General features: G+C 44.5%; 1 protein-coding gene across 8 annotated transcripts; it reads right to left on the reverse strand.

Annotated features, from left to right (window-relative positions):
• Window positions 1–426: 426 nt before the first annotated feature.
• enox2 (ecto-NOX disulfide-thiol exchanger 2) lies at window positions 427–104,352 on the reverse strand. 8 transcript variants are annotated; one of them, XM_084692162.1, is made up of 17 exons: window positions 103,975–104,348; window positions 85,850–85,954; window positions 82,814–82,902; window positions 51,180–51,323; window positions 27,792–27,923; window positions 19,987–20,142; window positions 18,036–18,275; window positions 16,394–16,627; window positions 15,108–15,320; window positions 12,413–12,519; window positions 8,665–8,785; window positions 6,603–6,787; window positions 6,235–6,375; window positions 3,926–3,988; window positions 3,480–3,585; window positions 2,594–2,679; window positions 427–1,165 (listed from the first exon to the last, which is right to left on the reverse strand). In XM_084692162.1, the coding sequence occupies exons 3-17, from the start codon at window positions 82,845–82,847 to the stop codon at window positions 1,034–1,036; spliced, it is 2,094 nt and encodes a 697-aa protein (XP_084548288.1). In that variant the 5' UTR covers window positions 82,848–82,902; window positions 85,850–85,954; window positions 103,975–104,348; the 3' UTR covers window positions 427–1,033. The 8 variants fall into 8 exon arrangements, 7 of the variants coding, with proteins under 7 accessions (XP_084548288.1, XP_084548325.1, XP_084548224.1 ...); XM_084692199.1 differs by lacking the exon at window positions 85,850–85,954 and having other exon boundaries at window positions 27,792–27,920; XM_084692098.1 differs by lacking the exon at window positions 85,850–85,954.
• Window positions 104,353–125,617: the final 21,265 nt, after the last annotated feature.

A 125,617-nucleotide genomic window follows, 5' to 3' on the forward strand; every position in this document is an offset into this window, starting at 1 on the left:
CAAAGTGGGATGATGCTGTGCCTGCTCTGCCTCTGCACAGCCACAGAGACAGGGATAATGGGCTTTTAAGGGTCAGGAATGGCCTTAGGTGATGTTTCATAAGCAGCCTTGGGGTGAGCTGAGGGGAACAACAGCAACATCAGAAAAGGTGGCCCTCTGGCACAGATGGACACAGGATAAGAATGGAAGTAAGAAGAATGTGTGCAAGTCCCTGACTGTGGCAATGTATGTATGTGTGTGTGTGTGGGTATGTACCTCACAGGCTAGATCAGGGTTGGCAGGCCAAAGCCTCTTTATACAGCCAGGGCCACACTTGACTTTATTAGCAGTTTCCTCACACACACATGAAAAATACTCCATCTTCCATCCATACAAAGCAGGTTCCTCCAGGAGCCACACCATCCAGAATCAAAAACACTCTCTTCATAACAATGATTTGTCTTTTTTTAATTTAAAAAATATCATCCAAGCATTTACAGAGTATTAAAACAAATTACTCTATGGAACATTTTTTTCACAGCCTTTACAGAAAATGGAGAAATATATCAATTTTATTTATCGACGTTTACAAACCAAAGAAGTGAGGAAAAAAAAAGAAGTGAAAAAGTCTCAATGGGTGTTTTAAAGTGTTCAGTTGACCCTGATAAACTCCCTGTAATAGTCCAATATGACTGACAGAAAAAGTGGCCAAAGTCTATGAGAAAGTAATTTCCTGTGTGTGGAGAAACAAACAGCCAATCATGTGTCTCTGTTGTGATTGATGCTCATTAGGGACGCTCCCAGAGGGTGGTACAGAGTCAGGCTCAGAGCAGCACTTCAGTAGCTGGATGTCTCCTTCCCCTTGGGGAAGTGTCTTCTTCTCTGTCACCAACAGAGTCAATGGAATGTCCCTGGCCTCGTAGCCATGTCCTCGCCCTGTCCCCATGACCCCACGCGTATCGCCCTTCCTGCAGTTCAAACAGCGTCCTCCCCCACCCCCCGTCCTCTGAGGGTCTGCTCCGTCCTCCGTCCTCCTGAGACGTCCCCAGCAGCTCTATGTGCTCTTGATACCCTGGAAGCCACAGAAGCTCCAGCGTTTCTCCAGGCTGGCTCCCACCCCCGTCAGCTCCTGTCTGAAGGTGCAGGGCAGCCGAGACAGCAGAGCCTCCACCTCTGGAGGGTGGATCTGCAACACACAGCCGCAACAACACACACACACAATGCTGATGATCCACCTCCAAAAACACATTCATGAGCAAAAACCATGTATTGAAGGGTTTTTGACATATATTGTTGGGTTAGAGTAACACCTTGCATTAAGTGCAGAGATGTACTGTAGATGTAAATGAGAGTTCTTCATGGCCAGTGTTCCCGTGAGAATGTGTGTGGTTTTGTAGTAACAAAGCCCGTTATCTTGTTGTCTGGCGAGTAGAGACGCTGCGTGGGAGAAAACATATCCTACGGGAACAGAAGTAAGGCCCGAAACTACAGAAAATACCCTCATATTCCACATCTGTGGGTTGTTCTGTGTGTGTGTGTGCATGTGAGAATGAGTCAGAGTGTTGATGAGAACAACGAAGTTTTAATGAGCTCGCAGCAGAAATGGGGTGGTCATATCTGTGGGCATCCTTCCGAAGGAGGTGGCTGAGAGAGCGGTGTTTGAGGGCCTCCTTGTGGAGGTGGCGATGCGGTTAGTCATATGTTAGTCTAAGTGAAGGAGGCGGTGAGGACACCGAAGGGCCTCCTTGTGAAGGCTGTGGAGGCATGAAAGTGGTCATACATTAAAAGGGCCTGGTGGTAGAGGTGACACCAGGTCCGTGGGCCCCGTCGTGAAGGTTGTAAGTGGTCATTCATTCAAGGGCCTGGTGGTGGAGGTGACACCAGGTCTATGGGCCTCCTCGTGGAGGTGAACGAGAGGAGGGGGCCACTGAGGACGCTGACACGCTGCGATGGGCACTTTAGAGAGACGTCAGGACACATCAAATGGGGAAAGAGAGAGAGAGAGAGATGAAGGATCCCGCTCTAACATTTCTCGCTGTCGGAGGAAATTAGCGTCATCGGCTCTCCAGCGGCGGCACTTGGACGATGAGTCCAGACAAGCAGCGCCTCTGGGGCTGGTGACAGAGGAGTCGAGAGGGACGGAACGGGACGTCTTTAGCTTTTACACGCCGTGAATGCTTCCCAAATGACCAAGTGTAGCGGAAGAAGGGAGAAAAAAAAAAAAAAGTGGACCAGATAACAGGAGACTTTCTCGCGCGGTAAGGGTTTAAGTTGTGTCGATGACTCAGGGGGACTCTGGATCAGGGTGCGCTGGCTGCAGGGAGGAGACACTGGCTCCATCATCGGGGTGTTCCTGCCTCAGCAGGGAGGATGTATCGCCACAGTGGGACTCTGGCAAACATCAGACCCATATGCCAGCCCTGTGGGGGGGGGGCTCCTCCCTGGCTCTGTGTCTGTCCTGACAGGGAGGTTGTGTCACTGTGTGTGTGAGAACAGTAGGCTGATCCTGCTGCTCCGTTCACGGGGTGAATGTCTATGAGTGTCTGTATCAGTGTGCGTGTGTGTGTTTATTCATGTGTGTGTGTGTGGTTGCGTGTGTGTGTGCCAGGTCTACCTTGGTGTCCAGACGCTGTAAGTAGGAACAGATGTACTCGATGCTGGCTCCAAACGGGTGGACATGGAGGAACGTTGAGATGATCCCTGGAGAGAGAGAGAGAGAGAGAGAGAGAGAGGAACAATGGGTGAGAGAGATGGAGGGAGACGGAGAAAGACACATAGAGACAGAGAGTTATAACCCTAAACGGTCTATGAGAGTGTCGTGCAGCTCTTGAGAACTGGTCTCACTCTGACACTCTCTCCACTGTGAAAGACAAACCCCAACAACAGATCCAGGACCACCGCTCTGGAGAACTCCTAAGACTGATATGGAAACGTGTCTGAACGCTTCGAGTGTCGTCCCCCCAAAAATCACCGCTGTGTGGATGACTCTTGTGTTTGAAGGCTCCAGATGAAGAGGAGTGTTTAATGACTGCTTTGATGCTGTTCTCTACATTCCAGCTCTCTCTGCAGAGTACCATGGGCTTTCATCCAGCCCAACAATCCCATCTGCTAGCAGCTCTCTGATATGATGGCCCAGCCGTTATAATCCTCCACCCCTGGACAACCACTCTCTGAGCCTCAGGAGGTGCCAAGAACACACACACACACACACACTCAGGCGTATACACACACACACACACACACACACAGACACACACTGCTAAATGAGACTTTAGAGGGTGAAATGAGCCAGGTGAGACTTCAGAAGAAGAACTCTTGTGCCTTTGATGCGTCTGAGTGCTTTAAGATCTGCGTAGAATGTGTCCAGTCATATCACATCACCTGCAAAGTGTACCTGACAAACCGGCCTTTGTGTCCGTCCGTTTCCAAACGTTCACATTTAATGACACAGATGGGCTTGTGCAGCTTACAGATGTGTGAGTGGAGTGGTGTGGACGTACCAACTAGCAGGGCCTCTCTCTCAGACTGGACAGGACTGGACAAGCTCCTCTCTGGTGGACCCTCCTTCTCCTGACTGCAGGACACCACCGACGGCACTGGGGAATCCTGCACACACACACACACACACACACACATGCATAAACACACAGCTGACGGCAAAATCAAACAAAACATTGTCTGTACAACCTCTGATACCTGTTAAACTGTTTATTCAAGGGAAACATATTGCCAAATCAGACAGACATAGATAGTTCTAACAAAACATAAAGAGGGTGATAGATCTTTCCTAACCAGTGATTTAAATTGGGCCAAGTCATGTTCCAGGAAGAAGTTAGAGAATAGGTGACAGAAGTGGAGAAATGGAGCAGTGAGAGGGCGAGAAAGGGAGTGAGGAAGAGCTGGAGCAAGAGAGAGCCAGGGGATGGGGAGGCCACAGACCACTTACACTTACACTGGTTTGATTAGCACTCTCCTCGCTCCCTCTGTCATCTCTCTGTGACGTCTCCAGCTACAGTCAATTAGAAAAATGAGAGGAGCCGTCAATGAGAAACATGTCACACCCTAATGCATCCAGACACAAGCACACAAACATACACACAACACTTTCCTGCGGGCTGTGGAGCCGCTTAGAAAAAGAAAAAAAAGGAGTTAAAGAAGTCACCAAAGATTATAACACACGGCATGATGTGGGAACACTCGTGCAATGTTGGACTTTTGAAAACCATTTCCTGATTGCCCAACTAGCATCTGAGAGCACGTCTCTCGTGTCTCTACCGAGAGGAAGTCAAAATAATCGACTGTCCGAACTGTCTGCGTAGGACAATCTTTTCATTAAAGCCGTCGCTCCGAAAAACAAACAAAAAGAAAGCTCATCTTTATTACACGACTCCCACGCACAGCCAGCATGAAAGATTCATGAAGGAATGGCTGTTTGAAGACAGTTCATTACAGTGGTTAAGACAGGCTGCTAGAATGGTTGTAGAGGCAGAGGTGTAAGAGGAGAATGGAGTGCTGTAGTGATGAGATTCTGCATTAATGAGCTGAGCTGAGATAATGCCTCGTGATGTTGGGGTGATGGCCTGGTGACATCCAGGACAATGGAGGGGGGAGGTTATGGACAACATGGCTACACACACACCATCACTCTACAATGGCCACAAATTTACAGAGAAAGGTGTCTTCCAATTTGATTTTGCTTTCTTGTATTAATAAGACTGTCTAGAGTGATTCATTTATGAGCCTATGGATGGCGTTAATTACCATATTTCCCATGAATCACTGCTGAGGCGACACATTTCACAGCCAAGTGACATTCTAATCAACGGCATCACCATTAAACCTGATATTGACAACTATGTCACTCTCTCTGAGGTGAATTAATAATCCAGTCAGCAGGTCTGGATGCACCTTCACCAAACTCTATCAACGCCGCTCCCCGCCCACGACCAGCCAAGCAAGTGTACCGCGGCACAGACCGGAAAACTAGCAAATGTGGAGCATGCTTCATTTGACTGCTTCATGTTAGTATTATCTTGATCCAATTAGTTTGTTGACTGAATCAGAAGCTACTGTTCCTGTTAACCCTTTCTTGAATCATTATCAGACTGAGCCTAAGTAACCACAAGTAACACTAAACTCCTCTGCAACTTGCTGGTAAAATTAAATATTATTCCTGGGCTGTGTATTGCTCTTTATAAGATCCTTATATTTAGCCTACTGCCTGTGAGAGTCAACATGCTGGTCTGAAATGTGTGTTTACAGTGAACCTGCTTGAGTGAGTCCTGGTAGTGCTGCCTTCTATAGCCAGCGGGTAAAGTAGAGCTCAAGGCTGGTGTAGAGAGTGTGAGGCTAACTGCATGGATGTAGCCTGGGGTGTAGCATCCTAGCTAGCTTCTCAGCAGCTCCACTAGTCTTCATTAGAGTCCAGACCAGCAGCAGGGGGCATGGCTCACAGGGAGAATGGACCTCTAGACCTCAGTACCAGCTGAGGAAAAGAGGGAGGGAAGGGAAGGAGAGAGGGTGGGTGAGAGGTAGGAAGAGACAGTGTGAGGGAGGGAAGGAGAGAGGGTGAGAGAAGGAGGGTGAGAGAGAGGGATAGACAGAGAGAGGGAGGGTGAGAGAGGGAGGGTGAGAGAGGGAAGGTGAGAGAGAGGGAGGGTGGGTGAGGGAGAGGGAGGGTGAGAGGGAGTGTGAGAGAAAGATAGGCAGAGAGAAGGAGGGTGAGAGAAAGGGAGAGATGGAGAGAGAGGGAGATGGGAGAGGAAGGGGGGTAGTATAGTGGCAGGGTAAGCATACATTCTGACTGGTAAAGACTGGTACAGCATGATGAGCATTTAAATGACCCGCTCTAATATTGCATATCAACTCACCTTTTTCTTTCTATGACATTTTTATTGACCTGTTATCTCTACCACAGAATGTCGGACTGTGAGTGGAATCAGGAACAAATTATTTTTAAATGATTTTCTAAAGAAACTGGATAGTATAATAAAAGTCTGGCCCAGTCTGGGCTGCAGTATCTGATGAATTATGTCCAACATGTTCTTGTAACTCATTTTAAACTAATTTCATTCTAATTACAGCACAAATCAGAGAGGGTGATTCCAATTCAAACCCAGAGAGTCTCACCAGTGATTTCCAGGACACACACAGAATTCTCTCACCTTCCTCATCCTCAGTCCCAAATAGACGGTGTTAGTGTATGAATGTCTGTGTAAGAATGTGTGTGTGTGAGTGAGTGTGTGTGCTACTGACCTGCAGAGTGTGTGTCGTCTGCAGGTTCTGCACTGCTTCCTTCAGACTCTGGACCTGAGTGTCCAGCAGCTGTTTGTCCTCCAGGCTCTTCTCCAGCTCCGCCTCCCTCTGCTTCAGCTCCTCCCTCATGTTCAACAGTTGCTGCAGACAGACGCCAGGCCAGCAGGTCAGCCAGGAACAGCAGCTTCTGATGCTAACCCTGATGCTGCTGCCATAGAGGACCACTAGCCTCATGTGCTCATCATCTCAGCTATGCTGTTGCTACAGACACCAAGTAGGGAAAGCCTTGTACACACACAGAATTCACAGAATACTTTTCTCTGTGACAGTTTTGTTGTGATCCACACGTGAGAGGGTGTCTGTGCTACCTTCTGCATGCCCTGCAGAGCCTGCTGTAGGAAGCTGAGCTGTTGGGAGTGTGTGCTGTCCTCCTCGCTCCTGATTGGCTGGTTCTTGCCCTGTTCCTGTTTTAGCAGCTCCACCTCGTTCCTGTAGGCGTCCAGCTGGCAGCGCAGAGAGTCGTTCTCCTCCTTCAGAGCCTCTACCTGGGACACTGCTCCGGAGAGAGGAGGGAGGGAGGCAGAGGAGAGAGGAGAAAGAAGAGGGAAGGAGGGAAGAGGAATGAGGAAAGAGAGGAAAACAGGGAGGGAGAAAGAGAGGCAGGGAAAAATAGGTGGATTTGGGAGGAGAGGGACATTAGAGGAGGAGAGGAGGGACGAGGGAGAGAAAGTATTGGTAGAAAAGAGAGATAGAAAGACAGAGAGACAACGAGAGAGAATATGAAATTGATCCCAACTATGGTGTCAATAGAGTAAAGACAGCCAGACAAAAAGTGTGCTAATGATCAGAGGATGTACCATATCTTTCTGAGAGGTTTCTGGACCCGGACCTGTCCTCTTGAACACAGAGGAGAGCGTGAGTGTGTGATAGGAGACCTGCTCAGCACATCTCCTCTGGAACAATCTTTGTTCTTCAAAGCCGTCTGAGGGAACGTGTGTGTGTGATGTTAATGAAAGTGTGTTTGAGTGACTGAGCTGGGGAGATAAGGCCTGAGTGTCTGGGTGGGTGTCTGTTTAGACATACCACGCACACGTACACACACGCACACACACAGAGCGCAGCCTGTACCGTTTCCCTGAGAGGTAGACATTTAGCCGTTAGCATTGATTTGCTTTTAAAGACAGAAACAGAGTGGTTGAAGACGGCAGTGGCAGTACAGGTGTTCCTCTTCAAGACTGCCAATTGGTTCAATAGTCATTCTCAGAATGTCAGTCATTCTGAGTGGAATCACAGACGCACACGGCCTATCCTTCTGCTCTACCATTCTTTTTCAGGTTGACATCAAATATCATGACAGGCCCTTGACAGTGATGCTTAGCATTGTTTTCTAATAACCAAGGTCACACATGAGAGGAGGGAGGAACCACAAACTTGGCAGGAATAGAATTATATTTGCATATATCTACACACTAATTAGGGAGGCTGTCTGCAAACTGTTATCTTAAAAAAACGCTACAAATGTTTGATCAAAAAACAAACTGATTAGAAGGAGGAGGTGATGTTGGCAGCAGCATCTCTACCCTGGCTCTCTGCTGTAGAGAGAAGCAGTAAGACCCCTGAATGCCCAGGTGAATATTATGGGCTGTTTGAAGGTGTTTAGCATCAGAATTTCTGTTGGTTCAGCAGACCTGAACAGGCACCTCTGAGCAAGCAAGGCCCTAATGGCCCTTCAGTGGTCCCCAGAACAGCCCTGAGGAAGCTGGAGGAGCAGCTGGCACACACACATACATACACAGACACACACACACACACACACACACACACACACACACACAGACACACACACACACACACACACACACACACACACACACACACACACACACACACACACACACACACACACAGCTGTGAGTGTCAGTATTTAGAGGGGCAGGCCAGAGGGGAGCAATGCCCAACGTAAACACAGCAGTTCATTCATGGTGTCAGCTGCATGCTTTTAGATAGCTGGGCGTGGCTCTTAGTCTCTTGCTCCAGGGGGCAGAATTGGAGTTTCAGGAAGAGGACAGATGTCTCCCCTCTGTCATTTCAGAAACATTATGTTTCTTTTCAAAGATGAATTATGACCCTTAGTGGCACTAATGTGTACTGTTTTGAACTATATCTCGTCTGCAGCTGGGGGATTGTATAGAGTGTATGGGTTGTGCATGTTCTGGCTCAGTGGTTCTCAATCCTGGTCCTTGGGACACCTGCCCTGCATGTTTTAGATATTTCCCTGCTCCAACACACCAGATTCAAATAAATGGGCCTGATAACGACCCATTAATTTGAATCAGGTGTGTTTGAGGAGGAAAACGTCTAAAACATGCAGGGCAGGGGGTCCCGAGGACCAGGATTGAGAACCACTGTTCTGGCTGTGTGTGTGTGTACCTGAGTGGTCCGAGTCCTTGCTGTCGGGGGCGTGTGTGTCCTCCATGTCATCGTCAGACATCTCCATCTCCTCCTCTCGTCTGATCCCCATCAGCTCCTCGTTGTGCATGTTTCTGACCTCCTGGAACACACAGCACAGACGGCTCAACATCGCCCTATGAACCCTGGGTAATGTAGGCCTCTGGGAGATCCCCTCAGAAGACAGGCCACTGGTCCGCTCAACATTTTAAGGAAGGGTTTCAGACGGCTGGTGGTGGAGCTGTAGGGAGCTCCACACAGAGCAATCCTGGACTCCCCCCCGGTAATGGCCATGTGGACAGTGGTGCGTGTCGTGAGAATGTCCCATGGAACAGTGTGAGAGACACAGATCGGTGTTTCTCATTTAAGTTTCAACTGGCATATGCCCGTTGTGTGTGTGTGTGTGTGTGTGTGCCCACTGTGCTGATGCCTGTTCACATCTTCCTCTGTGGTTTGAGTGCAGAGTTGGTTTGCTCAGCAGTGTTAATACCTCAGAGCGCCTTGGCTGACCAGTGTCTGATTGAAGAACACCCAGCCAGCCAGCCAGCAGGGGGCAGCTCCTGCTGTAGACGCATGGGGGATAGCGGTGGGCAGACAGATGGTCAGGTGTGATGTGCGTGTGTTATTTGGCCAGGGCTGCTCAATGGCTAATTGGCAGAGGGTGCCAAGGACAACCAGTCATGCTCTACCATCTCTCTCTTTCTCTCTCTTTCTACCACACACACACACACTGACAAAATACTAGAGGTTTGCAGAGAGTGATGATTAATATGCGTTTCTCTAGTATGAACACACACTCAGAATGCCAGGGGAGAAAAAGTGTCCCCAGCAGCAAACACCAGTCTTGGATTAAGCATCACCATCTGCCTGGCGTCTTCATCACCAGATGCTGCTGGCCAACCAGAGGTCAAACAGGTAGTCTGAACACAAACACATCCATCTGGCCTCTCTCTCTTTCTCTGGGTCTCTCACACACACACACACACACACACACAAACACAGACACACACGCTGCTCATTGTGAGAATGTAAATATCCAGTGGATCATGCAGGAGGGAGAAAGACAGCTGTTGTTGGATCCTGTCTCAAGTGTTTCACTCTCATCTCCAGCCCCAAGACACACGCTGCTCTGAAACCCGACTTCATGTTTTGACAGAAACAACTGACGTCTTCCTGTCAGCTGACTTCCTCTCTACAGGCTGTAGCTGCTAGCCTGCCGGTGCCATGGCGACCAGGCTTCGGTCATGGGCTACAAGTCAACAACTCAACTAAGCTTGTTGAGGAGTCAGGTGGCTGAGCGGTTAGGGAATCAGGCTAGGAATCTGAAGGTTGCCAGTTCGATTCCCCGGCCGGGGAAGGCACTTCACTTCACTTGCCTCTGGGGAATGTCCCTGTACTTACTGTAAGTCTCTCTGGATAAGATGGCTAGATGTCTAAATGTAAATGTAAGCTGGAGGTTTGTGTGTGGAGACTTTTCCCTTCAGCTGTGTGGTAATACCCAGCCTATCAGAGCAGCAGGCTGCAGGAGTCTGAGAGAGCTGAGGTAAAGACTCTGGGTCAGCAGCTCTGGTTCACTCTGACTCCGACCTGTCTGCCCTGCTGTCTGGATGCACCCTGGCTCCGAAACCAGACTCTGTACCCACACAAGCACATATGCACATACAGACACACAGAAAACAATCACATCACTAGGTAATCCCTCTGGGTGTTAGACGGTCATATTCTTGAACTCTTTTCAATCTATTTCCCCCACCAGCATGTGTGCTTCTAGCGTCTGCCAGGAGGCCTGTTTTCTTCCCTGCTGAGTCACAGTGGGCTGGAGCCAGACTCCCTGGGAGGAGGGGAGGGGGATGGATGGATTGGTGGATGGACGGGTGGATGAAGGGGTGGGTGGACGAGTACATAATGTAGATTTAGAAGGATGGATAACATGACTAAAGTGAGCAGACAGATGGGGGAACACGTGGAAAAGGACAGATGAATGGATGGAAGGAGTGATGGGTGAATAAATGAATGGATGGATAACAGATGTGAGCAGTGAGATACAGAATGTTCCTGTGAAACTCTGGCAGACTTACGTGGCTGCTGTAAACATGAGGACACACAGACAAACAAAGATACAGGCAAACACAGACAAACACACACAGACAGGAACACAGACAAACAGATACACACACACACACAGACATGAACGCAGACAGACACACACAGACAGACAAACAGATACACACACACACACAGACATGAACACAGACAGACACACACAGACAGACACACACAACAGTAGAGTAGGGAAAAAGCAGAATAAAACCCTGCATGTCCTTGAGGGTCCTCACTAACACCTCCCTGAAGAGAGAACGAGGAGGAATGAAAGACGGACAGAGAGAGGAGAGAAATCTACTCTGCTCTAGTGACTAGACCGTTTATACAGACTCAAACAGGAGGACAGATTGGTCACATGATTGGACACAGTCACGTCACAGACAAGGGGGGCCATGTTAGGAGACCACAAGAGCATATAACTGATCAAAAGAACATGCTCATATACACCAGCACACTAGACCGTTCAGTGCTCCTCCCAGAGTGGCTTAGCATGCCAGAGCTCTATTCCTGGTGTCATTATCATGTCGGATAGTTCTAGAGGGGGTTGTGCAGTATGGGGGGACATGAGTGTACACACACAACAGATAAGCAAAAGTGTAGATTCTTATATCCACACCATGACAAATGAGGGACAATAACATACAGGGTCACGCGTGTTTGTGTGTGTGTGCTGCACGTTAAAAGATTAGCATGGTCACTGCCTGCAGCCATTTGAACAGGCTTCACCAACACACACCTTGCACATCTCATCTACTTGGTTGAGATGAACGACTCTGTATGAAAGAAAACCAATCTCCCCTGATAATCCATGGCAAATGTACAGTTTAGTTTGTTAATTACACACAGGAGCCATCATATATCTCTCAAACATCCAACTTACCGATTTGTGGGGAGAAAAAAAACTGCAGCCCACACATGAGCCTCCATCAAGAAACAGTGTTTACGGTAATTACTGTGTCACATTAAAATAATGAACAAAACCAAGTACACATTCAGCTAGTTTCTTACATTAATGAACAGTCAAGTGAGAGATGGATGATCCCAATTTACCAGCCAAAACAACATTGAAATCAGTCATTAGCTCATGTATTAGTCCACAGAGCCTGAGAGTGATGTGCAGTTGGGTGTGTTTGTGTAAGGTGTTAAAAGGATGGTTCTGCAGTTACCTGTTCTGTTCCTGGCAGCTTTATGAGACTGAACACTCACCCAGCGGGTCTCCAGAGGAGAGAGAGGGGCGAGAGGCCGGGACCTGGGCCTGAGAGGAGCTCCCTCTCTGGGGTGAACTGAAAAGGGGAGCCTGGGTGTAGCCTAGCCTAGCTTTGTGCCTAGCACTGAGGCTGACTCTCTGCCTGACCTCACTAGCCAAGCACTTACTGTACCTTACTGTTTAAGTCTAAGACTAGTTTTGCAAATGGTTGTCTTTGGTTTGTAGTCTCTTAAAACCAAAATGCTACCTCATGAGAAGATTTAGTTCTCGCTAAGACAACACTGAACTTCACAAACAGTGAGTGGAAGAGGATGATGAGGGTTCAAATCAAGAGCAGAATCATGTTGAGACTATCCTTAAATAAAGAAGATATGAACTTCAGAGAAAGAACAGTAAATTAAAAAGGCAGAAAGCACCCACCTCGGCTTGTTTGCGCCACACATCCAGATTCTTGCGTTGAGCTTTGGAGAAATGGTCCCATGCCTTTTGTTTGGAAGCAGCGTGGAATACAGACACAATCTGCTCAACTGTGGAGGGACGCAGGGGCCAGTTACCGTCCAGAGAGGGAGAGAGAGGGAGAAAGAGAGGGATAGAGAAAGAAAGAAGGCGGTGGGGAGGAGCAGATTGAGAAAGTGGAATCAGGTAAGAAAATAAAAATAAAAAATAAGATAAAGGCAAAAAGTTCAACAGCTCTGGGTCAAACACACACACACGCACACACACACACACACACACACACACACACACACACACACACACACACACACACACACACACACACACACACACAGTGTGTACAGCACCCCCGTGTCTGTAAAATGATTAAACCTGTGTGAAGAGAAACCAAGAAAAGGAGACATTGACATAGTTGCGCACGTCGACTTCCCAAATATGTTGACATGACGCCCCGCTAAATAATTGGTTGTTGCTCACATGAATCCATGTAGAATGTAGTACCAGACACAGTGTCATACCTACAGACACTGTACATTAAGTTGCATCAACCATATTCCGACCAAGGTCCAGTTCCTTGTTACGATAATGCATCCTTGAAAACTACCATCAACAACACCTCCTCTATAACTGCTGTAACGTAGATATTCTACAATAATAGCCAGCACACAGTGCCGCCATTCATATGTCTGTGATGCTAGTGGACAGTGGTGCAGTGTGTGAGACTCTCCCTACTCAGCGGTCTATTGTGGTCTGTGAGAGGATGTGTCTCAGTGGGGGGGTCTCTCTCTGGATGCCCCCAGTAGGGAGTCAATAACAGCACCAGAGTTGTGGACTTGGCAGAGGGACTGAAGGTGGGTCTCTGGGGGGTTGGAGGGAGAGGACCGTGTCCAGATCAATAGTGGCTTCTCAGAACTCTGTAATTTGATGGAGGGAATCAATGAGGAGAGACAGAGGAGAAAGGAGCCAGTGCAAGGTTGTGGCCGAGCGTTTACGTGTGTGAGAGCGGGTCAAGGAAAAAAAAAGAGTAGATAAAAACTTCCAGCTGCCTGGCTACCACAATCTGTATATAGGGCAGCATGCTGGCAGAGTCTAGATAGCCGGATGCTAGCAGAGTCTGTTTATAGAGCTAAATGCTAGCAGTCTGTCTCCAGCTAGCATTGTTATCAGTGTGGCCTCAGGGTCTCACTGATATGGGTATATTCTCCCATCCTTTCTAAATGAGGTCAATAACTGAGAGTCATGACGGTTCATCTCCATGATGAAATATGCAGTCAGGACCACCCGACATGATGGACACAGATCCACACCCACCTGTGGAATGATGTCATGTCTTGTAAAGATCATTTTGAAATATGAGCGAGGCGTCTCATTGGCTAATAAATCCTGATTTCTGCTGCCAGACATTCATCAATAGGGCTGATTCAAATAACCTGTTTCAGAGCAGGAGCAATAGTAGGGGTCTTGTTCCAGGTGACAACCAGAGAATAGCAGCAGCAGGGCTGGGTGAGACTGCATAAGGACACAGAGGGAGAGAGAGCATGGGGAGGCCTGCATGCAGCTGTGAGGAGCCTGGGACAATATGGATGGATCTTTTGTTCACTGAAACTACCTTGTTGGAATCCTATTTCTGTGTTGACATTTGGAACCGCTGAGGCATAAACATAAACTCATGAATAGAAATACATGTTGTGTCATATGGTGGCCTGTCTGAGTGGAAGAGAACGAAAGAGAGAGAAAAGACAAGGACCTTCCCTGGCCTTCTTCTCCGTGGCTCACTAAATCGATAGACACAAGCTCAATTTGCATATAGTTGTACCATTTAAAATGCAAACAACATGCAATAGCATGAGCTCACGCCACCCCCGGCTGAACTCAGTGTAGTGAGGCTGAATCCAGGCTGTCAAAGGTTGGTCGGGTCAGCTGTAGCCCTTGCGTTTGGCTTCTTTCTTTCATCAATATTTCAACAGAAAAGCATCTATTTCCTTCAGCTCCAGTTGGTCCAGTGAAGACGAAGGTGGAGGGGGGGGGGGTACTTACTGTGGCTAATTTGGTCTCTAAAGCAGGTTGTCTCGTGGGTCAGCTGCCATCTGGGTTGAAGTCAACTAGAGGAGTTTATGCTCTGAACCTCCAGGGGATCTGGGGTTTCCAGCCCCTCCTAGTGGTACGTCCGAGACCGACCACCACGAGGTGTGGCTCTCTTACCGTGATGGAACTGATGACAAGCAGGCTAGTGAATGGAGGACCGTTGCAGCCAACTTACCTTTGCTTATCCCAGACACAATGTCCTCTCACAGAGCACAAATGTTTGCTAGTTGTTTTGGTTTGAGACAGTTTGAGAAAGGGTATGTGAGATACACAGAGAGAGAGAGAGAGAGAGAGAGAGAGAGAGAGAGAGAGAGAGAGAGAGAGAGAGAGAGAGAGAGAGAGAGAGAGAGAGAGAGAGAGAGAGAGAGAGAGAGAGACAGAGAGAGAGAGAGAGAGAGAGAAAGAGAGAGAGAGACAGAGAGAGAGAGAGAGAGAGAGAGAGAGAGATAGAGAGAGATAGAGAGAGATACAGAGAAAGGAACAGAGATAGAAATGATGGAGGCTGTTTTATAATCTGCTGGTGTGTGCTTAAGTGAGTGTGTGCTGAGGGCTAACAGCTCTGGGAGGCACTCACATTGAGCCAGGATCCCGGCCAGGGCGGTCTTGAACTTGTCCTTGGCCTCCTCCATCTCCTTCTCGTGGGCAGCCTTCTCAGTCATCAGCCGGCGGATGTGGCTGTTGGACAGCTGGATCATGGAGTAGAAGTTGTTGGCGTTCCTCCGGTTCACCTCGCCTCGCTCCACCCAGGTGAGCAGCACGCGCACCGCCTCCGCAAACTTGCTGTCGTCTAGGAGGAGGAAGTTGAGTTGGGGGCGGTGAGTCAGTTAATTTCCCTCGTGTCGAGATTGCAAAGCTAGTGTCAAGTTTTCATGGCTGGAGGATATACTGGGGAGCTAGTGTACATATTTTGAAGATACATGGTTAGGAGGGCCAGCAATGTTCAACCAGCAACAGTGAGTGCTGCATGTGGACAAACCCCACGGCCTGCAAGCCTTTGCTAGCAGAGTAGAAGCTGTTTAGAATTATTCATGCTCTGGTTGGATGATAAGGTGATGTCAAGAGACAAGATTGGTATTGATTTCCATTGTTGAAGACATAATGAGATGCCCCTCCTGTTGTTGTCATGTTATGCCTGAACAAACGCACACACACAGACATCGTCCCCATACACATGCAGGCATACATACACACACACACACACATGCAAACAAACACGCACATACACCCACTGAACAACTGGAGGGCTTTTCATGTATTTAAGGCAAGTCATGTAGATGTCCAAACACACACACAAAGTAACACACACATCAACCCCCTGTGCGCTCATTTTCAGGAGTGATCCATCACAGCTGAGAGATTGAATCAAGGTGTCATCACTGTAACTCCCCGTGGTTCTGTTCAGTCTTTCTAGAAGGATCCAGCTCCCCAGGCTGTCCCCAGCCCCCAGAGGAGCCCAGCCCAAACAGGTCCACTAACCCTAACAAACAGTTTCATAAATAAACACTAATTCTGCTGTCTGGTCATCGGAGTAACCAACAGTGCAGACCCAAACAACTCTCTCACTTTCTCTCTCTCTCACTCACTCACTCTCTCTGTCTCTCTCTCTCTACCTCTCTCTGTCAGCTCACGCCCACAGACAGAAGCAGCAGTCCATCCCAGGCAGAAAGGTAGCAGATGGAGCTCTTCACTTGACAGCTACTTTAAATCCACAGAGGCACATTCACACTTCATTCAGAGTCATCAGATGTCTATAGACAACATCACACTCCTCTGTGGCAGGAGAATACCTCACGCAAAACACAGGAGGAGAAGAGCTGTGTGAGTGTGTGTGTGTGAGAGTGTGTGTGTGTGAGAACCCACCTTTGATCTTGTCCCCCAGCTGGCTGCATTCGTGCTCAGAGTAGTGAACGATGGGGGGAGGGGAGGGGGGTCGGAGGAGGTCCTCCTCCATCCTCCTCCGGTGTCTCTCCTCTCGGGCCAGCATGCGCTGGTGACACTCCCACTCATACAGGTCGTCTCTGGCCTGGGCAAAGTCCACGTGGAGACGGCCCGTGTCCTTCTTGTCGGTACTGGAGCCCAGACGGATACGGTAGCCTGGGGGGAGGAGAGGAGAGGAAATGACATGGAGAAGGTAGCGGAGGAGGAGAGCAGGGGAAAGTGGGGGTGAGGAGAGGAGGGGATAAAAAAGGAGAGGAGAGGGGAGAGAAAGATTAGGTAAACAGTAGTCATGAGAGAGGGAACAGAGACTCTAAGAAGTAAATAGAGCAGGAAGAGTTATGGAGCAACAGTCTGCTAAGAGGAAGCTAAGGATCACATTTGGGCCAGCGTTGTCTCTCCAACTCTCTAAATCTCTCTCTCCAGGCGTACATCTCTCTCCCCCCTCCATCATCCCTCTGACATATCTGTCAGACACTTGCATCATTTAGGCTAAACTAATCTGTCTATCCAGCTGTCTCTCTATCCATAAGTCTCTCCCTCTCTCTTTCTCTGTCTGTCTAAAGTAGCCTTGGGGCTTCAGAGTAGACACCCTGTCTCTCTGCCTGCTGGTACACAGAGGACACTGAGGAAGAAGCCTGCTGCTCCAGTGACACTGCTGTCAAACCCTGCTAATGCTCTAAACACTGAACAGGAATTCACACTGTACTTGTTTGACACTAATACGAATACTGGATTGGCTTACATGATCAAAATGTCTTATATTGATGTGCCGTATATTGGGTCCACATTCACACACAATAATGGCCAGAGAATACTGTTCCATATATCTGCTCTGCCAAACAAAACAAAAATAACAACAACATAAAAATTGAATTACTGTGGCCATGCAATTTACAGTTCTTCCATCTGCTCTGTGCTTTAGGCCACAGTCTGGTTAAATATTTCATGTGTTGAGTCTGTGCTGTTTGTGACTGTATTTGTGAGCGTGTGACTGTGTTTGTGACTGTGTGACAGTGGGGTTGTGTGGCTGCTAGACTGATGGGTGTGGGAAATGAATAACATTATTTATGGCCAAGCTGCACAGCTCTGGCTTCAGGACAAGATATATGGAGCAGAGTTCCAGTCTCACCAGAGGGAAGAAATGGACAAAGTCGCAGGAGACCAAAAACACACAGTCGCACGCACCTTCAAGTGTGCAGCCATACAGTAAATAATTCAGAGGGTATTATTGGAAGGGGCCGAGCTTTAAATGTATTTGGTGAGACAGGGATATATGTCCTCCAGTTTGCATACAGAGAGACGTTTAAGATGTCTGGGTCGACTGACTGGGAAATCGAGATAAAATGCTGGTGTCACATGACTGGTCGAGAAGCTCTCTCCTCTTGGTGATTCATGCCCTCCCTTGTAAGGAAATGTATCCTAACACACATCTCATTGTCTTTTAAAGAGAAGGTCTCTACCTTCTCTCTCCCAGAGTCTCTCTGAACTTCCAGGACCCTAGTGCTGAACTACAAGTCCCAGTTCCAAAGTGTTGGGGAGGACAGTTGTCCAGACAGGAACTCACCAGACAGGAAGAGAGCCTTGTCCACCGTGAACTCCTCTGCGAATCGGATGTGGCAGAAGTTCTTCTTGCTTTTGCGGATGGCGATGATTTCACCACACTGGCCGAACACCTCCACGATGAGCTGCTCGGTGGAGTTCTCTGGCAGGCCGCCCACGAACACCGTCTTACAGCCAGGAGGGCGCTCCCTGGTGGCGGGAGGGGGAAGGTCTGGGCAGCATGAGGAGGGAAAGGAGCCACAAACTGATTTATTAATGAGAGGAATGAGTCACTACAGGAGTGGTTTAGGATGAGGACATATATCAACACAAACCTTTTAAACACTAGGCCGATATTGTACACTAACACCACACTATGAGATCACTTTGGGCTCCTACTATTGAACCTAAATGCATATTTTACCATTTGTAAAGGTACTATTTATTGCAATACGATAGCAGTGATTTGCTTTTTATTTTATGAAATATTATTCAGAGGCTTCATGTGGATATCAATTAAAATACTTCATCTAGAACATTAGCCCTGAAAACCATGGCTACAAAATAATAAGCTTTATAGATTGGCAGTGGTCATTTTGGCAAAATGCTTGGATAACTTTTGAAACTATTCACGTGAAACTGATCCATTAATACAAATGAATTCTCACCGCCCAGAAAAGTATCTGATCTCATGCACAGATGGTTTTACACATGACAGACCAGACTGATCCACCACAGATGAGTGTGAACTGATCTGCTATAGATCAGGCCCCTTGTTCCCCAAAATTGGATAAGCCATGTCTATACGGACAGAATAAGGTAATCAATGGAACACTAACTCTGGTGCATGTCGGGATAACCATCTGGGCCCTGGCATCCCAGACACATTCAGCTCACTCTACGCTCAAATCCAAATGACATGGGGTTGACATTGAGTTAATGAGCAGTGACCTATTAAAAGATAACGATTTGCTACATGTAACCTTTGAGTTAAAGGGGTCTGTCTGCTACGGGATACGATAGGCCCATGTCATGAATACACACTCGCGTTATCAGTACAACAATGTCATAGGCACACAAACACCTGTGTATTGAAGAAGGAGAGAGCTATCAGATTGTGCTGAAGTATATGTTCGGTGAACAGAAGAAGAAAAGAGCCTAAATAAGTCGGATTTCTGATTTGACAATGGATTTGGCTCAGAGTCCACAGACAGAAAGAAGTCGGTATTAAAGGAAAGGTCTGGTGAGACACATTTACACTGGCTGACAAACTAAGGTCAGGAGAGACTACAACAGACTTCCAGAGGACACAGCTTGGACAGAGCATTTGGGGTTGGGAGGGATAGTGTCATAAAGGGACATTTCAAGGTTATTAGACTTACAGGGGTTGGGAGGGATAGTGTCATAAAGGGACATTTCAAGGTTATTAGACTTACAGGGGTTGGGAGGGATAGTGTCATAAAGGGACATTTCAAGGTTATTAGACTTACAGGGGTTGGGAGGGGTAGTGTCATAAAGGGACATTTCAAGGTTATTAGACTTACAGGGGTTGGGAGGGATAGTGTCATAAAGGGACATTTCAAGGTTATTAGACTTACAGGGGTTGGGAGGGATAGTGTCATAAAGGGACATTTCAAGGTTATTAGACTTACAGGGGTTGGGAGGGGTAGTGTCATAAAGGGACATTTCAAGGTTATTAGACTTACAGGGGTTGGGAGGGATAGTGTCATAAAGGGACATTTCAAGGTTATTAGACTTACAGGGGTTGGGAGGGATAGTGTCATAAAGGGACATTTCAAGGTTATTAGACTTACAGGGGTTGGGAGGGATAGTGCAGTCAAGGGACATTTCAAGGTTATTAGACTTACTGGGGTTGGGAGGGGTAGTGCAGTCAAGGGACATTTCAAGGTTATTAGACTTACAGGGGTTGGGAGGGGTAGTGTCATAAAGGGACATTTCAAGGTTATTAGACTTACTGGGGTTGGGGGGGAACAGGGTGCAGGTCTTGCAGTGGATGATCTCCTTGATAACGGGCAGGTCCTGAGAGAGGGGCGGGGGCACCATGCCCAGGCCGGGCATCATGGGGTTCATGGGGGCGATGCCCGTCATCATGCCAAGGCTCGGGTCAAAATCTGCCGGGCACACAGGAACACACGGATGAGAATGCTGCAAGACACAACGTCATGGTACACACTGGAGGAAACTCCTCCTGAGGCAAACCTTCTGCCAGACATCAGAGACAACACACTGGCTTCTTCAACCATGTTTTATTGTGTATTTCCTCCCTCACCACAATGTGATGTTTCTGTCAACAGCAGAGCCAAAAAACTGTCTATAAATAACTGAGCACATACTCTCATGAATAAAGGAACAAACAAACTTCTTGCATATTAAAAGGGGCAACAGAGGCTTCAGTTGGCCTGCCTCTCCTCTCTCCAGCTGCCTGGACGACCTCTGACCCCAAATAGATTGTTCTTAGTCACAAAGACAGAGTTGGATACCTCGAGGACAGAAAACACACACGCTTTTGTTTTCTGGTACTGATTTAGACTGCAGGTGGATTCCAGAATCAAGGCTTTTGAAATGGTAATGCCATTGCCTTCTTCCATGAGCCTACTGCACCTGTTGAAGACTGTGGACCTTAAAGTGAGCCTACATTGCGTGTGTCTGTGTGTGTGTCTTTCTCTGCATGTGTGTATGTGGGCATAGGTACTGCGCTTCTGTTCATGAACAAAAATACATAAACTCTCTATGGAGCACAAAAACCCTGACAGTGACTAAACTGAACAAAAAAACTAAAACAGAACAAAAAGCCTTATCCAGATCTACGCAATGGCAGTGCAGGGCAACATTTCTATTGTGAGTGAGATAAATATACTTTAAAAAGAACCACTTCCAGTGAGCTGAGATGCTCAAATGACCCTCTCAGGAAACGCTTCATTTTGCCCGTACTAGATGTAACACAGTGTCTAAACAAACCTTGTTTCGAGTAAGGCTCAACTAGCTGTGAGTGGGGGAACGGAGGGATGTGAATAGAACGAGAGTAGAGAAAAAGGGAGATTGGTGCACTGGCTAAAGTGTGCCAAGGGAGTCAGATGGCTAGTAATCAGAAGGTTGCCGGATCGATTCCCCGCCATGCCAAATGATGTTGTGTCCTTGGGCAAGGCACTTCACTTGCCTCGGGGAGAACGTCCCTTTACTTACTGTAAGTCGCTCTGGATAAGAGCGTCTGCTAAATGACTAAATGTAAATGTAAAGTGTTTGGGTTACACAACAGCTAGACCAACCAGCAGAGAAGGATGAGGACAAGGAAACACCATGACCTGCATTTATCTTTCTGTCTCACGTTGATGACCTCACCATTAGTATTTATGTCTGGTGGTGTCAGATCGAGAGGGAAAAGCTGATAAAAGAGATCCTAGTTGCCTGGGTGATGACTTCCCTGCTCAGGGAGGCAGAGGAGAGGTTTAGGAGATAAGAGAGGGACTGGCACGGCGGGGCAGGGTGTTTCCTGAATGCCAATGCCAGCCTGGCTGTGCCGGCCTTCACTGTTCGCCACAGTAAACAGGAGCAGGAGGGGTTTCATGCTGAAGCACTCTCCACCAAGACTGGGGTGAGGACTGAAGCATTGCCCACGTCCACTCACCTCCACAGGCCTCTGCTAGCAGTTCTTTTAGAAGACCCACTTAGTCTGCTTCTCAAAACAGTGAGTAAGAAGAGTCTGAAGATTTGATTCAGACTCATAACCACGGCAAAAATGATCTCACGGCCTGGTGGTCATTGGGTGAGTAGCAGTTCAGGGCACAGTCCTGTATTTTCTGAGCTTTAATCTGGTCCAAGACCAGTATGAGAACACACAAACAGCAGCCTCCAGGGTGGCAGCAAGCCTCCACTGCCCCTGGCTTGCTGACCTATGGTCAGCCCTCTCCTCAACACCCCGTCCAAGTGCTCAGAGCTGAGCCAAGTCATGAGGGAAATCTGTGCGTGTGTGCTGGAGTGTGTTTGTCAGTTTGTCTCCCGTTTACTAAAATAGTCCAACCCCATACCAAACGCAGTCGCAGACATATATTTTATTGAGTGAATAAGCTTGGTCAGGTTTTAGAGTGTGTGTGTGTGTGTGTGTGTGTGTTACATGCTCTGTTCAGTGTCTGACAGGAATGTGTCTGACATTATTTATTATAACAGACTTTTTTTTTTTGTCAGGGAATTCTAAACTACAGCAGAGTTCAGGAAACACCTGAATCTCAGACCGGTGTTAGTTCCATGTTTAATCTGTCATCACCATGCAAATGCCCGCCCACACACTAACAAAAAAACCTTCAAAACAAAACACGCACGCGCACACTTCAGTGTTTCAAAGAGCTGAAAACAGCGAGAAGCTCCGTGGAGATTCCAAGAGGCCCTCTCGCCCACACGACAACATACAATATCTCTTACGGTCTCCATCCATCCAAACACACATATACACAATATCTCTTACGGTCTCCATCCAAACACACACATACACAATCTATCTTACAGTCTCCATCCATCCAAACACACACATACACAATCTATCTTACAGTCTCCTTCCATCCAAACACACACATACACAATGTATCTTACAGTCTACATCAATCCAAACACACACATACACAATCTATCTTACAGTCTCCATCCATTCAAACACACACATACACAATCTATCTTACAGTCTCCATCCATCCAAACACACACATACACAATCTATCTTACAGTCTCCATCCATCCAAACACACACATACACAATGTATCTTACAGTCTCCATCCATCCAAACACACACATACACAATCTATCTTACAGTCTCCATCCATCCAAACACACAATCTCCCTTACCTTCTGTGGTAGTCTCAATCCATACAAACACACACAGACTTCAGCCCACACGCAAGCTCCACAGTCTCAGCCTATCCATATTAAACAATCTGTTTCCTGTAGGTTTGTGGAAGGTAATTACATTTCAAGCTGCCCATCAATCAAAAGTGCAGGGAGGAATGACAAATCTGGCATTTGAGTGTAGAAACCTGCTGGCTATCGCTGTCACATCATCCTCCTTCTCCTCCTCTCTCTGATTTCCCGTTTAAACGTCCCCACCAGCAGTGGTAGTGGCAGGGTGACACAGGATGTGCTGCAAGGCACGCTGGGTAATGTTGTCTAATGAGGCGAGCAGGGCCGTGCCCCCTGGTCCAAGCTGAGAGGCTCCTCTAAGTATCCATCTCCTTCCTCTGTCCTCTTGCAGAAAATAACCCATCAACATTTACATTTTTCTATCAAAACAGCTCCTCTACCCTCCTGTAGATCTCAATTTGAATGTTTTAAGTGGATGTATCCCCCAAAGCAGCAGGAGACACTCCAGGGAACAGCCGAGAGAGACTGTTTATGTATTCACAGAGGCGTGTGTGTATAACAGGTGAAATTCATTCTGAGATGTGTGTGTGTGTGTAGCAAGCTCAATGCACTGCAAAGAGAGTGTCGTTTTCCTTCCACCCATGCATTTTCCTTGGTGTTATGAGCTGTTTCATCCTTGAGGACTTAATCCAATGACAGCACTAAACACAATCCAAACCAACAAATCAATGACATGAAGACTATGAGGAGAACCATCTATCTGCATTAGTAAAGCTGAGTCATGACTCTCCAAGGCCCACGGTCACACTCTCTGCAGCCCTACAGTCACTGAGGTCTTGAAACTCACCAGCGTCTCCCTGTAGCTCCACAGGCACCATGGGGTTCGAACCTGCAGCTTGTTGTCTGACTCATGTATGTGTCTCCTGCAGGCTGGCTGTGGTGAGGACGAGGGAGTCACTCTGCAGCAGCCAGAGCTACACAGCAGAGTCAGGCTAGCACACTCTGGACGCACAGCCAGCTTCCTGTGTCAAGTGTCTGGGATCACACATCTTTGTTTCTTGGGAGGCTTCCAGACAGAGACAGAGGAGGAGGCACTAGAACATTCCACATGGTCCTAATCACAGCCTGGATGTGTTAGTCTGGATTGAGGTTTCTAACAGGCTTGCCAGGCGCTACTGTGCCGTGACGCCATGTCTCTCTGGGGGCCGGAGGGAGCAGGTCTGGACTCTGGTCCCCTGCAGAGAGACTCCACGAGGGAGAGCTCTGCCCGGAGGCCAGCTTCTTCAGTCCAGATCTCTCAGAGCTGCACAAAGCATGAGCTCTGGAGAACACAGCTACAGGGTATCAATACTGAACCACAGCCTCTATTCAATGTATGAGTCACTAGCACAGCATGTATACTGAGCTTCTACTGACCGAGACCATATGGAAGAAATCTGATTGTAAACCAGCTTTGTGTTCAGTCGTGTTCAGGACCAATGCAGACACGGAGGAGGCCTGAGTTGGACAAAGACTTTGTATTCAGCTTTCCGACGGCTCCCAGGAGGATCTCATTGGCTGAGGTTAGGCCTGGCTTGTCCTTCAGCTCTGCCGTGCTCTGTGGTGAAGTCACACAATCCTGGATCAGTATGGATAAACACAACCACACACTGGGATGGTATCTTGGCATTCTAGTGGACTTGTGGCATTTGGAAGGGTTGGTCTGAGTCCTTCAGGACACTCATACATACATGAACAGGGACTCTCACACACACACAGTCAGAGGAAAAGCAAACAAAGGAGGAGACCATGAAGGACGTTCCTTCATAACAGAGAATCAATGGAGCATTTGGGTGGAGTCGTTCAAAAGTGGAAGACGACCGACAGACAAGTCAAAGACGGCGCCAGAAGCACAGGCCGAACTCTGATTCATCCTGCGGGACAGTTAGTGGTCAACGTTGACGGGGTGGAAACTATTTCTCCCCGTGATACTGTACACTGGGTGAAAAAAAGAAGAAGATAAAACTGAGAGAGATTCCAGATGTGGGTGTGAGCAGTAAAGAGGAGCGGGTTAAATTGAGAAGCAGCGGGACACAGGGATGAACGTTATGCCTCTTCACTTGGTTGGGAGCTGTGGAGGAGTTGCAGGGAGCTGACTCAGCCGTAATGTGACAGTAATGAAGCTGTTGGATCATTTAGGCCCTGGAAGGCGGGGGTAGAGATAGCAAAGAGAGGGAGGGGTGGAGAGAGTTAGAGAGGGGGGAGCGAGAGGGAGCGGGAACAGGAATAAGAGCGTGAGAGAGAAGGAAAGGAGGTGAGAGAAAGTGAGTGGGGGTGCGAGAGGAAGGACAGAGAGCGAACACAACAGAGAATGAGAAAGACAACAAAAGGAAGTGGGTGACGGTGAGACGGCGAGAAAAAGAGCGAGGGGGGGGGGGAAAGGAGGGAGAGCAGATAAGAGGCGGAGTGAGCGGGAGGGAGAGACAGAACAGCTGTTTCTCCACAAGATGAATGAGGCGGGACACAGCTGTCTACCACACCCTCTTTACACTGTGTAATTCAACCCCTCCCCCAACCCCCAACCCTCCTCCCCCCCCCCCCCTCATTGACGTGACAAGCTCCTCCCACCTCCCAGTCTTTGGGGAACACCGCTCCAGGGGGAAGGAGGAGAGACGGGGGGAGATTGGTCCCCGGCCAGCCCCGCCCTGCCACACTGTCAACAAAAACAGCAGGTTTGTAAGTAGGAAAAACGGATCATGGTGTTCGGTGTCTCTGTGACATAACACACACACACACACCTCTGTGTTCCAGCTCATTACACTGACGTAGCTACATCTACAGTGTAACGACCTGAGCAAAGCTGAGCAGTGGTCTCGTGAGAAAAGTGCGAAGTCAGCCCGAGGCTCTGTAATTGGTGCAAATGAAATTGAATCGGAAAATCACAGCGGGTGGGACTATCGTTCTCCAAAGCTACTTCAGCTGAAATATGGACTGTGAGTGGAGCTCTCAGCATATTTCCGTAGCTTTGTTGAAACGAAGGAGCAGGATAAACAAAGATGGAGGAGATGATTTACTAAAAGGCTTCAGGAGAGCTGTTGCCAAGAGACAGAGCTGGAGACCAGGCCTGGTCAGGGTGAACCTCACACTACCCAGACATGTGATCATGCTGAAACAATCACAAACAGCAGCTGAACACGGCTCTCAGTGGAGCTTCATTCATCTTCACCTTCTCTGGTCCAAACCGTTAAACCGACGCTGGTGGAGCATGCTCAGTCTGGAGGGAACTGGCGTCCCCCTCTCACTGTCTCCTCCCCTCCGCCATGGACGGACCAATGACACGTCTCTGTGATGCGTCGCTAAGAGACATACGACACACAGCGTCCAGGACTGAGCACCTGGAGGGGTACGAGGAAGCACCAAAGGGACTGGGCTTCCTTCCAGAGAGTTCTTCACTTTTTTGCCAGCCTCATTCTCTCAAAGATCTGAGAGAGATGGACCCTTTGGGGACTGTTGGCTGCGGAGGGGACTCAGTGTTGGAACACACGACCACCTCTTTCTGCCAACTTGGGGCACAAGCAAGCGTGTGTCTCTGAGCTACTGTAAGTGTGGATCCTGATCTTGGATGATAACTCCATCTCACGGACTCAGTGCCGCCTGCTTATTTTAGTAGAGGAACAGATGAAGGAAGGCTTGACATCGGCAAACATTTCAATCTCTCTCTCTGTATATATTTCTTTGGGCACTTCTGCTTCATTGAAACAGAGATAGTGAAGGGCGGCGTGCCATGTACGGGAGAGAGAGAGGAGGACATGCAGGAAAGGGCCAAGGCTGGACTTGATCCCAGGTGCCTGTGGTTAGTCCTTACCTTAGCCTATATGGTACGCACACTATATGGTACACGCACTGCACCAGCGAGCCAGCAGGATATAGAGTCTGAGAAAGACACAGCCAATTCATGGAGGCCACATACTGTAGATACCCCATTAAACACTGAGGCCACAACACAGAGCTACTCCACGTGGACTGTAATGCAAAAACAGACGAGCTGGGCCACTGTAGCTTTCACTTTCTTCTAACACACGTACCCGTGACATAAACATGAACCGACATACCAAGCAATCTGACGTCAACTGAACTTGTTGAAAACTAGTTGCACAATAACGGCGGGGTAAATGTGGCCTTGGACAACCTGGCTCCAGAAGGATTGAGAAGATGACGTTGTTATGCTCGGTACTGAGGTAAAATATGCAGAGATGTGTGGGAGCATCCCCTTTTCAACCACCATGTCAATACATCACAACTCCTGTTTAGACCTGACGCGCCCTGACAGGAGAGGGGGGGGGGGTTAATGCCGCCAGAGAAAACTTAAACCCTGAGCTGCAGTGGAAGTCGGAGCCCATGCCAGACGGCAGGCGCCAAAGCCATAGTTCAACACCCCCACACAATACCATGTACCACTAACTATACCTCGCATGGCTCACCTGATATGAACCAGCTGAAATGGGAGGCTAGGAAAACGGATTATGAAATGCTCCTGTTAGCCGAAAATGGATATACAGCAGTATGGTACAGATAGGAAAGGGAATGGCATGAAGGCAAATTGAACTGGGAGGTTTGATATCCACACAGAGACTTTAAAAACACAGATGATACCGTGGTGAGCTCCACATGAAAAAATGATGTGCTGGTTCAGGGAAGGCACTGCACTACTCGTCAACATGCTTCTCTGTGTTCGTTAAAACAAACCTGTACTGAATAAAATTACAGTACAGGGAAAGTACAGTTCAGTGGTGGAGCATTTGACTGCAGATCTAGAGGTCTCAGGTTCAAATCCCTCTTAGTTCGTTGCTTTGGATTGAAGCGTCTGCTAAATGAAGGCCTTCATCTCGGAAAGTTAGTGTTGAGTTGTGGAGAAACAGTAATAAAGATGTGTACCTGGCATGAGGGGCTGTCCGGTCAGGCCCATGGGAGCCATGCCCAGGTTGTTCATGGCTGTGGCCCAGGCGTTAGGGTCTGTCATGGGCATCGTCATGGCACCGGAGTCCATGGCCATGTTACGAACTCCTTCTGTGAGAGAGAGAGAGAGAGAGAGAGAGAGAGCAACAGCCATCACTAGTCTTTCCTGTCAAGCACTTCTTTTCTCTATGACCTCAGAGAGAGAGAAGGTGAGAGAAAGTCTCATTTTGATGTTGCCTCTCCCAGACTGGTATACTGACACACCCACACCCACACACCCACACACCCACGCACCCACGCACCCACACACCCACACACACACCAGAGAAAAAACAACACGCACACACACACAAAAGTAAAATCACCCTCTGCAGAGAAGCAGAAGAGGCAGTTCTTATTGGGCTGTGACTCAAATCTAGTAGAATTACACACTATGAAACATGATTACTACGGTACTAAACAAAACTCTCTGAACATATGTGAGGTATTATTGCCGGAAAAATATATCTGGCTCACAACTACAAATACACACATCAGTTAACACACACATCCTCTAGCTGTATGTCTTACGCAGCAAAGCAAACACGTTCAAATCTTCATAGTTAAAAGCCATAAGTAAAGTCAGCGAGAGGAAGTCAATATAGATCTTCAGCCCCCCAGACTGAGTTTCAGCACCCTGAATGGACAGTATTGGTCTGGTCTCCATCATTCCATGACTAAAATGACTAAAATGACTAAATGTGGTCTCTCAGACTAGTCCTCTGTCACAGCTGGAAATGCTTCTGTGCGCTCTGCTGGCTGACACACCAGGCTGCTCTCCTGTCTCATGATGCCAAAACACACACTGGGTGCTAAAATCAAGCAGTGCTGAAGACAACACTTCACACCTCAAACGTCTGGGTCACCACCCACACTGGTGAGCTAGTGTGTGTGTGTGTGTGTGTGTGTGTGTGTGTGTGTGTGTGTGAATTAGATCCCCAGTGGTTAGTAGTATTGAGTGTGTGTCAGAGTGTAAGGTAATGAAGGACTAATACTGTTATTTTGTCCATGTCCATCCTATAATACAATCTACACAAACCCATGTCTGTGTTACCATGGTGAGGGGCAGATGAATCTGCTGTGCTATTATGCTGCCATGCAAATGTCCCTGACGGAGCTTAGGAAACGTGTTAACCAATTACAGCCACATTAGCTGTTCCACTGGGTGTAGGGAGGCTTTAACAGTTATATGACCAGGGAAGAGAAGGGAGGAACTGCTTTACAGCAGTTTTACTGCAGTTTATTGTGGTTTTACATCAAGTGCCATGGTGGCAGCCTGGGGGCAAATCAGGCTGAGAGGCTTGTTTAGATACTAACGTACATTAACAGTTTCACTGAGAAAGTAACAGAAGCTGTTACTAACGCCAGAGTGGTGTCAGGGACTGGAGCTGTTGTGGTTTACTGCCAGACTGTTGCCTTCATGTGAACAGTCTGACTGACCAATCACAACAGGACAGTTCACCTCTCCTCCCCTCCCTCCCTCCCTCCCTCCCTCCCTCCCTCCCTCCCTCCCTCCCTCCCTCCCTCCCTCCCTCCCTCCCTCCCTCCCTCCCTCCCTCCCTCCCTCCCTCCCTCCCTCCCTCCCTCCCTCCCTCCCTCCCTCCCTCCCTCCCTCCCTCCCTCCCTCCCTCCCTCCCTCCCTCCCTCCCTCCCTCCCTCCCTCCCTCCCTCCCTCCCTCCCTCCCTCCCTCCCTCCCTCCCTCCCTCCCTCCCTCCCTCCAGGTCTCTCAGGGTTTCAGAGTGCACAGTGTGACCTTGAGGGCAGATCTCTGGCAATGCTCCCCTCAGCACGCGTCCATCCCATCAATAGAGCAGAGGCTGTGTTTGAATAGCAAACAGCTACAAGAATACGTACACACACACACACACACACACACACACACACACACACACACACACACACACACACACAGAGCTGCCGAGCCAAATACGAAACATTTGAGCCAGTGAAAATAAACATCAGCAAAGAGTAGAGTAGTAGAATAGTGGATTGAGTGCACATTACATGACTTTGTCAACACTGCCATTCATAGGTTTAATTCCAAGGTTTTATAAGGTCAAATGAGTTTCCTGCTAGTCATCGATGCTAGTAAAATTGGGGCGAGAAAAGGCGGAGTTATCACAATCCAAAATGTTTTCAGGGAAGCTGCCCTTTCATCCCAAAAACTATGTTGGTAAGAGAGATGTGACCTGTCCCACCAGTGGTGCTGGACCCCAGTCCCAGGCCTCCCTGGTCTCTGTGTATCTAGGCTCTGATTGACCAGGAGCTGCAGGACAGTAAACTCTCCCCTAGGGGCTGATGGGAAATGAAAGCTTTTTAACTTATGTTGGCTGCAGGCCTCCCAGCAAGCTAAGAGGAGCTCAGAAACATTTAGTTTACTAGGAGCAACAGCCAACAGGCCAATAGGAGACCCTAAAAGAGAGAGAGAGAGAGAGAGAGAGAGAGAGAGAGAGAGAGAGAGAGAGAGAGAGAGAGAGAGAGAGCGAGAGAGCGAGGAGACAGAATGATAGGGAGAGTGAGAAGAAGGAACAGAGAGAGGAGGGAAGAGAGAGAAGAGAGAGAGAGAGGATAGAGAATAAAAATGAGAAAGAGGAGGGAGAGGGAGAAAGAGACAGTGGGGGTGATGGTGGGAGAAGCTTCAGGAACCTTCTCACGGTCATCTCCAGGGCCAAGAGGTTACATGAAGAAGGATCGATGATGGAGAGCACAGTGAAGGAAAGTGAAGGGGGAGGAGGTGGAAAAGGTCTACTGAATACGAAGTAAGAGGTGACCTTCCAGTGAACCTGGAACATCTTCATCCTGGTTATTTAGTCTAATTATAGTAATTACTTGTTACTCAGATTCACAAACTGGTGTTAAATAAAATTGTAATTACAATATACAGTAATATACCCTCAATGTCCCTTTGAATAGAAAATTACATAGTAGAGTATTGAGCCAGTTTTCGCGTACATGTCCGTATTCCAAAAAAGAAAATAAATAGCCTTGACTCAGTATGACTGCTTTCCTCTGAACACTGTGTCCCAGACATGCAGTATACACAGTAAACAGAGCCGTTCTTCTATTCAGTCCTTCACATCAAAAACACACAGCAGGTGTGCGCGAGGAACAGCCTTCTGGGTAGTGCCTTTTTGACTTGAATTTCAGCTCTCGTTCGGCTTTTGGCTTGTAGTTGTTTGTCAGCAGAGACTCTCCCCTCCTAAAGACAACATCAGCACAACTCGATCAGCACAACGTGCCAATAGAGGGATCATTACAAGCAGGAGAAGAATACACACACACGCACACGCATTTAAGGATGTGTGAGTGCCCTTCTCTTCACTCCTTTGATCTCTTAATTATAATAAAAATCGCAGAGCTCTTATCATTAGTGGTGGCGTCTGCAGAGCCCAGAATGTGCAAGCTAACAGAGCCCCTCATGGGATGAAGGACTCAGAGAGGGAGGAGTGTGCTAGCTAACAGGGCTCCTCATTGGATGAAGGACTCAGAGAGGGAGGTGTGTGACAGAGGAGCTGGAAGAAGGAGCCTGAAGACCCAGCGGATCCTCTGCACCAGGGAACAACCTCCATTCTTCAACACAGCAGATCCCCTGCACCAGGGAACAACCTCCATTCTTCAACACAGCAGATCCCCTGCACCAGGGAACAACCTCCATCCTTCAACACAGCACACACAGCAGTTACTATACACTCTCAAACTGGTACCAAACGGCCAGACTTTCGACATCAACTCCATATACAATAACATAAGGCATCACATCTTGTATTCCTGTTTGGATTCTGTGTACACAAATAGAGCGCTCAGTCATTTGCATTTGCGATACAAATCCCTAAAGCACATCCCAACGAAGAGGCAAAATCTTTGAATGGCGCTGCACTCATCAAAGGCAACTTGATTTGGTTCCATGTGGTGACTGTAATCCATGTCATAATACAAAGAAAACAATCTGCATGCTGTTGCAAGCATTTGGGCTAAATAAATAGGCTACATGAGAACAAGCAGACAGATTGAGACGTGACCATTATGAACTCAATCAGGGTCTTACACAACCTAACTGTCTTATTTGCCTTCCTTATTAACGCAGAGCAAACATACCTATGTCCCTTCACGTCTTACCTGAATTAGTGTCTTTGTAAAATCCTGTGGAATTAAACTCTTGTTTGAAGTGAATACTAATTTAACATGCGTCGCACCTCAAGGTTTGAAAGACGGATGCATGAAAGACTTCTCCATGACACCCGTTTAGTAATGGAACGGGAAAATGTTGGACAAAAGGATGACCCTGAGTGATCTGAATCTTTCTGGGGGTTTTTGTGCCCAGTGTTTGGACCCTTGACAGACAGGTACTGCTCCCATGGACGCCCATCTCTATTTGACGTGGGGAAGAGATTCAGCGAGGGTTACTCTCCTCGTCATCTTGTCCTCCATTCTCCGGCTGAGCAGCATGATTTGGAGACAGATAAAACGAAACACACGGTACAAAAGCACCCTTGTCCGAACGATTCGAAAAAACAGACGTGAAAAGCTTTTTGTGTGTGTGTGTGTGCGCGCGCGTCTTTGAAGTATTTTACTGAGGACTCCCTAGAACAGAGTGCTTTTGGCAAACAACCTCCATTTCTCTCCCTCATCAGGATCCATTTACAGAACAGCGAAGAAGAAGAAGCCTTGTTGTGTGTCAGTGAGAAGTAGACATTTCTGGAGCACAGTGCTCTTTACCTCTGCTTATCACAGAGGGATGTGAAGGACAGGCACAGATTACACTGACAGATAGCACAGAAAGCACCCCAGAAACCTCAAGATAGGCCAGTTTTCTGACCAATCAAACCACTTCTAATCTACCGCTGAGGGTCTACAGCCAGCCAAGACACACCACCATCTTCAACTCATCGAATCGCCATAGATAAAACAACCAATCACAGACACATTATTGAGGCCATAATGATCTGATGAGCCATCCTCTTCCACACAGTTTGGGCACTAACACTGCAGTTCTGCCAAAGGACCCCAGCAGTCAGTCTGTCCGTGGATCATGCAGGAGAGTGAAGAATGGTGATCGTCAGAGATGATGAATCGCTACCTCATTTTATCATCCCTATCATTATCATCTCATTCCAGGTACTTAACTGCTTGTTATTTAACCCCAGAAATACGCTAGCATTTCGTAATCAGGAGGTTTGTTGTCTTATTGATCTGTGCCATGTCCAAACCTCGCGGTAGTGTGTTTGTGTACAATCCTGCTAGTGAGAGTGAATCTCAAACAGATGAGATGGGCGGCAGGTGGAATATTGATGTAGGAGCGGAGGACACCGTCTGCATCAGATAGAGAGCGGTTATGAATACAAGAGTTGTGGGATGTGTTGAAGATATTGACTCTGATCAACAACTGCACAGTGAAAAGTTATGCATGATCTGCAGATCCATCATCTTTATCAACACCTCTATCTGATCACAGAGGGTTTTTCTAGATGAGCTCCAGCCAAGTCCCAGAGCCTTGCCCAGGACCCAACATGGCTGAATCCAGCCTCAGCAGCAGACTGGCTGCTAGACTAAGGTCTTCTCCAGCTTCTCTCCAGAGTGGGTTCATGTTGATACCCATCCTGCCCTCCCACTCTCCCCTCTGACTGGCTATAATAATGACACCGCTGTTCCAGTTGAGTAGTCATGGTGACCATTTGTCCCTCATTGCAGTCAAGTCCCTTGGTGTATGTGTGTGTGCGTGTGTTTGTGCATGTGTGTGTGTTTGTAAGACACTATAGAGCTCAAAGGCTACTCTCCAGTGCACTGTGCTGTGACAATGACCACAGAGACACACTGTTCACTTTACCCGCTCCAACATTATTTGCAGTCATTGAACCAAGATTTCAAAATAACTAGAGGCAGGCACCTAAAGCATCCATGTCTTCTAACTCATCATTAGGATAATACAAATGCACGAGTGCAAGAGTAAAAAGGGAAAAAAAAGAAGAAAAAAAGAGGCAGAATGATGGACATCCTACTTATCAGCCCAGACAGACGTCTCACCTCAATCTGAGGGGATTTTGAAGAGGCACTGCATACACATGGTGGTTATTAAAACGAAGACTGTAAATACAACCCGGTGAAAAGTAATTTGAACGTTTTTTTATAATCAAAGTTAATAGACAGTTGGGAGTGGCGCTTTCATTTTACTAATGGAAATGACAAATTCAGGGGGTTGGTTTCTTTCATGTGAGCTAATCTGTGAAGACTTCAACCCTCATTGCTGGAGCAGGAATTCAGACTACCAGCAAATTATGAGCAACATGGAAAATAACGAAATGAAACAGTCCATACATTCACATACTGTATGTTCTAGTGATTCCATTGGTTATTTAAATATGCTGTCATAGCAGCACTTGATGGACTCATCAGTCATGTGGACGCAGTCAATCTAGAGGCTATTCAGATCCCCTACAGAACTGCTTTCCAGTCACAAGACAAGATCAGTCAAAACAAGCTTCTAACCACAGTCAAAACAAGGCTGCCAGTCAGAATACACCAACAGAGACTCCAGCTTTACCTCAGAGAACAAACAGTTACTGCTACTGAATCTTCTCCCTCTCAGCCAGAGGGGGCGTTTCTGAAGAGACAGAGCAAGGCCGATGTGTTCATTAATGAAGTGACCTTCATTCAGGATAGAGAGACAGACATGAGCAGTGTGGGAGATCAACTTCCAGCAGGCTCCTGAAGGTGACTGTTATTAGCACTGTTCTCATTACCTCCCCATCTCCTTAGATCCACATTTATATCAATAAACCCATCAGGCATTAACATCCATAAAAGTGTCACTTCAGAGCAGCTCAGGGCCCTCTTAAGGCAGGACGGGGTCATCTGGGATGTTCTGGCAGACCACACATCAAATCACACATGCCTGCATAAGATAAGAAATAATGGTGATGGACTAGCGAATCAACAACCTCCTCTTTACCCAGTGGGAACCCTGTCCGTCCCCGCCCCCATGAACAGTTCTTTCTCAGCACCAGAGGAAGCCCCCCCCCCCCCCCTTCTGCTTTCTACAGTTAAAAGCAGAAGTTTCAAAGACAGGGCCCACTCTGGATCCTTTACGATGAGCTTATCCGTCAAGCTGTCTTTATGCCTGGACACTAGAATCACACACACACGGTGTACAGTGTGGTTCTTGTCTCCAACTGTGATGTTTCTTCACTAAAAAGGACCTTGGATCAGAATTCAAATTGTGTGAATAGTTCATTGATGTACAAATGAGAGGGTTGGGGGCTGAGCTGGAATTTCCTCCCAGATACTGGAGACGTTTGTTCTGAAGCCTGTGGTTCATTCTGCTCTATCTCCTCCTCATTCATTTCAATTCATCAAAACAGCTTAATTAACAGACATTAATTACGACACACTGGTGAGGCCTTTGAAGAGGGAATGCCTATCCATTAAATATTCAAACTGTTGTTTAAATTGCATTTGAAAACTGAGTAATTAAGTAAACAAGTGCAAGTTTACTCAGATTACACCACTGCATCTTGACATCTCTATCAAGAGTTTCATTTACCACTCGCACCCTTTATTTCACTCTTACAGAATACATTCTCCCAGCATGTTCCCTTGGTTTCCACCGGCAACGCACGCCACCCACAGTTGAAGACGCATCGCAATGTCAACGATGCACGTTTCATTTCCATGTTCACCACATGAAGGATTACCACAAATATGCACGCAGGTATCCGAACATTCCAGCATGTCACTGCTGTGGAAGAATTTCTTCCACACTGCACATCCCATTGACAGCTGGTGATGAGCACATGAAGGTTTTTTCCCCATTAACAACTCTTGGGGCCCTATTTTAACAATCTAAAACGCAAGTATCAAAATGCAAAGCGCAAGTAAACTTGTGGGAGGGACTCCGGCGCTGTTGTTATTATACCGGCGGGATAAATGACTTTGCGCCTGGCGCAAATCTAAAATGGGTTGGTCTGAAGTAGTTGCATTACTTATGGGTGTGGTTTGGGGGTAAAGTGCAATAAACCAATCAGAGCGTCATCTCACATTCCCTTTAAGAGCAGGCGCGCTTGTTCCATGGCAGATTGCAATTATAACGGCGGATTTGCCAAGCACATGCCAGGAGTGGTTCACAGCCGACGTTCGTAAGGCCGTAAAAGATAGAGAAGTGACATTGTATGGGAAAGGCAGAGCAGTTTCCCATTGCACTAAGTTGCCCACTCGTGCTGCTCATTCAAATTCTTAAGTCTTATTTTTATATATATATATATATATATTTGTTAATTGTTATATTTTAAAATTCAGTTCTTAGAATTAGTTTAACCATTGTAATTTTTTTACCTGATTTTAGGCCCGTATATGTTTATTGTTTGCACCTTCCTGCCCCAGTAAATTCCGTGTTTGTGTAACATACATGGCAAATAAACCTAATTCAAATTCTGATTCTGATTGGGATGGGGGAAGAAAACCCACCCAAATTAGCTTTGGTTAAAAAGGCGTGGGAGGAAATTGTCACAATTGTTACAAATCAAGTTCACATACATACAGATTTCTCATGAAAACATTTTTAATCATTGACATGAAAGAAATGTAACACAGCCATACAATAAATCAAAACAATGTAACGTAGCTTTGCAGGAAGAAGACACTGGCCGCGCGCAGCAGTGCGCACGGGCCAAGCTTGCACCCTTAAAATAGCATCTGAATAACACGCTTGACTTTAAACTATGTTTTTCCTGGTCTGTGGCAGAGAATTGGTTTTCTGAAACTGAAAATAGCACGAGGGAACGTTTGCGCCGGAACACGCCTCCTTTTTTTGCTGAACCGCCCCGGGAGCGCAAGGTCATTCCCTAATTTACGGAAGTGCGTCTGTGGATGCAAACTAGGAATGATACTTGCGTCGTTGACAAAGTCAATTGCGCTGGGTGCAAGATAGGGCCCTAGGTGTTTCAATCATTTTTCAATGAGGTTTCTTATGTCTTCATTTCAATGAGGTTCATTATGTCTTCATCAAAGTCAAATATGAGTAACACACAGGATATTAAGGTTGCTCTGTGGAACAAAAGAGGGGATTAACTGACGGGATAAAGGCAGGACATTCTTAACTTTACATTCAAGTTAACTGTCTGTACAGTAGTATGATGACAAGTGACTGTGATGGTTTCTACCTACATTTACATTTTGTCATTTAGCAGATGCTCTTATCCAGAGCGACTTACAGTAAGTACGTGAAGTACAGGGACATTCCCCGAGGCAAGTAGGGTGAAGTGCCTTGCCCAAGGACACAATGTAATTTGCACGGCTGGGAATTGAACTGGCAACCTTCAGATTACTAGCCCGATTCCCTAACCGCTCAGCCACCTGACTCCCATACCAATCCCAATAGCCTGTTTAACACACAACCAGTAAACTGTTCAACTCAGTAACAGGGACAATTGACAGACTCTGTCAATCGTCGCCTGGGGGAGAACTTGACATCCTCTTAGACAAAAACAAGCACAAGAGTTTCTTTAATCAGCTTTTCTCTTTAGAAGTCATATCTGTCACAACAAGACCGCTAAAGATGAGAGGGCTAGAGCACTATCCGTCTTGTTCTAGTTAGAATGACAGAACCAGATTCTCAACCTCCTAATTGTTATCTTATTTAAGAGAGACAGGAGAAGGACATCTTTGATGGCGGCTGTTAATTCAATAAGAGTGACTAACAGAACCTTTTGCTGGAGGAGGGGACGGCAGCTTTAAAGTCATGTCGTGTAAATACTCTTGTTTGGTTGAGGTGTACAGCAAAACATTGGTCCAAAAAGTATTGATGTCATAACATACACAGTAACACACTAGGGTAGTTGCTATGTATTATCATATGGAAGGAGGACTACGATGGAGCTCCTTTTATACATTTCAAACAGGAAGCCTCAAGACTGCCTAGACGAGCAGGACCAACAAGTCCACTGTGTTTGCTCTACTCTACAAATTGCAACTAAAAAAGACAGTCCTGAAGACATCTTGCAGGGCCATGAAGTCTAGTTTTCATAAAACCACCATCAAAAAAAGTGACATATTAGATATTGTTCTACAGCAATCTCATCACATCACCTCCTAAGGTTGCAGTGCCAGATATGTCTGTGTCTATTCGATCCATTCACCACAGATCAAGTGACTGTTTCTCTGCCCTCACCCAATACCCTGGAGTTGGGAGAAGACGGAAAAGAAACAGGCCTGAGAAATGTGATCCTGTTGGAGATATTGATCCACCGCAACTCCAGAGTCCACTGGAGACCCCTGGCAGAGGCATGAAGAATCTCCACATGTGTGGAGGGGGGTGGTGTGTGTGTGTGTGTGTGGTGTGGAGAGGGGGTATGGGGGATCATGTCTTCATTTCCTGCCTCACGTGTGGAGAACGTACAAAACACAACTAGACACACATCCATTAGGTGGGCTCTGTGGAACGTGGTGTGTGCAGGTTATAGAGATGAAGGTGCATTATCTCATAGCTAATGGCTGTTCTCTGCTCCATTAGGCAATAACAGACAGACACACAGCTATCTAGAGACTAATGAACACATTAGTCAGTCACCTCATGCATGGACTCTTCACTGAGCATAAAAAGAAGAAACGTGTATAAAGCAGAGGATGCAGAAGCTCTGTACTTCAGAGAAAGTAGGCCAACTGCAGAGAAAGACACTTAAGGACATGGGCCAAAAACTCCTTGATCAGCAGTTTCAGTGAAAACCACAGGAGACTTTGCTGGTGCGGCCAAAGAAAGCATCTGCTCAAACTGTAGCTAAGCATTCAGAGAATGGAACACTTCTACCAAACGCTGACAATTTCTCTTGGTGAACCCAAATCCATAAACCCAATGTTTGCGATAAAGACCGCTTGCATAGAGACGGTACATTTATACCACAGTGTCAAACAAGTAACACACCACGTCAGATTAAAACCAAGTAGACGCGTTCCAGCCTCTTCACCCACTGGACAGGAAGCTTATCAGAACAAAGGCTAAAGGTCCAACTGGGCCAGGTGAACGGCTAGATGAGGTCTTTTGTTGCCTCTGTCTGTGGCCATCTTCACCAGGTGTCTGTTTAAATAGCGCTCTTCTTCCATCCCATCTAGTCTCCATGCAGCTCGACTTCCTGAAGGCTCTTCCAGATCTCGTATTCTTTTGTTCCTTACGTTGGCATCCTTCAGCAGACAGTTCCTTCCCTTCCAGCTGTTGCCGACAGCATCTTATCACTTGCAGCCAATTACAACAGACAGGCCTTATCTACAGCAGCCAATTAGAATCAAGGGAACTGTTTACAGCTCAGTGAACTACCACGGCTCTTATCTGGCCCCGCCTACCCCACCAGATAGTACAGGCCTCTGTTGTCATGTTACCGGTGTGTGATGGAGGGCTTCCAGTAGAAAGGAGGTCCAGACAGCTTTTAAAAGGACAAAAGTAAGTCACTCAGCCCCAAACCAAACAATCTCTCTTGACGGCTGGAGACCAGACTGCAGCAACACTGTTTATGATCTACTTGATGAAAGGCTGCAGCCACTCTGACACACACTCTGAGTGTGTGTCTCTGTGTGTGTGTGTGTGACTGCCTGACCTCTCCAGCTAACACACACCATTAAAAATAAATCACCAGAAGCAGGAATAGACAAGGGTAACATGGCGCTCACATTAGCCTCTTCACAGATGTGATTATGAGAGAGGAGATTTAGAGACGACCTTCTTCTGAGGACAAAGAATAAACACGGGCATAGCTCGCTGGTGAGAGTGAGTGGCAGTCCACTTTTGATAACACTGAGGGAAGGTGGCTGTGCTGCTCAGGGACTGTGGGATGTGGTCAGGTGACATGGTCGGGTGACATAAATGACAGTCAAGTAGCTGTTGCCAGAGATGTGCTCAGACATGTCAAGGCCACACCACTGTGACATCTAGGCCATTTCTACAGTAGACTGACCACAAGAGACCAGTTATCCCACATCCAGTCCATCACTGCCGGTAAACAAGCACACATTTACCCACACCCTTCACTGCTGATGGTGACTGAGACGCTCAGAGATGGGCTGGGTTGTCTATATGTGTCACCTCCATCCAAAGCAGTGGTCCTCTTAGTCTTTTAATGGCCAACCTTTCCTCAAATGGTGTGATGGTTGGCCAGTTCCCTGATGGAGAGCTACAGTGACAGTGAAGGGAGTTTTAGTGGGAGGAAACATGGAATCATGGGATAGGATTAATCGAGGACACTTTACAGATCATTTAAATGAATAGGGTTGGTACTATTTTTGATGTTGAGACAAAAAAAAAACACTATCCCCAATTGTTTTTGTTATCAACGGCTACAGCATGTAATTTGGTTATTTCATGCCCGTATCAGCAATACCCTCATTCATTATCAACAAAGACAAGCCTGACGAAGAACCGTCAACTGCATTTAGCTCTCTATGCTCAAACAATGACAAGTCATCTGGAATGCTTTTAAAAAGAGGAAGGCTGTAAGAAACATGACTGAATATCAAAGATCCCCGTTTACAACCATGAATGACCTTTTAACATCACTGAGACACTCACAATGGAGACCCAAATCCCTGAACTAAACCCCTGACAGGCGGTTATGGGTGCCCAACAGACTCATGTTTTCAGGTTGTTAACAAAGCCACGGTTGTGTTGATACAAAAATAACAACATCATGATAGTATACCCTGAGGCCGTCAGATATATATATAGAAACTGACATATCAAAGAGAGACGGCTTGTTCTCGCTGCAGAGCTGTAAGAAATCAGAATGCGAAACTACAGCTAGACGAACAGCAGTCTGGTCTATACAAGCTCATTCGTCTCATCTGATTACTAGGCTATACCCAGAAGAGGTTTTATTACAAATGCTCCAGTAAAGAAGACTCATTTAGTTTATAACATTAATTGGTGGAAAGCTTTTTGTGAACATATCGCTTTCATACAAAATATGAATCCATAAATTGAAGTGGCAGGATAGGCTCATGGGCTCTCAAGATATATGAAATGCTGTCATTCTGTTGCCCACCACACAATTAGAGGAAGAGAGAGAGAGAGAGCTAAGGAGCTACTATTGGAAATGAGGTTTGCCAAGCAGATTACATTTCCAACCAGAGATGAATATCTGTCCTTCCTATGTGTCAAGGAAAGATGGAGGGAGTGATATAGTGAACAGATCTGGAGAGAGATCCGGAGGAGAACACATCCATCAGCCTGCCTTTGTGGAATCATTTACTTGTCATGCCAAGGATCTGTAGATGGAGGGTATTTTGGAGGGCAGAAAATATCATTTTAAAGAAATTACAGCAACATCTCCATATGGAACGTCCTAGACTTGATGATGCGTATCCTGTGTCAGATACAGCCTCTATATAGTGTGTTCTATGTAGTGTGTAGCTAGAGTGTAGAGACCAATCAACACCATCTGGAAGACGTACCTTGATGGAACGGTTACAGGTGTGGTAGTGAGGCTTGAACAATCCCAGCTCTTTTTGCCTCAATTACAGCTACAATGACTTGTTTTTGTTACAGGAGGTCCTATTATGTCCCATTATGAATCCGCAGTTGTTAGTTGCTGCTTGTTAATGGTGCAAAAAATACTTTCACATGGTTTTCTCTGTAATTCACAATATTGAGCTACAAAGAGATGAATATAGATTTCAAGTTGGGTCTAAGGTGTATTTCAATGCTCACTGTGTGGAAGAACATGATACAGGCTAGAAGTGGAAAGGCCACTAACATAAGGTTATTAAAGGTGTACACAGTATCTAACTATAAAGGCAGGAATCTGTCAGTTTGTGTGTTCGTGTGTGCCTCAATAATTGAGACCCGGGCGCTGTATGAGGCTGCAGGTCGGCAGGTGTCTTGTTCAGGACCCAAGGAGGTGCAGTGCCGTGTGTGACCTTGCTTGGATCCATGGCTTAGTGCAGCTTAATATACCGGCGACTTGAACATGCCAACTTGCAACTTCAGACAGTGGTCGCTTTGCAAGATTATCAAGTCACAATCAGACTCAGACACACACAAACATTCTTGCCTTTATAGTTCTAGAATGACGTGTGGAATACCTCTGAAAGGGGCTGTGTGTGTGTGTGTGGGGGGGGGGGACTGGCTAACATTCAGGAGACAATTCATCATAAAAGCCGGAACCAAACAGCATTCTACACTACTTAAACGTTTTAACCTCCTCGTGGGAGGCCGTTAATGGTGGAGACAGACATGAAAACTGCATCGAAGATCCTTCTTAAAAACAAGAAAGAATTTGAAGATGGAGAAAAGAAACAGAGTTGGGGCGGACCATTCGAAAAGGCCATCCTCTTTATGGAGGTCAGAGAAGAGGGAAAAATACATCCTCTGATCCTGCCTTCAGCCACAGGCTTCAGCATCAAAGGAGTGGCCTGGAAATAGCATTCAAAGGGGGTAGTGGTCAAGCAAGCTGCAGGGTGTTGTCATCACAGACCCAGACACAGAAAACCATGAAAGAGACCTCTTGAAATGCAGACTGGCCGGGTAGATGAGACACGCCCCTTCACTTCAGCACTGAAGTAGCTGGAGCAGACGCGAGCTGATCTCATGGTGTGTCATCTCTGCAGGCTTCACTGGACACACAGCTACCTGCTGGAACTACAGCAGACCAATAGAGAAGGAGGGAGGGAGGGAGGGAGGGAGGGTAGGAGGGAGGGAGGGAGGGAGGGAGGGAGGGAAGGAGGGAGGGAGGGAGGGAGGGAGGGAGGGGAAGAAGGAGGAGAGGAAGGAGAGAGGGAGGGAGAGAGGGAGGGGAAGAAGGAGGGAGGGATGGAGGGAGGGAGGGAGGGAGGGAGGGAGGGAGGGAGGGAGGGAGGGAGGGAGGGAGGGAGGGAGGGAGGGAGGGAGGGAGGGAGGGAGGGATGGAGGGAGGGAGGGAGGGAGGGAGGGAGGGAGGGGAAGGAGGAGGGAGGGGAAGAAGGAGGGAGGGAGGGAGGGAGGGGAAGAAGGAGGGAGGGGAAGAAGGAGGAGAGGAAGGGAGAGAGGGAGGGAGAGAGGGAGGGAGGGAGGGGAAGAAGGAGGGAGGGATGCTCTGGAGGTAAGGTGCGAACACTTTCTTCCATTTATCATGGTCAGTTGGATTTGTGAGGGTGAACCTGACCAGGCCCCTCACTCCCTGCTGCAATGTAAAGATGATGGACTAGCCCAGGCCACTGGTGTTTATTGGGTGTCTGAAGAACACTGCTCTTCCATTAAAGACAACCAGGGAGTTGTAAAGGGTGTCTTGTACACTCACAAAAACATATAGTCTCGAGCCTGGCCACATCTCTCCTTTTTAAGGCTCCCTAGAATTCAATTATAAAACCCAATTACCAAAAACTTGGTTGAAGGGATTGATGAGTATTTAAAACGCTCTCTCTTTTCTTTTCCAATTCACACTCTCTTTATCCAACAGTGGATCAATAACCTTGGCACACCGTCTTTAATGGAAAAGCTGGGAGCCCACGGGTGATTTAGTTACCTTTTATTCCTGAGACGTTATGAATAAAATCTGCCTCATAAGAACAGGGTCTGGTCATCCATCAATCTGGCCTATCCATTCATTGAGCAAACCATTTACCCACCTCCTTCCTCAATCCCTCCATTAATCCGTGCTCATTGAGCAGGTGATGCCTACCTGCCCTTTCTTCCATGCCTTGTATGGGTACTCTAACCCCTGTAGTCATTCCTCACAATGTACTATGGATGAGAACAACAAGAGAGATAAGAGAAGGATGGTAGGATGATGATGAAGGTGAAGGAGGAGGATGGGGGAGAGGAGCACCTTGTTAAAACATCGCTGTGACAACCGCTGAGAGGCAGCTGCTGTGGGTCAGTAGAGACAGTTGGAGGTGGAGGGAGGGGAGGGGAGGGGAGGGGGGTGTTCATAGAAGATGAGAGGGCCAGAACAGAGGTGACCAATATGTGTGCTAGTGTTGCTGGGTTAAAAAGAGGGATTCCTACAGACTCCTGACACAATGTCCTGAAGGAATTAACACAAAGTTCCAAAAATGACTAAAAATGTCATCTTACTATGCTATTCTTTAAAGAAGGTTTTAAAAGCCCTTGCAAGGAGACCAATTCTCTGGAGGTCAAGGTGTTCTCATAACCTGATTCATTAGATGGTTTGTTACACATAACTATCTGGGAAATCGTCCTTGAAAACTGTTTGGAAAAGGGCAGGGACTTTCAAAAAATACTTAACAGGTGACTGGATGAACCATCAGTCTATCACAGACATACTTCAACCACGCCCGTAGCTGCCAGTAGTTCCCTACAGGATGTTTATCCGTTCGGACCACTGGTTCGGGCAAAAAACGAATAACTTGGAGCATGGCAAGATGGATTCTTGCATGGTTTTGATCTATAAAATGTGTCTGCAAATGGCTGTCTTGCAAGGTTGGTGTTCTTATGTCATTTCTAAAAAGCTTGAGATCCAGTACGCAGATCAAACCTCGTCCACAGAGCAGTGTCGCTCCTTCCCTTCTGAGCCATCTTGACAGCCCTCTTCTTGTAAACGACATTTCCAATTAGGGAAATGGTGGTAGTGTGACAGTGTGACCGTCGCTGGCCCTTAGAAACCTCTTTTGCTTTGATTCAAATGCGGCCAGAAAGAGCCTGGGGTCACTCCTGCTGCTCTGAGACTAAAGCTGCCGTTTGGTTCACTTGGGCAGTGAGCTGTCAATGGGAGATGCATAATTCAACAGGCCGGCCTATCAGAAAGAGTGTTACTCTTCTGGTGTTTGGAGCCTGTCTCTAACAGAGGCTTAAATCCTCTAGTTTCTGCTCCCTTAATGAATAACACTGGGATAAAACGACTAAGCAGCCTTTGCATTTGAAATTGAACTGTGATTCCTGAAAGCTCAGGAATGCTTGCAGGGTACTGGCAAAGGCTTTTGACCAGGAGGAAGGTTCAGATTCTATTTCACCCAATGTAGGTGTGGGGGCTGGGGAGGAGGGATGTTGAATTACTGTTGCAGTTGAGGAGATCTGAGGAAACTGAGTGATGCGGTTAAAATGTTTTAAACATCTCCTTCAACTCTGACATACTCTACCACTCCCGTGATTTTTGCCCCTGAAGCTCTTGGCTAGTTTCCGTCTCAAACCTCCTCATTCCTTTCTGCTCAGCCTAAGCAGTGGACTGGTCCATGTCCAATGTTTGATGTGGAGGACATTTCTCATCAACATAAACCATGCTGAAGGTAACAGTAGAACTCAGGTCTCTTCACTTCATGCTGCAGACCAGGTCAGACCAGCTGAGGACGGATGGTTTAACGGAGCGTTTCACACAGAAACACCTCTGCTCCCTTTACCTCCACCCCAGTCTCACCCCCCCTCCATCTCTCAGCTCAAAATCAGTTCATCCTCCAGGCTGCCAAATGACCAGATAACAGTTAGACTGCTGGTGGAAACTATTTAATTACATAAATTGCCTCAAACAAGTTTTACTTAAAATTACCGTCCAACAGTCTTTTAAGAGTCTACAATTGCTTGGTAAAAAACTGCTTTGCTATGCAGTTTAGTTAGAAGAATCTATATCAATAATCAAAGTTACATGCTGCATGCTGTTCATTTAATAACCTTAAGGAAGAGAGCAGCTGTTTGTAATCTACGAAGCACTTGCAAAATAAAAAAAATCTTTCTACAGGGCAGCTGAAATTATTTCAAAATAATTTACAAACCAACTGTGCAGCACTTTTGTTTTAATCTCAGTTAGGCAACAGTTCAAACTGAACTGAAATCCCTTCACAAAGGTTCCAAAGCAACCGTATCAAGAAACAAAATCTAAAGCAGAATTTATTATGACCATGACCACAGCAGGAAGACAGAAGTGATTCAGCGTCTCCAGTCCTGCAGGGCGGCCATGTTCCCCAGGCTGATAGATGGAGGGAGAAACTCATCACAGCTCTAATTGTTTATCTCCCCTCCAGTGTTGTGTCTGGGTGGTTGAAGCAACACAGCCATCTCTTCTGATCATGTAGAAAACAAACAGGGCTGTAAGAGTCCAGACAACCTCATTCTTCTCCTCATACCAACCCCTACAACTAGGGATGCACTGATAACAAAAGTCTTCTCTTCTTGAACTGCTGGCCGATTCATCGGTGCACCCCTACCTACAACTCCTGCAGCTTTAGAAGTAGCAGAGAGAGGAAGAAAAAGCACTAGTGATGGTAGCATTAGTTAGCATAAGTGTTAGTATGAGCAGGCGGAGGACTGGAGCCATTTTGTTCAGTGAGAGTGAAGTCTGTGTCCTCTGGCACTCTGAGCTTCTCAGATCCTATATTCATGTATTCAGGATGGAGAGAGCTGAGACACTGCAGCAGCCCAGGGCTCTGCAGTCCTGAGAGGAAGGATGGAGAGAACAGAGAGGATGAAGAAAACACTGACGGCGCATGAACAAGGGATGGAAGGGGGGAGGGAGAGAGAGAGAGAGAGAAAGGGAGAAGAGAGGCCGTTCCTCCTTTGATGAGTCCATCAAGGACGCATGTAAGGGGAGAAGATGGAATGGGGTCTGAGAGTTCCACACATACCCGGTTCAAAGGGAATCCCCATCTGATCCAAACACTGTTTGAATGTTTTATGAGAGGCGGGGAGGATGGGCCAGGTGGATGCTTGAATGAGCCAGGGCCCTGGAGAGGCCAGTGGGGACAGGCCTGCGGGGCCAGGCCAGCGGGGCCAGGCCCGGCCATCCTCTGATCAGTCCCAGGGTCCCAGACCTTACGAGCAGGTCCTCACTCGACACAAAACTGGAAATGTCGCCTTTCATCGCCCGTTCTCTCATGTCTCAAATGAAGCTATGCTAATCTATAATCATATCTACAGTAGGGGGGGGGGGGGGGGAAACATACATTTTCATCTGACACGCAAGGTGCTCCCAGTGCTCAGCATACTAGTTCTGGTTGGTTAAACGTTGGATAAAGGCACAGAACAATGGTGCGACACGAGCACACCCACTTACAGTACACCTCCCCCATGGGTGGCCGAGCACACGCACAGCAACATGTCAACAGACTAACTTGTGTCCTCCGGGGGCCTGGACTAAAACCATAGGCTGTATTCAATTCAGTTCATACACAGACACTCGGGTCTGTGTATCGGCATGTGTACTCGGCATGTGTACTCGGCATGTGCGAGAGAGAGAGACAGACAGAGAGAGAGACAGAGACAGAGACAGAGACAGAGAGAGAGAGAGAGAGAGAGAGAGAGAGAGAGAGAGAGAGAGAGAGAGAGAGAGAGAGAGAGACGTTCCGGTTCTGACTGAAGCCTTGGACTCCCTGGAGAATACAGCAGAAAAGGGCTCTTCACAGCCTGTTATGCAGATTCAATCACCCAGCTCTGTCATCATGTCATACACACACACACACACACACACACACACAAATACACCCATGCAGTTCCCTCAAAATCACTGCACCCCGAGTCATGCCAACACAACACTTCATCACACAGGAATTGCCAATAAAGTCAATCAGCAAATAATAAAAAAGAAAGCTGTCAGCCAAGAAGAAAAATAAACGTTCACGCAAAGACCAATTCAGCCCAAAGACCAGAATGGCATCCCATGAGTCTATGCAAATGTGTAGCCTTAACATTGTAACTCTACCTTGTCAAATCAGTCAGTGTCAGTGGTAACTCTGTCTGTCACCTCCTGCCTCCTCAGTCACAGAGACGATCACATGCAGCCGTAGATCTGAGCCACTGAGAGATGAGCTTACAGCCTGGCTTTACAGAGAGCCACGAGGATACTCTCCACACAGCCACAGTTCTCTCAGCAACACAGACACAGCCATATATCTCTGTGTATTTCAGACACAGCTTAGCTCTGACAGGTTGAGTGGCCCATTACTTTGCTTACTTTTAAACTGCGCTCCCCATGCCAACACCTGAGAAGAATCCAGGACCTCCAAATCATGGAGACATATGGTAGGCTAGGTGTGAAAGCATGACACTTAGACCTACACAGTGCTGGAGATTAGGCTTTTCTGCTCCTCAAGTCACCAAGGACGAAATCAAATGGAATCGTTTGGAATGTACAGTAGAGAGAGAGAGAGAGAGAGAGAGAGAGAGAGAGAGAGAGAGACAACGATGAACCTGCAGCCCTGCCTGATTCTAACCAACACAGTAGCCTGTTCCCCACAAAACACCGCAGCCATGCAGATGCGTCATCATATCTCTGTCACAAACCCACACAGGTGCTTCTAGTCACACATGAAGCGATACAGACATAAAGTAGCTGTAAGCCTTTGCTGCCTGCGTCTTCCACCCACACAGCCCCAGTCCCCTGCGTGTCTCACTCCACAGTACACCACACACACACACACACACACACACACACTGCTATTGTTTCATGTCCAGGAAGAGAGAACAGCCCTGCAGCGTATCACTTTCCTCTCCAGAAGTAATCTAAAGCACACACTTCTCACCATGGGAATCAGCGAGATGTTACCGCTCTTCAGCTAGCCCTCGCTAACGGATATTGTACATGAGCCTGGACTGGAGAGCGAGGGTTGCAATTTCATCGCTGTTCATAAAGACTGGAACTGTTTTTGAAATGTAGACTTTCTGTAATTTTACAGAGCTCAATGCAAATGCTATTGGGTGAAGTCCAAAGCAGAAATAAACTGGATGTATGGTTTAGGGAATACAGCAGCTTCAAATCTCAAAGGTTATTATTGTCGTTATGGCAACCAATTGGTTTACAGTGGGCGCTTGAAATGCGTTCATCAAAGCCTCAGGGCAACACATGTATATCTATGACAAATCAACCAGGCTGCAATTATTAAAAGTAACAATGGGTGTGCTGTGCATTAATCATCTCTTCTGTGAAGCACGTACTGCATATCAACAGGCTCGACAAAGGCTCTTTCACAAACCGAAAGCCAGTTTCTGTATGTGTCGACCAGAAACACTGAGCGTCTTGCCGTTTCGCATGCAGGATATGGATCCAGGTGGAGGGATCCCTCTCTCGGTATAAAACAAGACTGCAGCAGCCTGTCAGTAGCTGTCTGTGGGCTCTGCTGGAACACCCTGCCTGTCTGCCTGTCTGCCTGTCTGCCTGTCTGTCTGTCTGTCTGTCTGTCTGTCTGTCTGTCTGTCTGTCTGTCTGTCTGTCTGCCTGCCTGGCATGCAGCTGGTTGGAACAGCCATACAGCAAGGAGCCCCGAGGCTCTGCTTAGTGGAGGATGTCTTCCAGCCAGAGCCAGTAAGATCCAGTAAGGATCCAGGTTCACTCTGGATAAAACTCCCTGGCAAATGCTGGTTTGAACAGGTGGACCCGTGTTCACTGCCCTGGGTATGCGATGCGGTCAAATTGAGGATAACTGTACAGCCTAAACTGTCCTCACACACGTAGACACATGCTCACACAAACAAGCATGCACAAATAACAACTAGAGGAATGACTGTCAGGGTGTGTGTGTGTGTGTGTGAATATGTCTCTCTCTAGCTCTCGTTAACTAACAGAGTGCCAAACCCTAATGAGATGAATCTATCCATTAGGGCTGTTTAACGAGGGTAAATCCACATGGCTGCTAATTAGTCCTGGCTCTGTCTGGTCTCCTCAGAGGGCTGGAGGACTTCACCAGAGACACCAGAAAACATTAAAGGAGCTAAACGTACTCTGCTCCAGATGCAGCAGATTGTCATCATTTAGCCGTTGTTCCATCATGAGGCTGCTTACTGCTGCAGCAGGGGGGGTGGAGGGCTGAAGGGAAGCATCTCTGTCACTCTGCTGCCCTCATCATGATCCTCTCCTCTGGTGAGGGGTGAACACACTACGGAGGCCCTTCTGACGCGCCACAATCCTTCCCGCTCCCTGGAACCTCCTCTGGTGACACGGCGCTGCTCTGAAGGCCACTGTTGTGTGGCTTCAAAGCAGCAGGTAAGCAGAACATGATTAGAGAAGCTGTTGCCAAACGACTGATTGCACAACAATTTGGTCATTACTGGAAAAGCGGGGCAGGTGGAGCGCTTTGATCTAGGGGGCTCCGCTGGACATGATCAGGATGCAGTCCTTCTCCGTCGCTCTTCCTGAGATGCTTTCACAAGATTAATTCTCCCCACCAGTCGGTCAGATTAGATGTGTGTTCCAAAACTTTGATCTTAAGCTGGATGATGGGTTTATATATCAGGGGAGAGCACACGTGAACACAAACAGACACACACACACACACACACACACACACACACACACACACACACACACACACACACACACACACACACACACACACACACACACACACACACACACACACACACACACACACACACACACACACACACACACACACACACACACACACACACACACACACACACACACACTGCAACCTCATTGAACATCGACAATGCCGCCCATCATCCAGAAGGCTCCAGTAATGGGTTGGGAGAATGTCCATCAATCAGAACCAACCAGATGTTAAGGATTGACAACTGACACACCATGCTCGCTCTATGCGAAAACTGTGCTTAATATAGAGCTACAGTACTGAACAATGATGAAGGCAATATAGAATATGGCCCATTAAACTAACAATTAATCCAGACCAATTAAAGTCACCAACACAGCAGAGAACAGAGAGCAACACCTCTCTGCCTTGAGGGCCTCTTCACTCAGCTCCTCATAATGCAATTCATTAGAGGCTCTTCCTCTAATTAGAAGGCACACTGTCACTGAATCAAATTTGGCCTCATTTAGTGACGGCAACACGTACACACAAGCACACACACACACCTCCTGCATACCACTCCTTGTGCAAAAGGTCATTTCTGTGAAGGAAGCTGAAGGCATTTAAGACCTTTGATTGGCAGGTGCTGTTGGCACGGAAACAGCCAGACTTGGGTGTGACTGCTGCAATCACAGTTGAGCAGATTCCTGAGCCTTTCACTGACAAGACCCTGCGGTCCAGGGATGCAAGTCCCTTAAGATGCAGGAAGCTAATGAAAAACATCCAACACCCTCTCTACCTTCAAAGTTAGCAATGAACCTAAGGGAGGGGAGTGCTTATTTAAATACAAGCTTGAGTATTACTACCAGTTGGTGGAATTTAACAATTTTTCATAAAAATACCATATTTATATATATATATATATATATATATATATATATATATATATATATATATATATATATATATATATATATATATACACACACATATACACATATATATATATATATATATATATATATATATATATAACAATTCATATAAAGCACGTATGTAAATGTAAAAAGCCCTCATAAAAACCAAAGCAGCATCTGTAGAGCTGGATCTACTGTGCAATCAAAATTCCTGTCAGTATTTGAGAGTACAGAGCGTTCCTGCGGTACCTGGAGGCAGGCTGGGCCTCTTCCTCTTCTTGCTGTTCTCCGCTCCGTTCTCCAGAGGACAGTCGGACACCAGTGGGCCGTTGGAGCTGCTGAACTGCAGGGGCTCGTTGTTGATCGAGGGGTCGAAGGGCAGCGTGTTCAGCCCTAAGAGACACAACACAAAAACGTGCTGTTAGACACAGTGGAGCTCTTCTATCAGCTGCAGCATTTACATACAAACTCCTGGGACTTCATATCTAACACTTGGTGTTGGGTGGTTGAAGGCCTGCCCAGTATAACCAGAAGAAGAAAAGAAATAGCAGAACTTCTACCATATCAAGTTCCTCACATAATGGATCTTCTAGATGAACTGGATGAAAATAATTGATCTAAAAAGCGATAAGGAAACTATTCAAGACTGCCATAAATATGAGCCTGGCTGCCAGCCCAACTTAGCCCCGCCCACACAAAACAAAATTGGTTGGGAAGTTGGGTCTGGGGAACCTCGGTGGGGGAAAAACTATGTCCGAACAGGAGCTATTCGGACCAATCAAATTGTCAGTACGGGCTTTATACAAAGATGGACAGATGATCGACAGTAACGTAATCAACCACGTCACCAGAGCGCTTGGGTTGAATTTGTTTTCAACAAACAACATATTACATTGCTCTGATTGGTAGTAGGTCTATCCAATTGAGCGAAGAGGCATTTGTTTTCACGAGTTCGGTTGAAACACGCCCCTTACTCACAGCCCAACGGAGAGTTCTCAGACTCATATTCTGACTAGAATTATGAACATGACAACGTCAGGCTAATAAAAATGCAACCTGGGGATTCATCTTTTGAAAGGAAAAACAACCTCTATGGTTCAGTTTCAGTTTGTTGAGAGTCCATCAAACACAAACCTGGGTCTGAAAAAGCACTTACGAATGAAGAAACAGGGACTACACACAAATATAAAGCTATGAAGAACTCAGATCGCACATTAGATAATGATCTTCTATTATGATATGCTTAACTTCCATTAGCAGTTTATCAAAATTCTGCCGTCTCATTTTGAACAGCCTCAAGGTGAAATATATTTTAGATTCTACAGTTATTGTTCCAGTGTGAGAGGGTAAAACAATAAGGTAAGTCGTTTTCATGAAATATGGAAACAATAATAATGTGGCTATTGAACTAAATTTCTGGGAGAGTATAAACATTTTTGGGGGGTTTGTGTTCTAAAACTAATTTATCCAGGTGTTTGTGTTTGGCTTTTGCTACTCTACAGGGAAAAAAACAACTCAGAGGATGGAGAGGGAATATCTGTATGCATGTCTGTTCTGCAGTGAAGACACATTGCAATCAAACAGAGTAATTTTAGTTCACCTGGGATTGCAAGCGTTGGTGTGTTTGTGTGTGTGTAGCCATGCATAAAGGCCCATGCCTATATTATTTCTCTATTCTGTTGTTGCGGCGACATTTCCATCACAATAGGAAGCATCTTGTCCTCAGTCATCAAGGCTTTCCACATGAAGAGAGGCGAGGGGTAAACAACGAACACACCATAAACTGTTGCAGTAAAAGTGCAGAATTGTCTCACAATTTGCCTCTTCTGTACTCCTTACAGCTAATAGCCTTGCCACTCTTTAAACTAAAGCAAAAAAGCAGCTCCACACACACACACACACACACACACACAAACACACACAAACACACACCCTTGCTCTCTCTTCGCTAATCTTTTGCTCTGCCCATCACTAACCATCTGATGGGGCTGCCCTTTCTCCCTGCTATTTCTTGCCAGATGGAAGTCTGCACGTGTGTAAGAAGGACACATTCCTTTCAATTCCCTGGTCATATTCAGGTGAATCCGGGATTTTCTGACTATTTAAGAGAATGCTTTTTTTCCAGATTACAGCATGTGTTTGTGTGTGTGTGTATGTATGGTCCAGAGCCAGTGTGTCTTTGCTGGCTCACTGCCTCTGCCTCTCTCATCTCTCTGTGGTCCTCATGTGTCTGCAGCCTGATGGATGGTCTGTTTGAGCTTTCACATCTGGACCAGCCACCGCTCACAGCCACCAGGAGGAGAGGGGGAAACATCCCTCCCCTGACCAACGGAGGGAGTGAGGAAGACGAGGGTGCATTTGAACTGAAACGCTTGACGTCAGTAAAGAGGGAAATGAATGGTCGACAATCAACAAGTGACCAGGAAGGGAGGAGAGGAAGTAATGAGAGCTCTCATAATATCACAGCGAACACGGATCAACGAGGAAACAGAATAATGACTTCACTCAATGACTTCACTGTGTGTGTGTGTGTGTGTGTGTGTGTGTGTGTGTGTGTGTGTGTGTGCGTGTGTCGAAGAGTGGGGGTTGCAAGGTATTTTCTGAGAGGAATGTCAAATCTAGGCCACAGGCCACAGGTGAGACCACACTGGTTCTTTCATGCAGGTACACTCCCCTCCTTCTCTCAGTCTCTGCCATGTAAACAATATGGATCAAGTTCAGCCACACTCCTACTCTATATGAAATAACCTGAATCCCTCTTAAGCCCACCAGGTCACTGCATTTCCAGGTGATGATTACAAATTATGTAAGGTGAGAGTGTGTCAGTCTGTGAGTTTCTAGGTGACCATATGAGGTATGACCGTGAGTCAACCATGAGTCTTGCCAGAACAGGAAGAACAAGTGAAGGCGTCGATTAGAGTGTTCATGTGTCTGCGAGGGGAGGAAGACACACAACCAGAACACATCACTGACCTCATGAATTGGATTTGCTTGTCTTTGACTTTTCCGCTCCATTACAAAGTCAAAGCTGTCTGTCCCCTCAGACCTGTGGGCCTCCCTGATGCACACTCATCTCCGTGGACTTGTCTTATTACCCAGCAAAGTGTCGACACAGCACTTCCACCTAGTGTGTGACTGGAGAAGATTCCTCCCTCAGACTCTGGAGGTCAGGTCTGTCTCTAGACGCTGTCCTTTATCCTGCCTACACCACCCAATAGCACATCCTTCATCTCAGCACTGACATCAGTTAGGCCTATTTGAGACACGATCATGTCTTTCATAGAAAGAAAAGCTATCAAAACAGACACAACAGATGTAGATAAGAAGGTCTGTAAAAAAATTTACTCAAAGGAAACTTTGATTATTTTTCATTGTTTAAGCGTAGCTGCTGAGTACAACTAACAATGCCAGGTGTCAAAGCTTTCCTTTTCTTAGAAAAACAGCATCTTCCCTTGTTAAAGGTCTTGACCTACTGGTATTTTCTATTGAATTAATGCTGGAGAAAGAAAACCCTTCAGAGCCAGAGGTAATCAGAGGAGGCCAGAGAGCAGACTGATATGTTGTCCTATTAGGAGTTGTAGAGCAGAGGCTCTTCACACACAGCATCACACTGGCTCTGGAGAGCTGTCCCCAGTCTAAACAACATCTGAATACCTGGCCTTGCTGAGACCCCAGTGTCATAGTTACTGCTCTGGTGCTTACTGATGCTGTGAAAAGGCTGGTTAATGTGTACTGTTATGATCCATTGGAGGACAGAAGGTGATCTCTTCTTTCTGATGATTTTATCACATTACTTGAAGCGGTTTGTCTGTGGAATTGCTCCACAGGGAGTCATGCCTTTGTGGTTATCAGCAGAATGAAGTTATGCGACCCTCTGACCTCTCTGATGGTGTGGTGTGATTATGCATCACCTGAATCTCCTGCTTCCTGCCTTGACAACAACGACCTGCCAGAGATGGAAACGTTCAATAAGGGTCACATTCTCTACCCAGAAGTCATTAGTAACATGGGCCAGGGGTCATTCGAAACCCCAGAGACCCACAGTACATTTGCTCTCCGCCACCCTGAGAAATAAACAGCACAAGGTTGGCTGTGATTGGTCAAGGTCAGGAGACCTGACTCTGGTCTTGGCCTTTGTGTTGACAGTTGGCTCGTCAGGTGGCCTGGTCCTAAATTAGCCTCCACAGCTATGTTCTAGCTATGTTCCCTATAACACCAGCGCTGCCAGCAGCTATGCTAATGCCTGGAGGGAGAGGATGAAATCCAGTCACAAGGCCTACAAGACTGAGCAGGAGATGAGAGCCAGCAGAGATCAGGCAGACAATGGAGGGGGAAAGCTCTATTCATAGTCTGTCCAGCAGCCTGAGGAGATCTAGCACATTAGTGGGGTCCAGGGCCCTGGACATTAGAACACCATGCTGACTATGTGGAGTGATGGATGCTCTGGGCAGATGGGTAAACAAGGTGGCTGACTGCTCCAGCTTAGCACGGCAGCACAAGCATGCTAGTCTGCTGTAGAACTCTCGTAAGGACATGACCTGAGCTTTTCAATTAGTGTAGAAGGAGAAAGTAACTGGATGTGAGAGAAGGAGAATGTTGAACAAAACCAACAAGTGCCTGTCACAAGCCAATACATGTTGATTATCAGAAACTCTTTCGATAATTATGTCTTCACTCTCGAGGTGTACTGACTTGGCTTTGCTTCGAAGTGGAAAGAAAAAGGCCTCTGAGGGCTTGTTTGTGGGTTCTGAGCCCCATCAAAGACTCTCAGTCAGGTGAAGTATAACCCAACCCCCCCGCCCCCCTCCCTCCCTCCCTCCCCCCGGATATATAAATCAAGCTTTTTGGTTTCAGATGGACAAACACAAAGTGTTAGAGATGGAAAAGGCTTTAATTGGCCAATCCCAGCACAGCAGGTTCTTTGTCGAGTGTGAGGACCAAGGTGGACCTGAAAGAGAACATGCATCAATAGCTCCTCAGTTTGCTTCTACAACACCTGCCAGTGTTGAGGATATGAAAGGCCCCATGTCCAGTCTGGGAACCAACATACCATTAAAAAGAGGACGAGTGTTGCTAGGGGCAAAGACACGACTGACCAACCAGAAACTTACTAAACATGACCTGACTGAGGTCTGACTGATTTTATAAAGTTTCAAAAGAAAAGTTCCCTGCTTTACATAGACTTCCGTAATTGGTGCCCTTTGAGACAGAAGCATTAAAAGTCCTTCGACAGATGAGATAAGTTAGTGATATATTAGAAGTTGGAGAAGAGACAGGCCGCAATTTTGGCCTCAAGGTGATTTCTCTGGTTCTTCATTCCAGCTCACTAATGAACACAGACAGACACAGAATCACTGAGTGGAACAATGGGGTTGAACACTTATTTGGGCTGGTTTTTCTTCAGTCTTCATCGCATTCCTCCGTCTCCATTTCTGTCCCTCCCTGTCCTTCTCTTTGGCCCTCTCCCCCACCATCACAGCCCCTCCTTCACATTTCAGACATCTAAAACGCCTCTCATCCTGCAGAATGCCGTGGTGACAAATATCAATGGAGGGAGTAAAGATGGCAGCCCAGTGATGAAAGGAAGGGATTGGCTAAACCCTCTGCATAAGAGTATGAAGAGCTGTTAAAAGACAGTGACTGTGGCGAGCTGAGAGAGGAAAGGCCATGCAGAGTATTGGTGTACGGGGCCTCACTGTAACCAGTGGTGACAGGTATCCGTTGGCGACGGCGCTGGCAGCTGTCATTGTTCAATTTGAACACTTCAAAGGGATCTGCTGAGGAGCTGAGAGACTGAAGGGTTCTACAGGACCAGTTGTCATGCCCACCTTCTACAGCCAAGTAGGGAGATGATAGAGAAAGAGAGATCCACACAATCCATGTCTCACGTCCCTCCTCTGGATCTCTCCCAGACATATGGACACTTGCATGGCAGCAGACACCCCCACATCTCCTAAGACAGCCATGTTGATGTATCAAGCTGACACCTTTTGTGTGAAAATAGGCTTAGAGCAAACACAAAAGAACAGCTCGATCTGCTCACACATACACAGCCCATCACAGATTTGTTTGTAATATTTTCTTTTTTAAAGAGGCCAATAGCAGCTTTCCGGCAGCGCTTTGAGGGGGACGGCTGTCCAGAGTGCAGTTGGTGTGGGGGAAAATGTGTCTTTGTGGTTGGAGTTAGGTGAGGAACTCACGCAGACACGCAGAGACCAGGTAGGCACACACTATTCCAATACAGCCTCCAAGCTAAATCATCTTGCAGTTCCCTGGAGATGATGTGACAGAGCTCAGTTCCAATGCTCAGGTACTGTACGAAGACATCTAGGCCAGTACACACACGAGCAGAACAGAAGATAAAAATAACTAGAATGGAGTGAAGACTGAAAGGAAGCCGCAGAGAACAACTGTGCAGCGACCAGCGATTAGACAAGCACACAAGCAGGCAGAGGCTCAACGCTGGATCCTCTTGCTAAGCTGACAGGAGAGAAAGTCAGAAGATAAATACTTGTGCCGGTTCCTGAACATGAAACCCCGTCCATGCAGCATGTCCCTGCTCTTTCATTCCAGCTGCGCAACCCACCAAATCTGTTCAGGTCGGAGTCAAGGGTTAAACGACAACAAACTGCTTACAATAATGTCATCAGTCTTCATTATATCAGTGACAAGGGTAGAAATCCTCATCAGCCACCTCGGTCGTTCCTACATGCCTCTGGGGATCCAGTGAAGGTTAATTTATTTAAATCTCCCATCCACTCATCTCTATTCCATTAAACTAAACTAATGGATCTTTGGTTTGCAGTCTAATCAGCTTTCTACTGTCAAAGGCCCACATTTCCCCGAGAACTTAGACCGAGTGAGTTTGAAAGTGTTCATAGATAACGTTGCTGCTAATAAGGTCACGTTAACTCATATGGACACCAATGCCTGTGTGTGCGTTTACACAGTTTTGTGTGTTACCCCATGGGTGTAACTTGCATAACCTTAACCTAATCTCTCCAATTACACTGCGCAGAGGACGATAAAGTCTGGAGGAAGAAAACATCTCACTGCTGATTCTCCCCCTGGACCTCTAAACCACGGTCTGTCACCTCTCCTCTGCACACTAAACCCTGTCCAGATAGAATGTGGTAGCAGCTATCTCATCATGATATCAGTATATGTAGTCATTAAGTCCTGATGCAAGGAGACCTTGAGGACATGTTCTGCATCATTATACAGCATGGAATGTCAGAGTTATGCCAGCGACAGATGTTCCTATGGATATGACTGTGACAAGGAAACCACGTCCGGTTAATTGTCGGTGAAGCCATTTGGCGGCTGTTTCAGATGGTTTCCAGCTGATGTCAAAGTGCCTCTTTGGTTCCAGTGGTCAGGCTGATGGGAGAGGCTCCAGAAGAGGACAGAGGAGTCAGAACCCTCACAGCCCAGCTGCTTGTGATGGGTCTCAGCCACGACAGGCTGGGTGATGCACAGGTTTCATGTCTCACCGACGGCCCATTCTCTATTCAGGCCTGAAGCACTTCTCCGGCTCCACAAGTCTGCTTCAGTTCTGCTGGCTTAGGTTCAACCATCTAAAACAGCTCTGGACTCAGCTAATTTGAGAAGGGAAGGAGGGAAGGTAAGCAGAGAAGTGTGTGTCTTCAGGGGCTGACCCACTCCAAGAGCCAGACGCTGCTGTAATTTACGATGAGCAGTCTGGAATAACAGCTGGGGGATTAAGGCATGCAGCGCTGACCCTGTGACAGACAGCATGCAGCGCTCACCCTGTGACAGACAGCATGCAGCGCTCACCCTGTGACAGACAGCATGCAGCGCTGACCCTGTGACAGACAGCATGCAGCGCTCACCCTGTGACAGACAGCATGCAGCGCTCACCCTGTGACAGACAGCATGCAGCGCTCACCCTGTGACAGACAGCATGCAGCGCTCACCCTGTGACAGACAGCATGCAGCGCTCACCCTGTGACAGACAGCATGCAGCGCTCACCCTGTGACAGACAGCATGCAGCGCTCACCCTGTGACAGACAGCATGCAGCGCTCACCCTGTGACAGACAGCATGCAGCGCTCACCCTGTGACAGACAGCATGCAGCGCTCACCCTGTGACAGACAGCATGCAGCGCTCACCCTGTGACAGACAGCATGCAGCGCTCACCCTGTGACAGACAGCATGCAGCGCTCACCCTGTGACAGACAGCATGCAGCGCTGACCCTGTGACAGACAGCATGCAGCGCTGACCCTGTGACAGACAGCATGCAGCGCTGACCCTGTGACAGACAGCATGCAGCGCTGACCCTGTGACAGACAGCATGCAGCGCTCACCCTGTGACAGACAGCATGCAGCGCTCACCCTGTGACAGACAGCATGCAGCGCTCACCCTGTGACAGACAGCATGCAGCGCTCACCCTGTGACAGCCAGCATGCAGCGCTCACCCTGTGACAGACAGCATGGAAGGGAAAGGTGGGTGCTGGGATTGTCAGGCAGTGTTGGGTTAGGAAATACCTCCTGATTTAGACAGAGCTGCTGGACACTGCCTCAGACACACAGTGGACCAACTCACACCGTCTGCCATTCAAACCCTCCCTCCCTCCCTCCCTCCCTCCCTCCCTCCCTCCCTCCCTCCCTCCCTCCCTCCCTCCCTCCCTCCCTCCCTCCCTCCCTCCCTCCCTCCCTCCCTCCCTCCCTCCCTCCCTCCCTCCCTCCCTCCCTCCCTCCCTCCCTCCCTCCCTCCCTCCCTCCCTCCCTCCCTCCCTCCCTCCCTCCCTCCCTCCCTCCCTCCCTCCCTCCCTCCCTCCCTCCCTCTGTAAACACAACTCTAAGACTAATGCTACTCTTTTATTTGCTTTGCTCCCATTCATTGTTATCACATTGTAGGTTTTACTGTAATGGAGAGAGTGGTGAACAGGTGCCCTGGCAAGCAGTCAAGTCAATAACAATGGAGAAGCATACAGGAGCAACATCATTACTGGAAATGCATTAAGCAGTGCATTACCAGACGTGTTCCTACAGACACTGACTGCTTTAAGAGGGCTGTGACATTGTAAAAGCATTGAATTCTCATCCATCTATCGGACATGTTATCGTTTTACACCGTCTCCACAAATTTCTTTCTTGTGCGCTACAAAAATGTAACCCAAGAGAGGATTAAACTGTGTTAGGAGATTCAACTTTCATGATGGTATAAAGTAATGCTTACATGGCACCAAATACTAGTGTTACCCAGACCCTCTCATATGTAATTCCATCTCATTAGATCTCCGTTTTTCATCCGACTTGACTTTTTTTTTAACACGTCTATCATTTTACAGCATCTAAAATGTTTTTGCCCCATTAGTTTGCCTGAACATGTTTAGTTCATAACGGAAAATGCTGTTTTGTTTTCTCCAAAGATTTCATGGTCTGTTTACTCCATTGATTAGTCTTATGCCTGTTTTCCTTGCTTTATGTCAAAGAAGAAAAAAAAAATATGGATTGAGGCTATGCTAATGTACAACCTAGATTCTCTCTTAAACCACAATTGTTTCTATGTACCCAGTGGCAAACAATTATTTATAACTGGAATAAAACTGCTCTTCTCCACGTAATCTGCATCTGAACTAAATGGGATGGAAAAAGGGATGGGTGGGAGAGTAAATAAACGGTATAATTGAACTGGGCTGGAACTGTAAGTCACTCTGGATAAGAGCGTCTGCTAAATATCTAAATGTAACTGGGACTTTCCAGTCATTCTTACTGTGTGAGTGTTTATCTCTCTAAGGATCGGTAAGCAAGCGACTGCATGAGAACATTGCCCATAGTCTACATAGGAATGCATAACAGTTCAATTACCTCACGACAAATCAGGGAGGCAAGCGGGAAGGGTTCAGTTCCAGGATAACAATATAGTTAATAAGACACCCACAAACCCCGCCATGATATTAATTGCATATTGTCTGAAAACGTTGCATTAGATTGAGATGAGATGGGCAGGATTTAAGGAACAATAAATGCAATCACATCCAATCAAATGGGCTCCCTCAGCTATTCACTGGTTTGACCTGGCTTAACCAAAGTACGTTCACGACTTCAACGCCTTTCATCCACATAGTAGAACAGTCAAAAACAGAACACAAACTCTCCCCTTCAATGGAGGTCCAATACCAATTCTGCTAGAAGATTTGACAAAGAATAGTGTTCCCCTGAGGGTCAATTAATACCTCATAATTATTAACTACTTTGAGGGAGATTTCCTTTGTTGTTTCCCTGTATAATACCCAAGTCCTTATCTGTGTTTTTGGCACCCATTTCTATCACCCAGCATCTTACGAGTAATTTGAGTTGTGTCTCCAGGTATACTCTGTACCCATGGTGAGGATGAGTCTGCGATTGAATCGGTTTCCAAATGAATCAGTTCTACAGAGAGATTGCGTCAGGGAACGCCTTCTGGTTTATCTCCAAAAGCCTTCTTTCAAAAGGAGAAGCTTTCTGCTTTGAAGCTATTTCAGGATACAGTTACTGTATAAGCCAGGGGAGACGAGTAGCCAGTTGCCTGCTTGTCATTCTCCATGAGTGTGAGTTCTCCAGTCTGGGAGTCAGTTCCTCACTGTGGAGGCTGATGCTGACCCCTGTCTCATCTCATGCCTCTCTGAACTATTCCTAAACATCTGACCTGCTCAGGCATCTCATTTTGTCCCAAGGGAATAGACAGACATTTCTTAGACGGTAGAGAAATTCACATTAAGTGCAAACAATATTTAGTCTAATTCGCAAAAGTGTGAATGCACTGGGATGTCTATTTAGTAGCAACTGACAACATCACCTGTTGTATGGTAGACCTCTCTCCCCTAGCCTTGCAGCTTCAAATTCTTTACATCTGAGAGAGAGTGCTTCACCAAGTATTATTCTAAGTTAGCTATTATCGTGTTGTTCTGTGGCTTTTTTGTACCAAGCCTGTCTGAACCATCCCTTGTTCAAGTACTAGAGCGAGAAGAGGTTGGTGTTTGTGACAAAGAGGTTTTTGGCATTACACATTATTCGGCCTGGGCTACAACAAACAAACAGAATCCTCAAAGGACGACAGATGAATTGAAGTAAAGAGTATTTCTAAGCCTGCCAAGGCGATATCCAAGGCATAAATAAATAATGTGTTTCAAGTAGACCAAGACAGCTCAGAGCAGCATCTCATCTTCACTTCCTTTGGCTTGGAGGCTGGAGGGCATGGTAGGTTGGAGTCAAGTGTACACTCAATACACTGAGTAAATGTATCTGATTTCTTCATTTGCCCTGTGATTTCACTGAGAAATGTAGCAACATTATTCCATGAGAGTAACTAAGGGGACCCTGAGTTTAGTTCCTTTACTGTGTCTTTGTGACAATTCCTCTACAGTCAGGGAAAGAAAGTCATATGTTGAAAACATAAAAGTATAACTCCCAGGCATAGAATAGCACTGAAGAAGACTGCTAATCTTTATTCTGGGTGAAGTTCTATCACTCCAACATTAGAAAATTAGATTCCAACAGCAAGAACTCCCATCATTCCATCCTTCCCGGAGAATAGATGTTACAAGTCTGTTCTGATAGCAGATATAATCTTTTGAATCCTCCGTGGTCTAAATTAGGTGTATAAAGCAGCTCCTTGTAGCGCTCCAGTGAAAGCCTGTCACAAACACACAGCTCTCTGGGCTTGAGCAGTCCCAGTCCTCCTGTAAAGACTGGGGCTCTCTCTGCTCCCTCAGTCCACCTCTTCCTTCTCTGGTTCTGACCCAGTAGAGGACTGGTGTGCCACAAACTCAGCATGGAAGGATTGTGAGGTCTAATAACCATCTGTGGGGCTCCAGTGGAGTCTGTTATGCATTCCCAGCTGTTGGACCTTCCCATGTTTCTGCTTGGGCATCTGGTTAAAGAGGAGGAAAGAATTCAAACAAATAACACGGTGGAAACATTACGTTTTCCCACCAGCTTCAATCCTCTGCTTTATGAGTCGTGGCGCTGGGAACTATTGAACCAGGACGGGAAACGACCTTTCCAGACAGGAGATGGCCAGGTCACGGAGGCCATAATGGCAATAAAAGACAAGGACAATTAGCTTGTTCATAGATCACAATTTAGACGCTCTGGGAGAGGCAACCAGGCATGCAGACTATATTCTGCCACATAAGAGATCCCTGCAAAACCCATTCACTGCAGTTCTGACGTCAAAGACTCTTTATTGGACACATACATAAAAGATAACAAAATGCATAAGACTAAGAATAAGAATAAGACCTCTGAGATTTAAACCTGGAGTCACACTACATTTGTTATTATTATTATGATAAAATATCCCCATAGGCTATAAGGGGTATTATCTCAACTACATGCATGGTGCAATGGTGTTTAAGGACTCCCACTGGTCTATGGACAACTGTTGCACATGAATTCATTCCATGACCTACACATGCAGCAACAATAGTAACACTTTACCACAGATATACTACATTTCCAAATTCCAACCAGATGGTCACTAATTGTTTCCCCTGCTGATTATTTTAGACTACATATACTTCAAGCGTAAATAGAGGAAGGACAAATGGACAACAAAAGTCTGCCTGACCTCTAAGCATTGTTTACTGAGAAAGTCATGCAGAACCGCAACATTGGAATTGAAGATTAGGATTATGACAAGAGGAATACACAAAAGATGGACTCTAACTGCCTCCAGCAGAGGACTGATGATTTGTGGAGGCATTGTGAAGGGATTAAAGATGAGTTTTAAAATGAGGAAAAGACTCTAGTGAGAGCCAGGAACACTCAAAGCCCCTAAATACCTCATAGTCCCCATGTAGTCCCCTCGTCCCACCACAGCTGGCCTGGGCTATTTTTGTGTGTTTGACCAAAGGCGGGTACTAATCCTGTCTGAATTACAAGCCAGTCACCCACACAGTTGCTGTGCCCACCAGTGGAGACAGTACACAAAGAGAGTCCACCATTGACTCATGGCTGACGTCAAAGTATCTCCAACAAAATCTCCCACTTGGGATGCCGAAAAAATACAGAGGCTATTTAGTTCATATTCTGCATAGATTATGCTAAATGAGGCCTTTTGAAGAAAGAAAGAGAAAGAAAAAGAGAAGGAAGCTTAAGCAGCTTTGGTTATATTCTGTAAAAAAAATGAGAAAAGCGCATCAGGGATATGTGAATCCCATCTGGCAGTGGTTGGGGTGATGGCAGTAATACTGACTACTGTACACTTATTCACTAAATCTCGGTGGAAACTGACTTGAGAACCCTTCTGAGGGGGACACTTGACTGCCACTGAAGCTGCATTGTAGCTCATTCCCTGCTGGACAGGAGTTATGACAGTCAGTGCAACTAAATGCCAAGGTTGACTCATGAGAGAGCCCGTCACTGTGGCCCTTTGTGTCACTTTATGACCTTTGTAAATCTAAGTCGGGGTTGGGCGCCCTATTCGACAGCCAGGATCTCTGAGTCTTAACCAGGAGAGGCAGGAAAGGCCTCCCAGCCTACATTACAGCTGTGGGGTTGCGGACTCGGATATATCTTTAAGTGGAAAATAGATCCTTTTCTGAGCAGTTGAGGTAATCATTTGCACACTGTGATTCATAGAGTATATGAAATGGAATGGAAGGTGCAAGATAAATGGAACCCCTGATACAAAGTCACACAATGCATGGGTGGTGAAAAGAACATTTGATAACGGTTGTTACATCAGATTGAGTGAAGGAGTTTCGAAACGGCAAACATCTCAAAATCTCTTGAAAAGCTACCCCGAGTGCTGAAGCAAAAGAAATGGAACATTCATAATGCTGTCACCGAATTGGAGGTTGACATGAAATGTTCCAGACAATCAAACAAAATAAAATAGTCTCAACTTTGATGTGTTTGGATGACAATGGTTGAAGAGATAGAATGCCTTCATCCATAATATAGCTTAGGGTTGGCATTCCAACTTCTCAAAGAGAACTCAAAGTGCAGTGACCTGATTTTCATGGAGATTATTCATTTTGAGGGTAAACCCAATGGACAATAAGGCCTTCGGCCCTTCAGGCTGTCGTGAGAAAAGAAAGGAACAGAAGCAGTTGGCATCTAGTGCCGGCTCCTGTTTTTAGAAGTGGCGCTGAGGCAAAAGCTAAGATAATTAATAGTGACAAAAACACTGCTAAATAAGGAGATGGCACGGAGGCCTGTCAGGTCTGTGCACTCTCTTTTTTTTTTCTCCCAGCTTGCTAACATCTTGATGAGTCACATCAAGCCAAAGCCAGAAGCACCAGAGAAGCGTGTTCCCTGACGAGAAGCAGTCCACCAATGTGATTGACAAATGCAAGAGGCAAACGTCTGGGCCAATTAAAGAGAGAGAGCTGCCGCAGAGCTGGTGCTCTGGCTAAGCTGCCAACATGGAACTCTGATTACCATCCAATCACATGACTTTCTCTGCTTGTTAAACCTCTCCAGCGCCACAGGAGTGAAAGAGTCAGAGAGAGACACAGGAGGACCAACCATTGGAGAGTTTAGCCAGGGGCAAGATAGAGAATTGTTCAAATATAAACGCAACTTTGCACCTTCAAGCTACTCCTTCAATCCAGATTAGACAACGTGTCTTTTGTCACGCATCTTGGGCTCCCCAAACACAGCCAGAGAATGACTTCCAGCTGTATTTACAATCTCTCTCTAACCCCCTCTACTCTGCCTGCCCATGTCCTACTATATGACTGGCAGTTGAACAAGCCCCCTCTCTCTGTCCTCCAAACCTGTTAGAGGGGTGATACCTCCATACCTCCCTGTCTCTGCTCTGTTGTGGGCTAATGAGGGCCTGGCTGAGATCCTACCAGTGACAGCTCCGCTGTTCAAAAGCCTTTGTCAGGTTTGCTCCAGGGGGTATTTGAACAGCCAGCTCCCATTGGAACAAGTGCTGCCCTGAGAAGCCCTCACAACTCCACACTGGCCTGTTTACCTGCAGGCTACATGTCTGCCCACTCACATCAATGCAGATCCACATTCAACCATGCACCTGCCAAACACCGCGTGAATGTATGATTGCTGCATTCCAATGCATACAAAACAGATCACATACATTTCATAGGGGTGGGAATCTTTTGGTACCTGACAATTCGATTCGATTCTTGGGGTGACAATTTGATTAAACGATTTTTTCAGAGATAAAAAAATTATAATATATATACATACACACATTTAAAAAAATCAAACATAAATTTGTGCATTGATCTGAATCGCTAGCAGACTGAATTGCGATTCAAATGTGAATCGATTTTTTCCCCTACCCCTACCGTTTTTGATATGGAGCAATACAGTCCTGCACTGTCATTCCTTCGGATACTCTAAAATACTGTTTAGCAGTTACTTATTTGTGACATTTTACAGTTAATTTACAGACAGGACCAGAGCCTCATATTTCACTGAGGAGTTTTGGACCAATGGCACAGCCCAAAACTTAAGATCGACATGACCGCCTGACACCATAGACTCTCTGGCCCAGATCCTAATAGAGAGAACAGCATGAGGAGGAAATTTGGGTAAACAAGCTGAATCCGCTCTATTAACACAGCAACCAAGGGTTCCCCTGCCACTCTGACTTTAATTATCTGGTCTTACAGGAAGATTAGAGCAGAGAAACACAAACAACAAGGGGAGGAGAGAGAAAATAACACACAGCCAAACTGGGTCTCCACTGTTAAAGTACCACAGCCTCAGACACTAAATAGAGGAGAACCACAGTCTTATGGATCATGCCCAGGACAGCGCTGCCGTGTCTGAGCTTTAACAGTGTCTGTCTGGATCTTTCTCTCCCCCTCTCTCTCCCTCTCTCCCTCTCTCTCCCTCTCTCCCTCCACCATCTGTCCCTCTGCCTCCGTCACACTACCAGTCAGACAGGCAGGAGGCTGTGAGCCATCACAAGGCCAGAGATCTGGGCAGAGGGAGGACATGGTGGAGGAGGAGTGGGATGGGGAGGGGGAAGAGTGTGTCTTCGTAGGAGGGAGGAGGGATGGGGGGCGTCTGACTGTGAGCACAGACACGGAGTGCAGCACCAGCTGTAGCCCCCCCCCCCCTCACACACACCTCCACCTCCTCCACCCCCCCCCCCCCTACACCCCCCCCGCTGAGGGCTGCAGAGGAGGAGAGGCAGATCTTCAGGGGTCCAACGCTACCCGACTATTAAACTTTAATCCCTGACAGCAGGCTAAAGCAAACATTTGATCACAGCGGAGGTGATTGATGTGGAACGGCAGTCGTCCTCACATACACCCATGAGCAAACACAGACATATTCTACAGGGCTGCACATACATACACCCCGTCTCTGTGGGTCTTCAGGACACTTGTGGGGTGAGTGAGCCTGAGTTAAGAATGTATATTGGAAATGTGATTGTTGATTTGAAGTTATGTGGAGAGTTAATTGAATTGTAGATAAATGTTTGACTACTGACGCTGGTTAGGGAGTGAGCGACATGGAAAATCATCCATACAGAATAACATTAATAAGACAGTGTGTATGGTGTGTGTGTGTGTGTCAGTCAGTGAGTGGGTGAGTGAAAGAGAGATGGTGAGAATTGAGTGAGAGAGAGAGCAGGGTTTCCCGCAGGACTTTTCAGTTAAGGCGGCCATCTATGCAACACACGCCTGCTGCCTTAACTACGTTGTCCCAAAAAATATAGTGATTTTTATGCTCCACCCGCAAACACCACCACCCCCCCCCCCCCACACACACCCTTTGCTCTGCCGGCAAACCCCGCCCTGCCACATTAATTAACACATTTTGTGCAGGAAAGTGTGTGTGTTTGCATGCATGCATGTGTAAGAGAAAGAACTGGACATCTATAGACATAAATGTTCTGGCTAGAGTGCACAACTAAGGATCAAGCGTTTCGATTTACTATTAATGGGTAGCAGTGTTAACAGTGAAGTCTAAGAAAATGGGTAAGTATCAAAAAAACTTTCAGACTACTATATCATTGACGAGGCTAGCTATATAGCCCAACATCACACTGTGTAAACCTACAGACTGACCAATAATTGATCTTGATTATATCTGAAGCATCAAAGACAGCACAAAATACACTATACTCAGGAAGTTGTGTAGAGCACAACTTATAGTCCTACCCATGTTGAAATGAAGACTAACTTATTATCTATGCTGGGATTGAGTCCACATACAGTCCCAAATCCTTAGTGGTATCAGGCTGAAAAAGCTATTATAATGTATGTATTGTACATCAATATTGTTATATCAAGTTCTGTTCTGGCAAGGAGATTTGATCTGGTGCTGTGCTGTGGCCGTTATTAAACAGTGATGCAGTGTGATAAGAATGAAGAGATTATCATGCGTGACGTTTGAAATAGTATGACCCTGTTATTACAGGGCACAGTTGTTTTGCACGGTACACAGTATAAATCCTATCGGAGGGTAGGTGAGTGGAGATTGTTTAGTTTCCCTCCGCTCTGAGCATGTTCCTATCAGCATATGGGGTCACACCCCCACGGTGAGACTGCCAATCCCCTAAACCGGTGGGTAGCGTCACAGTTTGAAACAAGTGTCTAACAGTCTAGCGATGTTCCCTCTGTCATCCCTCCATCATCCTAGGTCTTCCCTCCATCAGCTGGGGCACTCCTCCATCATCCCTTCTGGACTGATCCATCAGCCCAGTAACAGTCACAGGCTCCAGTGGCCTTCAGACAGGAGATTTATCACTCAGCTGTTGGACAAATCTGGCCCAGCATAGACAGTAGGCCACAGTACAAAGGGGTTACACAGATTTATTGAGATGATAAACGGGAATCTGCTCAAATGAAATACATCACTTTGTTTTATAGGACTGAGTCCATATATCTTCAATTCGTCACAAGTCTATATTTGGTGAAGGACACGACAGACAACACTGTATGGTACTATTTCTAGGTCTAAGACCTCCATCTCTACCTTTGAATGTTTGTAAAGCCATACAGGGTCTATAGTAATTGTTGGCTGGTTAATGCATAGACTGACCTTCCAAATAGTCTAACTCTGCTGAACATTGGAGACAATCCCAAAGACAGAAGTGTAAGAGTATGTCTGATAGTCTTAATGATGACAGACTGAAAGAGCTGTTATTTAACATATCAATACATCAAACGTGGTTCTTCACACAGGTATCCAGTATGTTTCTCGAGGCTTAGGGAATGATACTGGTCCTGGTTGTGTGTCGGTTCTGCTGGGCTGAGCTGAGCTGAACACCAACATAGTGCCCTTGGAGCCTGGCCCAGTTCTGTCTCTCGGAGGCTCTGGGCCAGCGAGCTCGCTAATACGCTAAAGCTAGCACTGCAGGAGAAACAGAACATATTTCAACCAGCATATGGGAGATCACTGGTGCCCAGAATAAAATGGTGGCTGGTGGTGCCCTCTGTACCTATTAAAAACAATTAATCCTTGCTTCGTTCCGCTTTGCTGACTATTGCTTGGACCTGTGTCAGCAGCACAAAGAATGTTCTGGTGAGAGGGAAGGGGGAGGGAAAGCATGGGGGGTCATGCTGGGGTTCCTGCTGCTCTGAGAAAACTGACACCACAGCAATGTTCTATGACTTTTGACCCCTCACACACATCCTACTCTCCAGCAACCTTTTTAAGACACCAAATAGTAAATAATATTGAGCTATAAAGGGGGGGGACGGGGGGACGACGACAAAGGTTAGAAGTTTGTGGTCATCCTTCTCTTTGCGTCTTGTAAAAGGATCAGGATAGAGATGCGAGCTGATCCTCGCATCCAAGGCATGCCGTACACTCTGACCTTCTCGTTCAGCCTACAGGGTGCCAGCTTGTAAGAGGGGACTACCTCGCATGCCTTGTAAGACTCCATATCAAGTACATGATCCTGTTGTTCACGAGTCACTCTCTCCCCACTAAAAGGTGGCACCGTTTACAGTCCCGGAGAGCTTCCCCCATAACCAGCGTATCTCCTCTGCTTAACCACCCTTCTAAGTTGGAAAAGCATCCGAATTCACACCCGCCCCTCACCTCAAAGTACTTCTGACAGCCTCCACACCAGGCCCTGTGATATTGCCCATAAAGCTGAACACCGTCATAAAACTGCAGCCATATTTGATTTGTGAATCCAATTATGTTTCCTCTGTAATGGCAGTGTTCAGAGCCATGATGTTAAGTCAGCTGTTGTCAGCATCTGTCCCACAGGCTTTAACATCCACAGAGAAAAACGTCAGAACCTGAGAGTATAAGATGCAGACTCCAGAGAACCAAAAATCCCCTGACAGTGACATATTTCACTGCTATATAGAATCATTTATGCTGTGGAAATGTCTCTTCCTACACTACCTGCTGAATTTTTGAGACACCAGCTATATCACATGTTTTAAACTGACAACACGAGAATGAGATATGGATTCTTCACTAGATCAATGTTTTAATACCCATAGATATGAAACCGAAATTGAACATTGTACTTCAACTGTCTAAGACCCCTGCAAATCTCTGGCTTGGGGGGACATTATGTTTGAAAGGTATAAGAGGCCTTCTCAGCTTAGAGAAGAAAACCAACAAGATGACATTGAGGTAAACTCAGAGAGGCCGTTAGTTGGTTTCTGAGGGAAAGTGTCTGCTCGGAAGCAAGGGTTGAGTGGAGTCAGGAGATGAAGCGGTGAATGCAGATGAGATCTCAGCCAGAACATGTTACCCCAAGCATGTGAGGCGAATAGATGTTACTTGACAGGTACTGTAGGTGTCTGGGAATTTCACTGGATTTTTGCCCACCCTATTATGATTTTATTTGGTTTGGTGGGTTCCTGTTTGAAGAGAGTTGGATAACTGCCTCAGGCAAACTACTTCCTGTACTTGTACAGTCTCTAAAGGCACTGAGGGGGATGTGAAGGATTGACATAAGTCCAGTCCTTGAGTAGAGTTGATGACTGACAACGTACAGAGCTCCATGACTTGAATGTGCTTTGCTGCGAGCGGCAATAGTCTTCAGTGGTCTCCAAGCCATGGAACTGAATGAAGAAATGCTCTGGAGCCTGTTCTTAAGTGTACTAAATCTCTTTGTACTAGTATTTCACAAGGCGATTAAAGTGATACAGTACATTAGAAAGAAAGGAAATTTGGCCTGTAAGCATTATTGACACAACTGAAAATTGATAAGCAGTTCTTGGTAGCATCGTTTTGTTGTGCGAATAGTTGTAATTAAGTGCAGATGGACTGTTAATCCAGTATTGGCAAGCCCAAACTGAAGTCCACCGGATCTGAGCTATAACGTCCTGACCTAAACTGTCCACAACCAGTGGATTGGTCAAGGGGAGGTCCTGGCCTATCCTCTCCCTTGTATACTGCTGACCTCGACATACATTCCTCTGGCTTAAAATGGACACAATGTCTTCATGCTCTCTTGAAATGGTGATGCCGTGATACCCACATACCACAACCCCCCCCCCCAACACACACACACACACACACATAGACTGACTTCTCAAGCCTCAAGGACAGCCTTTGAAAAAAGTAAGTGAACACATTTGTCCTTGCTAAATTCAGCAAAAGCAACCCAAAAACAAATAGCGAGAGACTGGTTTCAGCGAAGCGTAAAGCGTAAACAGGCAGGTACAGGCCTTCCTTTGAGCTCAGTCAGCCTCAAATCAAACACTGAGCCCTTCATACCAGCTCCATAGGATAAGATGGATGTGGATCTCTTAGCTTTGCTTTATTGGGGGTGTGTACACATGTTTATACCAAATGAGGAGAAAATCCTAAGGGGCACCGCATTAACTGACTGAAGCCAATGGAAAATGACTGTAATTCTGCAAGCAAATATGTCTGAATGTTCAGTCCCTTCTGAGGAAGTCAGATGCCATAAACAAATGTATTAAGCCTTGAAGTGTACAAAAGAGTCAATCAAAGTGGAAATTATTTTGTAGAGCTCTATTTTGGAGGTGCAGACGTGCTGAAGATTACATTATTTTAAAGCCAAAGTAACCCCGTAGACAACTCAGCAACCAGAGGGCTTGTGCTACTCTTTTAATAATGTATTTTTGGTTGTCTCTATATTCTCTTTCCAGTACTATTTTGTTTTTCATTAGATTTTTCTTTTCTCCAGGGAGTTCTCTCTCCTGCCGGAAGGCCATATAGATCTTGGCTTTCCATCTCCATTACAGAAGGAGGGCTGCTTTCCTGACAGGCAGTCTCAGTGGACGCCTCGGGTCCCTGGGCCTAAACACTGAACCACAACTCTAGCCCTGCGGCTCAAATTGCATACATTTCCTTTTGCTTTTAGTGCGTACTGCAGCTGCCCTTACAAAGTGCGTACTGTTGCATGCTGTGTCCATATACTTGGAACATACTACTTTGTCATAACATTCTGCCTTGAGCTTTGACCCTGTTGCTTAAACATCCATCAGTTTGTAGGCCAAAATGCCAATATTGTAGAAAAAATTGTTGGCGCTAAATAAATTACATTGGAGATACAACACCAGAGGGTGGCAGCCAGAATACCTGTTTTGGTAAAGTCTATGGTTCAGTCAGTGTCTTTTGCTGTTCGGAAATGGTGTGTCAGAATAGCCAGAAAAGCATGTTGGCTTACATACAACAAAATGTGACTGGATGCAGTAGAACATCCTGGTATTTTTGGCATACTGCATTTTACATCCTAATGTGTGTATTGGGACATAATAATGTTTCTGGCATACTAAATAGTATGGAAGTATGTTGTGAGACGCACCCTTGGTAAAACTCACCATGAGGACGTAAAATGGGAAGCAGATAGGTGGATAACTTACTGCACAATCACTTGACATAATCGTTAATAATACTACATCTTGTAATTTTATGTAAAATACAATGTGGTCCATCCTGATGTAAAAACGCAGAATGTGCATGATTTGTGCAAAATGTAATATTTATGCTAAATTGTGGTATGGTGGCCAATTAGTCATCCAATGACAAGTATGTATATGAGATTTTTTTCATTATCAGTGCAATGCCAGCAGATGTATTTTTGTGCATCCTTAGAGGCAGCGGTGGACACAGACACACTCAGAGATGTAGTGTCCTGCACCCCTCTGGTAATCCATCATGGCCTGTGCTGTGCTACATCCAATTGTTTATCCTGGCAGTGCTGGGAAGGGGGGGGGGGAGGGATTCCTGAACAACAACAAAAACTCAGTTTCACTTTATCTCTGAGAAGGCCACAGGACAGGGAGGATGAAGTACAGTACAATATCACCACCACTCCTCAGAGTCCCTCTCCCTACGTCCATCTAGGACACAGGCGGGAGACGATAATGGCCAAACTAGGGCCAGTTGCTGGTATAAACTAGCCTAACACACTAAAATGACCAAGGTACTTTAATGGGGCCTCCTGCAGTGAACAGTTTAAGTTGAGTTCTTAATGTTGTGTTCAGCAGCGGGGCGGATCCTTTCTTCTCTGACTGTGCCAGGCACAACTTCACCCAGGGGGTCAAATGACCAGACTGAGGAAAACAGTGTGACTGGTATTGAGGACAGAAGGCCAGGCTCTGACTGGGAATGGAGGTGCAGAGAGGTTCCATCACACGCGGCAGTCACAGCTCCCTGGTGAGGAGTCTAATTCAGCTTCCTTCATCCTCATACAGATTGTCAGTAGGGTTTTACACTTCAGCTCTACGCCCTCAATCCTGTCCTATTCACCGTTATTACAATCAGAGCTGGGAAAGAGGCTGTCTCCTCCACCAACCCTCCTGCAGCTCCTGCATTTGCTGCAGACCTGAGCTCCAATCGCAAGGCTTCCTGGAAGGCTTCCGGATCTTCAAAGTTGCTCTGACAAACAACTCCAGTCAATCAGCTTGGGTCCTACCAGGCCCACAGTTGATCCCGAGACGCCTCCACACTGCCATGCTTCCCCCTCTGCTTTAGACTGGACGGTTGGCTGCTGCTGCAGCTCTCAGGGCTCTGTCACACAGTCCTACACATTCTTCAACAGCACCAATACAAGTCAGAGAAAAACCCAGTCATCTCCTGAACCAGCCAGCTGGAATAGACTGGACCATCCAGCTCGCCTATCAGGCCAGCGCAGATGGGGTTTTCTACAAGGCACATTGTGAAGAAAAGATGTGAAACAGGAGTTATCACACCAGCCGCAGAGATTAAGGAATAGAGAATACTAATTACGTCATCTTCACTGTATGAATTTGACATTTGGCAGGTGTATTGCGTAGGATCCAGGGATGTGCAGTGTCGAGTTAGAAGCTGTTTGGATGAGCGGTTCGCAATAACTAAACAAGTTAACTTTTTACATGTTGAGCAACTGCTGCACTAAGCGATGGAGACATGGATCACTCCAATAAGGTATCCTTCCGTGCGGCAGGATACGCTCAAAAACCCACCCCATTTGTAAGATCACAGAACCATTTCTTTCAAACAGGCACGGCACTAGTTAAAACAAAATCCTCGACATCAGCTCAACAGATGGGAAAGGGCTGGGCTGTGTTGATTTCATCGAAAAATGCTTTACGCTCTGGCACTTCGCAGATAGAACGACAATTCTCTCGTAAAATGTAATTAGGCCCTACTTAGAGTTACACATTTTTCTCATTAAGGTGCTTTTAAATTGTTCTATGTGAGTTTGTTGATACTTGCTTATTTTAATATGAGTTAAAAAGCATGTGACAATGACTGGTGTACTGGGACAATTTGTCCAGTTAGAAAATGGTCCCATGTATGCACATAATCTGAAAACATGCATCCTTTATCGATACCTGCTGAGACAGAAAACTGAGCCTCTATAGTTTTATCATTTCCATTATTTACATCTCATTCCCACTGGGAGCCAAGACAGGCGGTGAAGATAAATATGTAACTTCTTTCATCACGTGAAAAAAATCGCCACCTCTGACAGGAAACACAATGCTGCATAAAAATAGTCCTCAGACTGCTTACCCAGCAGGACACCAAGCAGCGCATCTCTCATTATCAGTAACAGAGCAGGGTTTAGAGCAGTATCAATTATCAGTTACCCACCGCTGGATACCACCACTCTAAATTAGCTACAAAGAGTTGGGAGTGCAAATTTGCAGGTTCATTCACCCTGAGGAGAGTAGTGGGAAAACAAAAAGAAATCTTTATAGAAGATCAGAACAGCCCTTTTCCATCAGCTACTATATAAAACCTGCTCTCTAGTGCATTTACATTTTGGGTTGGGGAATGTAAACACACATTTTATTGCAATTCCCAAAATTACAATATATACAATTAATGTGGAAAAAATTTGAATAAGTAGCAGTACAAAAAAATAATGAGTCACCAAACTTGATTGATTTAAGGCAAGCTAAAAGCTACATTATCGCCACTAACATATGTTATTCACTTAGAATATTGACTCCCCATATTATTCAGAAAAAAAACTGGGGACCAAAGAGAGAATGCACCACCATAGTTTAATGAGAACTACTTTCAGAGGGGCAGTATAATTAATCCTATTACTATCTTTGCCCCATGGCAGCTAAACTGGCACATTGCCACACACTTAAGCTGCAATATGGCATGAAAATGGCTTGAGGCCATAGCAACTTAGCCTGTGTTGTGACTTCAAGAACCCTGAAAGAGCACATCTTCTCTGTGGCCCCCAAGGCCTTCCTGAATGATCCTTAACCAGGTTACACTGACTTTGTATGTTACCTCTTTAGAATTGGATACACTGATGAATGTGTTCACCAACAGTCTTTTGCCGAAGGTATCCACAGGCTTTTCACATTTCACATTTCATTATGTTGCCTCTCTATTTCCCACACCCTTTTACCCACAGTCCACAAGAGTGCCACTTACTGTTGAAATGTTAGTACGTATGTCTGCATCTTCACAATGAAAAGAAAGCTTTTCTAAAGGGACCAAATCAATTCATACTGTATGGCCTGAGTTTGAAAATCCCCCTAAACCAATTATCCTATCCTGAGGAGAATTGTGAATTTTGTTCACACAGACCCTTTCAAGTTCAAACTCTCTCCATCCCTTAAACTGATGATTTGAGTCTCCCAGTCCAGCATTATTGTGCCATTCTAAGATTGCCCACTCATTGATCTGGCCAGAAACCTTTGCTCCATCAAAGTTGCCAGTTCAAGACTTTAGACTCAACTTTCAGTCACTGAATGATGCAAGATGCAAGATGTCTGTGCTCCTGGCCTTGTCTAGAAATGTGTGAGTTAATGAAAGAGGAGGCATGACCACTTCCATCTCCATATCATATACCAACTAGTCTTCCTCTCCTTGCACTAATGTTCCTTCCTCCCCATACATCAATGTACTTTGTAGCTTTCATCTGAGGCCAGAAGAAACGTTTCAATTTATGAATTAATCTTATGACATAGGGGATTATAGAGCAGAGCAGAGTGAAACGCAAAGAAGTATGAAGTCCTCCCCCCTTCTTCCAATTCGAATAAAGCAGTGACATTTCGTAATTGACTTTTTACACAACAGCTAGAACAGACCATCAGAGAGATAACCTCTGCTAAACGATAACTATAACTATAGATCCGTTCTATGGAAGTCATGACGAGTAAATACAGCATTACATTCGTTACGGGGTCCCCTTGCGTCTCTCAGGCTACAAGTTGAAGTCAACACAAGGTAAATCATAAGGCAGCAGATGGTTTATTCAGACACTTAAAACAAATAAGAAAAAACACGTTTACAATACACACGTGTCGTCACACATTTACATAATATGGTACTACCATTTCAGAATATAGTGATTACCCTGGATGTTACACAGCACAGTGCACTGGGTTTTTAAACAACTGCAACAATGTATGGTAGCGTCTCATCAATTCGACTCCGGGCACATCAGTTTACAATACAAACAGCTGCTCCACATAAGTGATAATTACACATAGGAAATGCATACTGTATTATCTCAATGCGTCACGTTGTTGTGGATTTGCTAAAATGGTTAAATCAGAATGATGAATGTCAAAAGCGCGCTCAATTATTTATTTGTAGAAAATGGGCAGCCCATGTCTTGGGACATCGTAAGGGAGTGCACGTAGAAATAGACAAGTAAAAGGACAAAATACGTGGAAGTTGAATCCTACCTGTATATTGTAAGAGAAACATTGTTTACGGAAGCTGATTGTAGAACTATCTTCGTGATCGGTGAAACAATGTTTTAAGTAAATCCTTTGAACTGAGAGAAAGATCTGTTCCAGTCGGCGTCGCTCGACAGAGAACTGCAGTGTGGGAACGGGAAAGTGGGTGGAGATGGATACTACAGTTTCAGCCTGTGGCAATATTACGCACACACACACACACACACACACGTTGGTCTTGTTAGATGTTTGAAAACCGGAAAAGACTACTACACAATCTCACGTGCCGGCGATGCAAGGGATTAACCGGTAACTACGCTGTCAATAGTTTTACGGACAGCAAGCAATAGGTATCGTGTTTCCGCAAATCCTAAATGCTAGTTTAGTTATAGTGGCAGTGGTGCTACGTATTTTAACATTTTTTGTCCGTACTTGTCTGAGAGGGGATGCAAGTTTGTGTGAAAGACTGAGAAATATTATAGTGCTTATTGATTAATTATTTCCAATAATTAACCACTCATGTTCAATTTAGGCTTTTGGCTCAATCAAATGCGGAGCTGGGCTTTTTGTCTGACAATGCACTTCCCACACCTAAACGTATTCAATAGTTTAAAATCCTTTTAATTCATGTTATCAACTTTTTTATAGATGCCATCTCTGTGTGAATTTGTAAAAACACTTATAAGAAGTCAAAAAGTAGTTGTGCAACACACAGCGTGCTTTAAATAGGCTTTAAATATCACAAAACGTTCTATGGAAGATTATGATACAATATTGGGGCCTCTTTAGATGGCACCATCAATGTGGATGAGAGAGAGAGAGAGAGAGAGAGAGAGAGAGAGAGAGAGAGAGAGAGAGAGAGAGAGAGAGAGAGAGAGAGAGAGAGAGAGAGAGAGAGAGAGAGAGAGAGAGAGAGAGAGAGAGTGTTGAGGTATGTGCCATGGCTGTAGGCAGCTGAGCTGTTTATCCCTGCTCTCGTTAACACTTCTCACGACTAGCACAGTCAGTATCTGGAAGAAATATAGACTTCAACCTTCTTCATGTCACTACATAAACATAACAGGGAAACACAGTGACTGAAGGGAGCACTCATAACAAATGGCAAATGGAAAAACGGCAAATGGAAAAGGCTGTCATTCTGATTTCCAATGTGAAGGCCAAACCATAACACAACCAAATGTTCTCAGCATTGATTTTTAAACAGCTTGGAAGCAATTAGAGAAATAGATGAGGTGTCTGTGGTTGGTGGAGCTGTAATGTTGCTTACTCAGTCTACAGAGACTTTTCCTGGATGTGGATATTGTGCTGCTGCTGAATGCTACAAAAATGGCCAAAAAGGTATTATGTGATCTACGTATGTGTGTATGCTCAACAGTAGACCAACATAGCTACAGTACTGTAACATGTGTAGTAGCTATTAACTGGAATAAACATTGATTGGTAGAGTTAAGGTTGTGGTGGTCATTTGTATTTCCTTTCTTTGAGGCATAACATCATATAAAACATTCTTTTTTGTTTTTCAATATAATCTTTATCGGGACAGCTAAACAATACAAAAAAATTACAAATTAGCAATGAATGGGAATATACAATGACTACATGTGGATTAGATCATTTTAACCGATCATTGTCTGGTCCCTATTGTTAGTGTGGTCCGAGGACAGTTGTAATGGGTAGCTAAGCTCTGTTGAGCAGTCCTTTGACCTTCTGCAGTATTTGAAAGCTGACATTAACCAGTAACATCTGACAGCCCACCAACCCTCAAAATAGACGTCCTCAAACACAAGGCATGCTGGTGAAACCAGCTGGTTCAAGTGAGCAGCTTCTAAACAAGCCTCTGACAGGCTTGTATTCAGTAGTGTTGGCCTGGTGAAGGCAACTCAAGCATAGGCTCTTCAGCAGTCTCCATATTTTCATCACATGTTGGTCTTAAATAAATGTTTTCCAGACTGAATTCAAATATATTGGTGAAATGGGGGTGGGGGGGGGGAGTCTGTGCAGTCACTTATTTAAATCTCTTTAGGCCACAAATGACTTCATATTTGAAAACAGTAATGGTCTGTCCATGGCTTGCGAAGTATGAGAGTATTCATATAAAATACAAATTTGCCTCCATGCTTTGACAAGTGAAAGCAACCTTTGTTGTTATTTTGTTTCCATTTAACAACCTTGTTCCACACTGTTCCTCTTTATCTTTCTTGTGTGTGCATTAAAAGACTAGTGCACAGTGACTATGATGCAGTTGCCAATTAGGATGTCGCGAGACACAAACACAGAGTTCTGCAAATATAGATAGTGCAGTGCCTGTGATGAAGAAGGAGACACAGATTCCTGGCATTATAGACATAGAGCACTGCCTGTGATGCAGCTGGTGATGTTCTTCTGACATTTCTCAGATCACAATTGAAATTCTCAAGAGTACTTGTTCAACCTGCGCGTCACCTAGTCACTTATGCAAATCATAAAAGCAATTTCTCATTCTTGTAAACTAATTGCCAATGCTCTGGTACATTCATGCAAATGATTATGTAGCCTACACTTGTCTTCTGTTTCCTACATTATCAACTGCTTATGTCCTGTTGATCAAAATGTATTGTACATGTTCTCTGTTAAATTGTCTTACCCCCAGAAACAGAATTCATAAGAACATTGTTCCTGACGTGTGTCCATTTGCGGCTCGCTACATCCATGCCTCAAGAAACCGACAGAGGAGGTAGGATTAGAGTTTCGACACCAACGACCGACCAAGGATCAGGCCAAAATAATCAAGTTACAGACCCCATGTAGTACCTATGATGCAGCTGGTGATTACAATGTTGGTTAGTTGATTTGGTATTAGTTTAATTAATAATAATAACGACAAAACTAAATGTTTTATGCTTCACTATGCTTCACAAATTAATAAATAGAAACACAATGCATTTAAAAGACAAAACATGAAATAACTTAAGTACAGTCAAATACAATGAAATCACATAACCACAGACACACACACACAGATCCCTTGCATGACAGTATAGACTTCTTCCAGATGATGCACAGTACAGTGACTCGCTTATGGTCCCGTTGGATATGTTGAGCTGTCTCTCTGTGAAGCATAAATCACCTGGGGCTATTCTTTCTCCACAGGCCCTTTAGGCAACATATCCTTCCAGCCCATCACTGAGATTTTGCTTTCTATTATTATGTCTCTTCTGTATTGAATATAATTTATTAAGCTCCAAAAGTAGTGTACATTTAGTGTAGAATGCTGGACCACTGTGCCCTTTCCAATCAAACACAGGTGTCAGAACGCTGCCTGGCCAAGTCTTCAGAGAGCAAGAAAGCTGGATGATATTTAAAGGTTCTGCCAGTTTAAAGAACTGCTGTGGTATTTGGTGTCATACATTTTGAGATCAATGAAACATTCCGTTATGGCTCTGACAGGCGATACAAATGTCAGATATGAACGCTCATGGTATTTCATTAACTCTGTTGCCCTCTGAAGATGGGAGGACTGCATATGAATGGGAAGACTACACAGAGAAAATAGGAACATTCTCTCCCCCACCCCCTCTCTCCATCTCTACCCTGACTAAGTAGATTATCAACTGGACAGTAAAGGTTGAGGCAACTCCACAGTAGCCCATCAGGTCCACACCTCATTAACGGGCCTCTATGGTGCTACAGTGGGAAGACTGAGTTGTTCCTCACGGGATATGAAGCAAAATAATAGGCTCTGTAGAAGAGAGGGACCATAAAAAAACAACTGTGGTGTTTTCTGTTCCAGAACCTAGAGCTGAAATGATCTTGTTTTCCTGGGGCGAGAGGGCAGCTAGGAGCCTAGGCAATAGTAACATTCTGTAAATTGGATTAAATCCAAGATGATCTCTAAGGAGAACCGCCCTCCCCCCCTTCATACACTCACACCTCACCCCCAGCATGAATATTGATGGGAGCCAATTTTATACGGACAGCAGAATTCATCTTAACCCCTCTCTACAGCTGAAGCCCTGGTGCAGCAGGGACTCCCCATCATCATTCACAGACTGCAGGTCACTGGGCTCAAATTCACCATCCAGATACACCACAAAGGCAAGGAAACATTTGCTTTGCTCACATAGAGGATTAAATGCTTCTATTAGCACAAACTATCCTTTAAAACACAAGTGACACTACGGGGGAGGTATGCGGCTTTTGGAAGCTGAACAAGCAATCTGCTTCAGACAAACTGAAGCCTATTCAACATTAGCAGTGTTCAGACCATCTTTGCGTTTCAAAGTCAAAAGTCTCGGCAAAATTTACTGGAGAAAAAAATGTGTACATGACCGGTACCACACCACTGAAGGACTTACTGGTTACAGGTCCTGAGGCTACATAGAAGTGAGGCCAACCAAACCAACCTAATTAGACCTATTCAAACCCAAACCAGCCTCTCTGCTCACACCTGAGCCTGCTCATTTCACTGTTGTTCAGAAAAGCACACTCCAGTTTCATTACCATCATCTCTCTCATTTCAGAGCATTCCGATGCCAGTCACAACTTGAAAAGAAACGATTGAGACTGTGCCCTGCCCTCCACACCCACACGCTCACCAATTAAGAGGTTGGGGTTTGTCAGCTGAGAGCCTCACACCTTCACTTTCCCTCCGATAATTATGCCTCTGGCATCCGAGGCCACCGAGAGGACATGGACCTCAGTCGGGATCCAATTAGTCAGGAGAGATGTGTGACGTCTTCATAATGTCAGAAACAGACTCAAGTCGACAGGTAAAGGGAAGACAGGAAGAGAAGGGACATTTCTACAAGGGACAACCGGAAGGAGAGAGAGGTGAGTATGTGCAGTGGGCAAGAGAGAGGGAGATGGAGCACGCATGACAATGCGCTCGTTATCATCTGACCCGCTTGCGTGCCCCTGGACGTGAGGGCGACAGGAGAGAACACGCATCGCTCGAAGGAAGATCAGCAAAGAAGCTCCTTTAATTTCCTCTCTCCTGAGCTCCCACTTCTGTCTCCAATCCCACTCCATGTTCCATCCCTGTGGAAATCATTTGCTTCCTTTCCTTGTTTCTCTCCATCCCTCCCTCCCTCTCTCCCTCTCTCTCTGTCTCTCTGTCTCTCTGTCTCTCTGTCTCTCTGTCTCTCTGTCTCTCTGTCTCTCTCTCTCCTCCAGTGCTCAAGCCTCTTAAGGGCTTCTCGTGGCACACTTTGTTGTATTATCTTGTAATATTGTAGAACAGTCCTTCATATTTGTTTTATCTGAGGGAAATCGACACTTTCTGTACATACACGCCCCTTACACGTGTTCTGTTCTAGTCTCGTGTGTCCCTCAAACAGAAGAGCCTGTTTGTCTTTATTTTTGCGCACATTTTAAATGAGAAAACACATGTTCCCATTTCCTATGAGGTTTGAGTCACAGTGGAGAGGTCTGCGTGTCACTGCTCTGTCTGAAACAGGCCTGTGAGTCTGGATGAGCTGAACGCTGCTCGGATCAGGAGCCCTGACGGACAGAAACAAACGCAGAGAGAACAGCAGGTTCCAACGCCTGCCTGAAATCAAACTAAACGAAACATGGAAAACAGCGGTGATCAAATGAAAGCAGTGAAGATGAAAGCCTGCGTGATCGTGCTGCATCTGTGTGTGAAGGAGACGGTGGAGGGCAGCTCCAGGGGGTTGGGCAGAGAAGAGGAGGCTCTTCTGGATGGAAGGAAACACCCCCTCTAGGGGACAGTGACAGTCTTATCAGGTGTGAAGCAGAATGTTGCCAGTAAATCCTCTTTGTGCTGTGAAATCTGGACACTCCACCTGTCGTGAGAGGACCCCTCAAGGGTTATGGTGGTCACTCTCTCACACACACACAAACACACAGAGCACTCACCTGTGGCTCGACCTGATCTGTAGTCTCTGAACATCTTGAAGTTATGGGGCTGCTTCTTCTGATTTCCTTCCAGTCTCTTAGCAAATCTCCTGTATAGACAACAAAACAAGCAATAACTTGATCAGTTTTTTCCATTACCTTTAATACAGTGCGTCTGAGGAAAGCTTCCATTCTAATTCTGGGAACTCAGCTCATCAGCTCTATGGCCCATTCAAGGACGCCAAGAGGACTGGGTTAGAAGGGCCACAATAATTGTGTTTTGTGTTGAATGAAGAAAGCATATCACTGAAACTGAATGTAATTCATCTGCTGCTTTGAGAGGCACAGCCCTCCTGCTTTGTGGAGCAGCAGCTCATCTGGGCCAGGGAGAGATGTGAGGCTCAGGAGGGTCCTATTGACTGTGTCATTAGCACTCAAACCTGGGGAATAACATGAAGAAACACAAATCTACAAGAGGCTGTGCACCGGGAACAGGCTACTGTAGTGTATTACATTAGACAGAAAGGCCTTGAGGGCCTTGTGATGACCAGAGTAATTGGCTTTCAGTTGCCATGATAATATGCATCAGTCATGCCATGCCAACACACACGCACAAAGGCCACTGAAAAGGTCAGACCCCCAGTGTTCCATCTAGTCTTCATCACTACTCCTGAATATCCTCTGGCAAGATTATTCTGCATCGGTGGACATCTTACCTACCGTCCTGTGCAATGAATTGGACATAACACAACACTTGGCCCCAATCTAGGCCAATGACAACAGACCCAAATCCTGACTTTGTAATACAAAGTCAAGAAGTATTAACGTTTGGTTCCTGAATCTTAAGAGAACCAAATGCCCCTCTTGGTTCCTATAGGACAGTAGAGCAGAGACGTGCATGAGACAAGTGATGTGGGTCACCCCCTCTTACCTGCAACTCAGAGGGGGTATGTATACCTCCCACTCTGTCTCTTCTTCTTCACTCCACACCTCAAATCTCTCCATTACATTACGCTAGGGCTGGGCGATATATCGAATGTTTGCGATAATATCGCAATCATTTTGACAACGATGTAAAATTTGAAGATATTGTGAATATTGAATATTTCAAATTCAAGAATACTTTCCCAAAGAACGGGCCGAACGTCCAATATCACGTCCCCTTTTTGTCTTGTCACGTATTCCTGCGTAAGAGACGTGAAGTTTGTTTTTTTACTACTTAAATTTGCACTACACATTTTGTACTTTGTAACAATAGCTGCTATCTAAATTGTTTTTGTTGTTTTATAATGGAGGCAAAAGAAAATAATGTTTTTTTTTATTTATTTAAAAGCAAATGCAAACATATCAAAATATATATTGAATATTGTACATTTTTTTACAATATCAAGATTAGTTTTTCAATATATATATCGCCCAGCCCTACATCACTGAAAGGTATTGTCTATCTTCTAAGTGGTGCTCCACAGTAGGCCATATTGGCAGCTGTGGGTGTTGAAAACCTTTGACCCACAGACTGGGGAACAGGCTCAGAGCTGCTCAGCAGACCCACATGTCACAGTGAAGAATGGTGTACAGGACAGAAATAGGTGCTCTGGTGTAAGAATTGACTTACCGGCTTCACAGTTTCTCTGGGCGCATTTCAATTGCCCAGACAACAGGAAAAGGAATAAAGACAGTTGCAGAGGCTCCAAAAATACCACAGATAAGACCATTTTATTTTTGACAGACAAATAAGAGAGACACGTCTGAATAGACTAGAATTACGTGCAATAGATACTCAATGATTAATAAATCCTTCCAACCTACTGCACATGTTCAGCAGGGAAAGACAAATAAAGGCTTCCAATAATAGGTACAACATAGAGAACATTGTGAACAGATTAGAATGTCCTCTCAAAGCTTCTCACAAACAACACAAAATTGGTCAGCTGGGCCTTGCCTGAGACTTGAAAACATCTCAAAAAGCTGTGTTTTTATATTTTTGATGCTGCCACAAATGTGTGGTCTCTCATGTACAGCCTCCAGGCGCTGTCTAGCTTGTACTTGAGTGTTCTCTTTATTCGCACTAATAAATGTTGAGGTCATGGATGAGTTATGGTCCTGCCCTTCAAGCTGTGGTTTAAATGGGTCCTAGAATTCACTTTAAAAGCTGGTTTGGCTGTAAATTGGTTTAAGTCAGGCTCAAAACGGAAGTGACGACAAATGCAGAGAAACAGTAAAGGAAGGAATGACAATCAGGAGTCGAATGAAATAATGTAACTTCTAACTAGACAAGGCTTGCAAATGTATGACCAGATCATTACCAAAGACCGAATCAAGGACTGGGTTTCATTTCTTTCACTGGGTATGGAATGCTTTTTTTTATCAAGGGGAGCCACAAAGAGGGGAGGACTGTTTCAGACAGAACTGTATTATTACAGCACAACAGTGTTGCTCAAGAATGCCTTTCAGATGCAAAAGGCCCACAAAGGATTTCAGAAAAGTCAAATTTTCTTCAGAAAGAACAACTGGGAAGGTGCATGCTAAGCCATATGTTTTTTAAGTGAGAACACAACAGTAGAATAGACATATTCCTGTTGGGAAGGACATCTAAAAGCGTGTTGCAAACTCTGAGGAGGTGTTATGCCTGAACTGTATGCTAGTCTAAACACAGTAGCAAACAATACAACTCACATCTGTGAGATAGCTCTGAGCACTTACCACATACTTTAACATCCAGAAGCATTCTGTTTAGTGTGGGCTAATTTTGTGTAAGAAAATAATACGTGTTAGTCAGGCTAGATAGCTAGGCTCGATGAATGGTGACTGAAAGCACGGAGGCCAGAACCCGGTCTCTGTCAGAGACCAGAGGACCTCCTCGGTGAACAGTCTTATCAGAGAGAGTCAACAGGCCCACATTGTGATGGAGGAGACAGATTACACCCCAGCTCATCTGACTCCATCCATCTGTCCCTGTCGGCACCACAGGGAAACTGCTGTACGAGCCGCCAGAGAGAAACACCGGCGTAGTTCCAGCGTCAGTGTGTTACCAAGCACCGAATTAATCATACAAACTTTAAGAGAGCTGATCTGTACTTCACAAGCAGCTCTCCTCCCCTTCCTGTGCCGTGTCTCTGCCTCAGCCTGCCAGGTTATCTGTGTGATGAAGTACCTCATCTCCTACACAGGGGCAACAAGAGCAGGCACCTTCAGTTGAAAATAGTAAAGATGGTAAATTTAAAGAGGAGAAACTGCCAGAGGGCAAGGATATTTGTTTGTATAGCGTGAACAAAAATACCCTATGTGGACAAAACTTATTTGATTATCACATATTGAAAACGAAGCACTTCTATGAACAACCCTCAGGCTTACATCTATAGGCCTATAGTTTCATGGCTCTCAAGCTGTTTGTCAAGATATTTCTTTCTAAGCTATTTATGTTACCATAGTCACCAAAGACATAATTTCCCATTTGGCTCAAAATGCAGCCTTAACTTCTCAGAATTATTTGTTGTTGGTGAAGGTGCATAACTGTCAATTCAGTGTAATGTTATTACAGCTCATACACCGTCTCATAAAGCCTAGGGTTGTATTTCCTTCTAATACTATCTTTGAGACAGTCATTTTGTTCCGGTGGACAAATTTGATAGCTAGCTATGGAGGTACAGTGGCATAGCATTGTGGGGCCTCGTTGTTCTCTGCTAAAGCACGCTGACCTTTGTCCGTTCATTGTTCACCAATGCGGTTAACCGAGTAGAACGACCAGGACCAGGTGTCTTTTCTCTGGAGATGATGAATGCTGCAAATTGCTTCTTTTTTTTTTTTGCGAGTTATTATCCTCATGTGTCACTGCCATGGCAACAAACGGCTGAAACTAAGGGAAGGGCAGATGTCACATTAGAATATTGTTTAGTGGAGGATTTCTAAAATGGGTGAAGCCTTCCTTTGGGTCCAACAAAAGAAAATCAAGATTAACAAGATCCATAAGAGCACATTGGAATAAGGTTCATTTTTCGAATGTTGATTACAGCTTGCCTGGTCAGGTAAGAAGGTTTAATATTGTAGAGAACATATAGAACTTAATGGGCCATGTCCTACAATCTTCTGGGGATTTAGAAAGGCTGTTGAGAGGTAGCACACAACACGTCCACCCGGGGCTAATCAGTGGAACCGTTATTGTGATTACAATCTTGGTATTCAAAATAATGTTATTAAGGCGCTGTTTGTCTACCGTTGTTGCACTAAAACTGCAGCAATGTCTCAAGGCTTGTCTCTGCATTACAGTGACCAAACAAGACACAAAGTAAGCAGCAGTCATGAGGTCTTTAATAACCAAATGATAGACCTTGTTAAAAGAGGATGGAAAGGACACACACTGCATACATCCTCCCTCCATCATTAAGTAGCCCCATGTGACTGACTATGTAGCACATTACAATATCTGGATGCTTACACCCACAAAACAGGTTTTAAAAAGTCAAGTATAAAATATGTACCACAGCTGTGTAATCAGAGAGGACTAATACCATCCTGCTTGGAACTTTGCCTATAGTGTGTACAAAAAAGAAAGCATGGAATGTCTGGAATTTAAATTTAAATTAATGAATGCAGGCTAAAATCAGAGCAGGCCACTTCTTAAAGACGAGGGCAGAAGCAACCGGCTTACAAAAAAGGGAAAAAATTACCTACTTTATTTCAACCGAGATACAGAACTGGTTGCATTATCCCGGAACACTTCTCAGATCAATACAAAAGTCTCAACATCCCCAAAGGTGTACTATAGAACCTTGTGTCCTAGCAGAGACTGGCTGACACTACAGATCAACCTCTATTTTCTCAATCTGAAAGATTTCATTAACATTTCAGAGGTAGCAAGGGTCAAAGAATTACATTTAGGCGTCCATGACTTCAAACATAATAACGTTACAGAAGGCTACTCTTTTCCATTCAAATCTTCCTCTTCAAATGCTGGTGTTCATTAGCCACAGCAGGAAGAGGCCTGAGGCAGGGCCTATGAATCTGTTCTGGCAACGCGGGGTCAACCCAGGTCATGTTATTACACAGCACCAGGAAGGGAAAGGAAGAAGCACCCAGTCACCAGGGGCCTGAGAGGAATGAGAAACACTTCATCCAGTTACATTAGTACTGTGACCCATTCAGCCCACCAAGGCTTCAGGGACACCAACTTGTTGATGAAATCGGACAGCCTCTTTAATGGGATTTTAGTGTTCATATATGTAGCCTATGGCCCTTTCATAAAGCCCCTCTGAAGTCCCTGCAAGGATAGATGAGGTACAAAGTACACATAAGCTTTAATCTTCTGAATCTGGGCTATACAACCAACATCATTATGGTTGGATCTGGAAGATGATTGGCCAGCTGAATACAATCAGCACTCACCAAAACCCGATAAAAAAGGGAAATCATCTTACATTCAAGAAGAAGATAATACTTTTTTAGGAGAAAAAAAGAACAATTACCATTCTGTTAGCAAATGCAGCAACGTTTCTGTCTGCTGTTTAATTAGGCTATTCCCCTCCATGGTGACACAGTAATGACAGGCTCTGTCAGGCTATCACATGCAGGGAGACAGCAGATATGTTTAAACGCTTGGCTTAGGCATCATGCTGAGAGGCAGACGCTTAAATATCAAATATGTCCAATTTTTAAACACGGTAGCATGGAATACCCAATAAAGGAGGATAATTTAGTTTAAGAACGCGGCAGGAGGGCTGTTACAATAACTCTTATGAAACTCAGCATAGAAGGGAAAACCTTGTTCAGGTTGAGCTGAATTTACAGTTTGGAGATTGATGGTCTGTGGAAGCATCAAGGTTAAATTGACAAATTACCTTTTCAATTAATGCAGAGCAGACTTGCCTTATTACTTAAGTCAGTGTGGTTCCTAGAGGAATTGTTTAATGTAATAAGCAGCTCGAGATTCTACATGTTACATGTCCTAGAGGGATGGCAATGATGAAATTAACGACGCTATTAAAGCCTTTTTCCTGGATATTTGTAACGCTGCTCTGTTTGAGTCACAGAGGCCTTGTAGTGGGGGAAGCTTCAGCTCTCACAGAATAGCAGCTCCTAGAAGGAGCAGCTCCAAGTGAAGGTGGGCCTGTGAGAGCGCTTCCTCTCGTTATTTACGAGTGGGCCTGGAGCCAGTTAGGCCTTGTTTAACAGCCTTCAGCCACGTGTTCTCCTTGTATCCACCCTGCAAATCAGCACACTGGATGGGAAACCATTCCCAGCCCTCCCTCCCTCCATCTCTCTCTGTTTCTCTCACACACACAAAGCACCAACCCAGGAGCAGATTTGGCAGGTGAGGATCCTGGCAGTGCTTGGGGATGTTGAATTTAACCCACAAAAAGAGAGAGAAAAGTAAATAAGATTGAATTACGCTGAGTTAGAAAAGCTAATCAACCTTTAGAGGAATTATTTCACACCAAACATCTGCTGGTAGATCACAAAATTAGGCTATGTTGCTGTAAAAAAGAGGTAGATAACCTCACACATTATAGAAAAGCCATAGACTACTACACAGAAAATCCACCCATCTCTTTCCAAATCAATGCTAGCACAGACTGGCTTATGAATAGGCTCATTGGCTCCCCTCACCACTCACATTAAAGGAAGGGTCACAGTGTGCCATTGTCGATGGATGACAGGAGAGAAGTGGCGTTTGACACAACTATGAGAAAAAACAAAGGACCCCAAAAAAATTCTACACACAACTGGCCAAATGTCACCTGAACAGTGAAACAATACGGACTCCAGACTCGTGGAATAGGCTTGACCCAGAGCACTCACAGTTGGAGATTTCATCTAGCTTTCATGATGAATGGACGTTCTGTATTCCCCCTCTGCCTGCACCCTGGGTGTCCTCTCCACACTGGGGTCTGAAAGCTGCCTTTGATTTGGGAGCTGATGAGTCTGTTCTGGTGTTCATTGTCAGCCTCAGCTCTGATCTTAATGGTTAATTATATTCAATATGCAGAGGCCTGCTCTCTCTATCTTTCTAAGGAGAGGGGTAAGCCCTTACTGAAAGCTATCGTAGACTGCTGGAAGGTATCTGTCGATAGACCTCTTGAAACGTTAATATGTCCAGGTCATAAGTGATATCATTCATAAAAAAGATCCAGTTATTAAACCAAGAACATAGAGAAAGTCACATTGAATTTACAACTCTACTTTCCCATACAGTACTTCAAATTGTGCCTAATAATGCAAAGTGTTCAGAGGGTCCCAACCATGTTTAATCTGAGACGATATGGCCTCACATTCCTCTCATTTAGAACCATAATGGAGATGACCCAAGACCATTAACGACAATTGAATTGTTTCACAATTTACTCACACACACACACTGCTGATGTGAATGAGGGCGTGGATTCCAAACCATTGTATAGGAAAATGTTTCGATTGTCACAGAACATCTCTCCCCACTTACCGTGTAACAGTCCTTCCCCTCTTCACAGAGCCCAGCAGTAGCTTTAAGTAAAGCATAAATAATTCATTGTTTGAAGCAGACACAATGAATACCAATTCCCTTATATTGCCAGGCTCTATCATCAAGGCTGATTGCAGAACCTGAGGTCATTAACTTCATCTGTGGCAATGTGCCTGAAATTCCAAACGGCCAGTTCAGACTGCTGACACCAAGGTTAGCCAGCGAGCTGTTAAAGGCTCTCTCTGCTCGTCTGCTGGCCAGCCCATCAGAGGGAGGAAATTACATTCTGAGGTTCAAATTGTTTTCACATTAGATTCGCTCACTGCCCACCACCGCTAGAGTAGGGTGACTGTGCATTAAAGATGAGTGGGCACTAGACAGAGTTATCCATCGGAAACGAATAAGCCAGTCCAACACTATCTGGGTCAAAGCCTATTTTACGACACACCATTTTGAGAGATTTGCATGTTCAATTGGCCTCTTTGGGAACCCAACTCAGGAGCTTGAGTCCTAGTCATGGCCTCATCGCTCCGTTGGTCTTACAGGCTAAGACCATCTTCCCGTGTCATCACTGTACAGTGAGCAGGGTAAAAGAGTTCAAATGGCATCTCAGCTATAAGCACAGGCTCAAAAATATATGTTTCTGCAGACAAAACACTCTAGAGCTGAGCTCCCATATCTAGACCTGTATCTTCAATTTAGGATGTCAGAATTGTCTAGGTTGTTTAAGTCCAGCAATCCATAGCCACCATGGCCATCTCTGATATCTCATCTAGAGAGAGGCTTCTCCGTCGGACAAACCCATGATGAGAGCAGTTCCATCACCCTGTCCCAGGTCTCCTCACACATTGGTCATGGCACAAGGCAGACTGCCCCCCTCTGTCCGGCCGGTTGACTGATGGATTTCTGTCCTCTGCATTGGCCCAAGCTATTAAGAGGTCTGCTGGAGCGGAATGGCTTTACTGTTCCTGGGGAGATGCAATTGGCACAGCAATTCCTGGCTCCTATTGTCTCAGAACTATGTGACTAAGTACATGTCTTGCCAGAAATGCACAAACAATCATGCCAACATGCAATAAATAACAGAAATGAAACCATCAAAACACTGGAACTCTTATTTTATCCTACTTGTTTAGCACTGATGTCAGTCAGAAGAAGTGACCCAAACTAAATTAATTAAATACCCCAGTAAAGTGTAGTCACATGAATTTACAGTTTGAGGTAACTTCTCGATCCTGCTGACTGAGAAAGTAGGTTTTATACTGGACAACCATCCTTAGAAGCAGCTCTCATCAAAAGCAATCTCACAAATCATGTAGGTAACCATACTTTTGGGAAACAGCTAAATAGAGTGGCACTTTGTGGATCTTTTGGGAGACCATGCCTAGACATACTTGCAATATCTTCACTGCTCATGCTCTAGGCCTACCACTTAAGGACCCAGTCTTTGATAACAGCCTGAAAATGTTTGACCAGATCAGAGCATGAAGCTAAGATCCTGAAGCATGCACATCCGCATGACTATTCATGATTTTGCAAGATTTAAAATGTGTGATATCACCGCACAGGGAAATAGGATGATACCATTATTTTGCTTTAGACCTGCCTCCTCACAAATTATTCATAGTCACATCTTTGCATTATGAGATAAATCCGTTTTTCTTATTCATTGACAGATTCTTTGTGATTTAAGGCTGTCATGGTTGAAGAAATGCTGAACTGATTTCCTGACAATCCAGGTATCTTAAACTGGGTCTGTCCCTTATCCTTGCCCTCAAATGTTTTGCTTTACGGGATAACTTTCTTCAGTGATACTAATATTTACAATCACATTGGCAACAGCTTCGGCACTTTACATTGAGATGTCTAGCCAATGGAACCATCTGTTATCGCAACAACTTTTAGCCAAATCTTAAACTGAGCTATTATTACAGTAATATACAAAAACATTTCAGTGTATGTAGTTGGACTAGGCTAGGGAGCCTGTATCCTCCAAGATTGTAGAGTCACTGCACAAACACTAGCCTATAAATCCAAGGCAAAACATAGAGTTTTAGCGAATTTACTATCTTCAATTTAAATAATTTAATAGAAAAAACTAGTTAGAGTGTTAATGCAAAATGGCACAAGACAAGACGTTGCAGCAACTTTAATTTGCATCAGGTTAACTCATTATTATGTGGCTGTGCATCTATCGCAATCATGCACCTAACACAACCTTGTTACTGTGTAAAAGTAAACCTAAAGTAATGAGTGCTAACCTTGGCTTCACTCCATCTATACTCTACCTCATTCTGTAGAGCATGCAGACTACCAAAAGAAAGGAAATGGAGGGGGTGGAGGGGGGTGAGCCAAAACCATTACATTTGTTGGTGATGTGGCCAGTATCAATTGTGGAGACAGACCCCTGTTAGAGAGGGTCTGTCTGGGGTCTTATCTTGCTGTGGTGTCTGTCAGGCTCTGTGCTCCATGTCTCTATTGGCCAGTGGATGGAAGGGAAGGCCTGCGTCCCCAGATAAACAGTCCCTCTGTTCTTACAGCAGCAGACAGAGAAGGCCCCCTGTTTGCTCAGTGCTGGACACACTGCCCTGCTCCCACAGACTCCAGCTACAGCATCTGGATATGGTGACGAGCTGGCTCCCCTAACTGGAACACGACATTGAGAATGGAGGTGGAAGAAGGGGGTGATGGAATGAAGAGAAGGAAAATGGTGTGAATAGTGGATGAAAGAATGGTGTTGGGGAAAGTCTGAATGTCTTGAAGCTCCAAAATGTGCTCAATATTCATCTGACATGTCATATCCAGGGGAAAAGAGAATGGAGTCCACAGAGTAATTTTATGTCCTTTTCCAAATACATATTTCCATTTTCTAAATGTCTTCTGTTGCAATGTATGACATTTCAGTTGCACACCATGTCAGCCTGACAACACTCTCACTCTCCTTTAAAAGTAATAATGATTTTTCAATATCATACAAAGCTAGCATACAAAGTAAGCCCTGACATTATCAACAAGAGTTTTGATTCTGTAACCAATAGGCTATTTTGTTGTTTCTAAAACAGGACACAATTATTCTGTGAAGGTGCTAAATTATATTAAATGTGGCTTTAAAATTTAAGTTAAGGGAATATACTGCTGACAAGAGTCTGGCAAAACCATATTCTCAAACCATTTTGGTCCCGTAAAACATTTGTTTTAATTCCTGCTAATTTCTCCATGGTGTTAGACCCTCCAGTAAGGCTGTATTCCAACCAGGCCAGGAAATGAATGGTCGGTTAAGACAGTGAACATGATCATTCATCAGGGAAGTGGAGGTGTGCCAGGTTATTACCCACACTGAGGTCACCCTCTGTGGGCATGGAAAGGAGCTGTGAGGGGACACACAAACCTACAAGCCACGCCACAATGCCCAGTGGGGGGCAGGTGGGGGCTGAGCCGGCAGTTTAGAACACCTACCTACCACAGAGATCCTGCCAGCATATTAATACATGAGACGATAAATGACTAGAAGGCATGCAGCCAACAAGCAGAAACCAAAAGGGAGGGAGGGTTGCATGGAGGAGCTAGGAGATACCATGATCTTCCTACATTTGTCTGCCCAAGTATTTAAGTGGAGTAAACTAATCGGTGTCCTGCCCCTTTCCCTTGTACCCTACTCTTGTCAGATAGTCTGGATGTTAACAGGCCTAAAACAAAAAGAGACAAAAAAAAGCACAGCACAGAATTGATATTTTACAAAGACTGCGTTAGGAAATGGAATATTTCGAGCAATGGAGAAATTCCTTGGGAACATTATTTTAGAATTTTGCCCCATTACAAAGACTCAAAACATATTTATCCTGACTGTCAAAGATAAGGCTAAGCGGCCAGTGCTTTGGAAAGCTCTCAATTTCCTACCAAACAGCTACTTAACAAGTCACAACTTCAGAGTGAGGAAGTGAGACGGAGACTTCTCAACAGCTCAAGCTGCCATTACCATGCTTTTTTAATTAATGGACATCCTATCCTTCAGCTTCCCTTAGAACAGGAAGGGCTGGAGGGAAATGGAGCTAAATGCATGGTAATGAGTTATCGAATGGAGCTATGTGAGCTATGGAATTGGACAGCCCCTTCTAACATGAGTCAGTTGTAGGATAGCCTACACCATTCGTTTTTTTTGTCTCCGCCCTGCATAGCTCTGACACTTTTTATTCAGTGTCATGTTGTTTGGTCAGTTATCAACGTCAATCTGCGTTATGCACTCTTTATAGCCAAGCCTAAAAAACGTGAAATTTGATCATGAAAACGGTGTACAATTAACAATCTAAAATATTGATTTACATCTTTCAGCCAAGTTTTGGAATCAACGTTTCAAAGCTTGCAAGTTGCAACCAATTGGCAGATACCCGCCTCCTGCTGAACCAGGTGGTCAAGGAACTGTTCAGTTAAAGCTCTTTGAATAATTACTTGGCCCAATAAGCAATGAATTACTTGATGATGTGCATATAAACAACCTTGTACCTGACAAGTGTTGAGCTTAATCCACAGGTGTACAATTTCTGGAAACCGTTTTTGGCGTGTGAGTTACCAAAAGACAAGCTAGAAGCTTCTGTGTAGTTTCGGTAATGACCAGACTTCAGAGTAGGGGAACTGACGACATATTCCCATATTCTTCCAACATTCTCGGATAAGTGGATAAGGCAGACTGTATCAAACCTGTATCATACAGTGTCAAAGTATAAACTAATTGGCCAACGATGTCTAACATCTATGATGCCAATCCTCAATGGCCATGGGTGTATCTAGCCCTATTTTTGGGGGGGCCCTAGTTTTGTTTTGTCACAGGAAAAATAATAGGTTTTATCTAGGGGCTTAGCCCCCCCAAAAGTGGGAACCTAGATTCGCCCCTGTCAATGGCATAGTTCAACTAATTGACTCCAAATAGCACCATAGTAAAATAACCACGGTTGGGGCGCACTTTGGCAACCATGTTTGACATTCAGAGTAGGGGTACTGTGAGCTTTAAGAATACTGTAAAAACAGGTGGTGTGTGTGCATGTGTGTGTATAAGCCCAAGCACTCAACAAGTGCAAAGGAGAGAGATATGTGGAGCTGGTGGAAGGGTATGCTACTAATACTTTGCACTCAGGCACTTGTCAGGTTTCTTTTCTTTTTTTCAACCTCCGACTGGAGGCCGGGAACCCTGAGGAATCCCATGAGAGACCTGGGTCTCCTCCAAGACAGGATACACTTACAGCATGGAGCAGCGAACAGCTCCTGTTAACCTCAGTCATGAGGAGGAAACGGATGAGAAACCATACTCGGCTAAACCATACCAGAAGTAAAGTTAGCCTAGTATCGGGTGACAGGAGAGAAGTTTGAGTGTGCTGCTCAAAACTCTAATTATACCTCCAATTTAGTCAAAGGACAGCAACCGATTCTAAGGTCTAAGGAATGAGAGTCCACTGCTGAACAGACACAGAATAATATCTACTCAACTACGGAGAGGAAGAAGTCTCTCTCTCAGTCAAATGGCTATCATCAGTGTCAAGACCCAGCCAAAGCAGTCTCTGCCCTCTGATGGGATGAAGTAGAGTGAAAGGGCTGTCTGACAGTAATACTGAGATGCAGTAATCGTATTAACAGAGAGCAGAAATGGCCTACTGTTTATCCACAGATTTAAGTTTGTCTATTACAAAAGCATTTTCAGAATTATAGGGTTTGAAAACAAATGAAAATAGGTTTTTAAGCAAAATGAACGTTCATAAATAATGCTAAAGATCCCCTACAAATAATGGCCAAGAACAAGTAGTCAAAGTAGTGTATTACTTTACATGGATTTATAGAGATATCCCCATCAATTTAGTGTCAGTCCATGTGTCCTTTTGAATGCACTCTTGGTGGAAAAGTGGATATTTCTTTAACCCCCACACAACAGTTAGCCTATAAAACAATCTTTCTCTCAGGGGCTCACTAGTTACAGCCTAGAAGCAGAATGTGACATGAGCTTGAAAGTGTGCTAGATGCATAGATCTATTTATTACTGTAAAGGAGTGGAAAAGCACTTCAAATCACTACACAAGTAACATTATTGTAATTGTTTCAAGGGATTCAAAGAAGTACTTATTGTCCTTTTCCTGTTTGTGAATCATGTTGGTAACACCAAATAGTGAGGATTTAAGGATTTGTTTGATATTCCCACAGGTGCAAATCAAGATATATAATGGGCATGGGTGGGCAAAGCATGGCAGCCCCTTCAGGGCAAAGATAGGGGCTCTGCTAGGCTAGAGGCCCAGTGTGTCACCTCTGGCCCCTAATCCCAGCAGACCAGCACCCCTGACAACATGGTCAAAGCCCTCGCACTGTAGCAAGGAAATCAAAGGTAACGAGAATCGATGGCAGTGTTAAAAATATTGGCTTTGTTTTCCAGAAGGTTCTTCCCTGAGCTTTCTTGATTAGACTCAACAGAGCACTGTTCTCTGGTCAGCCAGCTCCAAATGGAGAACATTGATCAGCAGGTCAGACAAGTTGGCCTGAGTTCCTTAATTACTTGTGTCACTCCTCATTCTCACCTCAACAGCTGTCAATTACCTCCCAGGTAAGCCAGGGCCAGCAGCAGCAGCCCTCATCCCAGCTCAAAGCCAAGCTGAGCCTCTGGCATGACTACAATAGAGGAGAAAGTATAATAATATGCATCAACTTCTTAGAGACGGTCAATAAAACAAATCAATAAATGTAGGAAATGTCCACGTTAGGAAAGGCGCTCCTACCTTCAGTCTATACTCAAGCCTACATGGCATGGATTTTCTTTGTTGGGTTTGGTTGCCTTGGTTTCCCATGACAGTCACTAATTACATAGGCCTACCAAAAGGCATTCCTACAGTAGCCTACCATTTCACCATAGGGCTGGGCGATATATAGAATACACCTATGACCCCACACCTTTCCTCTGACTCCACGGGGGGCTTACTAGCAGCGGGGTGTTGCGTTCCCTCCTCCAAGAGGGGTTCGTAACATTAGCTATAATATCACAATCATTTTTACGACAATGTAAAATTTGAAAAGATTGTGAATATCTAATATTTGAATTCAAGAATACTTTCCCACAGAACGTGGCAATACTTTCCCAATATTACCTCCCCTTTTCATCGAGACGTGAGGTGGGTCTTCTTTTTTTACTATTTAAATTTGCTCTACACATTTTGTACTTTGTAACAATAGCTGTTCCATCTAAATTGCTTTTGTTGTTTTCTGATGAGGGCAAAAGAAAATCATGTTTTTTTTTTGTTTTTTTTTAAAAGCAAACGCAAACATATCAACATATATCGAATAGTGTAAAAATGTGAAAATATCACGATATCAAAGATTTGTATATATCGGACAGCCTTATTTCACCATATGGCTATATGTTCCACCAGTAGACATATGAACTGAAGTAATAACCTTTAAATCTCACCCCAATTGGAGGGTATTGTCAATTCAATGACCATGGCACCAGTAATGACTCATGGAGCAGAGAAAGTCAGCGTGCAGAGTGTATTGCCATTGTGACCTTTTCAGGTTCCCTCTCCTCCTGTGCTCCTGTCTCCGGAGATTGGCTTCCCTCTGCTCTGTGCATAGGAGGCTCACTGGCATGCTGGGAAGCAAGCCTGAGGGCTGCTTGACTGTGTCTAATCTTCTTCCATCATGCGTCAGGACCTGGTGTGCTTAGGGTGTTTGTGCAGAAGTGAGCAGTGGGACAGAAGATGAGTGTTTGTCACAACAACCACACATGTCCCTGTCACTCACAGAGGATGACAGTTTGTTTCGTGTCAATCTTTGGCTCTGAATGCTACAGTACATTCAATGAAAATGGAGACGGAAAAGACACTGGTCCAATCCTTCGGTGCATCAACCCAGATGGCTGTCTGCTTCATGCCTCTGACACCCCACATTGTCAAATTCCTGTTTGAGTCACACTGCAGGGATAAGGCTTCCGAAGGCTATTTGAGATCAATTTTTTTATTTCGGTCCAACTGTCAAACGTGAATCCATCAGTTAAACTTTTTTGTATAGCCCAAGCAATGTCACAAAGGGCTTCACAGTTGCCAACCGACCAGCACCTTCTCCATTCCATTAAACTAACAATAATATGTCTTGTTTAAGCAGGGAGTCAAAGGTCTGAGTGGTTAGGGAATCGGGCTATTAATCAGAAGGTTGCCGGTTTGATTCCCGGCCGTGCAAATGACGTTGTGTCCTTGGGCAAGGCACTTCACCCTACTTGCCTCGGGGAATGTCCCTGTATTTATTGTAAGTCACTCTGGATAAGAGCATCTGCTAAATTACTATATGTAAAATGTAAGCCATCATAGAGTTCCATAATAAAAGAACACCTTGCTCCACAGGTCAGAGTTCGACAGAACTTCAAAATAAAAATAGTGGGTAAAAATAAATACCATCAGATTTGCCACTTCAACAATGAAGAGCAAGAAAACTGAACCAGCTTTTGGGAAAGTGGAAGACAGATGAAATCTGATTTATTCCTTTCAAATTAGTTGATTTTTTGTTGAATTAGTTCGATGTTTTCCCAGAAAGCAGGGAGGTCAGCTGGCCAATCTACTCATGCACAAAATAGGTCAATGCCATTATAGTCAACCACAAACACATCCTATTTATTAATTACACAAGACAGCATATCAAAGTACAGAAAGCAAATTACCTCCTAGTCATAATGGCTTGTCTAGTAAAGAAGCCATAATTCGTCACCATGATGGTTCAATTCCACGAGCACAACTGATTATAATCAGTTCCCCTATTGACCAACCATTTGAGAAAAATATGTTGTTTATTAAGTCACTCAGTCCCAAGTTTATGATGCCTGGGTGAAGTTGGCCTCAGTCAACCTCACACTAAATCTATTTTCTGCTATTCACTCTCTCTGAAAAACACTCACAGAGCAACCTCTGAACACTAATTTAATATTTGGTCTCGCAGTCACTCCTGTGCTAGATGACTATAGTGCAACCAGCAGTTCACCAGTCAAATATAGAGAGAACAGATCTTAACCAGATTAAACTTGTATTAGTTACTGAGACCTGAAAACAACATATCTAAGGCTTAGTGGAAATCACTCTCTCCTATCTGATAGGAGAGTGGTCTGGTAGATTTTTACACGCAGAAAAACACAGAGAAACTGTTCCGGGGTACGTTGAATGTTAACTGGAACTTATGAAGAGAAGGGGTCCGTAAGCATCTCAAAAAGGTGCAGAACTACAGTTGCAGGTCCCAGTCTGCTCATATGATGTAATGTCATTCGAAAAGGCACCATTGGTGCTTGAGCAGCACCATAGCTCTTAGATCACTGATGAATATGGGGTTCTGCTGGAAGTAGCTCCATTTTCATAAATATATCTCTGTCTTCTAGAGACTCCTTTAAAGATTGACTGGAAACACTGCTAGGCCATACAACCCTCCAGGGAGATCCAACACTTTCACTGCAGATAATATTTTATTTGGAGGAAGCCTTTCAGAACACTCTAGGATATCTTACAGAAAATAAAGCCATGTAGGTTAAAAACTGTGGACGTTAAAATAAAAAGTCTAAAATCAGGGGACAGATCAAACAATCTGGGAAAGACAGGCAAGGCTAGAGGTTATAGGCAGTGAATAGCATTCTCTGGCAATTGAAGACATGGCAAAACTTTGAGGTGGTTTATTTAAACATGTTTTGGGGGGGATATCATAAGACCTTTAATTTTTTCTGAATGGGGAATGTTTAGTTTTCTATCCCTGCTAAAAAATGTGTAAAGGTTAAGGCCTAAACTATAATTTTCTCAACCATTAGAGCAAAGTCGGATTTGAAGGCCTATGATTTTATTCTACATAATAGTGTGATTAATTTGTTACATGAACTGACAGGGCATGTGAAGAAGGCAAACACATTTTTCTGTGACTTATTTGACACATGGGAATGTGTGCAGTTTAGGATTCTGAGCTCTTCTCCTAGCTTCCAAACTTGAAGGCTTCAACCTACATCTTCCATCTCTCTCTCTCCATGTTGTAGACCATTACTACAGAATCCACCCGTTATAACTGGTAGGAGGCCAATTAGAGTGAAGAGCTCATGTCTCTTCTGACAGCTCTCACTAACCCTCAATGAGAGGAGCCCAGCAGCACGTTATGACAGCTGTAAGGCTGTCGGAGGTAATTAGGCTGTGACTAAGACTTCAGGTAAGAGACAAAAAAACACATGCACAAACCAATTCAGAATTCCAGTTTCCTGTTGATGACAGTGTGCTGTTCAGCGAGTCAGTACCTATCCTCTGTATCCAGTAGTTTATGGCTGTGTTGTTCTGCAGAAAGGACAGATAGTACTGCTCCTCTGACAGACAAGCAAGGACTATTAAAAAACGATATTGATTGGTTTAGAAGGCATCTTTTCACACCCTGTCTGTTCGTCTGTTTTTTCATTTCACCAATTCCCTTGAGGGTCAACAAAACATCCGGTAATGAGAAATGCCACCCTTCTTCACCAAGAGGGATAAAAACAATTTTGGCCAAATAGGAGAAATGGTTTCAACATGATGCCGTCTGCCATGCTAAGAATTGCTTGTGGCCTGGGGCAGTCTGGTCTGACAAAGACTGCATTAGCACTGGAGAAGCAAAAGACAACAAAATACAGGGAGGGAAAGTCTGGAACTAACCTATCAATTGTGCTGGAAAAAATAATGTGTCTTTCTGGGATCTTAATTATTGCTGACTGCACAGTATCATGACCAGAAATGCAAAGTAATGGACCAGCTGAAAAGTGTCAGAGATTTTTGCGGAATCTCCAGCACACAAAGTGAAAGTAGGGTTGTAAAGGTGGAAATTTTTTTGGAACGTTTCCATGGGACTTTTCAGAACCAAAAGTTCCTTCAACCAAAATGTATTGCTTATTTTCCCATTATAGATTATCTCAAGAACAAAGTCAGAACCAATCTTGGCCAATTAGAAAAAAAGCAGTTTGAATTTCCCAACTAGATTCAAGATGAAACAAGAATGAAAACATAGTAAAATACTGGCATTGGCCAAATTGGACCATAAGGGGGCATGTATTGTACATCAACATCATGGTCAAGGTCAACAAATCTTTTCCATGCATCAACAACACAGTACAGTCGGCTATATTAAGGTGGCCCACTGTCATTGATCCATGCCTTATTTGTGCAGGGCAAGGTCATGGAGCCAAGTGTTTCTTGGATCCATCAGCAAGATGAATAAAGCAGAACTCGCTGACATGACCGATACATGAGACTCTTAAGTCTCATGGAAAATCTGGCAGCATCGCTCACAGGGACCCTCATCATTCCAACTTCAGCTTTGAAAAGCTCTGTAAAGTATTTGCCGGAAATTAGACTGCTAAATGATAACCTATTTCAGCTGAGGCTCCGTGAAATGCACCCATGAAAGAAATAGGCCTGGCTGTCAAACCTATGCCTAAATCACTCTGCATGCTATCCAGGACCTGACTCAGAGCAAACTTACCTCAAAAGACCAGTCTTTCACCTCTGCCCTGTCCACCAACAGAATGCCTAAATGGGGATAATGTTTTTACACGAAGGACAGCTATTTTGCTATTTTTGACCTTTTTTTTTAAATGTCAGTGCTTGTTTTGGTTCACCATGCTAGCATAGAAATGGATAGAATGTTTTCTATTCATAGTTAGGGCTAGGTGGAAGAAAGATCTAGCCATTGCATGATGTCTAATTAAGAAGCATAAAATTCAATTCAGGCCAATTATTATTATTTTTTTTCTTTGCCATGAAATTGCTGTGTCACTTGCTGTGCTTGATTTTAATGCAAAATGTATGTCAATCAGACAAGTTTAATTTGAAGTCCCTAATTAGGCTAAGTATTTAAACTCAAATATCCTAGTCATGACATCCTTTAGGTTATCAACCAGCGTGTAAGCCTGTGTTAATCAGCATTACAAGGACTCTTTTTCATTTCTCGTTTTCAGGTTTTTGACAATTGTGGCTCAGAGCAGTCAAGAATAATAGCAATCCAGAGTTTTTAATCAGTTGGAGGATTAACCTCTAAATCAGAGGTGCTGCTGATAGCCCAACCCTGAGTCATGGTTGAGGATTAGACCAGAGAGGACAAACAGATCATTACTGAACTCAGGTTTACAGACATGTATGAGACCCCATATTTCACTGACATTACCAGTAATAACCCAGTAATCCCTTGAACCTCTCCAATGACAGGAGATTTCAAGAGAAATGCACCTTATCATGAAGCCAGCTGTAGATGTCTTTGCAGAAGCAGCATGGGTAATGACCCAGCTTATTTTAGTCTGGAGGCAAGCTCTCCACTTTGGTGTCCTCATCAAAGGCACGTCTTCAAGCCATTTATGAAATGCTTTCAAGACCCCATGACATTTACATTATTGTTGGATCTCAAAGCCTCAGCTCTTGGAAAGCAAAGTAGGCCTGCCTTTAGGTGGTAGCACGCTTCCAAATTGAAACAGGTTCAGAATGTATTATGATGACTTTTTCCTACGTTATGGTTTCATTTTTTCTTTAAAAAGGCTATTCGAGCAAAAGTTTTGCAGAACAGCTTTCCACTTTTGAAACTTTACTTGCTACTGATAACTATTTATCAAGCTTGAATTTCCTTCTGGACTGAAAGTGCATTGAATTGAAACTACTTCCATTTGACCACTGTGGTAAAGCCTTTCTGGACTGCACCACATATATGATAGCTCCATCAAGTTAACATGCTCAAGTTTATCACAAAGGGCAAATTAAGTTGTCAAGATAATTCCTCTTAAAGATTAAGCTTCCCTTTCACCCCCAAAAAATTGAACAAGCAAAAAACAAGTTATGTTATTGTCAGGAAAGATCATTAGCATTCGAACAGACAAACCCACACAAACACCCTGATTTATTTTGCAGTTAAAAAATAAATATTTCAGTATCCCTCAGAATGGAAAGGGGGGCGGAGGGCTGAAGAAGAGAAGGGTTTGCCTGATGGCAGTTGCTTGGCAGAGACTTATGATTCCTTGACAGTAGCCTTTCAATGAAGTGCATGCATAGTCAACTGGGGAAGAAGTTAAGGCTTCATTATATCCAATGAGCCAAGTCTTTCTGCAAAGAGTAAAATCTAATTTTGTGAATCTTGCATTACAGGAATCTCGAATGTTCTATGCATCTTGGCCTGATGTCTCATCGACCAAACGACAAAGAAACATTAACAACCGAATTGGGTTTATCGTGTTAACAAACATTTGTATTTTGATTTTGTGGGAAAAAAACAACTTTGAGATGACGACTCGCTGTGTGTCTATGGAACAGTACAATAAGTTTGAGAATTAGCAAGAGATAATAGAAAGAAAAAAGAAAATAATTCTCTCTATGAGCAAACAAGAGAGCAAGTCCACTGAGGGTGCACTTGTATTGTATGACATACTATTAACCCTCCGCCCACTAACACACACACATGCGCGCACACAAACACACACGCACACAAACACACACACGTACACACCCTAATGCACCAACTGCAACTACGTTCACTCACTATGTTAGCGTTATGACCAATAACCGCGGGGTATTGAATACAAAAAGTGGCTACAGTTTCCTATCTAGCTAGCATCAAACTAGACTGCACACCAAAGTAGCTAGCTAGCTATCATACCAACTTCATGTTACAGGCGGAAGTCCAATGCGGGACATTCAGGGAGATTAGATAAGAAGTTGACAGGCACAATCTAAAACAATACACGAATCATATCACAAATACTTACCGTTTCCATCTCTTTCACAGTGTACTTAAATCCAACTGCACTTCTACCTCGAACAGCCTTATACTTCTTATTTTACGTGGTCACTAAGCAAGCGACAGACGCTCTTGTCCACAACAAATAATAAATGGAAGCCCGGAGGTTGCACGTGTCCGTTGTTGTCGAAATGTTTATAGCGCCCTCTATGGCTGACAGCTCAACCGGAGCTTTGCGGCTAGAGCACTAAAACGTTCAGTCAAAAGAGAGCTGTTTTCCTTAGATAATGTTCAACTGTATCAGCATACAGTACATGCCTGCAATAAAATTGTAAGATAATTAGGCTAATAGGCCAGGTTATTGAATTGAGTTTATCGGTAAGGACAAACACATCCTATTTTTGCAGATATGTATGCAAATGTTAATTGTCATTTAAAACATTATTGTCTTTCAAATATGTTATCAAAATATGCATTGTAGGCTTGTTGCTAGGGATATATTCCACTAGTAGGCCTATTTAAGATGTTTGTATGGAAATAACATTGTTCCAAAACAATTCTGTTACATTTAAAATTGAAAGTCATTTCAATATGTGTAAGCATATTTGGCACGGCTATGTTTGGAATCATATGTGTTAATGTTTAACACCTGATTTGCATGCCTTGTCGTGTCCTGCCTTTCGGCTCCCTTGTTAGTGCAGTTCTGATCGTTGAGCTGGCTGAGTGACGCTGGGGTAGGAACAAAGCTAGTAATATCCAGGGTATTCTCATTACAGGGGGATTATTTTATTTGCCAGCATGCTTTGCAATCCCACATCATTAATCATTTGGACCATTTACAATCAATTATACCATGGATAATGCTCTTTTTGCCCCCCAAGGTACAAAATTATATTTGACATGTTTTGACGTTTTAGTGAGGATGTATCTTTCTTGGCATGTTTGCATTAGATTAGACCACCTAGCAATCTTTATATGATGTATTAATGAATATATATGTTGTCTACATTGACAAAATGGATACATCAGCATCAATTGTCCCTTCCCGCGTTGCTCATATGTTCAAACTGCATACTTGCATAAATACAGTTCTAATTAGGTTAACACCATATGATAATGATCTGTTAATATCCCCCAATGGGTTAAATATCCCAGTAATGTCTTTGCCACAGCAGGGTATGTTTACCTGCTTCACAGCAGGTTGCTTCAATTACCACCCATAGCATTTAATGTGCTTCTTGCAGAAATAAATTTGCCACTGCAAGTTGAGCCCTTCTGTTTCTCACTCAAAATGTTCCTTGTCAACGTTATTGGAAAGGAAAGAAAAACGTGCAGTGGTCTAACTTTTTTCCAAATTGTATATCTGGACCAAATGTCAGCCTTCTGGACACAGCCATTCATTTAATATTACATCTGGACAAAATGTCAGCCTTCTGGACACGGCCAATCATTTGAAACACTGAACGTTTTTCTTTCCTTTTCAAAAACGTTGAGAAGGAAAGTTTTATTAAAGTAACAGAATGTTTCAAGAGGGTTAGAGCTTTGCTTTTGTTCTGATTGGAACACTATATTCATCAAATCAAATCAAATCAAATTTATTTGTATAGCCCTTTTTACACGCAAGCATGTCACAGAGGGCTTCACATACGCCCATAGAACTGCCCCTCAACCAACCTAAACCCTCAAGGAAGACAAGGAAAAACTCCCAACGGGAGAAAAAATGGAAGAAACCTTGGGAGGAGCAATTCAGAGAGGGATCCCCTCCTCCAGAGACGGTTGGCAAGAGAGAGGAGCAGAACACAAGCTAAACATAGTCATACAGTGTCAATGGGTTTTGAAACACCAAAAATCCATTGTTCGGCTTTATAGACGTTGGATGGGACCTGGAAACTCGCTGTTGGCCGTCATGGAGGCTGGTTTCCGGTTGACGACCTGGTCCAGCGTAGGTAGACCGACGACCAGGCAGGTCCTGACAGCTCAGACCCCCCACACCACAAGGGATGTGTGGGGGGGACAGAGAGGAGAACAGGGATTAGAGAATGCCAGGAGCAGCTAACAGTTTCAGTCGTAATAGAATGAGATCCCCACCGGTCAAGTGTGGACTAGTGCAGCAATTTAACAAAGCTAAGAGGGTATATGTGATGCAGCCCCACACACCAAGACAGCGACAGCCCCCCTTGGTTGGAACATGAAATCTGTTCCAGGGGAAACAACTCTAAAATAGGTTATATTTATACGAATAAGGATGAAAACAACAAGCCCCCCGTTGTCTCCAACTAGTAAACTATAACAATTAAAATATACAGCAACGGAACTATTACAGTAACAATATACAATAACAGGTTTACTTTATTTGTAACATTTAAATGGGCAGTGTGAACATAAGCTAAAATTACAATTTAAAAGTTACATGTGATACACACATAGGCAAACGCACACCCCAGGTTTACATAGAAAGTACACACATTTAACAATCATAGGATTGACTAAACAGGAACGTTTTTAATCTAGTTTTAAATGTCGAAACAGTATCAGCCTCCCTAATTGAGACAGGTAATTTGTTCCAGAGAAGAGGTGCTCTATATGAGAACGCCCTACCTCCAGCAGTTTTTTTCTTAATTTTGGGTATTACCAGATAGCCGGCATCTTGAGATCTTAGAGTCCTTGCGGGGCAATAGGGTGCAAGGAGACCGGAGAGGTACAGTGGTCCCAATCCATGTAGAGATTTGTAAGTTAGTAGTAAAACTTTTAAATCAGCTCTGGCTTGGATAGGGAGCCAGTGTAAAGAGATAAGAGTAGATGTTATATGATCAAACTTTCTTGTTTTTAGCATCATCCTTTGAGAGGAATTTTCGTATTTTGGCAATATTACGTAGATGGAAAAATGCAGTTCTGGTGATTTGTTTAATATGGTACTCAAACGAAAGGTCTGGGTCCAATGTGACTCCTAAATTTTTTACCAACTGGCTTTGAGATACTTTGACACCATCTAAGTTTAAGGTCAGATTGGATACATTATTTCTGTATTTTTTAGGGCCGAAAATTTGAACCTCGGTTTTATCCGAATTAAGAAGAAGGAAATTTGCTGTCATCCAAGTTCTCAACCCGGAAACACATTTTTCCATAGCATGTGGAAATTCTCCAGGCTTTATGGACATGTATAGCTGAGTATCATCTGCATAACAGTGAAAATTTACCCCAGAGCTTCTAATTATTATTATTATTATTATTATTCATAACTATAAGTAATTTAATATGTATATAATCCCCAATGACCCGATACAATATTTTAAACTAGCAGGGTCTGAAAGGGATAAAGAATTGAACTATTTAGAAGACTTGAGGGTGTAATTTGCTGCTGAATAGTTAGTAGTAAACAGAAAAATACTGTAATTTTCTAAATAAAGGAGAATAACCATATACTTTGCTCCTCTTTTCAGGTAAGATTTTCAACCCTTCTTTTTCTTTTCAACCCTTATCAAATCTGGTGAGATAAGAGAAGTCACCCTCTAAAAGGGTTTAGAGTACTTGAACATGGTCACAAACCATCAAGACCGACATTATGGATTATTATTGCTGTCAGCGCAGAGCTGGTGGAGGAAAGCAATACAATGTCTTCATTGGTTTTACCATCTACTGTCCAGCATTTACCAGTAAAACAGTCCTGCAGGAGCTTGAAAATGAAATTACCTCCACGGAAAGAACTTCATGTTAACAACAAAAACCATGTATTTTCTCATCAGCAGCATGTGTGAGAACATGTACTATCTTCCCTCCTGCAGGCACTCAATTTCCTCTCCAAGCAGCTGCCTGCTTTACCATTCGGAGACACTCTGCTTTCTCATTAGATTCCACACACTCATGCATCCCAAGTATTTTCTGAGTACATAGTGTGTGGAATGGTGTAAAGCATTTGAGTGTCAGGACTGCACAAGTCTCATCTTTTTTCGCAGTGATTCACATGGAAAGTTTTGTATCCTAGCAACGCCCAAGAAAAGCTTTTCTAGCCTGCAGCCATCAGTGCGAGGCAGTCAAGAGGACTCCCTTTCTGTGAACTGATGAGTAACTGTTTACATGCAATCAAAGGTTGTTTTTCTAATGATTCACACAAGCCCACGGTGCATCATAGAGGTAATGGCTTTTATTGTCTAAGATGAAGGCTGGAGTGGGTGTCATACTGCTCACTATCTCCTGGTACTGTGCATATCACAATATTGTATAAATGGACCCAATCAGGTGATGGCAGTTGGATGATTGCTGAAATTAAACCATCTTGCTGTCTTTAACACTTGAATATCACATTATATGATTGTTGTCCATTGTGTGTGTGACAGTATGTGTTTAATATGCGATTGCTTATACCTTTAATATTCACAGCTAGGAGAATCTTTTTCCACCTAGTTTGATGAATCATACACTACTAAAATATTGTAACTAATTTAACTAAAGGACAACAGTCAGAAACTGCATTTATGCCTCTCCATAAATGTACTGTGACCTTTTCATATTAAAAGACTATTTCAATTACTGCAGCTTTGTGTCAAAAGGATATCTCACCATTTGAGGTCAACCTGTGTTCACCCGTAACGGTGACCCTAATCCTAAATTAGGGTAAATTGTATTTTCAGTGAAAAGCTTGACAAATTCTTGACAAAGTTTTCTTCCAAGCAACAGTGGAAAGACAGCTCATTTTCATCCCACAGAGATAAATAATATTATCCTTCTCTGCCCTGCTGGTTGTCTGTTTATGAGGACAAGGTGTGTACTATACAAACGCCCGCTCTTTATCAAAGACAAACACTTGCCCAGCATGTTGTAGCACTCTTTTAGATAAAAGTAACTTTTGGAACAGCTATTTGTCATGAAAATATATAAAATAATATGCCTGTTGGGAAATAACTATCACCCACACTATTTGTTATAGATATCAAATCTTTGGTTTCCTTCTCAACAAAGCAAAGAAGTGGTGATGGAAACAGAAACAGGCTGAGTTAAGCAAGCATGAGCATACATTACTAGTACTGAGAGAATGTTGTCTAAACACCCAAAAGGATGAAATGTTGATGCCTCATAAGAAATGTGTCCCATGGTGTGACAAAATGTGGAGGTAAAAATGTGGAGACAGACAGAGTGAGAATAGAAAGACTTGAAGGCAAGGATGTATTAGGCAACACTTATAAATGGCTTGAAGACGTGCCTTTGATGAGGACACCAACAGGGAGAGGCTTTCCTCCAAAGTAAAATATCCTGGGTCATTACCCATGCTGCTTTTGCAAAGACATTCATCTACAGCTGGCCTCATGATAAGGTGCATTTCTCTTGAAATCTCCTGTCATTGAAGAGATTAAAGGGATTACTGGGTTATTACTGGTAATGTCAGTGAAATATGGGGTCTCATACAGGTCTGTAAACCTGAGTTCAATAATGATCTGTTTGTCCTCTCTGGTCTAATCCTCAACCATGACTCAGGGTTGGGCTATCAGCAGCACCTCTGATTTAGAGGTTAATCCTCCAACTGATTAAAAACTCTGGATTGCTATTATTCTTGACTGCTCTGAGGCCCAATTGTCAAAGAGAAATTAGTTGCTGTAATCCAGGGAAACAGATAAATGGCAGTTATGTAGTCAGTAGACAATATTTCACTCCATATGTTGAAAATGTCATTGTGGAAATGTTTTAAAAATAACTTGCTTTTGCCTGAACTTTAAATCAATCAAAAGGAATTTGCAGTTGAATGTATTGGGGTGTGCGGATGACACTTAACAACGCACTGTCAAAGTAGCAAAATTACAGTGTGTGGACTATAAATAAATACTCAATATACACCTTGAATCCTTAATAAATAATACTCTATATTAATAATGTATGATCATGTGTTATGTGCTCTCCCAAACATGTTCCAGTTCCATGTTAATTGTGGTTAGTGAATAGTGAATAGTCCATCTAATAGTGGTTGTGAACTAATTGCACAGAGCAGGAATGGCTAGTCTCAGGTTATTTTATGTAAATTAGGTGCCCATCTATATATAAAACAATAAAGCCTATTTTTTCACACTCTTGCTTAACAGTTTACAGATGAGCTCCAGCAAAGATTTGCTGTTCTTTTATTTCTTGAGCTGGCTTCAATTTTTACAGAGCTTTGAAACACAGATTAAAGTCTGAATTGATTCGATTTTTCACATTTGATGGCTGCCAGGCATGTAAATAAGACTGAGATTAGAAATGTGGCTTTTAGTAAAATTCTATTTTTACAGCGATCTCAATCTTTTTCCATGCTGTGGGATGTCCTGCCTTATCTGCTTGCATGTCCGGGAAGGACTTGGACGCAGTACAGCCTGGCTGTTCAACACTGCATAACTGTCATTGGATCTAGGCAGTGGTTGGTTACTGCTGGACCTGAATGCAATGAGAGTCTCAGGTATCAGCGATGTCAGCAGGTTCTGATTCATTCATCTGTCTGATCCTGGATGCAGGTGACTTCATGACCTTGCTCTGCACAAATCAGCCATGGATCCATGGCAGAGTGTCATTTGATATACTGCCTTGTTGATGCGTGGGGGCAGATTTATTGACGGTACAGGACACGAACATGGACAAAACATGGTCAGTAATGACTCTGTGCTGAAGCAGATGCTTATTATATACAGAAAAAAGCGGATGGAGGTGTTTATGACACCTTTTGATGCTGACACTGCTAATGATTACCTGCTCATGTATTTCTTGTATTTCAAGCACTCTGCAACTTAAGGGATGAATTGTGTGTCTCAAGGCTGACCATCGCTCCATTTGTAGGCCCACTGCTGAGGTGTGTCTGTTGATTTATCACATAGAGTAATTTACGACAGGAAGTCAAGTAGTCTCCACAAGTAATTATTTTTTAGTTTAAGATGAGAAAGAGAGATATATCTAATATTTTAACAACAAGTAAATCTATTCACCATAAGAAATACGATCATTTCCTACAATATGCTGGCATGCATAGTGAGATATGAACATTTCATTTTAACTGGATCATTATTTTGTCATTTTATTTTAAGCATTTTCACATTTCAGCATTTTTTGGTATTGTACTGCATGTCCTTCTGCCGCATAGTTTACGTGTCTACTGTCAACCGATAACCAACTGAAATAACTAATTTCTTCCACAGCCAAACAAAAAACAAGCAGTACAGGATTTTGCAGAACACGATTTAATTGGTTTCCTAGAGCATAGTATAATGGTGGTCAGCAGAGGATAAGTGTTGAATGTTGCTGTTTGCTGTACCCTCTAACTACAGATGACTGGGATCAGTCATCAATGGTTGAAAGTCATGTGTGATGGTGAAAGAGCTCTTGCTCAATTCTAGTGAACCCATTAAAGTTTGTTTCCATGAAGAAACAAACTTCAAATTTGTATTTACTTTGGCTATCATTGGACTAGCATTGTGTTTAAAAGAGGAGAAATATAGTGAGTAATCATTATTAGAATGCTATTTGGTAAATACTAGTTTCCCTAAATGTTCCCTCAATCCAGGCATAAATCACATTTAATTTAAATCGGGACTTGATCTTGCTACAGATTACAGATGTGTGCAGATTTGATTTACACAAATTGTAAACCTTTACATTTACCTATGTAACAGTTTTTTTAAGCTTTCTGTTTCATTCCCTGCAAATCCTGTTTCACTTTATCTCTGCTTTTATTTCTGTCCAAGTTACATTCCCCTCTTCATCTGTGGGATTTGTCAGACCTGACCTCTTCTGGAAGAACATTTCTACTGCCAAGATGCAATACTTCTCCAGCAGACCCTATCCCTATGTTGAAAACATTACCCCTATTTATTACTCATTTGGGACAAAATTGTTTTGTCCTTCACAGTGAGGAAGGGTGGCATTTCTCATTACCAAACACACTTTGTTGACCCTCAGGGGCGTTGACTGAGATGAGAAAAAATGTAGATGTGAGAAGGTGCCTTCCTAAGCAATCAATATGCTTTTTATAGCCCATCCCTGTCTGACAGCAGAGCCGCTCTATCTCTGCCTAGTGCAAAACAACACTGACACAAACTGAATCATTGAGATGATGGTTGCAGATACTGAGTATAAGCATTGCTGCAGGCTATTTGCTTTTTCAACAGGAACATAACTTTGAACGCTGAATCAATATGCTTCGAATAATAGGCTGCTCTTTTGTCAAGTTGTGTCAGTTACCCGAAGTCATGAAGCCTCATAGTCTCCAACAGGCCATCAACTGTAATAATGTGCGACATGTCTTTTGTCATTGAGGGTTGTTGAGAACTGTCAAAAAAGACAAGAGCTCCTCACTCTAATTGGCCTCCCACTGGCTGTTACAGGAGGGCCCTGATTGGGCAATGGAGCGATATCTTCACTAATGGTAGAAGATTCTGGTCTAATTATGAACCCAGAAAGAGATGGAGGACACAAGTGGGACCCATCAAGTTTCACCAATGTTGTAGCCAATAGCCATTTACCCATTGTGTTCTTCCTTATTTTGAAGTCTGACAAAAACTTTAATTTCTGCACTTCATTAAAAACGTTCCCTGCCATTTATCAGCAACACTGTTAGAAGTGCTTGTGGAATTGTGTGCATTTTTTGTCTTCAGCAGACAACAATATACATTTAGTCACAATATAAGATTATTTGCAGATTCTTGTGCAATGTATGTAAGTGGGACCTTTAATCACCAAGAAAACCTAAGTTTATTTACCTATATTCAGGGTTGGATAAGTTTGGATTAGTTTAGATTTTTAGGAAACATGGCAACCATTCCCACCTGTTCAGTGAAAGTTTGAAGTTGCACAGCTTATTTTAGACTGGTTTCTATATGTGATAAAAAAAAATAACCCATAGTCATGGAGTTTTACCAGCTCCTGATTTCCCTGGACAGAAAAGATGGAGCTGCCTTTTGAGAGGAGTAAATTCAGCAATGTTTCCTCTTCTGTTCTGAAGGAGTCTTTGGAGAGTCACAGGGAGCGAAGGATGAGAATCAGAGAATCAGAAAGGGTTTTAATTGCCGTGAACATTATTAAACATGTAGGAATCTTAACAATTTAAATATGAGATCTCACTATACTAAAGGGAGATAAACTAGCAATGCTTAGAATAAAAATAAAATATAAAGTTGCCATAATATAAAAATACAAAAAATACAAAAAATACAAAAAATACAAAAAATACAAAAAATACAAAAAATACAAAAAATACAAAAAAATACAAAAAATACAAAAAATACAAAAAATACAAATAATCCAAACAATGCAAATATTACAAAAGATACAAATTGTGTATTGTAGTGCAAATTGCAATGTGTTTAAAGACATTAAAGCCATTTAAAGTCAGTGTATACACTTGGCCTAACAGCGGATGGGAAGAAACTGTTTTTGTGGCATGTGGTGGATGGATACAAATACATGCTACAATTTTCAGCATTTACTTAATTTTCCTTTTGGGATCACCATCAACAGATCCAGGATACGTTCTTGGTATTCAGACATCTAGACCTGGTGGTGTCGTGACATTAGAATCCCCATTCTCAGTCTCCGGTGACGTAGGTTTGTTTCTTTCCTGGTGTTAAGAGGCGTTAAAAGGAAAACGCCACCAGACCCTGGCTGTAAGTCCTCCCATCAGAGCTGAATGGTTCCTGATTTCACATGAAGTCTGGGTGAGGTGTGAAGTAAATGAATTTCATACCTCAGTAAGCCTGAAAACCCTGCCCAGGCTAAGCAGCTTCTCTCACTGAGGTTGACAGGTGCATTTCTCTCTGCACCTCCGCCATTCTGCACAGGGAATACTGCAGTGTCTACCACATCACTTGTACATATAGCCTACTGTATGGACATTTTTAACACATTAATGCAGCATTCAGCAGCAGTGCTCAAATGAGAACTGGCAGGTAATATTAATTATCTGTGAAATTTACCTATATGTGCTGAGGGCATCTCAACCAAGGTACCCTTGGCCATAACAATGGGTGTGAATGACCTCACACTTTTAAACAACATATTTTTCACCTAGACAGTTGGTCAATGGTAAAACTGATTGTGTATTTGTGTGGGTGGAATTGAACCATCAGTATTGGTGATGAACTATGAGTGCTGTGGTATAGACTAGCCAAAATGACAAGATCATTGCTGCTTCCACTCTGGTCTATCATATAAATAACACAGAAGACATCTTCATAGTTCATTGTAATGGGAGTTTATGGTGGTGTGGATTGGAATACACATGACTCATCTTTAAAGTTAAAAGGCCGATTTTCAGAACCATGGACTAATAACCATTGCAAGTACTTTTGTCCATTGGATTCCAGCGGCGTATTGGAAAATACTGTAATTCTGTCATACCAAAACAGTCAGGTCTCCTGGTGGTGAGGCTATAAGCTACAAATGGTGACTCTCATCCCCCACTGTTGCAACAGCTGGTATACACTCCCTGTTCTTTAATTACAATGCTGAGGGCGCTTTCATTGGGTAAGACTTTCCTCAGGTTTCCGTCACCTGTTTCTGTAGTTCAGTGCAGATGCATTTAAGATGAAAGAGTTTTGAATCACGAACATCCTAGCTTCAAAGCAACCAATGAGAACAGGACATTTTATGTTTAATATTTTTTGAATGAAATAATCAATTTGACCATCCCTACAGGGTTTGCCCATGTATAGCAACAACAACCGGATCACTGAGTTGATGTAAAACCCGACACTGGAACAGCAATTTTCAGTTTTCCAAATTAGAACAAGCATCTCAGATGTTTTGAGCCAGTATTGTGTTTACTTGTGCCCCTCTCTGTAGGAGCAACTGCTTTTATTCTTTGAAAAAGATGTATACAATATAATTATACACAGTATATTCCCTGTACCCCGGTCAGACACTTGACATACAAACAATAGAAGAAAAAAACAAGAACACCAACTTGGACAGCAAAAGATGGTTCTTCATAGTTCTATACCTCACAAGGTTCTTTGGTGTAGTTGTCAAACATGCAACAAAGATTCAGAGACTACTGAAACACGTGTCACTCTATATTTACAAAATACACAGCATTCTATCTCGACTTCTTAGTTTTATAAAGGTTATTGTACATTTATGTTCCACAAATCATGTTGTGTCTGGCGTCATAGAGTTGGAATGATCATTCAGCATCACATCAGAATTCAAACTTATTTCCTTCAGCATGACTCAAGCAGCATGATAAGCAATGACTCAGAGGGAGTTTGTGAATTGTCAGGGAGTCACAATGAGAATTTTATAGCGCTAAGCCGCCAGCCACCTGGATTAACGTGCGAAAGAATTGGACCAATCTTTTCCCTCAGAGGGAATGTAACATACAGAGCCAGACACTGACAAATAAAAACCTGTCATCTGCTATAAATACAAGGAACATGTGTGGTTACTGTAACATACTGTATAGACTCCTCCTCTCACCTGTGAATAAATTCTATGACGGTGCAACTGCAGGTCCTGATGCGCCAGGGGAGCAGATGAGACACAGATGTATGGCCCCCTGCATGCCAGTGGGATCCCTGCACACAGGAGGCCAATGAGACAGGAGCACAGAAAGGAATAGGATACAGAAAGTTCAGGGTGGCAATCCCTCACGACAAGGAGGGTTTTCTGCAGCCCCGAGAGTCTGGGACGCTGACTTTACTGGTGCTTCTGCCAGCACACCGCTGAGGCCATCCCCCAATTCCACTGTAATTGATAGATTAGACTGCTCACCAAAAATCCTTCAACTTTTGGGAACAGCATCAGTATTTGTCTGTTCACCGTGGTTCTCCTCTATTCTGGTCATGCCTCAGGCTCAGCTTGGCTTTGAGCTGGGATGAGGGCTGCTGCTGCTGGCCCTGGCTTACCTGGTAGGTAATTGACAGCTGTTGAGGTGAGAATGAGGAGTGACACAAGTAATTAAGGAACTCAGGCCAACTTGTCTGACCTGCTGATCAATGGACTCCATTTGGAGCTGGCTGACTGGAGACCAGTGCTCGGTTGAGTCTAATAAAGAGAGCTCAGGGAAGAACCTTCTGGGCAACAACGCTAATACTTTTAACACCACCATCGATTCTCGTTACCTTTAATTTCCTTGCTACAGTGCGAGGGCATTGACCATGTTGTCAGGGGTGCTGGTCTGCTGGGATTAGGGGCCAGAGGTGACACACTGGGCCACAGTCTGGGCCTCTAGTCTAGCAGAGCCCCTCTCTCTGCCCTGCAGGGGGCTGCCACGCTTTAACATGGAGCCTGCAAATGATCTGGAGATGGACAAGGCTATCCATGGCTGCTGCTCACCTCTCAACACTCTCCAGTGTTTAGGCCAATGCCAAGGCCAATGCCCTTTATAAGAATCAGCCTTCATTTGCATTTTGTGGGATTATCCAAACAAATCCCTCCATGCTGCCCCCTTGGAGATGTTGCCAATGTGATTTGCTAACTAACAGGAATTTTTTTAATGAGTAGCACCCACTATTTAATCGTGCAAAACAAGTCTCCCACTGGAGATAGTGATTTGCAATTCACTGTACTGCCTCTCCTTCACAACAATAAATAGCTTTACATATTAAGGTGGACCTTGAAGCATGTGTTACATTCTACCCTTTGGTTCTAATTACTAAGCACATGGGAGGAAGGCTGGGTCCTCGCAGAGAAGTGGCTCTTGTGTTGTCTAATAGCTCCACATAAAGGTAAATGCAGATCTTCTTTTGAGCTTTACTACAATCTCTGGAAAAATAAACAAATGTCCATTCAAAAACGAATGAGATTTACATTACATTTACATTTATGCATTTAGCAGACGTTTTTATCCAAAGCGATTTCCAAGAGAGTTTTACAAAAGTGCATAGGTCACTGATCATAGCAACGAGATAGCCCCAAACATTGCGGGGAGCCAAACATGAAGCATACATTGTGAAACCAAATAAGTCCCAAGAGGAAGAACAATCAGAGCATGTTGTTAGAGAAGTAAGAATTAAACAGCAATAACTTCAAAATTGCAAGAGTGTACCAGTGCAAACAGCAAGCAATAATAATATATTTCACAGCGAGTACAATAATTTTAAGACAGTTACACCAAACCAACAAAAGCAACAAGTTTCTCAATAAGAGTCATTGTGATCCTGGAGGAAACTAACATCAGGTCCAGCCAATCATTCCTAAGTGCCGTTCTACTCCCAGAACAAGTGCGTCTTGAGCCATTTCTTGAAGGTGGGGAGACAGTCAGTGTCCCTGATGGAGGTTGGGAGTTGATGGGCTGCTGCGTTCTTAATTCTCTGGAGAGGGCGGGTTACGTATGCTGAGAGAGGAAGTGCTTGGACTAGCAGCTGGGTGGAATGCTCAGACAGGTATCTCCTGATCTTCCGGATGTTGTAGAGGGTGAATCTACACGACCGGGAGACTGCAGCAATGTGGGCTGTGAGGGTGATTGAGAGATCGTGGAAGATGGAGGGTTTGGCCGGGATGATGAGGAATTGTGTTTTGGCTAGGTTCAGCTGGAGGTGGTGCTTGGTCATCCAGGCAGAGATGTCTGTGAGGCAGGCATCCCCGGATCAGTCGGGGGGAACGACAGGTACAGCTGCATGTCGTCAGCATAGCAGTGGTAGGAGAAGCCGTGGGAGGTGATGATTGGTCCAAGCAAGGTGGTATATATGGAGAAGAGGATGGGTCCAAGGACGGAGCCCTGTGGAACACCAGTGGAGAGCTGGCGGGGGCCTGACACTTTGCCTCCCCAGGAGACCTGGTGGGATCTTCCCAACAGGTAGGATGAGATCCACTGAAATGCAGTGCCAGTGATGCCCATCTCAGAGAGTCTGGCGAGCAGGATTTGATGGTTAACCGTATCAAATGCTGCAGAAAGGTCCTGCAGAATGATGAGGGATGACCTCGAAGCTGCTCTGGCAGACTGAAGGGCAGTGGTGACTGACAGGAGGGTGGTTTCTGTGGAGTGGCCAGAGATTTGAATACTAATTGCAGTGTTGAAATTCAGTCCGTGAATGGTTTTCCAACCTGGCAAACATCTATGAAGAAGAAATGTTATTTTGTCTATGTCCCAACCCAGGATAGCAACCTAAAGGAGAAAGTATTTTTAGGCTGATACAGTCCCAACAGCTATGGCTCTCTGTCTGTCTACCCTGATCTCTTCTGCTCTTTCCAAGTGCTGCACTGTCTTTGATGTTTGTTGCAGGATTAGCGTAGAAGCAATATCCTCTATTGGGGGTTGCCATGCTAAAAGCTAATCTATGGCTTGCAGGATATCATCTCTAATACGCTGCCTCAGTGGCTCAGGTGTTGCCACCTCAAAGGTTAGTGATATTGGATGAGGCTCCCCCCAGATTCAGCTGAAGGAAGCAGCACTATCTTCTCTAATTGGCTAGTGGCTGAAAACTGGTGCCGCTTGCATGTCAAACAGTTTCCTCCCACACTGCTGTACGCTTCCTTTCCTGCCAGACCTCGGCTTGTCTTTCGAAGCATTGCAGTATTGTATCCTTAAGGAATCTTAGAAATGCCAGAGACCAAAGACCAACAAGTTTGTATATAATTTATCTTAGATTACAGTAATTGTTTCTGTCCAGTATTTTAAACGTATGTCCATCAGCACTGAATTCATTATATAAGGATCACATCAATAAACAAGTAATTTAAACTCTGTTTTCTGATTGAACAACGTATCGGAAAACAGTAATATATTCATTACATTTAGTGTTTGTGGAAATGTAATTTTCACAAAGCCAAATTTAATTTGTTTATTTAATATCAGCCACAAAAATTCTGCCATTTCCCCTCTCACACATATTTGATGTGGAAAGGCTGTTGGTCAAAATATGTCAAGTTTAATTGAAACAGTATTCATTAAATATTTCTAATAAAATGTGAACATAAAGTTTCCCTTTATCAACCTTTATTAGAAAGAGTAAGACCAGAAATGCAACAATATCAGGCCATCGTCACAGAAAAACTCAAGGTCACTGCAGAAATATGGCTCACATGAAAGCTCTTCTGGCTAAATGTCATATAGTCCAAACAGTCATATAAAAGTCTCCATAAATCAACTTGTTTCCTGTTTGTTTGACAGGTTTTATTGTTGCAGTGCTTGTTAAAAAAAGCTATGTAGGTACTGCCATTAAGGTGACATTTAACTCTTCGTACACATGCTTGAGTCTTCTTTACTATGATTACAGGGCTCTGTACATACACAGCCACACACACAAATGCAATAAGACCAGTTCAATTCAAATGTTGCCTAGGTGTGAGACGAAAGGAAGAACTAAAGCATCATGTATATCCTTTCTGTTGCCATTAATTGATCCATGAAGTTAACACAATGAGGTTTATTAACTATGCTGAGGTAACCCTCTTGTAACAGTAAGCAATACATTGCTTTGTGTTGGAACTTTGAATGTACTGTAATCATTAATTCCAGCCCCTGCACAGTTCCCTCCCTGTACAGATTTTCTCATGTGCAAGGTGAGAGGTGAGAGAGACGTCTCACTGTTGTAAATAGCAGACAGGAAGTGCAGCAGGTTAGCAGGGAGCTGCCGTGCATGGCTCTGTGTTATCACCACAGTGAAAGCCCTAATGGAGTTAACATACTCTGCTGGACGGCAGTACACTACCCATGATTCATGCTGAGTTTCCCTTTGCTACAATGTAGATGTGATAGCACCTTTGTGTTCATCAATGCAGCTTTATTTGTTGCCCACCGTACTCTCATTTATTATGTATGGTTTTTATCCTTTCGGGATACAGGGTTTGAGGGGTAACCTAGTGGTCACTGTGTGTCATTGCAGTATTCTTTCTATTTTCCTTCTCACCACCTGTTCCCTGTTTGCACTGATTACACCCCTTATAAATACCCTCTGTTTTCCCTCCTTCTTTGCTGAAGAGTTTGGTTATGCTTGAGACCTGTTCTAGACTCTGCGATATGCTTTTTCCCCAGCCATGTTGAGCCGCTGCTTTACCCCTCCCTGGACACTGGATTGCCTTCCTGATCTCGGACCCTGCCTTTCCTGACCACTTTTTTTGGATCATCCCTTTTAGTTTCCTTCAACGGCTTGTTTTCTGTTTTGGTACCAGGGTTAGGGTTGGGGTTAGGTTTGCTCGTGAGTTTTCAGTTCTCCTCTAATAAACTTTCTGTTCCGCACTCCGTTTTTGGGTCCTCCTTGCAGCCAGCCGTGACAATTATCATTCCATGGCATTACCATTGCACACAAGGCACCCCTGTAATAATGTGTTTCTCGACTGCGTTTCTCAATGGAAGCCATGTCTTGCATGCTTAAAATTAATTCGAATGTGTGTAAAATAGGTCAGGGGTTAGGTTTTAATTAGGTTCAGACATTATTCTAAGTGATTAAAATCAAGAGTAAGGGTAATGGTTGGAGCTAGGGTTAGGGCTAGGGTTAGTGGAAAAGATCTATCTCGCTTCTTTCTTTCTTGACACTGGAATGCTGCATGTCACTGAACCACCCATTCAGATTAAATTGAAATGTAAAACTGCATGGGGTACATCAACAGTATGAAATTGGAAAAAACTGTGTGCTTTGTCTGATTACCTTCTCTGAAAGGTAATTGTTTAAATAACATGACCCATATGTTGACTGTAAAAGAAGAATCTTGGGATTAAGATGTTCTATTTGCTAAATGTAATTTATGAACTCAATGCAATATATTATAAGAGGAAAGCTTTCTCCACCATGATGACTTTCCCTGTCACAAAGCATATGTCAAATAAGCATCACTCACTGTGTGCAATATCCATCCTGTACGGTCTTTGGGGAATTTTTGTATTCTCAAGGTAGATCATGGAACAATCAAAGGATACATCTTCCACTAGTATGGTACTGTAAATATTCCCTTTTCATCTGCAGTTTTATTGAACAAACTTTGTGTGCTTGCTTAAAGGAGTCCATATATTGGTGAGTATTTGAGCTGGTATAACTGTCTAACCCTGCTGTTATCAGGGCTATTTCTGTGAGAATGTATGTTCACACGTTTTCTCTGTCTCTCTCTTCCCCCCACTCTCTCTTTCTGTCCATACACGCCAGTGAGTGGGAGTCATGCTGGCGCTTTACAACATTGAGGTTTTAATTCAGAAAACTTTCACATATAACTTGGCCCCAGGCAGTTTACTGGTAATAGTGACCTGTTAGAATGAAAAAGATAGTCGGGTCAGTTTGTGCTGCTGAATTGGTGCTGCCTGATACAGCCAGTATAGTACTGTATGTTTTAGAAAGAGGATAATGTTGTCAAGGATAAGCCTCTTTTACGGTAGAGCTTCTAAGAAGAGGACCCATGGTTCATTTTGTTTTTCACATTTACACCACAGGACAGTTGATACAGAGCAGATCCAATCAATATGTATGGTGGAATGTGTTTTTGGCTAACTTGTATGAAGAGCTGCATTAATGTTATTCAGGCGCTTTCAGAACCTCAATGAAATTTCTTTTCACAAAATAGCAAACCGGGGAAATAGGATTAGGACTGAAATATCTGAGAGATTAAGTCAACCTTTAAAACCGGGTTTATTGCTATAGAATGTTACACAACTAAGTAAACAACACCTGCAGAGCTTGACGCAATGCCTGTTCATGTGCTTTTATACAATGCATTAGAATGTAAATATGATGGCTAATTGCTTACCGCATGCACAAATCTATGTACCTTTTAATTTGACAGAATCTTTAAGTGGTTAAGATATCAACATATTTACTTGTCACCAACAACTGTCAGTGCATTTTCTATTACACATGACCAGCTCACATGCCACATTAATGGAGACTGTAATGACTGAATAAATGCATAAAGAATGGATTTGGAGATTTGGAGTCCCTGGAAACAGTAAAGATGCTACTAAACTGTCAGTAAAAGGAGAGAATATCCAGATGGACCTCAGTATCCTTCTGCCTCCTGAAGGCTAAATCCAGATTATTGGCCAGAGACCAGAGAGCCCAGCTCAGAAGAGCATAGTGTACTCATTCAGCAGACTCTTCCAAAACAACATACAAGGGGGATCTGAATCTGAGACCTCTTGATATACAATCAGAAGTTCTACCTCGGAGCTGTAGCCGTTCCTAGAGAATCTGTGTCCCTCTCAGCCGTCTGATGTGGGGTCTCTGGGGTGCTCTCTCACAGACTCCCTGTCAGACCCCAAACCATCAGAGCAGACATAGACTGTTGTGAAATATTCATCAACCTCTGGCTGGGTTTTGACACTAAAAAACAGGTAGATGATTTTTAAACAGGCTTACTCCTCTCTGTAGGAGATAGGATATTACAGTATCCCCATGGACCTCAGTATGTATAGTAATTATACTGAATTGATGGTGAAAACCTTGTCTTTCAAGCCTGAAGCTTTTAACCATGGTATGGTATAGCTTAGAGCTGAAAGAGTGGTATTTCTTAGGACTGGAAGCAGAGTGGATCAGGTAGTTTGGTGTCTTGAGGCAATAATGGTTTAACCCCCTCCTGCCCCTCCTTCTCTCCCAGTCAGATCTCAGTGTCTATTTCAATTAGAGTTCTTCTGATTGCCCATCGTTTTCCTCTGCCATCCCTCTACCTGTCCAAATAAACATGTCACTCTCAGGGTGAGTGGGTTTGTTTACTGAGGCGAGCCGGAGCCATGCTCTGTGCTATGCTGTAAATGTACCCTGCTCTGCAGGAGACCCAAACACCCTCACAGGATTTCTCAGGGTTGCCAGCCTCTAGCCATGACGTTTAAATTCCATCAGATCAACACCACCACCCCCCCTTCCCCTGCCCCCACACTTCCTCACACACCTGCACGCACGCACACACACACACACACACGCACACACACATATATGGTACTATGCATACCCACAGTATAACAACTAAGGTCGTTGTACTGCTACTTACCCAGGACTTAATGTCTATGCATGCTAAATAGATTTGTTTCTATCAACAAATGCTGCATGTCTCATTGTTATTTCATATAGTGTATGTGACTACGGTTTGCCTAATCCACTGTTCTAAAATGACTTGCTATGAAAGTTTGTGATTCTATTTCGCTCACCCTGTCTTGGCTGTGTCCTTCTTTCTCTCTCTTTTTTGCTCTCTGAATCCCTCTGTGAAATACATTTTCTGGTCATTGAGCAAAGTGATTTAATCATGATGGCCAAAGGGAAGTGTGTTCCTGATGCAGATCTCTGCTGTGTCACTTTGGATTATATCTCCTGCAGAATGATGAGGATAAGTGAACTGAGCAGACAGCCTGATGCTCTTACAAGTGACAGAGCTATACAGGGAGGTGACAGAAACCAAATAGTGTAGCCTGTCACCTTGAGAATCTCTCATGCTGCAGAACTGACATTGCAGCACTGTTTACTGTTGTCGCCTCTATCGCTCCACTCAATAACTCATTACAATGTATTTAGCTCCATTTCTCTGCAGACATTTTGTATTTTCCAAGGGAAATTGATGGATAGGATGTCCATGAAATTGGGACATTTTAAGTATCTGCCCTTTCTCCTGGATGAGAGATGCAGCCAATTGACTTAGCTTTTCGTCTTCAGGGGCTGCATGTTGCACAACTATTGACGCCATGACAACATCCACAACCAATTTGACAATGGTGGAGTGGAGGTCAAAGAGCATGAAGCAAGTTTATATTCATACACACATTTAGATAGAAGCTGAACAATGTTAAGTAAAATCTTTTGTCTATCTCAACCAGCTATTTGTGAGTTAAATGTTTTCTTCTTGTGTATGGAGTTACTGGATGTTTGCCTACCCCCATCCTGATATCTGACATTATCTCTGACAGCATGACAGGAAATGTCAAAACTAAGGTTTGGTTAGAATCAGTCAAACATCTCCATAGGCTGGGTTGAAAGAATGACAGAGAACATACAAATATACAAAAATATAAACAGAAAGTTGTAGAATTCTTTGTCTTGACACTTTATGAAACCCCCAAAAGTTTTTAGCCCACAATTTCAGTTTTTCTTGTTCAATCGCGATTTCGTTTCTTAAGGGAGTTGTACACTTTGGTTCAATCTCAAGCAGCCATGTTAAGCTATTTAGGCAGCAGAACCTCTGGAAGCTTGGCTCAGCAGTGCTATTAGGGAGAGGGCCAGGACACTGTGATTTGTTCAGTCCTCTGGGATATGCTGGGAGTAAAGCAGAGGGAATGTTATCAGAGTATCTGTTAGCTCAATCCTTCCTTCAGGAGGGGAGCTGCCCACCTTTGGGTGTCTGGTTATTGGTTGGTCTGGTCTGACTGGAGAGTAGTAATTTATTGTGTGTATTAATAGGCTGGCAGGAACTAAGGGGCAGGTGGTCTGATCTGCCTGCTCAGCGTCCCTTTGCCCCTGGCTGTGCACCGAGGGGTGTGTGTGTGTGTGTGTGTGGGTGTGGGTGTGTGTCTTCACACCTCTTAGTTATGCCTGAGTGAGGTTTCCCAAACTGACCCTGGAGAGTCAACTGGCTTACACTAGATGTAAACAAGTCAAATCACAGTGGATGCAAATGACAATGTATCTGTAATCTTGTCTGCCAAATGATAATAAAGTTGACCTGCTTTTCATAGGCAGCCAAAGGAAATATATTCTGAATGAAGTTGACAACAGTATCTCTTACTGTCCATCACTATCGCTCATCTACCTCTATCACTATTGGCCATCTACCTCCTTGAATTTGTTTATTTGAAGCTTTGTCAATGTCATATACTGTAGCCGAGGGATAATTGCTCAGTCTTAAAGGTTTGTGCAAAGTATTGTCCAACAGTCAATAAAAATAACATGCCAATGCTAAAGAGACTTTTTTTCATTTCATTTCAAAGAGTCATGAAAAAGGTTGATAGGGACTCCAGTCTCCCACTGCCTGAATGCAATATAGTACATAAACATTCAGCATGACAAAGATTTCTGGAATAGTGACGTTTCCAGGAGTAAACAGATCGGTCATCAGCCAGGCGCCACATCAGCAGCTCAGTCCCCCATCACTGCTTACCTTGCTTTCCAACCTTTCCTTTCAACCTTCCACAACTCTCCCCCAGTCTCTCAACCCAACCATGGCTGCTACCTTTCTGAGCCTCGCCCTCTTCTTCCACCTCCCTTCTCAATGTCGTGTTCCAGTTAGGGGAGCCAGCTCGTCACCAGAGCCAGATGCTGTAGCTGGAGTCTGTGGGAGCAGGGCAGTGTGTCCAGCACTGAGCAAACAGGGGGCCTTCTCTGTCTGCTGCTGTAAGAACAGAGGGACTGTTTATCTGGGGACGCAGGCCTTCCCTTCCATCCACTGGCCAATAGAGACATGGAGCACAGAGCCTGACAGACACCACAGCAAGATAAGACCCCAGACAGACCCTCTCTAACAGGCCTCACTCTACAATGGATAAAACAGGGATGTGGCACATGACTCACTTACAATTCTCAGGTACAAACCATTAATTTGTTAAATCCTGTATCCCAACTAAGATTGAAAATAGATACAGTGGATGGATAGAGAAATGTCAAACAGAACAAAACCCAAACATTTAAGTACATGCTAACTGCATTATAATGATAACTTTTTTTAAGCGTTAAAGACCTTATACCGCACCACTGCAACATGTCAGCAAACCACCTGGTCACAAAGCTGTATCACCTGATTATTTAGTTGCTATGCAACGTAAAGCCAGTAATTGTTGTTCCTGATTCTGGTCTGGTTCTGGCCTTTTCCTCTCCTGCTGTGCT

Source organism: Hypomesus nipponensis, chromosome 1 (assembly GCF_054491055.1).
Source record: "Hypomesus nipponensis isolate SF chromosome 1, ASM5449105v1, whole genome shotgun sequence".
NCBI lineage: Eukaryota > Metazoa > Chordata > Actinopteri > Osmeriformes > Osmeridae > Hypomesus > Hypomesus nipponensis.

What these genes read in the sequence shown, in the direction of transcription:
- enox2 (XM_084692098.1), bottom strand. Translation starts at nt 82,847, where the DNA reads ATGTTCAGAGACTACAGATCAGGTCGAGCCACAG. An exon ending in CCTGTTCCCCCCCAACCCCA is followed by an intron (nt 18,276 to 19,986) that starts GTAAGTCTAATA and finishes TTAATAAATCAG; the next exon opens with TTTGTGGCTCCTTTCCCTCC. An exon ending in CAAGGCTCTCTTCCTGTCTG is followed by an intron (nt 16,628 to 18,035) that starts GTGAGTTCCTGT and finishes TCCTCCCCCCAG; the next exon opens with GCTACCGTATCCGTCTGGGC.